This window comes from Camelus dromedarius, chromosome 27, assembly GCF_036321535.1.
Source record: "Camelus dromedarius isolate mCamDro1 chromosome 27, mCamDro1.pat, whole genome shotgun sequence".
Taxonomy (NCBI): domain Eukaryota; kingdom Metazoa; phylum Chordata; class Mammalia; order Artiodactyla; family Camelidae; genus Camelus; species Camelus dromedarius.
The window spans coordinates 2,332,454-2,439,798 of record NC_087462.1 but is presented as its reverse complement, the minus strand read 5'-3'; the positions used below and the strand labels follow the sequence as shown (position 1 = coordinate 2,439,798).

The window sequence follows — 107,345 nt, the reverse complement described above, 5'->3', positions numbered from 1 at the left end:
CCAGCACCCCAGACGGTGATGAGGGGGTCATGTGTCTGGAGTCGGACAGGCTTGGGCAAAAACTTTCTAGCCCCATCCCTCACCAGCTGGGTGCCCCCATTCCTCCACCTGCCCCCCAGCAGAAATCATTAATAATGAATAAAATTACTAATAGCAACACTTATTACTCCCCAAACCATGACCTCAGAATGAATAACTGCCTAACCATATCATTAATAAATTCACCATTAGATTTTAATGACAACATATACGCAATTATTATTCTTAATACAGTAGGTAAACACGCTGATTCACTGCACTGTTCTTTGTGTGATTCTGAGCATGTGGCTTCAGCTCCCTGAGTTCCTGTTTTCTCATGTGTAAAATGGGGATAATAGTTTCCATCTGGTTGATCAATATTATCAAATATTTATTGTCTTCTAGGTGTAAGGTTCTGTGTTAGGTACTGGGAATATATTAGTAGTTAAAAAAAAGAAAACAAAAAATAGTCCCTAACTTCTGGAGATATTGCCTGTAAAGGCTTTAGCACTGAGCTTGGCACTTAAGAATATTATTATTATGTATGATTTTTGATATGTTATACATGGTGCTATCTATCATAAATAATGTCTTTACATTACCTACTAATACTGCTTATCATAATACCATATTACTGTTTGTTTAATAGTAACATTAGTATGTCTATCATAATAATATGACACAATTTATGAACCGCGCATAATAATAAAATTAAAGTTATTTATTATTACATAACTATTACTTATGTTAAACGTATAGCATGTGTAGTATAAACGTTATTTTTAACATGATAATTTGTTAACTGTAATTATTACTTATGTTTATTATATATGATAATGCTGTTATGGACCATAGCAACGTTAAGTGATGGCAATAGCGCTGCCCTTCCACCCCCTGGGCGCGTGAGGGCGCTCGCGTCGCCCCCGGGGCCCGGGACGCACGCAGGCCCCGCCCCCGAGTCCCGATTGGCGGCGCGCGCGGTGCGCAGTGGCGCAGCGCCCGGCCCCGCCCCGGGCCCGCCCCTCGCTCCCTGGGCCCGGCCCCCTCCCTCCTCTCTCCAGCCGGCGGCGGTTGTTGTTCAGCGGCGGCGGCCGCAGCCGCAGCTCGGGAAGCACCCTCTGGCCGCCCTCCCGCCCGCCCGCCGGCCGGCAGGCCCGCGCGCGGCCATGGAGCTGGAGGTGCCGGACGAGGCGGAGAGCGCCGAGGCGGGGGCCGTGACCTCGGAGGCAGCCTGGGCCGCGGAGAGCGGGGCGGCAGCAGGTAACGGTTCGGGACCTCCCTCCCTCCCTCCCCGCTCCCCGGATGGACCCGCCTGCCCCCCCACGCCGGGGCCCAGTGGACCCGTCCTAGCGCTGGAGGGGCGTCGGGACCCGCAGCGGGAAGGCTGGAACATTCCACTCGGGGGCGCTCGCGGGGGGGATGGAACGCCCCACTCCGGGGCCGGGGGACCCGAGGGAGGATAGAACGCCCCGCTTTGGGGACTCTGGGTGGCGCCTCCCATTCCAGGAGTCTTAGGAGGAGCCGCCAGTCTGGGGTCAGGGGTGGGTGCAAGGCCCCATTCTGGGAGGCTGTGGGTGGAACAACTCCCTTTGGAGCAGGCCGGGAAGGTGGGTCCTCATCTCTGGCGGGGAGTGAGACACCCCCCCCATTTAGGACGCGCGGTGGATGGGTGCACTGCCTCCTGCTGAGGGCGCCTGGGGACGACATCCCACTGTCTTGTCAGGGGGCTGCTCTACATGTGGGATGGTGAAGTACCCCGTTCCGGTGGGGGGCCCTGCCTCCAGGGGGTGACGCTGTCCCAGATGTGCCCCGCTGCCTGGACCCACTGCTCCGGGCCACCCACCTTGCTGATAACAGCTTCCGGACCTCACCCCTTCCCCTCCAAGCAGTCACCCTATAGGCATATCTTATTGGCTGGGAAGGGCAGGGGCTGCTGTGATGGAAGTGGGGTTCTTGGAGGCCGGCTGGGTCAGCCTCCTGACTACCTCATCTTTCTTTGTGTAAGTCACCAGACCTGGTTTCTAGTGCACTGGTCATTCCTTCCCTTTCTGGGCCTCAGTTTACCCCCCTATAACAGGAGGGGGTTGGGGGGATGACATCTCCAGGCACCTTCAGTGCCAGGGCTCTGCAAGCAGGTGCGGAGGAGGAGCCCCCAAGCCTTCTCCCTGGATAGTGGGGGCTGCCTTAGCTGTGTAGGGCCCTGCTTTCTCATGCCCTTCTCCTTGGCGTCCCTCTCCTGCCCTCAGGGAGAGCAGGTTTGGGAAGGGAGGCGGCCTGCCTTTCCCTGCGACCGTGTGCAGAGCCCAGCCACTGCCTAGAGGGATGGTTCCTTCTTGGTCAAGGTTGCAAGCTCCCAAACAGGAAGTTTCCAGACCCGCCGAATCCTCAGTTCCCCCGAGCCGCCCTCACCAGGAGAGGCCCTGTAGACGCCCATGTGGGCGTCCATGCTCCTTCTCCCCCGGCCTCCCGAAGATTCCTTGGCAGCCAGGGAGCTGCTGTGCTGCCTGGGAGTTGGGAGAAATGTCTAGAGAAAGAGCCAGAGCGAGTGCGCTCCCCACGGGGCTCCGGAGAACTCCCACCGCTTCCTTTCACGCTGCCATCTGGAGCTGCTGGGTAGATGACCCGGTTCAGCTCCACCACCCGGCCCTCGTGCCCTCATTCTTTGCCGGCAGGTGGTGCCCTGCCTGGCTAGCACCCGACACGGTGGAGGGACCCAGTTGCAGCCCTTTCTCAGCCCCCTGACCTCCGCCATCAGCCTCTGGCCTGGGGTGGGCAGAGACAAAATACCCTAAGATGCAGTGACCACAAGAAAGCCGCCCAGCAGACATTTGTCTTCTCAGGGGCTAGGTGATCTGACTGAGGGCAGATAAAATCCCAGGCCCTGGCTGTGGCTGGGTCTGAGCACAGGGCCCTGAGCCGTAAGGGCCTGGCCCTTCCTGCCTGTCCCCAAACCCCAGAAATCTGACTCCCACGGCCAGTCGCTCATTTCACTCTCCTTAGGGTTAATAGCTGCCTCCCTTTCTCCGAGTTCGTTTCTGTTAAGTTTGGGGAAGAACTGTCCATGCCTTTCCTGCTCGCACGGCCTCGTGGACACACAGACGGGTCTGCTTGTTCACCCCGTGGTTCCTTACGACACCCGGGTCCCAGGGCCTTGGCACTGTCGACGTTTTGGCCTGGAAAATTCTTTGTTGTTGGGGGGACCATCCTGCGGGCTGGAGGTAGGGTGTGGAGTGGCATCCCTGGCCCTACCCCCTCAGTGCCAGGAACACCCCCAGTTGTGAGGACCACAGGTGTCCCCAGACATGGCCACGTGGCCCCTGGGGGGGCGTAGTCGCCTGAGTGAGGGCTGCTCTGCATACCTCTCGTTCTGTAGCTTGCTTGACTTTTATCTGTAATGGGGATTTTTTTTATCCACACATCAGTATCAGTTTTTTTCTTCCGAGAGAATGCAGTGCTGTGGTTAAGAGGGGGGAACCCCTTATCCTGCCTGGCTTCCACTCAGTCGCTGTGTGAACCCCAAAGGGCAAATGCCTTGGTCTCTCTGAGCCTCAGTGTCCCCATCTGTCAAATGGGGCCACGCTGCCAGCCTTGCCTGGGTTAGCACGTCAGCACATGGCGAGCACGTGGTGAAGTTCAACACTTTAGGCATGAGCCTTATGGATGCAACCAGCCTCCTGCTGAGGGAGATCGGGTTGTTTCTGGAGCTGCCTTTGGCTGTCACAAGTCATGACGCAGGGGACATCTTTGAAAGTGGGCCTGGAGCTGTGGTGCTTTGATTTCTAGTGGTTGGCGTCCCCGCCTTGGAGTGATTGGGTCAGGGGCAAGCAGACCAATGCCTGGTGGCTTTCCGGAAAGGTCCGGCAGGGGCCGAGAGAGACCGTCTGTCTCCCCACATCATTGCCAGCTCCAGATGCTGTCGGCTTGGTCGTTCTGGCCAACCTGATGGGAGGTGAAATGCATCGTTGGTGTTTAGAATCCAGTTACTTTAAATGCCTGGGCTCCCAAGGCCTGGCCCAGGAGGGCCTGATGGGTTCTCTGATGGTTTTGGGGACTGTGTTGGGTGCCTGGTTCTGAGGGGAGAATCTTGGGAGGGCTGGAGTCTTGGACACGTTCACAGGGCCCCGGTGGGGGCCCACGAGCTGCGTGGGCTTTGGCCTGCACTGTGGCCTGGGGTTTATGAGCCATTTCTCTCCTGTCCTTCCTGCTTCCGTGGTATCTCAGTCCAGTCAGCTTCATTCCTGACCGACCCCCAGCCCCTTCCCGTGACTAACCTGGAGGCAGATTATTTTGGCTTTGCCTTCAGAATGGACCCAGAATCCAACCATTTCTCCCCAGTCCTGCCTCCACCTGGTTCAGCCCCATCACCCTTTGCTGGCCTGGTCCCTGTCTTTTCCTGTGCTCCCTACCGTTCACTCCAGAAGGCTCCCAAGAAAGCTGACTCAGGCCCCGCCTCTCCTCTGCCCACAGCCCTCCAGGGCTCTCACATCCCTCTGAGTAAAAGCCCTCCCCTCCGCCCACAAGGCCCTGCATGACTTACCCCACTCCCCTCCCCGCCCTGCCCTCACCTCCTCCCTCTTCCATCACTCGCTCTGCCCCAGGGCCTTTGTACCTGCTGTGCCCTCTGCCTTGAGTGCTCATCCTCAGTTTCTGTGTCATTTGCTTCCTTAGCTCTTTTAAGTTTTTGCTTAAATATCTCCTCTCAGTGAGGCTTCCGTGACATTTGAGGGAGGCCTGAAGGAGGGACAGGAAGCCAGCACAGCCCAAGCAAAGGCCTCCTGTGCTTGAAAAGCAGTGTGGGGGCCAGCATAGCTGGGGCGGGTGGGGCTGCATCACCAGAGGCGTCCTCTGTAGCTGTGGGGGGATGGTAACCGGGGACTGCAGCATCCCTCGGCCCCTTGGGTTAGTCAGCCATGGCCTTTGAAGGCAGAAAGCTCCCAGTTCAGATCCTGCATGGCCACTTTAGTGATGCGACAACGGGCACTTGGGCTGGCAGCCTCAGCGTCTTCATCTGTGAAACTGGTGTGCTGACCGCATTTCTTGTAGGGCCTCGTCGGGCAGATTGGCCTGTAGAGTCTGGAATGGTGCTGGCGTGGCTGGCCCCACGTGGGAGTGGCCAGCTGAAGGGACCAGACGTGCGTTTACACCTCGTTTTGTCCTTGAACAGTGCCTGTTGGACATTTATCGAGCACCTGCTGTGGGCTGGGGCAGCGGTGCAGGTGCCTAGACGCCCTGGCTCTCAGATTGGTGGCGGTCAGGGTGCAGACAGCGAATGAATAAACATGTGAGACGAGGTCAGCAGACGGTGGCCCCAGGCCTGTCCCGCCCCCGCCAGTTTTTGTCAGGAATGATTTTTTGGCACTTGGCCATGCACTGTCGCTCACCTGTTGTCTGCAGGGCCGTCCAGCTATAGCAGCAGAGTTGAGTGTTGAGACAGAGACCCGTGGCCTGCAAAGTCAGAAATACTCACTGTCTGGTCCTTTATGGAAAATGCTTACCAACCCCTGAGTCAGACCACGCTGGCCCTGGTGAGCTGCAGACAGCAGTGAAACAGGCGTCATGGCCACAGGGAGTGACCAGGGCCTGCTGCAGCCGATGGTCGGGGAGCAGGTGATCTGTGGGAGAAATAGCAGCCCCGGTCAAGCATTCAGGCAGAGGGATCAGCCGTGCAAAGGCCCTGAGGTAGGAACGAGTGATTCATTAGAGCCACAGAAGAGAAAGGGTAGGGAGCCTGAGGCAGGCAGGGCCAGCCCCATGGGGCCACAGAGACCCTGGCCCTACTTAGGTTCTGGTCTGAGTCCAGTTGCTGGTGCTGGCGGGTTTAAGCAGGACAGTGAGTCACATTTTATAGAGAGCGCGCAGCTGCACGGAGGGGAGGGGGCTGTGGGGGCAGGCGGCCGGGTGAGTGGGGCTGGGGACCTGGACGGGGCTCCTGAGAGGGTGGAGGGAGGTGAGGGAGATGAACCCTGGAGGGTTTGGGCCTGCATCCTAGGGTTGGGGGGGTAGATGTGGGGAGGGCCCAAGAAGGAGCAGCCTGGGGGTCCAGGCTCTGGCAGGCTCTTGCTGATATGAGAAAAGGGAATCTGGGGGGCTGCCCGGGGCCCCCAGGGCAGGTAGAGTCTCATGGAACCCTGGGCAGGGCAGCCCCGGGCTTGTACCGGCTCAGCCCCACCTTGGCTGAGGACTTTTGCCTCTGAGCGAGTGAATTGAAGAGGGGGCAGCAGGGTCTGAGGATACGGCGGCGGCGGCGGCACAAGGAGAGGTGAGACCTGCACCCCCTGGTGGCGCGCATTCAGTGACACCTGTGTGACCTGGGCCTTGCCCAGCCGGCATGGTGGCCCAGATCCCAGGAGGGTCTTGGCCCCAGGCCCCTGTATTCCCACAGCAAGCCGCCCCACCTAGCCGCGTGTCCCCGCGGGTGACAGTGCAGGTCGAGACCCTGCTGAGGATTTCCGGCTGTGGCCAGCTGGACGGCGGGGCCTGCGGGGGGGGGGGGGCGTCCACGTGGGGGGATTACTGACTTCGGGGATTAGCCGTGGGGCCTCTGCATGGCAGTGCCACCAGGCTCTGTGGAGGGGTTGGGGTTTGGCCTGAGGGGCCCCCAGTGCCCGGGCCAGTGGGGACCTGGCCTGTGACTTTGGCTGAAGAGAGGGGCCCCCGCTTTTGGTCACAGCTACTCTTCCGTCTGAGTCACCCCTGCCTCTTGCACACACATGGCCTTCGCCCTGGTGGCTTGGGGCTGCCAGGCCCAGGTCGGGCCAGGTGCTGGGAAGCCGGCCCGGACCAGAGGGGCCCAGCCCCTGCGTGTATGCTGCGGTGAGGGTGTGGTGTGTGCAGACAGTAAAGGATGAAAGGAGAGAGATATGAGACCACAGGGGAGGTGAGTGCCGTGGAGAAGAGCAGAGAGGGGGACACAGCGGGAGCTGGTGGAGGCCAGGAACTCAGGAGGGGTGACATTTGAGCGTAGATCTGTAGGAAATGGGATATGCAATGTAGAGATGTTGGGGGAGGGTTCCAGGCAGAGAGGGTTCCAGGCAAAGGACACAGCCTGTGCAAAGGCCCTGGGGCAGGCAAGTTGGAGGAACAGCCGGGAGGCCCAAGTGTCTGGAGCAGAGTGAGTGAGGGGGAGAGAGGGAGGAGGGGAGGGCAGGGAGGGGACGGGGCAGGTCCTGCAGGGCCTTGTGGGCCTTGGGGAGGACGTGGGCTTTTATCCCCGGGAAGGTGGGAGCCCTGCAGGGCGAGGCCTGACTCAGGTGCTCTCAGGCTGCTTCTGGCCGCTTCAGGGAACAGACTGTGGTGGCAGGGTGGGAGCGGGACCTGGGCAACGGGACAGCGCTGCTCCTGGTGGGTGGTGGTGGGGCTTGGGCCCCAGTGGAGGCAGGAGAAGTGACTCAGAGTAGATTTTAGGAGCAGAGTCGACAGGACTTACTGAAGGATTGAGTGTGGGAGAGAGAGAGAGGGAAATTGAGGGAGTCTGAGCTTGTGGACTGTGTCCCTGGAAGGACAGAGCTGCCTCGGCTAAAACGGGGGACAGGGCAGAGCAGGTTTGGGGGATGGCTGGGCACAGTGTTAATGTGAGACAGGAGACATGGGTCGGGGCTGCAGCAGGACCGAGTCGGGAGCTCAGGGAGTGATGGGCAGGCAGTCAGGGATAAGGAGCTCCCCATGCGGAGTGATGATGTCCTGCCAAGCAGCTGATGTCCGTCCGGGAGATGGCTTAGTGCCCCCGGAGATGGTATTTACAGTGTGTGACCAGGTGAGGCGACGAGGGGGTGGGCATAGATGGAGAAGAGACCGGGTATGGGGTCCCAGCAGCCCCGGGATGGGAAGTGGGAGGCTCGTTGGTGAAGCTGGATCTGAGACGGGCCTTCCTCTTGGGGCTCCTGTGAGGATTAGAGGGGCCAGTGCGTGAACCGCCAGCACAGGGCACGTGGGTAACGGGGCACTGCTTGGGCTGCACCATGTGCCCCGGCTCTGCAGGTGCTGGGGGCAGGGGTCTCTGCTTTCCCTTGGGGGCAGCACAGTCACCTGGTGTCGAGCAAAGCTGGCTGTCTCAGGGGTCCCCCTGCCAGCTGGCCCTGGGCTGGGTCTGTGGGGAGGGCACTGACCTTGGCTGGGGCTCCTGCAGGGCACACAGGGAGCGCAGGGCGGGATCCCTCGTTTGGCGCTGGCAGCCGGCTCTGGGCTGCGGGCTGGGCTCTGGCTGTGCCTGCCAGGCTTGGGGGGCCGTGGGCCTGTGTATGAGCGGGGTGGAGTGGCCCGGCTTGGTTTGCACAGCAGAGGTGTGCTCAAAGGCAAGTTGCTTGTGATGGAGGAGTTGGCTGACTCAGAGGGACAGTCCCCAGGTCTGCAAGGCCCCCGAGATGTCAGCGCCTTGTAAAATGCAGGAAATTTGGACTGTGATTAGCCCAGTATCAGATGAACGGTTCCTTCCGGCGAGGGTGAGAATGTAGTGCCTCGTCCATTTCTTCCATCTTTCCAAACTCTTGGGCCCAAAGTGACATCTCAGCATAGTTGCAGCTTTGATGTTTCATAATGGGAATCAGAGGGAAAGGTCTTCATGTATCTTTTCCTTTTTAACTCTTCATCTTTGTTTTATTAAAAATGTATTCCAGCAAAGGGAGCAGAGAGGAACGTGAGGAGAAAGGACTTGCCTGTCCAGGTCACACAGGGGCTGCGGCTGGACTGCCCCACCCTGACAGCCCTGCACTTTGTCGGAGCTGGAAGACAGAGTGCTCGCCCCGGGAGCCCTTGGCGCCTTTGCTCCCGTAAGCTCTTGGGTCCCCGTTCCGTCTTGTCTTGATTGCACGCTCACAGACCCCCTTTCACCACTCACCCCCTCCTGCCTTTAATCTTACACGTCTCGGAACTCTTACCTCCTTTCCCTGGGAACTGTGTACTAGTTGTATCTTTCCCATTTTCAGCCGAGTTACCAGTCTTTTTCTTACTGATCTGTAGGAGCTCTTTATATATTATGGAAAGTTGTTGTTGGCTTTTTTAATCCAAATAAGTGCGAGTAGTTTTTCCCCATCTTCTCTGACGATGGTTATTGATGCTGGGCAGGTTTTTACATGGTCACATTTATCAAGCTCTCTTTTTATGGTTTCCCAGTTTGATGTCATGATGGAGAAGTCTTCTCTGTTCTAGGTGACAGTTAAATTCTTCTAGTATTTCTATAATTTTACTCTTTTTTTAACATTTAAATTCTCGTTATACTTGGGGTTAATCCTGGCGTAAGCTGTGCGAGGGTTTAACTGAGCCAGGTTTTCTCAGGTGGCTCAGATAATCTGCTTTCCTCTGATCTGAGATGCCACCTTGATTATAGACCAAATTCCTGTGTGTGGCTGGTCTATTTTGGACTTTGTCTTCGGTTCCACTCATCTGCCGCTGTGCTCATGCAGCAGGCATGTCTCAGACTACAGGTAGTAACAAGCTTCCTGTGCGAGCGCGGCAGCCGGGCCTGCCGCTGGCGGCAGGTGGGCGTTTGCTCCTGGCTCCACCATCCATGTCTGTGGGGCTGTGACTGCCGCTCCAGGTGTTTTCCTGTGCCTGTGCATACCTGTCTCTGTGTGTGTTATTATTTCTTTAACATTTTATTTGGAAAACTTTGAAGCCTGCAGGAAGTTGCAGGGACCTTGTGGCGAACTCCCCCACGTCCTCTGCCCTGGACACCGAGGGATGGGGGACACGGGGGCCAGGCTCCTGTGAGCCGCTGTCACCGCACTGTCACAGCCGGCCCACCACAGCCTCATGTGACGTGCGCTTCTGTTTAAAGACACCTTGTCTGCTGTGGGCTGTGGATTCACTCACACTGGGCTCCTGGCTGGTGGGGCTACAACTCTTGCCTGAACCCAGCTCATCTGACACTTGCATTTTCTCCGAGAGGATGGCACCGCCCGCCCGCACTGGAGACCCCGGCCAGTGTATGGGGTGCATTTTAGATACAGAGTCACCCACCAGAACACAGATATGCAGGAAACGTGGCACTCAGGAGACCACAAAAAGGACACCTGTCGGTGGTCCGAGGGCTGAAGGAGGAAGCCCGGCAGCAGCTGGTCAACCTCGCTGGGCACGTGCAGGGGAAGACACTCCGCTGCCCGATGTGGGCCTGGGCTGTCCGGGACACCCTCACGCCTGTTGGTTACAGGTAATCTCGCCAGTAAGTAGATTTGCAGACGTGGAATCTGTGCATCCTCTCAACAGAGATGCTGCCTGAACCAGTTACAGGGACCACGTGCGAGAGGCGGAGCCTCGGTGCAGCCCATGCTCAGGGCTCACAGTTTCATCAGTAACCCAGCTGTCCTGGACCATAACTTCTGTCCCCTCTGGGATTCAGTCCAGGATCGCACAGAGCACTTGCAGACGCGGGGTCAGCGGGGCCCTCCGAGGGCCTGAGACTTGGACCAGCCTCCTTCCTGAGCTGACGGTCCCTCTGTGACCCTGGGTGACCCTGACCCTGCCACTCGAACCCTTCCAGCTGTGGAGCCACTGAGAATGCACCTGATCGTCCTCTGCCCTTTGGGCTGTCTCTGCCTAGAGCCTTGGGCCCAGACAGGTGTTTGGCTGTGCTTGTGGCATGAATGGTGAAGGTTCTGGAACCTTCTTTCTCTTGGGGCTGTGGAGCCTGGATTAACCCCCACCCCACCCACCGCTGCCCCCTGCCCCACCCCTGTCCTCTGCAAGGCTTCCTATTTACTGCTGTGGAAGCACGCGCCCTGTGCAGTGAGATCGAGCACCCTCCCCTCCAGCCACGCGGACCTTTCTCTGCTGTTCCTGGAAAGCGTCCTATCTTGTCACCACCGGGCCTTTGCATGTGCTGCTCCGCCCTTGGAATTCAGCTCTCTCATGATTTTTATTTTCTTTCCCCTCCTTTGGAAAGCTGCTGTGTGTTTATGGCACAAAATAGCCTGGCTCTGCCCCCAGGCCCACCCCAGACACCTGTGTCACCAGCCTCTTGTGTCTCCATGTGAGGCACTCGCTGTGCACAGGTACCCTGGTCACACACCTCCTACCGTTGTGTTTGTAAGATACAAGCGGACCTCAGAGACACTGCGGGCCCCATTCCAGACCACAGCAATAAAGTGAGCATCTCAGTAAAGTGAGTCACGTGGATTTCTGGTCTCCCAGCAGATATAAGTTACACTTACATTGTACTGTAGTCTGTTAAGTGTGTAACAGCATTGTGTCCAAAAAACAGTGCACATTCCTTACCTTGAAAATACTTGATTGCTAAAAAATGCTCACCATCACCTGAGCCTTCAGAAAGTAATCTTTTTGCGACAGCATCAAAGATCACTGACTGCAGATCACCGTAACAATATAATAACAGTGACAAGGTTTGAGGTTTTGTGAGGATTACCAGAGTGTGACGCAGAGACACACAGGGAGCAGATGCTGTTGGGAAAATGGCGCCAATAGACCTGCCCGATGCAGGGCGGCCACAGACCTTCAGATTGTGCGCTTGTCATCTGAGGAGGGGCTTGCACAATCTGCAAAGCACAGTGAGGCCAGGTCTGCCCAGAGGCCTTGTTCTGCACTGAGACTTTTCTCTAAACATTTCTTTTGGGTTGAGATGTAATTCCCATGCCGCATGTTTTCACCTATTTAAAGTGTACCAGTCAGTGGTCCTCACTGTATTCATAGAGCTGTGCGACCATCACCACAGGTTTAGAGCATCCGTCACCCCAAAAGGAGACCCCGCCCCCATCAGCAGGCATCCCCACCCCTACCCAGCCCCTGACAGCCAGGAGCCCCCTCCCTGTGTCTGGGGACTGGCCTGTTCTGGACGCCTCACGTCCATGGACTCACACACTGCGTGTCCTTCTGTGTCTGCTTCTCTCCCTGAGCGTCGTGCTCTCAGGGTCCATCCACGTGGGAGCGGGTGTCAGGGCTGCTCTCCTGGTCACGGCTGAGCAACGCTCCAGTGTGTGGAGGGACATGTGGTCTGTGTGTCTATCATCCATCGATTGATGAACGTTTGGGGTCTTTCCACCTTTTGGCTGCTGTGAATCGTGCTGCTGAGAACATTCAGGAACAGCCTTTGTGTGGACGTGTGTTTTCATTTCTCCTGGGTGGGCGCCGGGCAGTGGGGTTGCCGGTCAGGTGGAGCACCTGTAACCTCCTGAGGGGCCGCTGCGCACGGTGCCCTCCCCGCACCTGCTCCCCAGGGTGGGGTGCCTTGCGTGGTCCCGCTTCGCCTGCCCTGATGGTTAGTGGTGGCGAGCGCCCCTGTGGGCTTGTTGGCCGCTTGTGTATCCCCTTTGGAGAAGCGTCTGCTCAGATCCTTTGTCTCTTTTCCAGTTGGGTTAGTTTTCTCTTCATTGTTGAGTTGGAGGCGTTCTTCCTACATGCTGGATGCAAGCCCCTCCTCAGACGACAACCCGCAAACATCTCCTCGATGGTGTCCGTCCGTCCAAGCCCAGGCGTCTTTACTTGGATGAGGCCCCGTGTCCCTTTCCTGTGGCCGCTCGGGCACTAGCTGTCGCAGCTGAGACACCTGGCCTGACCCGAGGTATGAGGGTTTGCCCTGTTTCCCCCTGCGAGTTTCACATTCTCAGCTATGATGTCCACTTAGATTTGTGATGCGATTTGAGTTACTTTCCTGTGCACTGAGAACAGGACCCTGGTGTCTCTCCCCGTCAAGTTGTCTCGGTGCTTTTGTCGAAGCAGGCCGACTCTGTCTAGGTCTGGGCTCTCAGTCTGTCTGTTCTGGACTATTCCACTGGTTACCAGGTCTGTCTCAGCCAGAGCCACGCTGTCCTGGTGACTGTTAGCTGTGAAGTGAATGTAGAAATGGGGACACATGACTCCAAATCTGTCCACGTTTTGCCCTTACTGTGTTGAGTCTGGCCGACCCTTGGCCGTGTCCCCTGGCTCAGAGCTGCCATGTTCCTGTAACGGCCTCATCCTGTTCTGTCATGTGCTTCTCACTCCCTTATTCAGTGCTCTCGTGCATGGTCCTGCCCCAGGACCTTTGCACTGGCTCCCCCTCTGCCTGGGAGGCTCTGCTGGCTCCCAGCGCAGCTGGTTCTTTCCCATCTCCTTCCCTTGATGTGGCCGTGGCTCAGGCTGGAACCTGACCATCTGGAATCACATCCATCTGTCCCCACTCTATCCTGGGTGGCCTCAGGCAGGTGACCCGGCTTCTCTGAGCCTCAGCTGCCCCGTCCGTTCCATGGAGGGCTGTTGGCTGGGTGAAATGAATCAGGAGCTCTGGCCCCACCAGGCAGGCCTGGTAGACATGGGCTCTTGATGACTCTGCCGCTCTGGCTGGCCCCTGGGGTCTGCCGGAGTGTCAAAGCTGGTGGCTCGCACAGGCCCGCCGCACCTTCAGGCCCTGGCCCTGCACCTGGCTGTGACTCCTGGGGCCCCCACAGGAGACGGGTGTGGGTACTGGTGCCCGAGGCCTGCCAAGAACCTGGCACCTGCTCCCTGGGCTGTAGCAGGAGATGTGATTAGGAGCAGCCATCGGAGGAGCAAAGGAATAAAAGAGAAGGTTGAAACCAAGCAGGGGTGTGACTTTTAATAAGCGGCCTCAGCCCATGGTCAGGGAAGGCCTCTCTGAGGAGGAGGTGATGTGTGATCCAGGCCTGGATGGTGAGCTGGGGAAGAGCGTTCTAGGCAGAGGAGAAGTATTTGCAGAGGTCCTGGGACAGGACTGTGTGAGGAGGCCTTGCGGTGGGAACACAGTGAGCAAATGGAGGGGGAGGGGAGTAAGGGGAGGAGGAGTGGGCCAGGAGGGTTCTCCATCTCCATCCACTCTCCTCTCAGGGGCCGTGTGAGACCCAGCTAGCATCAGTTAGCTATTGCTGTATAACAAATCACCGCAGAATTTCATGGCTTAAAACGGGAACAGACATTTATCATGTCACACTTTCTGTGTGTGTGTAATCTGAGGGTGATGTAGCCCCAAACCCCGCGGCTCCATCCCTCACAAAGTCGCAGTTTCAGGCTGGAGGGGCTGCTCCCAGGATGGCTCCGTCTCAAGGCAGTGGGCTCCCCAGGCCGCCTGGGCGTCATCCTACGTGGCAGCCATTCCCTGGGAGAATGCGGGTGTCTACGGCCCTGCTCTCACGGGGCTCCCATGGCCCTGGCCGTGAGCAGGGCGCGGGCACCTGGGGGCCCCACCGCAGTAGGCAGCTTGTTTGTTCTCAGGGCCTCCATTTCCTCTTCTATAAAATGGGGCGATTGTAGCACTTGCCTCACAGGGGGGAGCTGGGCAGTCAGCACCTGCCCTACTCGGAGGGGCCTCAAAGTGCAGGAGCCCCTGTGATGTCCCCGGGGCCCGGACTGGAGGGTGACAGCGGCGGCTCGCGGCTTGCTGGAACCCAGTGCATGTCTGCGGCCCGGCCCAGGCTGCCGGGGAGTGAAAACGCATCTGGGAGGAAACCTGGGCCAGGAAGCCTCGCACGTCAGCCCTGAGACAGCGCGCGACCCTCCGCCCGCCCCGGCGCCGTCCCCGGTGCTGCATCTCCGTCCTCTGCCAGCCCCTTCCCGCGTGCTGGTGCCGGCGCCCGGGCTTCCTCTGCCCGACCCCCAGGCGGGGTGCGGCCCCAGTAGGCAGTCCCAGGCCAGTGGTAGAGCTTCCTTGTCCTGGGGCGTCGCGGGGGGCAGCAGGAAAGAGGGGCCCGTCTGCCCCTACGAGCAGGCGCCTGCCCGAGGGTCAGCAGCGAGGATGGCAGTGCTGAGACGGGGAGACCGAGTCCTCGGGGCTCCCGCAGCCCGGCGAGGCCGAGGCCCGTCACCGCGACCTCTTTAGTCTTGCTGGCTTGCAGGCTTTCTCTGTGAGGGGCCGGGCGGAGGTGTGGGAGCTGGTTCTGCTATGACTGTGAACGAGGAGGGTGCAGCCATGTGCCAGTAAAACTTTAATTATAAATACTGCCGTGGGGGATTTGGTCTGCAGGGCAGGTTGCCAGCCCCGGACTTAACGTATATCCCCCCCCCCCTTCTCGTCAAGCAGCATGAGTTGGGTTTCTGTCTCAACACAAAACATCCTGATACCCCTTCTCTGAGCCCCAGTTTCCCACTCTGAAGAGGAGAGATGGGACGGGCGCTGCTGGGACAGGCCGGGTGGAGGCACCACAGGGCGTGCTGGGCATTCAGTCCTTTGTCTGATGTCCAGCTCCAGACGCGTGTGGGCTGTGTTCCTCACTGCTGACCCCGGAGGCTCCTGGTGGCACTCGCCCTCAGGTTCCTCCATGCAGCCCTCCAGGGTTTCTCGCTCAGCAGATGCTCACAGAGGTCCACTCCATGCCCAGCCCTGGGCCAGCGCAGGGGCACCCAGAGGACAGGGAGGAGTTGGGAGGGCACTGGAGGCGGGTTGCAGCGTGGCGTGCTGGAAGGAGAGGTCCAGGTCATCAGGAGAGGGTAGAGCCAGGACTACCTAGGTCCCAGGATGAGCATGGGGAGGGCTGTGTCCCTGCAGGTGTTCACCACCCAGAGGCGAGGTGAGGAGGTGGGGGTGCAGGCAGCGGTGTGTCCCATGGCTCAGGGGTGGACTTGAGAGACCCGGAGCTGGAAGTGTGGTGGGCTGGAGGGAGGGAGGGGCCAGGCCAGGCAGGTGGTCCTGGGGAGAATTGCCCAGGACCCCAGGAGCACGGAGAAGCCCCGAAGAGCCTTGCGGCTGGGTGGGCTCGTAGTAGCCCTGTGGCATCTCCAGGCGGCTGCCGAGCAGGGGCTGGGCTGGCAAGCCGGCCCGGGTGTGGACTGGACGCAGGCGCTCCTCACCCCTCACCCCAGTGCCCGAATCCTCGGAGGAGCCGTATCTGCCCCCGGTGATGGTGTGGACTTGGTGGGAACGACCCGACCAGGCACGTCAGTGCCCAGGGCGGAGCAAAAGGTGGTCACCAAACACGAGGGGAGCCTGTGCTTCGTGCCGGGCTGGTGCCGGCCCCGGCTGTGACTCTGTCCTTGAGCCCAGTGGAGGTGGGGACAGGCAACCAGATGGCTGCAGGGCCCCGGGCCAGGTGCAGGGAGCACAGTCAGAATGTGGCTCCACCCAGAGAATCAAGGAAAACCTGAGAAAGGGCTTCAGAGGAAGCTGGCTGCTGTGCAGATCAGCCACGCGGCTCAGGCCCTCCTGCGAGCTGCCCTCAGGGGCTCAGTGAGCCTGCAGGGCCCCGGGACCCCCGCAGCCCCGCTCAGCTTACCCTCTGCTAGGGAGACACCCCACCCCCGCCCACCCCAGGGCAGACTTTCTCCTTAATTTCCTCCTAAGGATTCGGTTTGGTCTTTTGCTTTTACGTCTCACCCTCCAGGGCTAGTTTTTGTGCGCAGTGTGACACAGGGACCCCGGGGCCTGGCTGTCTGGGCACCGGGAGCAGCCGCTCCCCTTCCAGCCCCCCGGCCGCCTCGTCCCGCACTTCAAGGGGGTTGCTCTTGGCTCCCAGCAGCCAGTCGGTCTTCCAGGAAGAGGCTGTGGCCTTGGCCCCGGAGGGCAGCCACGACTCCCTCCTCTACAGAGGGCTCTGGAAAGGGACCCAGGCAGGCAGGGATGTTACTCCAAGGGTGAAGGCTGCGTGGCTCCCTGGGGACATCGGTGTGAAGGGATACGAGGCTGGAAACGGGACAGGAGGATGTGAAGTGGGCCGTCCTTGCCGAGGGCCCGGGCTCAGGGCCGGGTGACTGCGCCCCTGGGGCCAGTAGGGGAAGCACGTGTGCTGACTGCCCTGCGATGCTCCCCCTGCATCCTGCCTGCACCTGTGACCGTCCTCAACCGGACTGGCCAACTGAATGTGTGTGGTGAGCAGAAGCAAGTAAGCGGCGCTGTTGGGAACACTAGCAGGTACGTTTGGGGACTGCTTTGTATGTCCAGGCGCATGCTGGGCCCTCCGGCTCCTCTCCGCACCCTGCGAGCTCAATACCGTTCAGCGTGACCGGCGTGTAAACTGGGCTCAGGGAGGCTGAGACTCGGCCAGGCTGGGAGGGGTGCTCCCACGTGTCTCGTCGAGAGCTGGCACCGTCCTGCCTCTGAGGACATGGAGCCTGAGGGGTAGGCTGCCCGTCTGACTCTGAGCTCCCTGGTAGCCAGAGCAAAGGGGGAGACTGGACTGGTAAAAGCTTAATGCCGAGAAAGGAGATGCTGTTTCTTGGTGCTGAGACCTTGCGCGTCTAGATGGCTCGGGTTGATGAGACGCCTTTGCTGAGGAGGCACCCTTCCATTTGTCCCCTGTGCTGTTGTGTAAACGGGGCAGATCGCGTGGCTGCACGGCCAGTTCTCCAAAGGCCTGGCCTCCTGGGAGCACGTTTGCACCCAGGGCACTTGTTTGGGCCTCTGTGTCTCCACCAGCTGATGGTCAGGCAGCCAGAGGTTGGGGAAGGGGCTTGCCCTGGAGCTGGTGGGTCCTGTCAGGCTCTGCATCTCCCACCCCTGGCTACCAGGGAAATCTCACCCCACCACCCCCAAGGCCTGTGGTAGGGGAGTAGTAATACTGTGTCCGCCTTGAGCCCTCCGGACCTCTGCTCTTCAGCCTCCCAGCTGTAAGTCGCCCAGTGATGGTTTCCTCCCAGGGACGGCGAGAGGGTTGGAGGCACGGCTTGTGGGCACCAGCCCAGCTCGGAGGGTGTGGACGTGTGGTAGCCTTTTATTACGGGGAACTTGAAACAGAAGACAGAGCAGACAGGATGGTACAAGGGAATGTCTTTTTATCATGAAATATTTTAAATACCTAGAGAATAATATAATGAACACCCACTACAGGCCCTGCCCCCACCCACACAGCTTTCTGGCCCCGCTGGCACTGCTGATGTTGGACTGGCCCGTTCCCTGTGGGGCTGTCCTGGGCATCCCTGCCCCCACCCACTGGGTGCCAGGAGCCCCCGAGCCCTGATGACCACAGGTGTCCCCAGACATGGGCCAGTGTCCCCTGGGGGTAGGGTCGCCCCTGGAGGAGAACCGCCCCCGGGTAACTCCTTGCGACCCACATGCCTGGCCTGGCCTGGCCTGGCCTCTGCCGGGCCTCCTCTGACCCTTCACAGGAAACGTTCACTGACCCCTGACTTCAGGGATGAACTTGAAAAGCTGTGTTTAACCTACCCGGGAACACGCCGGTGTCTGTTATCTCACCCTGTGGTTTCGGGGTGTTTAGATTCTTTCCTCGTGTAACGTTAATGTTTCGACACGTAGCACTTGCCCCACAGCAGCCCCGGGCCTGGGGAGCGCTCGGGAGTTTGAGCCAGTGAGCGCGTGAGCGAACGGGCGGAGCGCCGTCTGGGGAGTGGGTCGTTGGGGAGAACTTTGCATTCTTTACTTGATTCCATTCACCGTCCCAGATGGTTCAAAGTGATCAATGCAAAGCCACAAGAGAAGAAATAGATATCCAAGAGGCAGAAAATGGTTCATATGAATCGAAGAACAGTTTTTGGAGACTTGCCCTCTGTATTGAAGTTCTCGACCGTTGCCCGCGTCCTCTCACTGTGAGGCCCAGGCGCTGCCCCACGGCTCCAGGTGGTCAGCGGGTGGGGACTTGGAGCTGCTCGGCCATGACTGGTTCGGTGACTCACTGAGCACCTACTATGTGCTGGGCATTGCTCGAGGCTTCAGTTGCCACGTCCACGTGCTGTCTCCCAGGTGTGTCCAGCCACACCCAGGGTGCCCTTCCTGAGCCCCCATCTCTGTGATGGGGGTCCCAGCCCTGCTTCCTCCCACAGCGGGGTCTCCTCGTCCTGGCTGTCCCCCTCTGAGATTGCTCCCCAGTCCATCCCCACCTCCTCATCCCAGCCTCCCCCACCCCGGCCATGCAGCCTGTGGTTATTGTGCTCCTACTGTGTGCCAGGAATCCGGCTAGGTCATGAGGAAGAGCCTGTGGTCAAGACAGTGTGGTCTCTGCTCTCCGAGGAAGGAGCAAGCCAGTAAAGAAGTCAGCTTCAGACAGTGACATGTACCACGAGGGAAATAAAACAGGCCTGGTAGAGGGTGCGAGGGGCGGGAAGGGGCTGGCGTGGTCAAGGAAGGTCTCTCCAGGAGGAGACGTTCAGGCTGAGACCCAAGTGATGGAGGACAGGAGCCACCACATGGAGATGTAGGGCTAGCATGTCCCAGGCAGCAGACACAGCAAATGCAAAGGCCCTGAGGTAGGTACGTACCCTCTCCAAGGTGTGGTGAGCAGGTATGTGTTACAGGAACCTGGGGCGTGGCACACGGGTGCTCAGTAGTGTCCACTACTGCCTGCGTGGTCACTCACACTCTTTGGGTGGAATCTGCTCCAAAATGTGTTTCTCCAAAGCTTACAAACACCTGACATCAAAGGTCAGAATTCCCCTTTAACCTGGAGGAAAAAGATTTTGTTAAAAAAAAATTTCAACTGTGCTGAAAAGTTGAAAGAATCGGGCAGTGGACGCTCACTAATTACCGCCTGGATCCTACAGTTGACATTTTCTCTACTTACTTCATCTGACCGTCAGCCCAGCCATCACTCATGCATCCCTCTCTGATTTTTTGGGTGCATTTCAGAGTTGCAGACATCAGCACACTCCACCAGAAACACTTGAATATGTGTATCGTTAACTAGAGTTTGGTATTTTTCAGCATGTTCTTTGCAGTGTTAACAGCTCTGATCAGCTATTAACTCTAGACTTCTTAGCCTTCCTTGTCATAATACTGGCGCTGTAGGTCTGAGATAATACCAGAACATGGAAGCCTGTATTTCTGTCGCTGTGTGGTGTTGACCCCAGATTCACACCTATTTCTGCGTCACACCAGGTGTGACCCTGGTGAAGGAAAGGTCAGCAGCCCCCTTGTAAATAGTGTGTTGACCAGAGAGGTCATCCAAATCTGACAGGTAAAGATTAACTCAAGTGTGAAACCGGGGCCAGGCAGACACGTAAGAGCAGGTGGTGGGTGCAAAGGGCAGAAGCTCCCCGGTCCTGCCTCTTCCCAGCGTGCTTGCCGTGTGACCCCCAGTGAGTCGCTGGTGTCTATCTGGCCACCTTGCTTTGCTCCATTTAATTCAGTGGTTGGTCACTTGGATTTTGTAAAATTTTGTCTTTTTTTTTTCAGTTTTCATTCTTTTGATTTTTTCTTGTCTTGTGGCACTGGCCTGCGTCCCCCTGCAGTGGTAGCGCTCACAGCCGCGCTCCTTGTCTTGTTGATATTAATGTGTTTGCCTTAAGTGTTTGTTTTGATCTTGTTCAGGGTAAAGCTAGTTCCTACTCCACAACCCACCCCTGTCCTTTTAATTTTTTCCCCTTTCCTCTAGTTTCTTAGAAGTTTTTTGGACATGGCATTCATGTTGAGTCTTGTGGACTGCTTTTCTAGATTCTGAGATGTGATCATAGGGTTTCTCTCCTTAGACTTTTAGGGTAACTTCTTAAGTCTCCAAACTGTGTTTCCCCTTCTGTAAAATGGTGGTAGTGAAGTGACCTATCATTCAATCAGGGGGCCTCTGCCCCCAGTGCTCGCAGGTGCCCTCTGCTTGCCATGGTGGGAACAGACTGTGTGGGGCGAGAGCACGGGTGCAGGCAGGTGAGGATGCTGGCCTTGTGTGTCCAAATCTGCTTGTTTTTCAAGAAACCGAGGTTTTTCTCCAAAACACTGTGATTTTGAAAGTTCACTCAACTCACATCGACACTGTACAGCAGAAAGAAAACCCACGTAGGGGGTTCCCAGTGGCACATAACCAGGGGACGCACTCGTGGGGCACAGGGCTGTGGAGTCCGGGGCGCCTGCATTCAGGCCTGTTGCTTTCCTGTGGGGACCATCGGCCTCAGGTCCCCGTGCAGACTGCGGAGGCCAGTCCCCATCTCACCCGGTCAGTGTGGAGTTAGGGGCGAGTGGGGGGTGTCACGGGTGCTCTCAGCTGCGTGTCTAAATCCTTCTCCTCTCCGAGAGGTAGAGTTTTCGGTGTGGCTGCCTCTCCAGCCTGGGGGTGGGGTTGGTCTGAGGGGCAGGGCCCGTATGGCGGGGGGCAAGATACGTGCTGTCACTGTCGTCGTAAACATCTCATCTGAGGGTTTTCAACCACAGGGGCCAGTGCAGACAGTCCCACCTGGGCCACCCTGCCCCGGGACATCTGCGGCTGTCACAACCGAGGGGCCCCTGGCATCAGGGGTGGCGGGGAGGCTGCTCCACGCCCCACAGCGCCCAGGATGCCCCTGAGAATGATCTGGCGCCCATGTCTCCAGTGCTGGGGGGCCCGGGTTAGCAAATGGAGCCCCCACACTGCTCAGGTACCATGCACCTCCCTCCAGGGAGGAGGGGCCGAGGCTGGTTCCTCCACAAGGTTCGTCCAGGAGGTGGGGGTCCCTGGCAGTGACTCCTGTCCGGTTTGGAGGCAGCCACGTGGACGCTGGATCAGAGCCACATATCCTGGGGCTTCATCTTGTGTGTCTAAACTTCACTCCTCAAGGGGGGATTTTGACTGTGTTTTATTGATGTCTTGTCCAGGATGGGTTGGAAATTGAGGGAAAACCTGGTCCTTCCCTGCAGTAGGTTGGGGGAGCGCCAGCCTGCAGGGTGGGCTGCCCTTCCTGAGGTCAGGCACCTCCGTCGGTCACACGACCTTGTTTCAGGCGTGGGGAAACCGGGGCTGCTTTGCAGCATCCCAGCTGCCGAGGGGCGGGGTCTGGAGCCGGCTCCGCAGTACGCACCCGGGCGGTGTCTTGGCAACAAAAAGGATTCATTCTTCAAAAAAAAAAATTTTTTAATATAGTTCACATACCATAAAATTCACCTTTTAAAATGCGCTATTGAGTGGTCTTTATTATGTTCACTTTGTTGTGCCCCCATCACCACCATCTAAGTCCAGAACCTGCTATCTCATCCAAAAGAAACCTTGTCAGCAGTCACCTCCCCCCCCAGCCCCTGACAACCAGGAGCCCCCTCCCTGTGTCTGGGGACTGGCCTGTTCTGGACGTCTCACATCCGTGGACTCACACGCTGCGTGTCCTTCTGTGTCTGCTTCTCTCCCTGAGCGTCGTGCTCTCAGGGTCCGTCCGTGTGGGAGCGGGTGTCAGGGCTGCTCTCCTGCTCACGGCTGGATAATCCGTCATGTGGGCATTTTTAATGCTTCCTTGCGTGTCAGGAGTCCGAGTTGGACGGAGGGGGTAAAGTGCTCACCCCTTTCTCCCATCCCCAGAGTCGTCCCTGGAACTGGACCCTGTGTATTCCTTTTAGAACCACTCTTAGCATGGAAACATGATACCTGCTCTGGTCAGCTGCTGCTCCGTAACAGCCACCTTAAAGCTTTGTGGCTTCAAACAACACACATTTGCTTGCGATTCTGTGTTCTGGGCTGGGTGCGGCCCGCAGCGTAAACTCCCACAGCTCAGGCCTCCACAGGGGTGCCAGCCCCTCTCCCCCAGCTTGGTCTCCCCAGGGCCCCAGCGTGGACCTCACAGCTCAGGGTTCTCAGAGTGTGGGACCGGAAGGGTCCTGACGCCACACGGTCCCTTCCGTGGAATTCTGTAGCTCAGCGAGTCATGCGGCTGCGGGAACTCGGCCACAGAGCCCTGCTCACAGCTTAGCAAGCAGATTCTGGCTGTGGCTTGTGGGCATCCCGTCCACCCTGGTCCTGGCGGGCCAGGCCTCTGCGGGGGGGAGGGGGTGTGTGTCCCAGCCCTGAGCCATGCCCGTGGAGCGCCAGCCTCCCTGCAGGACTCTGCTCCCGGGGTCAGAGCCCCATGCAGCAGGAGGCCCAAAGGACAGCCAGATAGTTCCAGCTTATCCGGAAAGTGAGCACGCGGCTGGCCCGGTGCTGCTTCCTGGTTTCTCAGCGTTGCAGGCCCGTCTGCCTCATGCTTTCTTGTTTGCTCTGAGTCATGAGGAGCTAGCCCTGTCCTGGACACCAGGCGGTCAGTGCTCTGGGCAACAGCCCTACCCTGGGGGAACAGACCCTGCAGTGGTCCGACGGGTGTCGTGCCCGCTGCCGCCCTTTCCAGCTGGCACTCTCCCCTCTGCACGTGCCTGTTGGCGAGTGACAAAGCAGACCTGGCCCCCTGTAGTTACGGGGATGCAACACACAAGCACCAGGTGGTGCTGGGTGCTGGGAAGATGGACAAAGCCAGAGGTGTGGAGAGAATGGCCTCGGAGGGCAGTTTGGGGCCAGGTGGTCAGGGGACAGCCTCTCTGAGGGAGGTGACCTCTGAGCCAGATCTTGGATGAATCAAGGGGGCAAACCCTGCAAGGGTCTTGGGGAAGGGTGTTTCAGGTTTCAGTGGGGACGGCCTGTGCAAAGGTCCTGGGGTAGGACTGTGCCTGGCATATTGGAGGAACAATGAGGACACCTGTGTTTCTGGAGCAGAGTGACTGAGGGGGAGAGAGGGAGAAGGGAAGGACACGGAGGGGATGGCGGGCAAGTCGTGCAGGGTCTTGGGGAGGACGTGAGCTTTTACCCCAGAGAGGTGGGAACCCTGGAGGGCTGCGGGCAGAGGAGGGGCAGAGCCTGACTCAGGGGCTCACTGACACCCTCTGGTGGCTGCTGCGGGAAGGATGGACTGTGGAAATGAGGGCGGGAGCCAGGGACCAGGGTGGAGGGGACTACACGGGTCCAGGGGGCAGTGACGGGGTCTGAGCAGAGCAGGGAGCAGTGGAGGATCCTGGGTAGACTTCAAGGCGGACCCTAGTGACCTTGCTGAAGCACAGATGCTACGGCCCCTCCCTGGGTCCTTGGTGAGCTTTCTCGGCCTCAGTTTCCATGTCAGATGTGGAGGAGCAGTCCTGTGAGTGCGGGGGAGGGGGTGTGGCGTCCCTCTGTCCGCAGGCCTCTGGGTGTCTGGGGGGCCAGACCCAGCCCCCCCGCACAGCTGTGCCCCCAGATCACCCCCACTCTGCAGTGCCTCTCGCTTCCCCCTCCCCTAGGCTATTTTTAAAACTTAATTTCCTCGAAAACGGGGTGGCTCATTCAAAAGATAATTGGTCACATCTTGGGCTGGGAGAAGCCTGACGTCTTGGCATGGTCCCTGGCCCGGCTGGTGGGAGTGGGCACGGGAACCTTGTGACCTCCTGCTACGGGGTCACCTGGTCACAGGGTTTACCGACAAGGTTCCAAACGGAAATTTCACAGAGTGAGTGCGGCGTGCGGATGGCAGGACTGGGAGGTCGTGAAGGGCTCTGCCCCCGCCCTGTGACCTGGGCCAGTGGGGAGCCCATCTGGGGATATTCGGGGTAGGGGCCGGTCCCTGTTTATCAGCCAGCATGTGAGTCCTACAGAGGCCTGGGGAGGGGGCCCTAGGCACCAAGAGGGGAGACCCCGAGGTGTCACTCAGTCAGCTGGGTGTCCTGAGGGTTTGGTGTTGGCAGGACCACGCTGCCCAACAGGCCTGAGAGTGCAGAGGCCTCGGGAGGTGGGGGTCAGGACCTCAGTGTTGGACCAACTTGGGGGCATGGGGGTGGGCCCTGGGCCCAGCTGCCCCAGGAGGGCAGCTGGCCCAAGTCAGCGACACCAGGGCCCCCAGATGAGGTCTGGAATGTTCCACCCGGCCCACTGCCGCTTCCTGCCTCCTCCCCTCTTCCTTCCCTCACACCCCAGATGCAAGCCTGTGAATTGTTCTGCTGTTGGTCGGCCAACGAAAATATTATATCAGCTTTCCAGCACCTTCCGCCACCGCTTGCCGCCTGCTGGGTCTCGGGATGGGCTGAGCCCAGTTCGTCCCCGGGGCCGGGCTGGGAGCCCCTCACGTCGCCAGTGGGCACATGTGGCTGGTGGGCCCTGTCCTGGTGCAGTCATCAGTCTTCCAGGGCCTGTCAGCTTTGTTCTGCAGGCGGGGTCCTCCTGTGGGGCCTGCTGCCGTGACCGTGGCCTCAGCCCGCTGCCCACACAGCCTGTTTCCCTACCTGGGCCACCCCCTGGGGGTCTCGGCACCCGGTGCCTGGCATGCACAGGTAGGCACCTGGGGGGTGGCCGTTAGGAGTCCACACCCAGCCAGCCTGGCTGCACCACAGCCATCATGTCGTGTTGATGGTTTTTATTGAGAGAATTGATAATTCACAGGTACCATAAAAGTCACTTTTAAGTGCACAGTTCAGTGTTTGTGTCTTCCCCATGTTATGCGGCTGATTCCAGAACATTATCATCCTCCCAGAGGGAACCCCATCCTGCTTAGCAGTCACTGCCCACTCCCCAGCCCTGACCGGAGCTGGGAGTTAGAAGAAGATGGACAGAGTGGGTGTCCTGACCCCTCAACTGGGCCCCTTGGGCCCCTGTCCCTCGTGAACCCAGGCCTGGGTCCTCGGGCCTCTCCCCTCCCCCCCCCACACCCCTCTCAGGCAGCCTGTCCACTCCTGGGGCTGCAACCCTGTCTCCCCTAGATAGCTGCCCACAGCCCTGTCTCCAGCCCGGGCCTCCCCTGAGCTCTGACTTGGGGCCCAGCTGGCCCTCAACGTCCCCACTTGGGAGGCTCACAGGGGCTCACGCTCAGTGTGGCCACCCAGCACCCAGCCATCCCCAGACCCACTGCTGCCCTGTCCCGGTCTCAGCCGAGGCAGCGCCATCCAGTGAGCTCCTCCAGAACCCTTGGTTACTCCTGACTCCTTGTTTTCTTCACTCCGCCTCCGGGAGGCGCAGCCTGTCTGTTCTGGTGTCAGATCTCCCCGGAGTCCGCCCACTTATCACTCGCTCCCTCCACTTTGGCTACCCTGGCCCACCCCGTCATCACCCCCGGACCAGTAGCTCCCACCCTCGCCCCCACAATCTGTCCTCCTCCACAGAGACCACCGGAGGGCGCCTGTGAGGCCCTCATTCAGGGCCCTCCTCTGCCCACAGGGCTGCAGGGGTCCCACCTCCCTGAGGGCAAAAGCCCAAGGCCTCCCTTGCTGCTCTGACCCCCCACCTGCCTTCCAAGTCACCCTCCTGGCCCTCGCTCCACTGTCCAGGCCGTTGTCTGCTCCCCTCTGACTGTGAGCCCTTTGGTGGGGGGGTGGCCAGGTCTGTCCTGGTCACCACCTGCCTCCTGTCTCCAAGCTGACACCTGGCAGAGACGAATGTATGAATTTCCTGTTGCAGATGTGACAGATCACCACAAACTTGGTCTAAAACTGAACAGATTGATTCTCTCACAGTTCTGGAGGTCAGGGGTCCGACTTAGTCCCCACGGAGCTAAACCAAGCGTGGGAAGGACTGGTCCCTCCGGAGACTCCAGGGAAAAGCGGCTCCTGCCTTCTCCAGCTTCTAGAGGCGCCGCATCCCTGGCTTGCGGCCCCTCCCTCCATCCTCACCTCCAGCGGCGCAGCATCTCCCGTCTCTCTCTGACTCTGACGCCCCCGCCTCCCTCTGATGAGGACCATGTGAAGACATGGGTTCCCCCGGGGAATCCAGGGTCACCCCCATCCCAGGGGCCTTAAATTAATCCCGCCTGCAAAGCCCATTCTGGGATCAGAATGTGGACGTCCTTGCTGGGCAGGGGGCGGGCAGCCGTGGATCTGCCGACCACACTCACTGAAGATAATCCTCAGCAGGAGCCTGCATTCTGGGTGAGGACACCAAGCTCAGAGGGGCCAGTGGTTGGCCCAAGGCCTCTCACTGGGGCCCGGGGATTGGAGCGAATGGTCCTGAGAGACGGAACTCGCTGGCCTTCCTGCCAGGAGCCTTCTTCCACAGCCCCAGCTGGGGGCTGTGCGGACGGGAACCAGGGAGCATCCTTGGCTGCCCCAGCCCTGGGCCCCCCGACTGTGCCCTCCAGGCGGCGGGCTGTGCCCTCTCTCCTCCCTGCACCACGAGGCCCAGGCGCTGGCTGCCCTGCTCCTGGCAGCGCTCCGTCAGTCCTGCGCCTCGGCCATCCTGTCTCCAGAACTGTTCCCATGCAGGGTCCTTGGGACCCACCCTGGGGTGCAGGGCATGTGTGGAGGGGATTGCTGACAGGTGGAGGCCCGACCACCTGTCCAGACTGAAGTCTTCCTTCTCTCCCTCAGGTTCGGCCCAGAAAAAGACAACTCCGGTGGAGGTGAGTGTCCTGCGGGCCCCATGCTGACCCGCCTCCCGAAGGCGGACGAGGAAGCTCTGGGCCCGCATCCTGCTCTGTGGCCTCCGTATCTCACTGCACCTCTCTGGTCCCCAGGTGCTGGCAAAGCAAATAAGCACCTGTCATCAGACGGTGAAAGTCCCATCTGTCCTGCCAGCATCTTGAGTTTCAGGGAGGAATGTGGAGGGTGGGGTGGGCAGAACCCCGAGGACCCAGCCCTGGTCACAGGAGGCCGAGGGGGCCTGGAGGGACGGTGCCTGTGCTGGTCAACAGTGCCTCCAGGATGGTGCCCCCCTGGATGCCTCCCACTCCTGTCCCTGGACAGCTTTCCTGCTGATGGCCACTGGCATGTGCATGTGCCTCCTGGCTGTCTGTGGGCCCGGGGTGCCCAGTCCTTGGATAGTTTCCAGTCACTCCTGGTGGCCACCTGCGAGGGGTCCGTGAGCCCTGTTGTCTGAGGAGCTGTGGGCAGCGGGTTAGAGGGATCCTAGGTGTCACACACCTGTGCCTGGAGTAGCAGGAGCCCTGTCACCAACCCCCACCCACAACCCCCACCCAGGTGTCCGCCTTCCCTCCCAGCCAGGCTCCTCTCCAGGATGCCACCGGGCACTCAGGATCTTTCTGAGGAGGGCTTTTTCCACCTGCTGGGGCCCTGGGGGGCGTCCAGGCCCAGGACGGGGGGCCAGCGAGGGGTGCAGAGCTGGGTGGCAACAAACCTTCCCTGAGGAGAGCCCGCCCCCTGGTGGCCAGCGTGCAGAACAGCCTGGTCTGAGCTCTCGGAATGGTGGCAGGTACACAGCAGGTGTTCCTTAAATATCAGTAACTAGTGGAGCCACAATTCCTGTCTGCTGGCCAGCCTTGGGCCGCTGCTCTGAGCTGGCTTCTGTGGCCCTCCAGGCCCCCAGGCCCCGTACGCCATCCTCCCCCTGTGGTGTCACACACGGGGCCAGTGGCTTCCAGACAACTTTGCTGGGATGTCACAACTGCCGTATCTGGCCCTTAGAGCTTGCGGGAGCTGACCCACTCCCAGGCCAGCGGGACCTCCTCGCTCAGGGAGGAGATGCTGTTGGCAGTCATTCCAACCCAGAGGGTCTCGCCAGGGCCGTGTCTGGGGACATCTGTGGTCGTCAGGACAAAGGGCTTCTGATATTGAGGGGGTGGGGCCAGGGATGCTGCTCCACACCCCCCAGCACCCAGGACGCCCGCAGCCAGTGACCAGCCGGGTGTCAGCAGTGCTGAGGGAAGACCTGAAACTGGGGCTCTTCTCCCGCTGCCTGCAGGTGGACGGGGTGGCCAGCCTCCTGCTTTTCTGGAGGAGCGGGAAGTCCTGGGCCTGGTTTGGCCCACACAAAGCAGCCCCCGCCCTGGGCCCCACAACAGGCACAGCCCTTTCCTGCCAGGATTGCCCCAGCACCCTGGCCCCCGCCCGTCTTGAACACTGCCTGCTTCTCTCCTCCAGGCCCCGCTGATGACAGGACAGCCAGGCCCTGGCCACGGGAAGAAGCTGGGCCATCGGGGAGTGGACGCGTCCGGAGAGACCACCTACAAGAAGGTTCCTGCTCTGCGCTCGGCCGGCGGGGCTGGCGAGGAAGCCGGGGGCGGGCGTGGCGTTCAGCTGCAGGCGGTTGCTCTCGGTCCAGGGAGGCCCCTGCTGCATGTCATCCTGGGGACAGCTGGTCACCAAGGCTGCAACCCCCCCCCCCCCCGCCCTGCTGGCTAGTCTAGAGAGGAGACCACAGCTTGGAAAGCGGGGCTGAGGCAGCGGTGAGGGAGGCTCTGAGGTCAGGTTGGGCCAGGGCTGTTCCGGGAGCTGGGACCATGGCTGCTGGTCCCCCCGCCTTGTCGCACCTCCTAATACACCCGCTCTGCTGAGAGCGGGCACGCCCCCAGTGAGTCACGCTTTTGAAGTGCACAGTTTGCTGGTTTCTAGAGCATTCAGAGCCATGCAGCCGTTGCCGCAGTCAATTTTAGAACTTTTCTGTCGCCTTGAAAAGAAACCCGTCCCCAACAGCAAGTACCCCAGGCCCCCCCCAAGCCCCTATACCAGGAACCCACTTCCTCTCTCTAGGAACTGGCCTGTTCCGGACGTCTCACATCCATGGACACCCACTGTGCCCTTCTGTGTCTGCTTCTCTCCCCGAGCACCGTGCTCTTGGGGTCCGTCCCCGTGGCAGCGGGTGTCAGGGCTGCTCGCCCTCCCCGGCGGAGCGATGCTGCCTCGTGTGGAGGGGCCTGTTTCCTGTATCTCCTCCTCTATTGCTGGGCGCTTGGGTTTCCGGTTTTCAGCGACGGCAACGCTGCCGGGCAGGCCTGCGTGCGGGTGTCTGTGAGCCGTGCTTGTCCGTCTCTGGGCCGCACACCTGGGCGTGGAGCCTCTGGGCCCCGCAGGCTCTGTGGGAGGAGCCTCAGACTGCCGGCAGCGGCCGCCCATTTTCCATCCCCAGCGGCCGAGCGGGGGTCTCCATCCTCCCATCCCCTTGCCACCAGCTGTCCGTCTGTCTGATCACGTCCCTCCCAGGGTGTGGGAAGCAGGTCTCACTGTGTCTCCACCTTCGCCTGTGCTCTTGGCAGTCTGTGTGTCTTCTCTGCATAATCCTGTTCAGTCGATGGCATCTTGAGGGAGTGGATCTCAGGGGCTTCAGGAGAAGTGCCTGAGGCCGGGCGACCTGGCGCGGGGGAAGGGCTTGCTCCTGGGACGGGGCCACTGTGGGTCGAGGGACTCTTCTCAGGAGGCGCCTTGCCTAGAGCTCAGGGTGAGGGTGACGTGAACGGCAGTGCTGAGAGAAGTACACGTGCTTCTGCAGGTGGGCAGGCGTGCCGGCAGCCCCAGGAGGGCCGGCACTGTCGCCTGTGCCCCCCACTGGGGTCAGAAGCTGAGGTGTGGAGAGGCAGAGCTGCCCCCGCTGTGGCAGGGCAGAGCTCCTTGAAGGCGGGCAGGAGGAGCCCAGGTCTGCGGACGTGGAGCCCCGGCCGCACTGCGTACAGGGCCTTCCCCTGAGAGAGCCCTGCCAGCGGTTAGACCCCTGCTGAGTTGGGGCAGTTTTAAGATGTGAGAACTTTCTAGAATTGATAGAAAATAGGCCTTGGGGCCCTGAGAAGTGGTGTTGGCATCTCAGCTAGGCCTCTTCCTTGCTGTATGACCTTGTGCACTGAGTGACAGGACCGAGGGCAGTGTGTCTGATGGGCCTGGAGGTGCCTGGGGGCCCCACGGGGGTGGGTGTCAGGGACCGAGCTGCCAGATACTGCCCTCATCCCTGTCCCGAGGGGGCTTCCCATCCTGCCTCTCACCCTGGTGGCCGGGTAGGGGATGGGGATCAGCTCCGGGGGTCTTGATGCGGCTCGGTTTCTCCCACAGACCACGTCCTCCACCTTGAAGGGGGCCATCCAGCTGGGCATCGGCTACACCGTGGGCAACCTGAGCTCCAAGCCAGAGCGTGACGTGCTCATGCAGGACTTCTATGTTGTGGAGAGCATCTTCTTCCCCAGGTGGGTCCAGACCTGGCCCGCACAGGCAGCCTCCCAGGGCCGCAGCCTCGCCCTGCAGACAGACAGCCGCAATGGGAAGCAGACTTCAGATCCTCTGAGCTCCTTTCTCTGCCCACAACAGCAAAGGCCCCTCCTGGAGTCGCCTTGGCTTTGCGGTCCAGCCCTTTGTCAGTCAGGATATCAGTCAGCTGCTAAACCAGCAGGATGCAATATAATGGTGATTTTTTAAAAATAGGAAAAGATAGAAGTTTGTTGTTTCTCTTTCTATCCCTCCCTCTCTCCCTCTCTCTCTCTCTCTCTCTCATACACACACACACATGCACAGACAGGCAGTCCAGGGCTAGTTGGGTGACTCCACGATGTTGGGGCCCACATTCCTTCTGGCTGCTCTGCTCTTCCGGGAGCTCTTTGGGATCTTCAGTGTGCTGCTTTATTAACCACTGTTCCCTGGTGGCTGCGCAGGCTCCTGCCATCGCACCTGCATTCCCACAGCACAAAGGAGGAGGAGAGCACATACCCCTGCCCTTTATGGGTATGACCAAGAAAGGATGCGTGTCATTCCTCCACCACTCACAGCCGATTGGCTGAGCACAGTCCTCGGACCACACCAGCAGGCTGCGGGAGAGGCTGGAAGTGGTCTTACTGTGGGTGGCCGTGTACCCAGCCAATGCCGTGGGCTCCGTTGCTAATGAAGGAAAGGAGGGTAGTCTTTAGGGGACAGCCTGAGACCGGCCAGGGCCCTTTGTCCCATCAGGAGCCCCATGTTGCTTTTTGGATTGGATTAGCCATCTAGGGGCCTGGGGGAGGCGGGGCGTCAGGTTGGGGAGGGGAGAAGCACCCAAGCCATGGACCCTCACAGGCTTCCCTTGCTCCCTCTGCAGTGAAGGCAGCAACCTCACCCCCGCCCACCACTTCCAGGACTTCAGGTTCAAGACCTACGCACCCGTTGCCTTCCGCTACTTCCGGGAGCTCTTTGGGATCCGGCCGGATGACTACTTGGTGAGCTGACTGGCCTGTGACCCAGCGTGAGCCTAGACTCAGTGGCTCAGGTCGCCACCTGTGTGTCGTCTCTGGGTCTCTGTGGGACGGACCATGGGTGCAACATCACTGGCCTTCTGCGTGGGTTGTGATGGGGGTGGGCGGGGCGGGGGCCTCAAGGGAACTCAATTGGAGGTGGGTCTCTTCTAAGCCCCCTGCGTCGATGGCAGGACTCGGCCCATGCTGACGGCCAGCCGGGCACCTCCTCCCTCCACGCGGCCTCTTAGTCAGAGCGTACCCTGGGGAGAGCTGGCTGGTACCACAGATGTTAGCACCTCCCATGCACATCCTAGGGGGACTGCCCATAACAGACCTCGCCTGCGCTTGGGGCACCAGCCTGGACTCTGTCGCCCCGGTTCCTGGCTTTAGGCTCTCAAATTAGAAAAAGCAAAACCTAGGCCAGGCTCGTTGACCTTGCACCCATGGTCAGGACTCCTGGAGGCCATGTACAGACGGTGCCTCATGGCAGCAGCGCCGGGGTCACCAGCCAGAGTCTGCGCTTCCGAAGGTCCGTGGTCTGCTCCACACCCACCTGGTCACTGTCCACGCCCACCTGGTCACTGTGTTGTAACTTCACACCAGGGAGGCATCCGTTTCTGATCCTCTACCTGCCACCCCTAGGGGTCAGCCCGTCCCGTGTGCCTGGAGGGCCCTGGCTGTGCTCTCAGTGTCCCCATCTGGTTTTTAGTCTGTGGGAAACTGGAGTTGGCTCCGGCTAGGAGCACGTGTCACCCAGGGCTCTCCAGCTCCGGCCAGTGCCCAGGAGTCATGGCACCCTGGCCCAGGCCAAGGCCTGGCACTCTGACTGCAGCCTCATGTCCCGCTCGTGGCTTCTCCCCTCCTGCCCCCGTCCCAGCTCCTTGAAGACATTCCCATTCGTTTGTGAGCTTTGCAGAGTGAGAAGTGTTCAGTGTGGAGCCTGGTGGTTCCACAGTAGACGTGACACCTGGTCACCTAGACTCTCAGCGCGTCCCCGGAAGGGGAACCCACGACATTATCCACAGTCAGAGAAACGGTCTCAGTGTCCATTAGTGGGAAGCAGACCAGTGGAGCTGGTGTCCACAGAGGGGAGCTGGCAAGGGCCTGATCTCCAACTTGATAAGAGAAGCATGGGAGCCTCGGGTCTGGCCCCACCTGGGTGACCTTCAGCCTGCGTTCTCCTTGCTTTTCTGAGGGGGAGCGTTCCCGTGTGCGTGTCCCGCCCCCAGGGCCCCGACAGGCTGGCCGCAGCCCTGCGACCTCCAGCACAGGCCGCAGAGAGGAGGGAGCCTGGAAGGGCAGCTGGAGGAAGGAGATGGCCTGGGTGTTCTGAGCCCCGGGGCCCTGGCTTGCTGGAAACTCGATGGAAGGTTTAGACCTGGGGCATCTCTGTTCTGGGAATGCAGAGGGTGGGAGCAGGTGGAGTCGGCTGTGGGAGCAAGCAGGGAATGCAGCACAGAAACGGGGTGCTGGGCGGAGGGCAAGCAGAGCCCCCCAGCCTGCGGGCTGGTCGCTCTGAGCTACAGGAGTGAAGCCCACGCAGCGGGCGGGGGGCAGATCAGGCGCCCGGTCGCAACCCCAGCCTCCCCTCTGCCTTCCCCCACCCCGGGGTCCTCCCTTCTCCACAGCCATGGCCTCAGCCCCCGGTGGCAGGAGTCCCTCTTCTGGCAGCAGCACCAGGCCTGAGTTTTATGGGGTACAGTCATTCTCCCCACTTGTGAGACTCCTGTGCTGTCCGGGGTTTAAATGCCCCTTAACCTCCGCTCAGGGCAGCAGGTGTGAGGCGGGAGGTGGGGGCCGTGTCCTGAATCCGAGCTCGCCTGTTGGCCTTGGCGCCAGTGGAGGAGGGGCACGCCCGGGGGCGTCTGCCCGTGGCCCCATTCTGACGTCCGGACTGTGGGTCACCGGGCTCCAGAGCCCCTGCTTGCCGCTGCCCCCCGTCAGGGCAGCGCCCAGTGAGGCCCGAGACCCACGGCCTCAACCGAGCCACCCGCCAGAGGCAGCTGTCGGCCGTTGTGTTGCAGAATGTTCTCTGCTCACAGACTGAGTTTGTACAGGGCTGGGCACCTCTTCCTGCTGCTTTCCCACTTGGTGTGCCTCTCGTGCAGCGTGGTTGCTGTAACTTGTGCCCAAAGGTGGCGAGAGTGGCTGAGGGTCCGGGGCTGGCCTGGCAGAGGGTACGCCTGGGCAGGGGCCTCTGTGTTCCATGGATGTTTGTGGCTCCTGGCTGTGGGCAGAGCTGGGCGGACAGATGGCCGAGCAGGTGCTGGCTGCAGCTTGCAGGCATCCTGCTCCCACCCGCCATCTTCCTGAGCCGCTGGGAGTCCAGTCAAACCTGCTGTCCAGTGTGTCAGAATCCGGCCACTTCTCACCCTCCACTGGCACCCCTGCGCAGGACCCCACAGCCCCCGGGCACCCCGTCAGCCTCACACCCAGAGCCCTGAGCCCTGAGCCTCCTCTTCAGGCACAGATCACATTGGGTCACTCCCTGGCTGTCCTCACACTCGGAGTAAAAGCCGACCTGCTCGGCCCAACCCCGGGGCCCTTCCTGAGGCCGCTGCACTGTCCCCTGGGTCACCCAGCCACATCAGCCCCTTCCCTGTCCTGTCCTCCAGCCAAGTGCCCCTGCTTGGGGCCTTTGCATAGGCTTTGCCACCTTCTTTTGCTCACATGTCAGGTCCTCAGAGGGAACATCCTTCCTTGGCCACCTGGCCACTGCAGCAGCCTTCATCACCTCTGCCCTCTGACCCCACGGGATGTTTCTCTGTGTCCTCTATCACCATTTCACACACCATTTTACTATATTTGGTCTCCACTAGAATGTCAGCTCCAGGAGGCAGGGATGCAGCCTGTTTGCTTACTGCTGTGTCCCCAGCGCCGAGACCAGGCCTCAGGAATCTTGGCGTGAGGACTGACTGTCTCCCCACTGCTCCAGGGGAGATGCCCAAAGTGTTAGTGGGTCATTCAGGGCGGCCCCCACCTGGGCCCCTGAGTGACAGCAGGGAGCCCAGCCCCAGCCAAACCCTCAGCAGAGGCACAGTGTGACTGAGATGTGGGGGCTGCTTGTTAGTCGGCATACCCTGGCCTTTGCTGACTGCAACATGAGCTGGCTTCCGGCTCCACCACACTGGGTGGGGTTGATAGCCTCGCCCATTACCACCTCTCGAGGCTGAGATCAGACATCAGTGCACCAGGGGGTACATGGAAATACGCTTGGGTGTCAGATTGTATTGAGAAAGTGGCAGGTGGCTTTTGGGCAGGGGACCCAGGAAGGCCTCCCTTGTGCCTGATTCTGCCTCTCCTGGTGCTCCTGGGGGTCAGTAACACATAAGAAGTGGGAACAGCATGCATCAAGTCAGTTCAAGCCAGATTATGCTGGGTAACAAACAGCACCCCCCCCCCCCGCATTTTTATGGCCTAAAATGCAGTGGTGTTTCTTGCTCACACTTTGTGTTCACCCTGGTTTGGCTGGGGGCCGTGTTCATCAGTGTCACTCAGGGACCCAGGCTGACCAAGCAGCTCCCACCTCAAATGTCTGGTCTCTGCGGCAGAGGGAGAGTCCTGGAGGGCTCACAGCAGCATTTCAGTCCTCCAGCCTGGGAACCTCTCACCGCTTCACTCACAGTGCACTGGCCAGTGCTCGTCAGGGCCTCACCCGGCCCAAGAGATCAGGCAGTGCAGCCCTGCTCTGTGTCCGGAAGGTGCAGGGCTGAGACTAGGTGGTGGTGGGTGGGACCTAGGGCCAGCCGTTGGTGGGCTCTGAGGAGCCCTGGGAGTGGGCTCCAGCTTGTGAGCACCCCAGCACCTAGGCCTATGGACATATAATAGCCTTTGGCTCAAGGGCTTGGGCTCCCAGAGGCAGCTGTGGCTTCAGGCATAGCTGGATCTAGGAGCTGGGCCAAGAGCAGCAGGGCTCTGTGTGTTTCCCTGCTTTTCTCTGCAGGTTAGAAAGGTGGCCCCTTGCAGCCTGTCATCCCAGCTCTGCCTCCTGGTGTCCACATACCACCTCTCCCAGAAGGGCTTAGGTTGGCTCTACCTGACCTGAGGACACATGTCCATTTCTGAGCCAGTTGCTGGATCGGGGAATGCAGTCTTCTGAGAAGCCTGGGTGTGTAGCTCCTTGAGTCCTGCAGGCCCCCTGGCTGGTTGGCTCCAGTGGCAGGTGTCATGGCCCTCACGTCAGTGCAGGGCCATGGTGTCTGGGCAGCAGCCGTGGCCATGCCGCCTCTGCCTCTTAGGCTGATGCCTCCAGTCCCTGGGGAGGCCATGGCTCTGACAGGCACCTGCCCCACTCATAGCCCCCTGATGACAGATGTGGTACGTGACACCGACTCTGGCATCCCTGCAGCACCACGACCTGCCAGGTCTCAGTGGCTTCCGGGCTTGGCCATGGCTGGCTGGGAGGTGGGGGAGCCCCTGACTTCCTGCGTTGCCCACCAACCGGGGTGCGCTGACTGCTGGGGTACGGGGCTCCCCCTGCCTGTGGCCCCGGCAGAGTCAGGCTGAGCTCTCCAGCAAGCAGTCACGGGGTCAGGCCACATCCCAGGCTTGAGCTCCTTGTTCGGGGTCAGTTGGCTCTTAACCCCCAGAGCTGGCTGGTTTGTGTGGGCCAAGTGGGCATCTCGAGGGGCGTGTACAGAGCCGAGGGGGCCCCTCTCTGGGGCTGCTTTCTTCGAGGGTGGGCAGGGATCTCGGGGCCAAGCCTCGTCACAGCCCACTTCCCACCCAGTGGCATGGCCACCTTGGCCGGGGGCCAGAAGGGCGGCGTGGCTCGGAAAGCAGTTTCTGGAAGGGACACATCACTTCCATGTGCTGCTGTGCCCAAGCCAGTGTCCCAGCCTCACCTAACTCGAGGGCCTGGCACGTCGCCATTCGCTGGGGCAGGGGCAGCACTCGTGACACTCCCGTGTCCGCCCCACCTCCAGCCGCAGTCCTGAGCTGCTGCGGTCTCCGTGTCCACACGGCAGATGTTCACCCGACATTTACCCCGTGCTGGGCCTCGTCCATGAATCCCAGCGGTGCTCAGTAGATTGGGGGGTGCCAGGGACAGAAAACCTGATCCAAACAGCCTTAACCCCAACAAGTACTTCGTTGACTCAGCTGAAAAGCCCTACAGGCCTCGCTCTTTAATCATTTGCTTAACAAATTGAGCACCTACTGTATGCCAGGCACTGGGGATCCCTCTTGTTACGTGAACAAAATCACCTGAAAATCCCTGCTTTCTCAGAACTTACTGTCTGATGGTGGGGAGGGGGTGTGGGCCAATGGGCAGTGAAGACGGAGGCAGAGCTTGGACGTGGGTGGGAAGAGGAGGCTGGAGAGATGCGAGGGGCCAAGCAGGGCTGCTCACCAGAGACGCAGCTTCTGTCTCTGCCTAGCCAGTGCCTGGCTTCCGTCCCAAAGATCACCGTGCGGTCCAGCATGGCTGCTGGGGTTCCAGTCAGCGCCCTGGTGGGAAAGAGAGAGGAGTTCAGACACCAGATTCTGTCACCCGTTTAGGAATCCTTCCCAGGTCCCACTTAGCAGCTTCTGCCCACGACTCACTGCCAGAGCTGATGTGGCCACACCAAGCTTCAGGGGAGGCTGGGAAGCCAGCCTTGGCCAGGGGTGTTGGCACCCAGCACGGTCAGCTGTCTGTCACAAACAGGAGAAGGAACATGCTCTAGTAGATTAGCACTCAGGCTGCAGGCTTAGCCCGGGTTTAAATCCTTACTGTGTGTCCTTGGGCCAGTCAGTCTCCCCCGCAGAGCCTCAGTTTTCTCATCTGTAAAATGGAGCTAACTGGTTCTGGGGTTGTCTTCCAGGCCTTGGGCCTGGGAAGGGGGTGTTGGTGACCCTCCACGCACACTTACTGTCCCCCTTTTCAGTACTCGCTGTGCAACGAGCCACTGATCGAGCTGTCCAACCCCGGCGCCAGCGGCTCCCTCTTCTACGTCACTAGCGATGATGAGTTCATCATCAAGACGGTGATGCACAAAGAGGCTGAGTTCCTGCAAAAGCTGCTGCCTGGTTACTACATGGTAGGGCCCGCGGGAGTCCTCCAGCCCGGTCCCCCAGCCCAGACCTCACAGCCCTCCCTCCTCTGCCTGGGGAGCCCTGGGCACCAACCAAGACAAGCCTTCCTGGGTCTCTGAGCCTCACCCGCGAGCCCCATCCTATGCAGCGGAAACTGCTGTCTGGGCCCTGGTGGCCATCCCCCACCACCCACTCCCCTGAGTCGTAGGTCCCAGAAATCTTGGCTTTGGGCCTCGTGTCTCAGCAGCCTGTGACTCAGAGAAGCCCTGGGGAGATGGGCTGGGCTGCCAGCTGGCACCTCTGGTCTGCGTGTGACGCAGACCCGAAAGCATACTCAGGCCCCTGGGCAAGGGAGGGAGCAGGAGCCTCAGACCCTAGCCCCCAGCAGCAGGGGTCCTGACATGCACACTGATAGGAGTGGGGACCCGCCTGAGTGCCAGCCTACCCTGCTGAGACCGGCCTGGCTGGCTTGGGGATCGGCCACACAAACCTCAGCACAGATTGTGGCCTGTCTCCCTTGTGGTGGTCCTGCACCCCTCACTCTGCCATGTGTGATCTTGGGTGGGACCCCTGGCTCTTCTAGACAGGGGGAGTCAGCAAACTTCTGTAAAGAGCCAGACTGTAAACATCTTCAGCTTTGTGATCAATGGCCTCTGTCCCCTTGGCTCAGCTCTGCAGTTGCAACCGGAAAACTGTGTGAGTGAGTGGGCGTGGCCAAGTGCCAATAAAACTTTATTTGTGGACAATGATGTGAACATTTTGTATAATTTTAACATGTCACAAGATGCTGTTTTTCTTTTGGTTTTATCAACTTTTAAACAATGTAAAACCATTCTTGGCTCCCAGTTATACAAAAACAAGTGGCCAGGTGGATTTGGCCCCTGGGCCTGCGTTTGCTGACCGCCCCCCGCCCTGGACACACCTGGAAGCCATGCCCCCTGTTCCCCCAGGGTGGGCTGTGGGGGTGGGACAGCTGGGTCTGAACTGGTGGGAGGCCAGGCCCAGACGCCTTGGGAGCGTCGCCTGGGGCTCTTTATCCAAAGTCCGTCTCTCTCTGGGCCTGGCTCTGTAGAAACAGACCCTCCTGGGAGCTGCAGTTGGTGGGGAGGGGGAGCGGTCAGCCCGTATGTAGTCGGGGTCCTGGGGGCATGGAGTGAGGGGCCGTCCTCGGGGGAGGTGGTCAGGGCAGGCTTCCTGAGGAGGCGGCTCCTGGCCTGAGACCTGAGGAGCAGCTGGAGGGGACAGGGGAGTCAAGGATGCGTGAAGTGCCATTGAGGTAGGAGCCAGCTCTGTCCCCGAGCTTGGGGCACAGGAGCGGCTACAGCATCACCTCCCCCCGCAGAACCTCAACCAGAACCCGCGGACGCTGCTGCCCAAGTTCTACGGGCTGTACTGCGTGCAGTCGGGCGGCAAGAACATCCGCGTGGTGGTGATGAACAACGTCCTGCCGCGCGTCGTCAAGATGCACCTCAAGTTCGACCTCAAGGGCTCCACGTACAAGCGGCGCGCCAGCAGGAAGGAGAAGGAGAAGAGCCTGCCCACCTACAAGGACCTGGACTTCATCCAGGACGTGCCCGAGGGGCTGCTGCTCGATGCCGACACCTTCTCCGCGCTCGTCAAGACGCTGCAGCGCGACTGCCTGGTGAGCAGCCCCGGCCTCTGCGCCTGTGGGACGGGGCGCTGGTGAAAGCTGGCGCGGCGTGAGCCGAGGGCCGCAGGCTGCACTCCCGTTCCTCCGAAGCAGCCCGTGTTTCAGGGCCCTTCGCTTAAAGTGCGTGTCAGGTCCCGGCCCGTGAGTGCGGGCCCCGCGCTGGCCTCCCCCACGGGCAGCCGCTTTGTAGGGAAAAAGAAGGCCCTCCAGGCTCTTCATGGCCCGTTAGGGTGGAGGAAGCAGGGATGCGGCAGCGCAGGCAGGCCTGGGTGGGGTGGTGAAGGCTCGGCCCCTGACCCCCCGCCCCGCAGGTGCTGGAGAGCTTCAAGATCATGGACTACAGCCTGCTCCTGGGCGTGCACAACATCGACCAGCAGGAGCGGGAGCGGCAGGCCGAGGGCGCGCAGAGCACCGCCGACGAGAAGCGGCCGCTGGGCCAGAAGGCGCTCTACTCCACAGCCATGGAGTCCATCCAGGGCGGGGCCGCGCGTGGGGAGGCCATTGAGACCGACGACACGTAGGTGGCAGGGCCGGCGGGGCTGGAGGACTTCCCACTCCATCACCTCTGCCCTCACCCCCTTGAGGCGAGAAGTGGCAGGGGGTATTGGCGAGGACAGTGACAGAGGGACAAGTCCAGAAGCCCGGCTGACCAGTTCCTCTTTTGTAAACCAGACGGCAGCATCCCCACCCCACCCCGAGCCCGTGAGGGTCGGCCAGTGAACGCTCAGCGGGGCCAGGTGTTCTGACCACGGCGCCCAGGTTAATCAGTCAGTAGACTGAGGTCATCGGCCCCTGTGGAAAACAGACCCCCCTCCCTCCTGTGGGGCCTGCAGGTCGGGTTCAAGCCCCACTGTAGGAAGCCGTACTGGAAGGGTGTGGAGGCACGGCCAGGAGAAGGGGGCACGGCCAGCGGGGAGGGAGCCCTTTTATAGCAAGACACCCGACCCAGGATCCCGAGGGGCCGGGCTGGCAGTGCTCCTTCCACACCGATGACAGGAGGCTGGAGGGGCGAGCAGGCCCTAGAGTTACGGGAGGGGCATGTCTCCCCACCCCACACGCCCAGCCGACCTGGTCCTGCCCCGCGGGCTCGGGGTTCTGTCTCAGAGACCTCCTCAGGGGTTCTCCCCACCCCCGTGCTCACGTTCAGGGCCCGGTCGTTCTCTGTGGGGCGTCCTGGGTGCCGTGGGGTGTGGGGTGGCATCCCTAGCCCCGCCCACTGGATGCCAGGAGTCCCCCCATCGTGATGACCATAGATGTCCCCAGACATAGTGTCCCCTGGCAGCAGGGTTGCCCCAGATGGACACTGCTGCTGTAGGCAGGTGTCAAGGTTGTCCCCTTATAAGAAAAAAAAAGATGAGCACACTGGGGACCGGCTGGGCCCTCCACTTCCGTATCCTGGTCAGGCCTCGCGGGGAACCTGGAGGGGGAGGGTGATGTCCCCCCATCTTCAACTGGGAAAAGGAGGCTCAGAGGTGGGGGCGGCCTTCAGGGTGCACCGCAGGGGCCAGGGCCTGACACCAGCCCAGCTGTCACACTGGGCCACCAACCGCAGGGCCCTGGCTGGGTGAGGCGGGGGGACACGTGAGCTGGCCCGAGCTCAGCCGTCTGGCATTTGTAGGGTCGGTACAGGGCCCGGCGGGATGGCAGGGACAGCAGGTGAGCTCGGGTGTGGAGTGTGGCTGGCAGAGCCTGGCTGGGGGTGCCTAGGCTGGTGGGTCTGTGGCCATGGTGACTTCAGGACAGCCGGTGCATCGTGCAACTTCACTAACTGCTGGGCCGGCTCAGCCTGGGCTGCGTGAGGCCTTTAACTCTCCAGGCTGCATCTGGAAGCCATGGCCCTGCCTCTGTGCGTGTGTGTGTGTACATGTGTGCATGTGTGTGCCGGCACGTGTGTGAGTTGCACGTATGCACGTGTGGATATGTGTGCACCTTAGTCTCATGGCTAGGACCCCCTGGCAGCCTCCAGCCTCCAGCTTTGAATCTGTGAGCTGGCCAGGAGGCTGCTCCATCCCGCACCAAGATGGGGTTCCTGGGTGCTGGGTACCCCTCTGAGGGTCCGCAGTCAGGCTGCCACCTACAGGGCGCCTGTAGATCCTCCGGCCCCAGGCTGCATCAGTCCTGCCTGTTCCTCCCTCCGTCCCTGTCCCTGTCCCTGTCCCCTCCAAGTCCCAGATCAGGCAGGCGGCCCTAGGATGAGAGTGACACCAACCCTGGGCCAGCCCTGGGGGTGCTGACGCTCTTACCTCTTTCCCCAGGATGGGGGGGATCCCTGCTGTGAATGGTCGAGGGGAGCGGCTGCTGCTGCACATCGGCATTATCGACATCCTGCAGTCCTACAGGTGGGTGCCCGCCCCCCGGCCCCGTCTCCCCGCGCCCTGGTGAGAGCCGGGTCAGGGCATGAGGCAGGGTGGTGGGTGGGGTGTTGCCAGCCGATTATCTATTGAGCGCCTGCTGTGTGCCAAGTGCCGGGCTAAACAGCAAGGCAGAAACGCCCTGTGGCTGGGAAGCACAGTATCTCTGGAGGGTTCCCTCAACCAACATGCAGAAGTAAATGCTAGCAGCCAGTGCCTCATACCCTGTGATCTCGAACGTGGACAGGAGCAAGGCACAGCCCGAAGGAACAGACACCCTTGGGTGATGGGCAGCCCTGTTACCCGTGCCTCATGCTTGTGAGTTTTTGGCAACAGGCATCTCTTAATCACTGTTAGTTTTCTAATTGTAGGAGGAACTTGCGTTCTTTACATGCGGTCCACACACAACAGGCAGGTTGTGGCCATGGCGGTTCCCCATCCTGTCCACACCCCACCCCACGTCAGGAACTCCACTCAGCGGTGGGGTGACTTCTTTGCCTGTCTCTCCTGCCCTCCTGACTGCTGTCATTCTCAGCCTGTTTTCCCCACCTGAGGGCTGACCTCGTCTCCTGTGGGCATCTCTCTTGCTGTTTGGATCAGGAGCAGGCAGCTTTCCATGTAGCAGGCCAGGGTTCCACAGAGGCCTGAGGGGTTGGGGTGGGGTCGGGGGAGCAGGACAGCACACGGCAGGTAGCCCAGAGCTCGTTCCCGGGCAGTGTGTTGTAAGGGGCTGTGTCCCAAGGAGGGGATCCTTCCTCGATACAGACTGGAGGCATCCAGGAAGGCTGCCTGGAGGAGGCAGGCTCCTCCCAGCCCAGGTGTGGTGCAGAAGCCAGGCTGGGGGCCGTGGTGCAGGGCGCTGACTCCAGCAGTAAGGAGCCAGGCTCAGCCATGGGAAGAGAAAAGGGGGAGCTCCAGGGGCACTGGCCCACCATCCCCCACAGAGGGCCTCGCACAACAGCCTCTCCATGTCCTCCCCCAGAGCACCCTTGGTGGGAGCTGTCAGCAGGCAGAGCAGGGGCCGTGGGATTAGGAAAGAGAGGAGTGGCCTCTGGCTGAGGCAGCAGGTGGCCTAGTTCCTCTAGACCAAGGCTTTTCTGTCCCCTCGATGCCAGGAACACTCCCAGTCGTGATGACCACAAACATCCCCAGACACCGTCCAGTGTCCCCTGGGACTGGCTTGCCCGGGAGAGAAGCACGGGACCTGAGGGTGTGGCTGACGTCCCGCCTGTGTCTCCTCTGCAGGTTCATCAAGAAGCTGGAGCACACCTGGAAGGCCCTTGTCCACGACGGGGTGAGTGCCGTTCATTTGTCCATCCTTTGGTTCCGTTCACACTCGTACTGACCATCCTGCTGGGCCAGGCTCGCGGGGGCCACTGTCCAGCGGGGGTGCCCTGTGACCGGGCAGTCACAGGCCGAGGGGTCGGGGCTGAGACGACGAAGCACAGGTGGCGCAGCGAGGGGCCCGAGCCGTCCGCGAGGAGGGCACAGGAAGTCTTCCTGCAGCAGGTGCCCCAGGCCGAGCTGGAAGGACCCCCGGGGACGACTGACCGGGAAAGTCAGGGGCCAGCCAGGCAAAGAACATTCTAGAAATGTGATGTGGAGGGGATCTTGAGCCCCAGCTCTGACCCGTGCTGCCACGTAGGGGTGGGATCCACTTAGACAGGCCGTCTCAGTTTGGAAACAGCTTGAAATGCGTGTTTTCGTGAGTACACCGCCAACTCGGAAGCACTTACAGTGAGTTTTTTCAAAATGTGGAAGACCCTGAGGACCACCACGCAGGACCTCCACCTCCCTCTGCGCAGGGCCAGGCACGCCGCCGCCAGCAGCGCTGCTCACAGAGCAGGCTCGGGCCCACTGCCGAGCCCCGCTTTAGGGGTCCCCCCCCGCCTTCCTGGCTCGGTGCTTCCTCTTCTTCCTCTTTGAATGGCCGTTTCATTCATGTAGTTCAGAACATTAGGAGTACAGATGGGGTTGTCATGTCCACCCCCCTGCCTCCCTGTCCCTGCTACCTGGTCCTCGGGCCCACGCCCCCCGCCCCCAACACTCCCAGCGGGGCCACGGCGCTCACCGCCGCCCCCCTCCGGCCCCCACTTCTCTTCCCAGGACACGGTCTCCGTGCACCGGCCCAGCTTCTACGCTGAGCGCTTCTTCAAGTTCATGAGCAACACTGTCTTCAGGAAGAACTCCTGTGAGCCGCCTGGGCCCTTTGGGTGGGGGCATGGAGAGAGGAGGGCGGAACGGTCAAGGGCAGGGAAAACCCAGAGCACTGTCCAGCCGCTGGGTCAGCCCTGGGCCTGGGGCAGGGATGTGGTCCAGAGAGCAGGGCGGTTGGGGTGGCCGCCCCTCTGGGATGCAGCCCAAGGCCTGGCGCCCGCTGAGCTACCGTCCTGGCTCTGCCTTATCCGACTTGCGTGACCTCGAGCAGGTGACGCCCCCACCACACCTCAACTTCCCCAGCTGCAGAACTGGGAGGGCGAGGGATGTTCACGCGCGACAGGAGGGCTGGGCCCAGCACTGGGGCTCACTGGGAAGTGCCACTGCCTAGGAAGCATGGCCTTGCCAGCACCAAGGAGGCCGGTCATCAGCCAGCCTGGGCGTGGTCGGGGAGGCCAAGGCGAGCATGGTGGCCTCGCCCATGGTGGCCTCAAAGATCCCGTGTCCGGGCTGGGCCTTCAGAGTCTGGGGTCCTGGTCCACCCCAGGCCGGATCCCACATGGGGCCTGAAGGGGTCTTCCTCCCCACATACCTGTCTGCTGTCTGTTCCCCTGACCTCTGTCCTCCCCCAGAAGGCAGGGTGCTTGTGGGCCCCGGTCACTGTGTCCCCGGCATCCAGCCAGGGGTCTGGCACACAGCAGGTGCTCAGTGAGCGTCTGTGTGTGTGGGAACGGTCTTGGTGTGTGCCCCTCTCTCTAGGCAGCCGCACTATGGGCGGCTCTGCGGAGGCAGCAGGGAGAGGCAGGCCCAGTACCTGGCACTTGGTGGGGCCACTCTGCCTACTGGGCCAGACCCGGTTGCCTGCAGCTCACTCTCGCAGCCAACTCAGCTCCACTTTCTGGGCATCTGGCTGTAGCTTGGAATTGACTGGTGAGAGTGTTTACGTCATGGAGATCGGCACACACCACAAACCTGGCATTTGTCCCCGGAGAACCGGTTGTTAACCTTTACCAGCGCTGCCCTCCCTGGAACCTTTTCAGGGTGCCATTCCCACTGTGGTCTTGGGAGTTTGCTGGGCTCTGGGAACTGGTTGGCTGCGTGTTAGGCAAACTGAGCACCTGCTGTGTGCCAGGAGCTGTGCCCGCCATCCTGGCGGCAGAGGTCACAGGAGGCGAGGGGAGAGGTGGTTAACGGGTGCTGGTGGGGCCAGGCTGGCGCAGAAGGTGTCACAGGTTTACCCGCCTCCCTTGACCGCGTTGTTGCAGATGAGGGTGCCAGGGCCCAGAGACCTGAGCCACATTCCCCAGGCCACACAGCCTGGATTGGAGCCAGGCCCTTGGTGCTGAGCGCCACGCTGTCCCAGGCCCTTGGCTTCCATGTCTGAGAGAGGCAACCGTGGCCAGGAGGGCTGAGACAGGAAGTGTGGCCCCAGAGTGCTCGGTAAATGCTGGCAGCTGCTGATTCCGCTGCTGATTCTGGGGCCTGGGATGGGGGCGCTGGATCCCCGGTTCTCATTCCATCTCTGTCCGTGGGCAGGACAGGTACCCGCTGGGACTCCTGACGCCTCCCAAGGCAAGCCTGGTGGAAAGTGGGGCGGGCCTTCTCCGCCAAGAGTGTTGCTTCTGGCCCAGGCCTGGGGGACGGGCTGGAGGTGGAGCAGCGGGACCAATCAGGCCTCCAGACAAAGGAGGCATGGGGGCCTCGGGGCCCTGCCTCTGGGCTGCCACGGGACTCCCAGGCCACCCCATGCACCAGCTGCCCTCCCTCTGCAGCCTTGAAGTCATCGCCGTCCAAGAAGGGCCGAGGTGCTTTGCTGGCCGTCAAGCCCCTGGGGCCCACTGCTGCCTTCTCCGCCAGCCAGATCCCCAGCGAGCGGGAGGAGGCGCAGTACGACCTGCGAGGGGCCCGCAGCTACCCTACGCTGGAGGACGAAGGTGACCGGGTGGGCTAGGAATGGGTGCATTTGTGACGGGAGTTGAAGGGGCTACTGGGGACTGAGAAAGGAGGGGCCCGGGGAGCAGCAGCAGCCATGCAGTGTGAGGGAGGGGCCCTGCCGCTGGGCCCCGCCTGGGTGGGCGGGGCTGGGTCACAGTCACCCGCCCCCAGCCCGAGATCTGCAGCTGGGGTGTGGAGAGCTGGGTCTGGGCCCCGGAAAAGCCACAGGAAGAGCTGAGCGGAGAACTGGCCCTCCCTGCCCACACCCCCTGGGAGGTGACAGGCTCCTGTCACTTCAGAAGTGCAGAGACCTAGGGGGGTGAAGTGCTTGATGGGGTTGGGGCTGATGCTCTGGAAGTTCCCTTCCATCTCCTGGGTCAGTGGTTCCAGAAGAGCATCAAGGAAGGGGGAGAGCCTGTGCAAAGGCCCTGGGGCAGGACCTGGCCTAGCATGTTGGAGGAACAGCCAGGAGGCCTGTGTAGCTGGAGCAGAATGAGTGAGGAGGAGAGGGAGGTGAGGTCAGGTGAGGCAAGTCAAGCAGGACCCCTGTGGGCTCTGGGAAGGAAGTTGGATTTTAGCTTGAAGGCAGTGGGAAGCTACTGGAAGGCCTTGTGCCAGGGGAACTTGGAGCATATTTGTCTTCTTAAATTTAGCTGCTGGGGAGAACAGTGTTGGGTGGCAGGTGGGAGGTGGGGGATGTGGGTGGCAGAGGGTGAGCAGAGCTGTGGGTGGAGTCCAGAGGCCTGCCAGGGGCGTCCGTCCGGGTGTGGCTCCTGCATGTGCCCACCGCCTCCTCCCCACAGGCCGGCCAGACCTCCTGCCCTGCACACCACCTTCTTTTGAGGAGGCCACCACCGCCTCCATCGCCACAACCCTGTCCTCCACATCCCTGTCCATCCCTGAGCGGTCCCCATCAGAGACCTCAGAGCAGCCACGGTACAGGTGAGCCAAGGAGGACGGCTCCTTCCGCCCCGGGGCAGGTGGGGGGTCTACGGGTGGGCGGGGCATCTCCACACTTGCCCACCTGTTTGTGGTCTCTCTGCAGGCGGCGCACACAGTCCTCTGGACAGGATGGCCGGTGAGATGAGACCCCAGCCCTCTCCCTCCCCCTCCCCCTGCAGCCCCTCCTCCACTGTCCCCGCCTAGAGCCCTCCCTCTCCGATCACTCCTTCCTGGGCACAGATTTAAGTCAGGCTCCAGAACTGCACAGAATCTCCACTCAGGTTATGTTTGTCCCGCCTCCCACACTGCTTGTTGGTTCTTCTTTCTTTTTTATTCATATTTTTTATTTTAAGAGATCCAAAAGGAAATAGAGTGAGCTGCTTCCCCCTCCATGTCCACAGGCCCCAGACAGACCTTCTGGCTCTTTGCAGAGACATTCAAGTCTAGACAAGGGCACCTTTGGGCCTGTCCCTCCTCCTCTGGACCAGCGTGTACGCTGGGCCCCCGCCCCTTGCCCTGTCACCTGCCAGCTGAAGGGCCCTGCGTGACCAGGTGGAGCCCAGGCTATTCCCTCCCTCTGATGGGCTCTGGCCTGTCCTCCGGGGACACCTGGCTTGTCCCCAGTTGTTTGACTCTGTAACACGGCTGCAGTGAAGCCAGCTTGCTTTCTGTGATTAGTTTTTGAGGTAATTTCAGCCAGTTGAAAACCAGCCATGGTACGAGGTACATCTGGTGGAAGGCTCGCCCACTGCAGTCCAGCTCCGTGCTCTGACCTCAGCCACTGTCTCCTCTCTGGTGTTGCCTCCCAGAGAGATTCTGCACGCCTGGCTGCCGGAATGTTCTGACCATGTATGTCAGGGGTCCCAGCCTGGAAACCCAGAACTGCCCAACCCCTAGTCCAGGCCCTAGGTGGGTGCCTGGCGGGGTGGGCAGGATCCAGACCACCATTCGCTCATTGTGCCCCTGCCAGTGCCAGACTCACAGGATGGCCCCAGGTGGACGATCAGTCACTGCCCCTTCTAGTCCCCAGAGAGCCAGGTATGAGCTGGGCTGGCTCAGGGCACTGGTCCAGTGATACCTAGAGGCCGCACCTCATGGAGTCTCCCAGCTTCCCAGCGGGACTGGAAGTTGGCCCCAGCCTGGAGCTCAGCTGGCCCTTCTGGGGGAACAGAGAGGCGGGAAACTGAGGCGCAGCTTCCCGTTGCCTCCAGGCCCCAGGAGGAGGTGCACGCAGAGGAGGACCTGCAGCAGATCACGGTGCAGGTGGAGCCCGCATGCAGCGTGGAGATCGTGGTCCCCAAGGAGGAGGACGCGGGGTGAGTAGCCGCCGGGTCCTTGCGGTAGCGCTGATGGGTTCCTGTACATGCCCTGCTCTGGTCCCAGTGGCCACGCGCGGTCACGTGGCCAGCTGGCCGCAGGGCAAGCTGGGAAAAGCAGTCCACGCGCGGGGGGCGGGCACAGGCTTCGGGCCCCAGGGAAGGGGGCGCGGGATGCTGGAATGGCGGGGTCTCGTCCTGGGGACGGGTTGCCTCCTCTGGGCTCAGAGCCGCCTGCCGTCTGAGGCCCCTTCCCTCCCACCCGCCCTCTCTCCGCTCGGTAGCCTTGCCGGGGGCTGGCCAGCTGGGGCCTCACAGGGTTCTCAGAGAACCGCTCTGAGACTTACTCTTTTTCCTGCCGTGTTTTGTTTTTATCTCATTCGCTCTAACTCGCGGGGCACGTCTGCCCTTTCGCTGCTTCTGGTCTGCGTTCTCACTCGTTCCTCCCTCCAGCGTCTGTCGGCTGCTCACGGTCCTTCCTCTTTAATGACGAGACCCGTAGGGCTGTGCCTCCCCTGTGCGCACTGCTTTTGCCGCGTCCCCTGGGTTTTGCCACAAAGCGGTGCTTTTATACTGGCCCGTGTGTGGATGGTTAGTGACTTTAATTTCCTCTTTGAACTCAGGTAGTGGCTTCCAACCACCTGAGGGTGGTTCTGCCCTGGGCAACGTCTGGGGACACCTAGTGGTCATGACTAGGGAGTTCCTGGCATCGGGGGTGGGGGGCGTGGGGGGGTGGGGGGGGAGGGCAGAGACGCTGTCCACACCCATCGTGCCCAGGATGCCCCCGCAGAGAGTGGCCTGCCCGATGTCAGCAGTGTCAAGGGGAGACTGAACTAAGGGGTTTTAGGGGTGTCTCTCAAATTCTGAATGTTTAGGGTTTTTTTTTACCTTTTTAGTACTTCTAATTTTGTTAGGTTTTGAACTGAAGATAGCGGACTTAAAAACAACCTATGCTTTTTTTGTTAACAGATTGAAAGTGTTTAGGTCAAATACAAAGTTTGTTTGACGTGTCTGTGGACATAAGGGAGAAAGTGTCTTCTCTGTGAGAGGACAGACGGTTCCCTATGAGCCCGCTCTGTCCGGTGCCGTGACTGGTGGCGTCGTTCACTCCTTACTTGTCTCTCGTCTGTGTGGTTTCTTTGATTCTGTAACTGCGTCATCGCGGTCTTGCCTTTCTCATAATTTTTGTTTCGCATACTTTTTGGAGTTCCTGCTCTGTTTGAGGAGACTTTCCTCTGCACTCACAGCACGCTGTTCCCTGGGCACCCATTTCCCGGTGCATGCTGTCCTTACTCCCCACACGCAGACACGTGTGCGCACATGCCAACCAGTCCCTGCCACTGTCAGCTTTTTTGCCATTAACTAAAGTCTCACAGTGTAAGGTGTCATTCAGTCTTTGTCCAAACAAACAAGCCGCTCTCAGGCAGGACTGGAGAAGCAGTTCCCCGCAGTCACAGGTTCTCTGTCATCTCATGGCCTTTGAACTGTGAGGTGAGAATTAGGCATCGATCGCACGGCCACCAGCTGAGGCCTTGGGCTCTTTCCTCACCGTCGCCCTGAGCCTGTTTCCTCTGTAACACAGGACAGCAGCAGCCCCCTTCCCCAACGAGGTTCGTGGGTTTATTCCTGCAAGGCCTTGGAACAGGCTTAGTGCATAGCGAGCGCCCAGGAAAGAGGAAAAAGAGGTTTTGACCCCTTGGGGTGGGTGCCCTGTGTCCCCACTTTACAGATGTGGAAACTGAGGCTCCAAGAAGGAAAATGATCTCCTGGGTTGCCCAGTGAGGCACTGGTGGTCTGTGAGCGGGCTCTGCCCACAGGTGTGGGCACGTCGATCCCTGGCCGCAGCCGTGTTCGGGGGAGTTTTGTTTGTTTTGTGTGTAAACTAGAACTTACTGGAATGTATCCCCGTGGTCAGACTTCCTGCGTCTCTCGTCTCTGTGGTGAGAGGGAGTGGGGCAGGTCCCAAGCTGTGGGCAGGGGAGGAGCGTGCTGTCTGCAGCATCCCCCCAGGATTCCCGTGTCCTGCCCGTGTCCCCAGAGAGGGGGCGTCCCCGGCCTGCGCCTCTGCCGCCGCTGTCGAAGCCGAAACCGCCAGCCAGGCCTCCGAGCCCGCCAGCCAGGCCTCCGACGAGGAGGACGCTCCCTCCACGGACATCTACTTTGTAAGTCTCCCGGGCCCCCTCCTGCCGCTGGGCCCTCGACCGCTGGCACTCACACGTGCACACGCACTCACCTGCCCACGCACTTCAGCACGTCCCACACACGAGACCACATGTGCCCACCCATTCACACACGCGCACATTGCACGTCACGCACACATGCTCACAAGGCACCCGTGCCCCCCCACACGCCCGCACACTCAGCATGCAGACTCACGTGTGTGCTCACCTTTCAGCACTGCAGTCCAGGTGTCCTTGCACGCTCCTGCACACACTCACACTCAGGCGGTGTGGACCGCCAGGCCCCTCACCATCCTCCCCAGGCCTCATGACCACATCTGGCTGTGAGTCAAGGCCCTGACCCCAGCTGTGCCACCTCATCCCCCAGGGAAACATCTGGAGTCCTCAAGCGCTCAGCCCCGCCGGCCCAAGGGCAGGCCCAGGCCCTGGATCCCCGGGGCCGCCTGGGCTGGCTGTGACACGCACTTTCTCTTGCTGGGTGATGTGTGCGGCGGGCGGGATCCATGCTCAGCAAGGCCTGGGCACCACGGCGAGGGGCAGGTGGGCTCCACACCGCTGACCTCACGGGCCAAGGACGCACAGCTGCTCCTGGACGAGCAGGAAGGGGCCCTGCGTGGGGACCTGGGACCTCCCTCCAGAGCTGGGAGTGTGTCCCCCTCATACCTCCCACGCGCAGGCAGGTAGATGAGCTGGGAGCCTGGGTGAGCTGGGTGCGTGATGGTCAGGGAGCCTGCAAAGCCCAGGCCAGTGACCCCTCCTGACAGTGGATCCTGGAGCCGTTTCCACTGGTGGCCCTGCTCAGGGGTCAGATGGTCCCAGTTACAACAGAGACGGCCAGACACCAGGTCAGCCACCTGTCGTCTTCCCAGACCTTCGTTCTTACCTCTGACCTCCGACCCTGCCCCGGGAAGGGGAGCCGGGGGCCCGCCCTCTGCCCGGCGCTGGGCTTCGGGGCCTGTCTGGGTGAGCCTGGCCCTCCCACTGGCACTGCAGCTTTGTAACTGGCACCTCCCTGCTCTCTCCCGAGCCGGTGCTGCTGGCGTGCGGGCGCCTGCCCGGTCTGGAGGGTACAGGGTGCACCCTGTGTGCGGCCCGCACCCACCATCAGCTCAGCCGTTCTCTGGATCTGTGTGTGAGGCGGCCTGGGCCGTGTTCTGTCGTGTGCGTTGGGGTCCAGAAACCCGAGTGGGCATCTGGGCCCCACATGTGGCAGCGGGGGAGACCAGTGGGACCCCCACCCCTACTTCCTGCTTGGCCGTCGGCTCACCTGCCCTGCCCGGTGCCCTCCCAGCCTGACTGCCCGCCAGATTCCTGTGGCCTCATCCTGTCACCTCATCCTGTCCTCTGTTTGCTTCCTCCCCCGCCCTCCCGGCCCGCCCAGTTCACCGATGGGAGGTACTGGATTTACTCTCCCCGGCATCGCCGACTGCGGGCCGTGACGCTGAGCTCCTCGGGGACTGTAAGTGACTGTGGCAGGCCTCCAGGGAGCCCAGCCCCTGCCCCACGCCCTGGCAGCAGGGAGCCCCAGGTGCTGGCCTGCCCTCCTCCTCTGAGAAGGGTCTTGTGGCTGAGCTTGGCCGCGCTCGCCCACATAGGGTGCCGTGCTGCGGGACTCTCGTGGTGATGTCACTTAATCCCCGCTGCGGAGGGCATCACTGGGCCTGCAGGCTCACAGTTGGGGCTCTGGGGGCCGGCCTGGCCGTGGCAGGGTCTGCATCGGACCCCAGGTCCCTGGCCACCCCTGCCGCTTATCCCAGCCCTCCCAAGTTAGGGACCTGCCAGGTGGACAAGTTCTCACTCACTGAGACCTCACTGCCAACGGCTGTCAAGGGGCTTCTGTCCCCTGACGTGGGAGGCCACACAGGTCAGCGGAGGGGCTGCAAAGCCAGGATCTTAACTGCAGGAGAGAGGAGCTCATGTCTCCATACCCATTTCATAGATGGAGAGACCGAGAGACGGCTCCTGAGGAGCCCAAGAGAGTATGGTTTAGACAAGATCTGGGTCCCAAACTTCAGGCACCTGTGTGTCTAGTAGACACATTCCACACAGGGTGCATGGGTTGCTATGTGGAAATCGTGTAGCAGTGGAATTGTCAGTGCCCGTAACTGTCATCGTGAGCAAGAAATGACGGGTCCAGAAAGGTCAAGTAACCTACCAGAGACTCACAGCACTTGAACGGCAGAACAGGGCAAAGGCCTAAAGTGAAACTTTGGCTTTCAGGATGAGGCCCCTGAGGCCACACTCCAGCCCCGTCAGCACCCCCTTGGAGCATCACCGGGTGCAGGGCAAGGCCAAACAAGCCCGAGGAGGGGAGACCACCTCCCCAGCCCTCCCAGCACAGAAGAGGAAGGGCGGTCTTGGCGGGGGCGTTGCAGGAGCAGGAGCTTGGGGGCTGAGGGGAGGGGAGGGAGCGGCAAGAGAGGGGCTGGCCCCCGAAACCTGCTGTGCGGGGAGGGCACGCCCTTGGCCTGACTTCTGCTTCTTGCGGGGTCCCCGAACCCTCTCATCCTCCTCACTTGGAGCCCCAGCAGGGCGGCCACCCCAGCGCTGGGCGTCTGCTGTGGCCCCTGGCGGCCCAGCCCACCTCCCAGGCTTCCAGCTGGATGGGGAGGCTGGGGTCTTGTTGCTTTGTGGCCACCTGAAGGAGTGAGCGGGGCCTGCGCTGGGGGCCTGTCCTGCTGCCCAGGCGCCTTTGTGCAAATCTGTCCACAGGTGGACACCGCCCTGGTGGGTGTGCGGCCCTGGGCTGAGGGCTGAGCTGTGAGCAAGGAGTGGCCTGTGAGCCGCGGGGAGGAGGGGGAGGAGGGGGTCGAGCAGACGCAGAGGCAAGGGCTTCCTGGGCATGGGTGAGGCCGCAGGCGGGCCCTGAGGGGCAGAAAACAGAGGCTGGCTGGTGGTCATCTAACCAGGCCAGGGAGGAGTGGGTCTGGGGGGCCACGGTGGGCTTAGGGGCCATGGAACACCCGGGGGTTGGTCAGGACAGGTGTGTGCTCCGGCCTGGGTCCAGGTCGTGGGCTGCGGGCATTGAAGACTGGCGGTGTGCGGGGGGAGCAGGAGAGGAAGAAGAGAGGAGAGGGCGGCTGGGGGCCCTGAGGAGGCCGCCAGGCCCGGGAGGGTTCTGGAGGTGGGAGCAGATCCGGGAAGGACAGGGCTGCTGGGGCAACGTGCGTTTTCCTCGCAGTGGCTGGGGCTGCCCCTTGGCAGCCAGACCCCACTCTGCCTGGCCCCAGGCCTGGCCCCGCTGCGCCTACTCCTTGGTCTCCCCTAAGCAAATCTGTGTGTTCTCGTTCTGAAAGCCCTCCCAGATCAGAAAATGGGCTCCCCTCTGTGCCCCAGCACCCCCACCACTCAGGGCCCCCAGCAGCGGGTCCCCAGCCCTGCTCCAGCTGGTGGCCCCCAGTGCCCATGTGGCAGGCAGGGTCTGAGGCTAGGGTACTGCTGGGCCGGGTCGGAGGTCTGGGTGCTGCCGGGTAGGGGAGGGCAAACCCAGCCCCACCCGCCTTCCCCCTGCTGTGCCCGCCCTGCCTTGACCCCATTCACCGCTGGCTTCCTGCCACCCGCCCTGCGCTGCGAGCAAGGGGTGGCCACTCAGCCCCGCCGAGCCCGAGGGCTGTCCAGGTTGGGGCAGGTCCCCATCAGGGAGAGGGCAGTAGGAGCTGAGCCGCCCACTGGTCCCGCACTGGGGGGCCCCCTCTTTTATTTCTGTTTCTTCCTTCCTCCCTCTCGCCTCTCGCGCCTCCTCGCACCCTGCTCTTCTCTGCGCCCTTCCTGCACGCGCGCCCGCCCGCCCTGCAGCCCAGCGACGAGAGGAGCTGGGTGTACTCCCCGCTCCACTATAGCGCGCAGGCCCGCCCAGCCTCCGACGGCGAGAGCGACACAGTAAGTGCGCCGGGCTGGCCAGCTGGGCCCCTGGGGCTCGGACCCGGGGCCTTGGCCACGGAGGGCCTGCAAGCACGGCCCCACATGCCCCCGGGACCAATGGGGACACAGGCCGGGGGCGGGAGGGGCAGCCGGGCTCTCACTGCGCGGTGGCCCGTGTCCAGCCCTCGGCTCGTGGGGTCCCTGGCCCGTGGCATTGGCCATCAGGCCAGACCCGGCCACGGCAGGCCCGGCAGGTGGGGGTCCAGCCAGCCCACCGCTTCCTCACCGGCCCCCTTGTCTCCGCAGTAAGTCCTGTGCAGTCACTGACCTGGAGCGGAGCGCCTGCTGCTGCCCTGGCCGCTGCCTGGAGGCACTGCCCACCCCGCTCAGCCCAGAGCTCGGGAGACGCCCACCTGGCCTCCGCTCGCCCTCGTCCTCCCCTCGACGACGCCGACGCCCGGGCTGCAGAGCGATCCCACCCGGGCTGCCCGCCCAGCCCCGGCTCCCCGTCAACTACCTGCGCCTGATACTGTGAACCCTCCTGAGTTTCCAATCATGTATTTATTTTGGGTCCTTGTTCTTTGCACAGAGGTGGCAGCACACGTGTGTGTGTATTTTATAGAAAAAGAAAAAGGAAAAAAAAACCCACAACAGAAAAGAAGAAACTCCATTCCACTGCACTTCTGTTCTGTGCTGTGCTTGCATGTGTCTTGCTGAGGGAGCAGGCCCTCGGCTCTGGGGACCTGCGCCCCAGTGGCCCTGGTGCCCCAGCTGGAATCCACTCCGAGTCCCAGCTGGGATGGACGGCTGCCTAGGATGGAAAGGCCGCGGGGTCCCTGTGGGTCCCCAGGGCACCTCTGGAGGCCGCCCACGGTGCCTGCCAGGCCCTGAGCTGGACACCGTCCTTGAGGGGGTGGTCTGCACCCAGCCGCCCCTGCCAGCTGTGTCTGTTTCCGCCACCTGCCTCCCGGTGACCACAAGCTGGACTCTCCCACCAAGACTAGAACCTCCACGTGGACTCACAGCTGCCCCATGTCGGTGGAGCTCAGAGCTGTGGGCTTCTCTCTCCAGAAGACAGTTCTGAGCCCTGGGAGGAGGCAGCCAGGCCCTCGGGCTACGGGATGTCCAGAGAGCTGTGTCCTGGAGTAGAGCTCCCGCAGTCAGGCCTCCCAGCCCAGAGAAACAGACCCCTCTCCAGTAAAAGGCCCCCAGGACTGAGGTGGGCAGCCTCTCTTTTAAATGATGGTGACATTGGTGCAGACTAAAGGATAGGGTAAGGAATTCTTATGGAAAACCAGTTGTTTTTGGATTGTCATCTTCAGCAGCAGCAGCCCCTCTTGGGCCCAGAGCCTCGCAGGGTGGTCTCCGGGAGCCCCCACTGTGTCCACAGGGGGCTGACAGCTTTGCAGGGTCTCTCCCGCCTCCTGAGAGATGACACATCAGAGATGGATTCCCCCTGCCACTTGGCTTAACCCCACTTGGCCTGCATGGGTGGAGCTGGGAGCCAGCTACGAGTGGAGGCGACACCTGCTGGAAGAATTCTCCCCACCTGAGACAGCTAGAGAAGCCACCAGTCTAGGAGCTTGGATTTTTCAAGTCTGATGCAAGTTCACGCACCACTGTCCTGCTGCGCGGGCCCCTCTTTGCCTCCCCTCACACTGCCCGCTTCGTATGCCTGGAGGGCCCACGTCGGCCCCCTGGAGAATCAGGCCGTGCCCCGGGGACAGCACCCCGGCTCTGAGCAGGGCCTCCAGGGACACAGTTGGGGAAGAGGACCCAAAGAGGACCTGTCAGAACAAGCCTGCAAGGGTCCCAGACTAGAAGCAAAACTGTGTCCTCCCCTCCTGCCAAGGAGAGAGTGTCCGCACCCCGGAGTGTCCTTCGCCCGGACTTCACCAGTCCGTGCCTGCCCTGCCCTACCTGCCGAGGGGGGAGGCGGGCTAAGTGGGCCAAGGTCTGAAGGTGACGAAAGGGGACTGTTGTGTTGCCCAGATGCCGATACTGAAGTCCCCACCCAGCTCCCAGCGTCCGGGCACAGAGACATGGTGAGTCCTTTGGGGACAACCAGAGCAGCAGGCCCCATGCCCAGGTCATCCTCTGCCATCTGGAGCCTCGGGCACTCAGCACCCTAGGCTTCCCTGAGTGAATCCCAGAGCAAAGTGTTGGTCAGAGGCTGACCTGGAGCAATTTGCAAACCTCTTGGATATCATGACATTTAACTTTCGCTAAGTCACGAACACCCCTTTGGAGCCCTGCTTTGTGTTGGTTGCATTCTTTGTCCCTTTTCAGAGAACTGTCATATGGATGCAAAGTGGTCCCTGGACCGGGCCGACGGAAGGCATGTGCTTCTGTTCAGGGCAAGGGTGGGAAGGCAAGATCTTATTTATAACGTGCAGCGAACTCACGGCCTTCCCGAGGCCCTCCGCAAGGAGGGCCCTGGACCCACCCAGCTGTCTCGCCCCGCCGCAGGATAGTAATCTGTCAGCTCTTCCGTGGCGATTCGCTGATTCCGTCCTGGCTCGTCCCTGACGGCTGCTGTCAGTAACATGGGCACTGTCTGCATTGCCGTACTGTAAAAAGGAAAGGCATTTTCTGAGACTGACAAGGTGGAGCCTTCCATGTGTCCCCTGCCAGCCTCCGTCCTCTGCCGCCTCTCGCCCCCTCCCTCCACCACCTGGCTCAGTGCAATACTCCTATCCTGGCGGGGTCCCTTGCCATGGTACTGTCGCCGCAGCCCCTCGGTCCCCAGCCCAGGACGAGCACCCTCAGCCGCCTTCTCTGGTGGTTCAGTTGCATCACCTGTCCCCACCCCAACCTCATTTTTATGGCCGAACTGATTTCGAAACACAATGAAACTGCAAACCTTGTGTGTCTTAATTCTCTCCGGGGGTCCCGTGTGCTCAGCCCCCGTGGTCTGGTGTGTGACAATCCGGAGCACAGCCTCCTCGGGCACAGGATGCCGTCCCGCTCAAACCCAGAGCCGCGGGCGCCCCTGTAACCCTGCAGCCCCTGCTGGCCCCATAACACCCATATGCAGCCCCAGACCCCCACCCCAGCCCAGCTGCCTCCCTCTTTTTACGTTGAAGAGATCTCTCTAATAAATCGGGTAATAAGCATCAGTCGCCTCTTTCTGCTTCTCTGCACATTCTGGTGTTCTGGGTGGGAGTTTAAGGACTGAGTATGAGAGCAGAAAGAAGCCTTAGCAAGAATCAAAATATTTAAATAACAGCAATGAACCCAAATGCCTCAGTAGCCATGGCCTCCTTTGGGTTTCAGTTCAGTTTGGAAAAACTTTTTTTTTTAATTTTATTATTGAAGTGTGGTCAGTTTCAGAAAAACTTTTAAAAGCTGACATCAGTGCAGCCCAGCCCAAGGGAACAAACGCTCCCCGGAGTTTGTTTTTGTCCTGCCAGAGTCACTCAAATGGACGAATGCACAGACCCCTTTTAAGGGGAAAATATTTCTCCCAGACTACGAATTTGAGAAACATTGTGTTGAAAGTAAGATCCTGTCTGTCAGCAAGCCCTTGGGAACCCAATTTTAATCACAGACGCAGACACAATTTATACACTAGGCTCATGGGTCATCTCGAGTGCGCTCGCCTCGCATTCAGAGATGAGTATTCAGATGCTCTCAAGGACGCATCTGCACTGTGAAAATCACGTTGTGGGCCATCTGGTCACCAGGACAGCCCACATCTCATGACAGTTATCAAGGGGTCCCTCCTGCCACCACCCCTACCTGCACCTCGGCACCAGCTGAGCATATTAAGTTAGCATTTAGAGTGGTGTTAGCAAGTTGTATTATAAAGTAAAGTGTTGGCTTAAGATATTAAGTACTATCCTTTGGGGTGGACTAGGGGAGCTCAGAGCAGGACTTCGGGGTCCTTCAGATCCCAGGTCTCCACTCTTGCCCCGGTGTGGTCTTGCCTCTGCCCACCTGCTCTGTAGGGACTCAGCCTAGCAACCCTTTTCATCCCTCTCTGCTCAAAGCCCTCCCACGGTTTGCCAGCACCCGCAGGACAAAGCTGGACCACCACGTTCAAATCCCAGCTCCACGCTGCCTTATTGGGGCGAGAGGGAAGGTGTTAAAGTAACTGTCCCTCTCAGCCTCAGTGTCTCCATCTATAAAATGGGGTTGATGGGGAATTTAAGGAGTTATCTAAGTACTTTTCTCTTTAAGCTTAACCCCTGAAACACAGAGGTATTCATCGGCGGGTGGTGGAGCATGAAGGTGACCCTCACAGAAGGTCAGCTCAACATCTAAGGCTTTTCTGCTTCTGTCCCAGCTCCCACCCCTGGCCTCCTTGAGCAGCCCTGATTCTAATCTACGCTCTGGAGGGTTCCCCGCCTCCACAGCCCGCGAGATCTCGCTTCCCGGACACGCCTCCCTCGGCCCCGCCCGGCGGCCCCGCCGTCTCTTGATCCCTCCTCCTGGACCCCGCCCACGCCGGCTCCACTTCCCCTCTTTAGACGCTTCTCGGTCCCGCCTCCCCAGGCTCCGCCCCACTGACCGTTCCTGGTTCGCCCTTGCTCCGCCCACAGCTCCTCTGGCTGCCTGAGGACCGAGGCCCCATCTGGGGCTGCCCTTAGTACTGCCTGAAGAGCGAGTCCCCAACCCTGGCGGCGAGAGTCCGGCCGGAGCCCATCACGCAGGCCCTGTTTAAGGGCCGTGGAGAGGTTATAGGGGATCGGAGTCCGCGCAGGATGGGCGTCTGGATGGGTTCCTATCTCCTTGCTCAGGCGTGGATGGGGCAGCCAGGCACGCGCCGCGAGCGAGGAAGGCCCCCGGCACAGGCCCCGGATATTTGTGTCAGCGCCCCCGCCGCCACCGTCCCAGCCGATGGGTCGGGACACACGTTCGCGCTCACGGTCGGCCGGTCGCAGGGGCCGAAGGCAGCGGAGTCGGAGCCGAAGTCGGAGCAGAAGCCATGGGCGGCGAAACCGGCGGCGCCGGGATGACGAGGGGCGGCGCAGGCGGAGACGGAGGAGCCGGGAGCGCAGGTAGGATCGTTGTGTGAGCCGCGCTGAGGATCCGGCTCTAGCCCTCGGAGAGCTAGGAGACCCTCGAGTTAGTCACGGAGGACTTCCTGAAGAAGGGGACGTCTGAGCACGAGTCGGAATTAACCAGGCAGTGAAAGGAAAGCGAGAGGCGTTTCAGGCAGGGCACCTGATGATTGCAGGTACAGCAAGAAGCGCAGTGAGCGAGGCGAAAAGGGAGTAGATGAGGTTGGAGAGGAAACGGGAGACCAGATCGTGCAGTCTTGCGTACCGTCGTGAAGGGTTTGATTGTTATTTGGAGGGAGTAGGGCGCTGTGGAGGATTTTGAACCAGGGAGTGCTACGGTTTGGATTACCTTGCAGAAGTCCCGCTGGTTTCGCTTGGACTGAGAGGGTAGGCAGGAGTGACACCAGGGAGGAGGAAGATACTACCGTTGTCTAGGCAACATAAGATGATGGCCTTCAGGAGAGGGAGGCTGAGGGGAGGTCCAGTGGGAAACTGAGTAGATTTGATAGGAATTTCAGAAGCAGAAGTGACGCTTGCTAACAAAGGTGGGATGTGAGAGAGAAGAACTGTTGATGGTAGGTGGCAGGACTCAGTTGACTCCTAGGACTTGGGGATCAGCTTCCCCTCGGCCCACAGCCCTTTTTTTTCTGAAGATGAAGCACCTGGCCAGACTTTGCTTGAGTCTGCTCCAGTACAAAGGAACCAGAACCGTGATAGGCACTGACTCTCAGACCTGGGTCCCAGTGCTGGCTCAGCCCATAACTGACTGAAACCCAGGCCAGTCCCTGCCCCGTTGTGGCCCAGGTTTCCTCATCTGCGTCCTCCGGATGTCCGTGGAGCCTCTCCAGGCATGTGCTATCTTCCATCCCTTCAGCCTGTCTCCACACCATAGCCAGAGTGGCTGTAGTCAGACATAGCTAATCACTCTCTAGGTTGAGAAAGTGACTCTTCCTTTTGAGTCTCATAAGATCATTCCCACCCAGGAATTCCTGGAAGATATAAGCAGCAGAAATATTAAAGAGATGGCTTAAACCAGGGCTTGGCAAACCACGATCTGTGGACCAAGAATAGTTTTTATATTTTTAAACGGTGAGAAAAAAAGTAAAAAGAATAGTATTTCATGACATGTGAAAATTATGTGAAATTCAAATTTTGATGTCCAGAAATAAAATTTTATTGAACAAATTTATGCCCGTTTGTTCATGTAACCTCCGTGGCCACCTCTGCAGTGTGACAGCAGAGCTGAGTGGTTGTGCCCGAGACTGCCGAGCTCTTTACAGAGAAAAGTTTGCTAGCTCTGGGTTAAGTCCCTGGTGTTGATGTTTTCTTATTGATTCATGTGTAGCAGTAAGTCTTGTTATCATCTTTGAATTTTTTTTTCATCTACTATTTCCTATGGTTTTAATTATTCATAAGAACCAGCCACCCTAGATATATCATTAGAGCCAGTGTCATTTATGAAGATTTGACCAGATTTGTAGTTTGTATCTAAGGACTCCAAAATAATTGGGTTTTGTGATGTAGATCTTTTTGATGTGAGCTTAATAGGTAGAGCATTTAACAAGATAAAGGCAAATTTTGTTGCTCAAAGTCCCCCAACATTAAAGAATATGATCTTGAGACTCTATCCCTTCCCTTCCCTTCCCTGCTTACAGCACCCTTCCATGGTTCTTTATTCCTGCCGATATTACACCAGTTCAGTCCTGTAGGACAGTTAAACACCACTTCTTCCTGTAAGCCCTCCCTTGACACCTTGGACAGAGCCTATAGCTCCTGCACCATCAGGGAGCCCACCTCCCTGCCCTCCCTCCCTCCCTCCCCCTTGCTCCCTCTGCTTCAACCACACAGGCCTGATTGCTGCTTCTTGAATATGCCAAGCAAATTCCTGCCCCAGGGCCTTTGCTCTTGCTGTGCCATCTCCCTGGATCACTGTCTCCGCAGATCTCCTCATGGCTTCCTTTCCCACTTCCTCCAGTGTCACCACCTGACGGAGATCCTCCCTGACCTCCAGGTTCTAATGCTACCCACACTCTTTGTGGCTCATGGCACCATCTGGTCTCACACTGTGTGCTTACTTGTTGATGTGAGCCCCACAGAGCAGGGACCATCAATGTTTAGATCACGGCTATATCCCCTGAACCTCAAACAGCTCCTGGCATGCAGCAGGCGTCCAGGAAACAGCTGTCAAACAGATGCCCGACTGGCAGTCGGTGTTCCCTCCACAGGTCGGATTCAGATGAAGAGCGGTGGCGGCAGCGGCGAGGCAGGCGGAGCCGGAGCCCCCCACTGCCCCGATGGCGCGTGCAGGACGGGTCCTCTCAGTCCGACTCGGGTGATGACCGGCAGCAGCAGCAGCGGGGCCGATGGGCCCACCGCCGCCGGCGGGCACGCTCCTGGTCCCCGGGCTCCTCCACGTCCGGCTCTGCGTCCCCAGACCGCTCTCGGAGCCCCGGGGAGGCGGCGGCAGCCCTGAGCCAGCAGCAGAGCCTGCAGGAGCGGCTTCGGCTGCGGGAGGAGCGGAAGCAGCAGGAGGAGCTGATGAAGGCCTTCGAGACGCCCGAGGAGAAGCGCGCCCGCCGGCTGGCCAAGAAGGAGGCCAAGGAGAGGAAGAAGCGGGAGAAGATGGGCTGGGGCGAGGAGTACATGGGCTACACCAACACCGACAACCCCTTCGGTGACAACAACCTCCTGGGCACCTTCATCTGGAACAAGGTGAGCCCGGCGGGGCCACCGGCCGTTCCGTGCTGGCACCGTTCCCCGTCTCCTGGTTCTCGCTTCGTAGACTATTGACGCATTCTGTTTTAAAAGACATTATTCAGCATTGCCAGCACACGTTCCCAGGTTGTACCTTGCCATTCGGAGTGATTTCACACACGCACATGCCAGCTTCTGTGGTGTTGACTGTCTCCTGCAGTGTCAGATCTCAGGTACCCTGGGCCCACAGACTCAGCCTGGCCTCAGATGTGCCTGGAGAACAGGTTCTCTGCGTCACCGCCTGCCCATGGGATCCCACAGTCACAGATGCTCAGTCGGCTCAGAGCTGTCATCTCATTCCCTAGATGACAATCACACACCAGTCGCTTCCCTGCCAGCCATGGCCTTGGGCATGGGCTTAAAACAGCAGAATGTCCCTCACAGTTCTGGAGTCCAGAAGTGTAAAATCAGGGTGTCTGCAGAGCCATGTTCCTTCCCTCTACAGGTTTAGGGGAGACTCTTCCCTGCCTCTTCCAGCTTCTGGGGGTTGCTGGCCACTCTTGGCTCATAGCTGCATCCCTCACCGTCTCTGCCCCTATTGTCACATGGCTGCCTTCCCTATGCATCTGTGTCTTCATGGCGTTCCCTTGTCTGTGTCTGTGTGTCCCGATTTCCCTCCTCTTGTAAGGATGCCAGGCATTGGATTAGAGCCCGGGCTTATCCGGTTTGACATCAACTAATTACATTTGCAGAGACCCTGTTTCCAAATCAGGTCATGTTCACAGGTTCCAGGTTTTGGGACATGGACATACCTTTTTGGAGGTCACAGTTCAACCTGACACAGTGGGGGAGGGTGAGAGCGGGCGGGCACCAGCAAAGTCAAGGTGTCTCCCGCTTACCACACATGCTCCAGGCACAGATCCTTGCCACTGTGTTGAAGACATGGAGCTCATCCTACCTCAGGGCCTTTGCACTCACCATTCCTCTGCCTGGAACACTCCCCAGCCCTTCCCACGGCTGCTTCTTACTCAGCCTTCAGATCTCAGGTGCCGTGTCCCCCCTTCCTCTGAGAGGCCTTCCTGGCCCCCGTGGTCCCCTGGGTCCTGGTGTTCTTTATCAAGGTACCGCCTCTCCCTTCCTAGTGCTTTACTAACAAGCCCGTGAATCACGACCTTGCTGGGTACCAGATTCCATGTGGGCCCTGGGCGTGTGTCAGGGAGCAACAGAGACAAAGACCCCTGTTCCTGTGGGGCCAGCAGTCTGGTGCAGGAGACAGGCTGTAAATAAGTGAATTGGCTGAGTCCACAGAGGAGAGAACGAAGGCTTGGGGGCAGGAGGAGGGCACGGCGGCTGTAGTTTAAATACGCAGCTCCAGAAAGGTTTCTTTGCAAAGGCGACATCTAAACACACGTCTGCTTTATACGGTGCATTTCCTGCTGGACTGTGAGCTTGTGGGCCAGCTCTGTCCCCAGGCCCTGGCACACAGTAGGTGCTCTCTAAATGTCGAATGAATGAGCTGGTCTTGAGAGGTCTCCTGGTCCGGAGGCCTTCATCGGCCCTCCTGAGAGAAGCACGTGGAGGTTGGCCCCACTCAGCCGCTGAGGCCTCTCTAGTTCTGGTGGCGTCACATGTCTTGTCCCCACATCCTCGAGGCAGCCGGGCAGGTGGGGTGGAAGTTGCACAGAAACATGCCTCCGCACCTGGCGTGGCTCAGAGGGCGCTCTGTGTGTCCATCTGCACATCAGCCCACCTTGCTGCAGCCTTGTCAGCATCAGGACACTAAGCTGGTCATGAATGGCAGGCCTGGGACTTGAACCAGGCTGTCCGGCTCCCTGTCTGGGCCCTCAGCTTCTATTCCTTGTGGCTGGAGACACAGGGAGCGTGGTCATTGCCCGCCTGTGTAAAACATGGCGCCCGGCCCAGGCCAGGGCTGGGGAGGCTGAGGAGCCACATAGGTGCCAAGGGGTGGCCCCAGGCCAGGCAGCCCCGGGTCACACTTGAGGTGCGTGTTTCCATGTGCGGGGATCCTTGAGCACCCCTTGGAGCCAGGGGAGGTGACAGGAAGTACAGGGCTCGCAACTGCACGGGCAATGACTGTAAGATGATGCTGGGAGGGGTGGGGGGACTTGAGGAGCCAGTGCCCCAAGCACCCTCCAGCAGGTGAGGACAGGGACGAGGAGGGCCCGCGCGCTGTGCCCAGGGTCTGAGTGGGGCAGCTCTGCCTTTGCTCATCATGAGCCCCGCCAGTGCACCTTTGTAGCCTTCTTGTTCAGTCGCTGGTTCCACCTCTCCCCGCAGCAGCCCGGGGTCTGACCTGCTGAGGCCAGTGCAGCTGGGCTTCTGTGTAAAACAAGAGTCAGCAGGTGCAAGTAAGGCTCCTGTGTGTGAGATTCACGGATCCTGCCAGGGCTGGGGAGCTGCTGCTTCTCTGTGTCTCAGCGCACGTCTCAGGGCAGAGGGCAGGGCGCTCCTCACTGTGGAGCACGTTGAACTGATTCTGCAGGTGGTAAGGGGTTCGTGTCTTCCGTGGAAGCTGGGCGGTGGCCGTGGGCAGGGCTCTTCTCTCAGCCCCGCTCTCCTTATGCAGATGCTCTGCCTGGTGGGTCTCCGTCTCAGAGACCGTGGTCCTGGGGAGGGTGATGGGGGGGGAGGTGTCCCTGCTCAGTGGGCTGTGGTTGCCCTTCCAGGCCCTGGAGAAGAAGGGGATCAGCCACCTGGAGGAGAAGGAGCTGAAGGAGCGGAACAAGAGGATCCAGGAGGACAACCGGCTGGAGCTGCAGAAGGTGGCGGCACCCCGGGCCACCGCGCAGGGCCAGACGCCTTCTCCCCTTCTCTCCTGAGGGCTTAGGGCTGGCTCACCCTGGCTTACGTTGAGGGGGGCCTGATCGGGTTACGTGGAAAGTCCAGGGGTCATTGGCTTCAGGCACAGCTGGATCCGGGGGCCCAGGCAGTGACTCCAGAGAGCTGTTTCCCTCCACCTCAGCTCTGTTAGCCTCTGGGATTTGCTCTGAGATGCTCTCTGCAGGGTGGCTGAAGTGGCCACTCCAGGCTCCTGTGTCTCGAGCAGAAGACAGCCCCTTCTGTCCCCGGGGTCTGTCCAGAGCCTCAGGCATCCCTGGTTATAGTCCCACTTTGACCCTAGGGAGCCCCAGGGCTTGAGAGGGCATGGGGCAGACCCCACGGGAGCCCCGTCGTGTGCTGTCCCGCCCTCATCCTCCCCGACACCCCCAGGTGAAGCAGCTGCGGCTGGAGCGGGAGCGGGAGAAGGCCATGCGGGAGCAGGAGCTGGAGATGCTGCAGCGGGAGAAGGAGGCGGAGCACTTCAAGACGTGGGAGGAGCAGGAGGACAACTTCCATCTCCAGCAGGCCAAGCTCCGGTGCGGCGGCGGGCGGGGCCCCACCCCCCAACCCCCTCCTGGACCCCAGGGCACGGAGCCTGGTCTTGCCTGCTCCCCCAGCTGCCCCCTTGCCCCGTGAATTTCCACCCACCACCTCTTCGGGGTCCCTCCCTGACCCCTTTCTGGTGCCTGCCCCTGCCTCGTGCTTGCCACTTCTGGTTTCTTCGTCACACCCACTGCCCCGCGGGGCCGGGTGCTGAGGGACGTGCAACCCCGCTACTGGTAGAGGTGCGCGTGCCCAGCCAACACTAACTAGGCCCTCTCCACCGCCAGCCAGCCCCATTTACAGACGGGGAAGTGAGGCTCCTGGGGCGTCATGAGTTGCCCAAAGGCACGTGAGGTGTCTGAGCCCTGGGCCTGGCACCTGCTCGCCGTGCTGTCCGCAGCCGCACCAGCCCCCGGGGGCTCAGACCTGCCTGGGCACGGGGCTCCCTGCGGTTGAACCAGGGTCAGCCTCTGATGCGCGTCCCTGAGGCTCCGGATCTTTCACCCAGGTGGTCTGTCTGCTGGAAGGGGGCGGTCCTCTCTGTCCCTCTGTCCGGCCCACCTGCTGCTCTTCACACCCACGCTCGCTCCCGCCTCTGCCCCTTGCGGGGCCTGTGCCTTCTTACTGCCCTGTCTTCCTCCTCCACTGATGCCCCCCCTTCCAGGAAGCCTTCCCTGTCCTCCACCCACTGCGGGAGGGACTCCACCCCTGGCTCCTGTGCCAGTCAATCCCCAAGGGCAGGGTCTTCAGGAGGGCGAGCCCACCCCCGGCTCTGACCCTGCCCCCGGCTCTCTGGCAGCTCCAAGATCCGCATCCGAGATGGGCGGGCCAAGCCCATCGACCTGCTGGCCAAGTACATCAGCGCCGAGGACGACGACCTGGCTGTGGAGATGCACGAGCCCTACACCTTCCTCAACGGCCTCACTGTGGCCGACATGGAGGACCTGCTGGAGGACATCCAGGTACTGCCAGCGCCGCCGGGCCCCGCCGCCACGCCCGGGCCCCGGCAGGCCCTCACCGCCCTCTGCGCCCCCACCCCCAGGTGTACATGGAGCTGGAGCAAGGCAAGAATGTGGACTTCTGGCGGGACATGACCGTCATCACAGAGGATGAGATCTCCAAGCTCCGCAAGCTCGAGGCCTCGGGCAAGGGCCCAGGTAACGCGGGCTGGGCCGCCCGGGCACACATCTGGGTTTGCTGGGAGCCGCCAGGGGGCAGCACTGGGCAGCAGGACGGCCAGCCCTGCGCGAGGGGCTCTCTGGCAGGGGGAGGGGCTCACCCTGCAGCGCCCACAGGCTTCCAGGCTGAGCGCTTGGCTTCTGTGGGAGCAGCACCAGGGGGGCTTTTTGGTTTGGGTTCCAAGCTTTTGCCAGAGGCTCAGTCGACTTGAGGGAAAGCAGGACCCACCTCCACTTGGTGTGACCGCTTGCAATCTCGCATTCCTTTTCAATCAACTTTTTTCATCAAAACAAGTGCACGCGTGTAATGGCAAGGGAGGCACGCCCGGCAGCGGTTTGGGCCCAGACCATTCTCGGGGGGGCCGTCCTGGGCGCTGTGGTCGGTGGGCAGCCTCCCTGCCCCCACCCACTCGGTGCCAGGAGCCCCCTGGTCATGACAGCCATGGATGTCCCCCTGACATGGCCCGGTGTCCCCTGGGGGGAGATGGAGTCCACTCCGGTTGAGAGCCACTTCTCTAAAAGCTCAGGTGGCCGCGGCAGTCCCTCCCCCTGAAGCCGCCGGCTTTAACGATGTCCAGCTCCCGGGGGTCTTAAGTCCACGTTGCCAAGCTCCATCTCTCATTGCCCACCCGCAGTGGCCGAGGACATACGCCCTCCTGTGCAAATGCTTGCTGCTCAGACGGGGTGGTCGAGCAGCTCCCTTCCTCTTAGGAGGATGAGGAATAGCCTCTATCTTTGTAAGCGGGGTTTTGTTTCTCTCAGCCCATTTAGCAGCGTGGCTGTAAGTAATTCCAGGGAACGGAAGGATATCTGTCATCAGAAATGCCTGTCCAGAAACATTTCCTTTGGTGGCAGTGGGCTGGCCGGAAGGGCGCTGCAGGGCCCTGGGACAGGATGGGGCAGGGCGCACCCTCCAGTAACTTCTGGGGAGAGGCAGGAAGTCGTGGCGTCTGGAGCGCCAGGAATCTTCTCCAGCCGGTGGTTGCAGGACGGGTCTGGAACTCCAGGGGCAGGGCCTTTCCCCCCAACCCTGGGGCTGCAGAAAAGCGTGGAGGGACATTGTGTCCAGGGCTCCCCACGAACCTAGTCCATATCCTCCCCCTGGCACTTCCCTTCCCCTCCTTCTACCACGTCGGTCGCCCCTCTGTGCATTTTCCCTCATCACATGGTACGGTCAGGGTCCCAGGTGGCTCCAGGTGCCCTCAAAGAGTGTGTGTGTGGCTTTATTTCTTCTTTTGGCCTGATTCCAGGAGAAGACGGGAGCCTGGAGGTTTGACTCCATGGCTCCCGGAGTCTCGCCCGCGGGTGCTGTTCTTCGTCCTTTCAAATTAAGTTGGACCCTTTTCTTTCCTCTTCTCTCCTCCCCTCCCCTTTTCTCTTTCTTTTTTTTCTCTTTATAGCTAGAAAATCCTAACTGTACAATCAGGTGCACAGTAGAAAATGCACCTGGACTCCCCTACACCCTCCCCAGCGGGTCCCCGGACTCCCCTGCACCCTACCCAGTGGGTCCTCCCAGTGGGCATCTCTGAGGAGATGCCCTTTCCCACCCGAACAGGGAGGGCCTCCCGTCTCCCCTCCGTGCTGCCGTCTCCTGACATGCTGACCCAGAGGGTGCTCAGCCGGGCCTGTTGGTGGCCATCAGCAGTGGCTTAGCAGCCATGGCTTCCATGGGAGCGGCACCCGTGTGGGCTGTCTGTTAAGGTTGTAGGTTTTCACCGGTGGCTCCGTCCGTTTGAGCGAGTACAGGCCCAGCTTATGTTTGAGTCAGTGCAGGACGCGGCTCCACTTGGCTGGGTGTGGGAGTCATCACCAAGTTCGGTTTTGGTCCCACGATGTTCCTGCACCTGCTGCAGACTAAGGCCAGGCTGCTTGGTAGCCCAGCGGAGGGTGGAGCCTCCAGATGCTGATTCCCAGCTTGGGAAGGGACTGAGGTCTTTCTTCACCCTGTCTGATCAGCTGTGACCTTTTGTCCACTGGCAGGGGTCGCAGAAGCCGGCTTTGAGTAGAGAATACAAGGTGGTCACCTGCCCCCGCATTCTCCCAGCAGCTGCAGACTGGGCTCCCCTTGGCCCAGCACAGTGCTAGGGAAATGGCAGCCAGAGGCCCAAGGAGGCCCTTGCCCTTGGGAAGCCACGAATCCGACATGCAGGCCAAGGGAGCAATGTGGGGGTCAGGGAAGTCTTCCCAATAAGAGGGTTGTTCTTGCTGAGCACTGAGGACAGGTGGGATCTAGGAGACAAAGGCTCTGGGGCGGGCACACACACACACACACACACACACACACACACACACACACACCACACATTGGTGTCTAATGAGCAACAAACAAGGAAGCCCATGTGCGGGGGAGAGGTAGCGTCAGGCAGCATCTGCCTCGCCCTCAGGGGCCTCTCAGTCTAGAGGGGGAGCGACATGTACCTGGGCACTCCAGCTCGTGACAGGTGCTAGGACAGACTGCCCTGCAGGACAGAGGGGCCCGCTTAGCTCAGGGCGGCATCAGGACTTCCTGCAGCGCCTGGGAGACAAGCGCTGTCCTGCCGCCTGGAGCTCGCACACTACACCAGGCCCAGCTAAGCACTCACGTGCTTAGTCCCACTAGGCTTCACAGAGGGGGAGACTGAGACCCCGAGAAGGTGAGCCACTTGCCCAAGATCACACAGCAGGGACTGGCAGAGCAGAATCTGAATTCTGGAGGGTCTGGCTGCCAGGTAAACCCTCCTGGTTCCACATGGTTCAGGGTGGGCAGTGGTGGCTGGAGTTAAGGTCAGATTCACTGGGAGGGGCTGAGAGATGCCTGCCCGGCCTCCCTCAGGCCCAGGGAGTCAGCCATCCCAGCCAGCGTCCACACTGTTGCCAGCTTGGTGTAGAAGGATCCAGCCAGGGTCAGGGGTGAACCAGAGACCAGGAAGGAGACAGGACCCCTGGTGGCTGAGGTTGTCACAGGCAGAGTGAAGGGGTTAGGACCTGGGCCCAGCCCCGCACTGAATGGCCCCCACCCCACTGCAGGTGAGCGGCGAGAGGGGGTCAACGCCTCAGTGAGTTCCGACGTGCAGTCGGTCTTCAAGGGGAAGACGTACAGCCAGCTGCAGGTCATCTTCCAGGGCATCGAGGGCAAGATCCGGGCCGGGGGCCCCAACCTGGACATGGGCTACTGGGAGAGCCTGCTGCAGCAGCTGCGCGCCCACATGGCACGTGCCAGGTGAGTAGGGGCCTCTCCCGGGAGCCACAGGCCAGCGCCACGGCCTGAAGGGCCCCGCCTGGCCTCCAGCAGCCTGCCTGACTTCCTTCCTGCCTCTGCTGAGCACCTGGTCTTTGTTTTCCCTGGGTCGGCAGACATCACAGGAAGCCCCTGAGGCCGTTGTCCCCCACCTTCCACAGGCCCCACACCCCAGTATACAAATTCTTGGCGTGCTTGGCACCGCCATGTAAACACTGCTTGTCGGCCGTCAAGTGCAGTTGCTGCTAAATTTATCCTCTTCCTCACTGCCTGTGTCCTGTTCCAGCCCAGCTTGGCCATTAAGTCACGCCTGCGTGTGAATACCCGAGCACAGGGACCTGCCACTTCTCTGCCAAGGGATGGCTGTCTGGGGTCTGTGGCCCTGAGTCCCATTTTCCTTGTGACCAAAACCTGGGCCCTCGACTGGCCGTTCCTGTCAGGGTCTCCGTCTGTGCCATGGCCACTGGTTGGTTGCCCTCTCAGTCTGCATGTCCTTGCAGCAAGAAGGGGTGGTCATGAGAGAGCCTGGGGGGTGGCGCTCCTTGCCCTCAGAGTGTCAGGGTGACCACCTGGCCTGTGTTCCAGGCTCCGCGAGCGGCACCAGGACGTGCTGCGGCAGAAGCTGTACAAGCTGAAGCAGGAGCAAGGGGTGGAGAGTGAGCCCCTGTTCCCCATCCTCAAGCAGGAGCCACGGTCTCCCAGCCACAGGTAGGCCAGCAGCCGGACAACCCCACCAGGCTGGGGGCCCTGCCCGCCTCTGAAGGGGCTGGGCCGCACCGGCCGCCCGCCCGCCTGCCTGCCCGCCCGCCCGGCTCAGTCCAGCCCTCTCTCTGCAGCCTGGAGCCTGAGGACCCGGCCCCCACCCCACCTGGGCCCTCCTCAGAGGGCGGCCCCGCGGAGCCGGAGGGGGAAGGGGCGGCGCCCGCAGAGGGAGAGGCGGACGGAGAGGCGGTGCTCAACGAGGAGGACCTGATCCAGCAGAGCCTGGACGACTACGATGCTGGCAAGTACAGCCCGCGGCTGCTCACGGCCCACGAGCTGCCGCTGGACGCCCACGTGCTGGAGCCAGACGAGGACCTGCAGCGCCTGCAGCTGTCCCGGCAGCAGCTCCAGGTCACAGGTGCGTGCGGGGGCGGGGGCGGGGGGGGGGCTCCCGCCCGGTAGGGGGTCTTGATGGGGAACCTGCTCCTGATCCTCTCTGAGCAGAGGCTCATTCACTGTCTCGCCCATTCATTTGTTCTGGGCGGGACGGCGGGTCCCAAGGACACAGGGATGGCAGGTTTTCTTTCTGTGCCCCCCTCCGCTCCGAGCTCCACACACCACGTGCTGGCCGGGGCCCTGGCCTCCCTGGGCATCGTCACCCGTACAGAGAAAGTCGCTGGGGAGAGGCCCCTTCCCTGAGGTCCCCCTGTGGGTCTCTGACCACCTGGCACTTCAGCCAACTCACAGGGGCGCATGGTGTTTGATGCCCGCCCAGGAGGAAGGGGGAGCGTTGGGGGCCTGCCCCTCAGCGGGCCTCAGCTCCCCTCGCAGGAGGGCTTGGAGGGTGGCAGTGGCGGTGCCGGGTCCAGGTTAACGTGCCCCACCCACAGGCGACGCCAGCGAGAGCGCAGAGGACATCTTCTTCCGGCGGGCCAAGGAGGGCATGGGCCAGGACGAGGCACAGTTCAGCGTGGAGATGCCGCTGACCGGCAAGGCCTACCTGTGGGCGGACAAGTACCGGCCGCGCAAGCCGCGCTTCTTCAACCGTGTGCACACGGGCTTTGAGTGGAACAAGTACAACCAGACGCACTACGACTTCGACAACCCGCCGCCCAAGATCGTGCAGGGCTACAAGTTCAACATCTTCTACCCCGACCTCATCGACAAGCGCTCCACGCCCGAGTACTTCCTGGAGGCCTGCCCCGACAACAAGGACTTCGCCACCCTGCGCTTCCACGCCGGGCCGCCCTACGAAGACATCGCCTTCAAGATCGTCAACCGTGAGTGGGAGTACTCGCACCGCCACGGCTTCCGCTGCCAGTTCGCCAACGGCATCTTCCAGCTCTGGTTCCACTTCAAGCGCTACCGCTACCGGCGGTGACGCCCCAGCCTCCTCTCGGACCCCCTCTGGGACCCAGAGAGCTGGCAGGGGGCGTGAGGGGCCTGCAGTCCCCTCTGGCTGGGCCTTGTCCTCACAGGGCCTCCCTTTCCCCGGCGTGAGCACGGGCCACGGGAGAGCCCGCCTCAGAGAGCTGAGGGGGCGATGGGATGGGGGGGTGCTGATGGGGTTGTCAGAGCCCAGGGAACCCAGCACGTGTCCACCGGCCTCAGTTCTCTGACCGCCGCCCGAGCCCCATCTGAGACAGACCTCACATGGCGTGCCCTGAGCCAGGGCTGCAGGGGGCTCACCAGGGGCAGGTCACTGAGTCCAGGTCGTCGATCAGTCCCTAGACACAGCTGGCAGCTGCAAGACCGGCAGGACCGGAGCTCCAGGCCCTTCCCGCAGGCTGCCTTCCTCGGGCCCGTGAGTGCATGTTCCAGGAGCGTGCATCCGGGACACCTGGGCTCTGCGGTCCCCCCAGCTCACTCCTGGTGCTGGCCAGGTCGGTCTCCTCCACTCTCAGGTCTGGGAACCAAAGGTCACTGGGACATCCTTCCACAGCCACTGAGCACAGGGGCTCCCGGGTGCCCCACCTGGCCTGGGCCTTCAGGCGTCCCTCCACAGCGGGACGGCTGTGTTCCTCAGGGCTGCCTCCCAGCCACCACAGAGCCACCCTCCTCGTCCCCGCGTCTCGGACGGGGACAGGCGCGGGCCTGACAGGTACGACCACTCAGCCAGCCACCGACTGTCAGCAGTCCACCAGGCAGGCCGAGTTCAGAAGCAGATTTCATGTTTTCTTACGTACACGTCTCCAGCCCAAAGTGGGGGAGCTCTGGCGGGCCCCGCCCAGACCCTCGCGCCGTCTGGAAGCACTGCAGGCGGTTTCTCTGCAGACTTTTTTAGGTGTAGGGGAGGGGGGTGGAATCCTGTTTATTTTCATTTAATTGGTCTACTGGTGAGATTGCATGTTTTTTTAATAAATGTTTTATTTTAGAATAATTTTAAATTTTCAGAAATGCTACAAAGGTGGTCTAGCGTTCCTGCCCCCACACCCACACCCAGCTGTCCCCACCGTTGACGTGTCTAACCACGGCACAACTGCACAACTGAGGAAGTAGGCAGCTAAGACGGCCTTTTGAAAGCAACCACAGCACCTAAAAATAGTTAATAGTAGTCCCTTAGGGAACGTGTAGTCTCAGGGTTTCCTCCATCTTCGCCCCCGACCCTCAGCCTCGTCTCCCGGGACAAGGGTGCGATCATAAACGCCCCAGACTCGGACACAGGCGCGGGAGGGAAGTAGCTGCTCCCCAGAGCCAGGGGGACGATGCGCAGCAGGGTCTGGGGATGTCTGTGGTCATCACGACTGGGGGCTCCTGGCCTCGAGTGTGGGGACCAGGGAGGCTGCTCCACACCCCGCGGTGCCCAGGACAGCCCCGCAGAGGGCGGCCTGCCCCGATGTCCACAGCGCAGAGACTGACACTCCCCAGGCTGCTGGCCGTCTCCCAGCCCTGACTCACTATCCCAGGAGCTTCTGGGTCCACCCTGGCCTCCACCTTGCCTGCCTGACCTCACACAGCCTCATGTGGCAGTGGACACATTCTAGACAGCAGAGCCTGGGGACTTGGCAGGGGCACCCACTCCACATGGCAGGCCCCGGCGCAGCCAGCTGGCCTGGTCCAGGATGAAGAGCCCATGTCGTGATGCCCGCAGCCATACCCACCCCTTCTGGGACCCTCAAAGGACATCAGTCAGCAACTGCTGACTGCCAGAGCAGTCTTAGACTCCTTTGGGCTGCCACGACCAACTGGTGCTTGGCCTGCTCTGCTGTCTGGGAGTTGGACAGGCCCCTGGGAGTGGGGGTGGGGGCTGCAGATCTGGGAGGCACTTCACGCCTAGCACAGTGCTTGGTCGCCAGGTGGGTAGGGCCCTGTTCTGTTCTCACAGTGCCGGCTGTGCATGGCCACGAGGGTCTGGCCTGAGCTGGTGTTACCTGGACCTCACACCAGCCTTACGCAGTAGCATCTATGTGCGTTTGGGGAAGCAGGAGGCTCTGGGTGGCAGGAACAAGCTGGCAGTGCCCCCAACTTGCTGGGTGCGTGTTTAGCCAGGAGCCCCCAGTACAGAGGGAGGAGAGTTGGGCTCAGGCGCCCTCTAGGCAAGGAGCCAGGCTGGGGTGGGGAAGGCCCTGGGTCTGAGGGACCTCAGAAGGGACACCAAAGGCTCCATGGAGGGTCACAGGTGCTAGGCAGAGGAGGGTGGAGCCTGCCTTGCAGAGGAAGAGGCAGCACGTGAGCCCAGGGCAGGGCTGAACGCAAACCCAGCAGCTGAACTTTTCCCCGTGACACTGGGGAGCCACAGAGGGTGAGTGAGCAGGGCAGGGCTGCCAGCTGGGGGTCAGGGAGACCCCTTTAGGCGACTGGGGGCACCACACCCACCCAACTGCCCCAAGACCCCCCACCCTGAACCAAGGTCCACCCAGTGACCCTCAAGCTGCCCCCAACCCCCATCCCAGCCCCTTTCAACCCCCACCTCATCCTCTTCCTGCCCCTTGGCTGTGTCTGAGGCTAAGAATAGATGTTCCCTGCCTGCCTCCCAGCAAAAACCACAGCCATGGGGGGCACATCCTGAGCCTGGCCTCTGTTCCCACCATCTGGCCCCTACCCACCCCCAGGCCATCTCAACCCCTCCCATGCCTCTTGTGTGCCCACTGAGCAGAGCAGGGGAAACAGGAGACCTCCAGAAGGTGGTGGAACCCAGTGCTCACGTTCAGGTCCTACCCACACGTGGCCTTGGACATGTCATTTCTGCTCTCTGGGCCTCAGTTTCCCCATCTATAAAATGAGCATCTTTGCCCACTGCCGTGCAGCTGTGGTGAGACCCAGACATTGCAAGTCAAGTGCGCTTCTCTGACCCCTGCCCTGGCTGTTTTTCAGAAGGAACACTGTCCTTATCATGGAGCAGAGGAAGTGGGAACCGAACAGTCTTCATCTCTCACCTCCACTCCAATCTGGAGCCCTAGTCCAACATCCTCTTCTTACCACATCTGCCCTCCTTGCAGCTCCCTGAAGCCTTGCTCTCTCTTGCCTCTAAAGTTTTGCTTGTGTAATTTCTGCCATGTCTCTTGGACCTGTGGAACTCCTACTCATCCCACAAAGCCCCAGTTCTCATACCTCCCGCCAGGATGCCTTCCCAGCTCACCTTCTGGGCTCCCCTAAGTCCTGTCACTTCCTTTGGCCAAGCCCTGAACACAGGAGGCTGGGACTGTATGTGTCTAGCTCCATCTTCTCCAGCCTGGGGGATCCTTGAGGGCAGGTATGTCGTACAGTCTACCTGGGGCTCAAAATTGTCCTACCACATTGGCTGGGACAGAGTTGTCCTTAAGGAGGGGTTGAGGGGAGCAAGACTGTCTGGGACATCAAGGCTTTAGAGAGGTGGGGGCCTCGAAGCCAGGGCTCTACCAGATGCATAGGAGCTGGGGAGACTCCTTGTTAAGGAAGAAGAATTAGGGTTAAATGGAAGAGGGGAGGGGCCATCTGGAGGAATGCACAGGCCAGAAGGATAGTGGGCGGGCTGAGCAGAGGGGAGAGCAGGGTCTGGGCTGGAGTCTGTCCTTCTCACTCAGAGCCTATATTTGTGAGCCTGTCCCAGGCCCCCCGAGGACTGGGAGGGGTGAGGTCAAGGCCAAGCAGCTGGTCCTGGCCCACTCCAGGCCCTAACTTGGGGCCAAGGAGGCCCAAGGCCACCCCTCCACAGCCACGCTGCCCTCTTTCATCCTCAAAGGTCAACCACAGCCCCAGGCCTGTGGTCCCCCTTCACCCACCTGAGGCCAGAGGACTGTGGGCAGCAATGACCTTTAAAAGACTCACTTCCTGCCTCACGGTCCAGCCTCCGTGCCTTTGTTCTAGCCCTGCCCAGCCTGGTCACCCTCTGCTTTTGCGGCTTTAGGTTAATGGGACACTGGACCAGAGCCCTGAGTGAAACTGGGGGCTTTCAAGGAAGCCGATCCTGGCTAGAGTCACTCCAAGCCCTGCTTCCAGCTCCCTGCCTCATTCTCAGTCCTCTCCACAGAGAAGGGATCTGGGCGTGCTTCCCCCATCCGCACTCAGGGGCAGAGGGCACAGTACTTCCCCACCCCCACTGCTGGCATCTCTGTTTGGGGCTTTGCCTCCTCTGGCCCCAGTGCAGTCTCCCAGCCTTTGTCCTCATAGGACCCTCCCCTCACCGGGCTCCTGGCTCACCTGCTCCAGAAGAGACTATCTCAGCAGGCTGCCCACAAAGCTTCTGGCTGGAGAGTCTGGTTGCCCCTCCTCTCTAAACATCCCTGCACCCTCACCCCCAGCCCTGGCAGGAGCCTCAAACAAGCCCTGCACTGATTAGGCACCTACGGTGTGCCAGGTCCCACCCCACCAGGTTCATCCGCTGGGGACCTGGGCCCCTGGCCCCGGGTCTGGGTGTCCTGGGAAGCTGACCTCGCCAGGCCCCGCACCTCCCCTCTCCCTCCGGCCTCGGGTGCTGCCCCCACTGTGAATAACGCGGCGCCTGGAGGCCAGAGCGCCGGGAGGGGTCCCGGCTGGGGCAGGCTGGAGGCGGGGGAGCGGGGAGGGCGGCTGGGCGCAGGCTCCAGAGAGGGTGCCGGCCACCCCGGCCGCCGCGCCCTGCCCCTGCAGCCCGGGGTCCCACGGGTGCCCCCTCCCCCAGGAGGCTGCACGGTCTCGCCGCGGGGCGGGGGGAGCCCGTTGACCCCCAGCAGCCAGGCCCAGGCGTGAGGGGCGTGGCCAGCGCGGGTGTGGGGAGGGGCTGATGAGAGACCGACGGAAAGACAGAGACCCAGAGAGACCAGTGCAGAGACCCGCGCGAGCTGCACAGCAGAGCACCCCTACCCCGGGCTATTTTTAGCTCCCGCGGACCCCCTCCAGACCTGGAGGGGCCCTCGCCCCTCCTTCGGCTGGGACCCTGCGCAGCTGCTGCGTCCTGTGCGGCCTCGCCCTCCATCTGTGACCCCGCCGCGACCGGAAGCGCTGGGGTCCTCTGTCCCGCCCGCCCGCAGTGACTCGGTTTCCCCAGGGGCATCGAGGCCGGCCGCTCTGCTTCCGCCTCTGCAAGCCGCAATCCCGCCCGGCACCCGCACGTTCGCCCGGGTCCACGAGGGCGCGGCTACTTCTGCAGGTCCCAGCGACCATCGCCAGGTGAGGATGATTGGCTGGTTAGGTTAGGGGCCGGGCATAAGCGTGGATAGGTGAGGCTTGAGTGTATCCTGTGGTGATCCACCCTGCGGTGGGTGTGTCACCCTGAGTGGTGACAGCTGCCAGGTGCTGGGTGTCCTGGGGCACTGGTGAGCCTGGGTCTATGCCTGCAGGGGCACTGGTGAGCCTGGGTCTATGCCTGCAGGGCCGCCTGGCCTGGGCACCTGCATGTGCCACTGTGGCTAGGTGGCCGAGGATGTGCTTGTGTGCGTATTTCCCTGGGTGGGTGCCACAGCAGGGGAGGGTTCCAGGGTGTTGGGTGTGGCTGTGAGTTCAAGTCCACATCCGGTTGGTTGTGTGTCTGTGTGCACTCAAGGAGCTGGGCCTTGGCCCATGTCCCTGTGATCACTATGACTGTGTCCATCATTAACCACTGGCCACCTGGCCTGGGTCCTGTCCCATCATTTCACATCCAGCCCCCTCATGTGGCCTCGGGAAAGCCTGAGTGGTGAGCACCGAGAGGATGCCTATTGGATAGAAAAGGAAACTGAGGCTCAGAGGCTCATGTGAGTCAGGCTGACTGTGGAGTCCCCTTCTACACCCTCTGGGGTGGGGACCTGGTTGGTGTCATAAACAGGAAAAGTTCCCAGAAATTGAGCCTTGTGGTGAGGGGAGGCAGGGGTGGACCTGGGCCCCGCGTGTATGTGTGTGTGTCTGTGCGGTCATCTGCAGCTGCACAAGGGCGTGGAGGGGTTCCACACCTGTGGGCGTTCAGGTCTGCATCAGGCATGGGCCTGGTCCCTGCAGTTTCATGACAAAGGGCATCGTCTTCAGTCGCCCGCAGCATAAGAGAACTGAAGAAACAGCGAAACAGGCAGAGATCACACAGAGCATCAGGGCTCTTGCCTGGCTGCCCCATGCACCCAGCTAGGGGATGAGCTGAGAGCAGGGTCAGGAGCCGCAAGGGCGCACCAGATCAGGGCAAGCAGAGGCGAAGTCCTGGGGCAGGAGCAGGTCAGGCCGGGGAGACCAGAAGGCCCAGCAGCGAGTCAATGTCCTAGTTACGTACCCCCTCTTCACAGAAAGGGAACTGAGGTGCTGAGATTCAGCAAGTTTGAGCCCCCAGCTTGGCCATGGAGGATGGGGGACTCCAGTCCGAGCTTGTCTGAGGTCACCATCACCCTTGAGGGAGGTCAGGTGGGCCCAGGGTGTGGGGACGGACAGGCAGGCCGGGCAGGTGAGGGGTGGGGTTCAAGTGGGAGAGGGACTTGATGAGAGATGGATGGCTCTCGGGCGGCGGGGGGAGGAGAACAGGGCAGGAGAGGACAATAGGCAGAGGAGGGGCCCGGCCCTGGTAACCAAACGTCACAGTGCACTGGGGCCAGCGAGGCGGGGAGCCCAGTGCCAGGGCCTCTGGGACAGTGGTGGATGGAATCCTCCAGCGAGGAACCAGAACCCGAGACGGAGATTTCTGGAACCCAGCACCCAGCCAAATTCCTGTCAAAGTTCCGGAACATCAGCCCCTTGAAATTCTAGACTCTTAGGGGCTTCAGCTTCAAGAACTGGAGCTCATTACAATTCTAGAACCCTGGACCTTCAAAGTCCAAACCCCCACACTCTCAGGCCATGGGATCCTGGGTTCGTCCAGCACATCTGGGGTCCATGCTTCCCATGAGGCACAGAGAGGGGGAGCAATTCCCCCAAGGGACACACAGGGGAGCTTCTGGACCTCAGACTGGGAGGACGATGGTCCTCCGCAGGGTGGGTGCTCTGCCATCCCTCCCAGCCATTGTGGGAGGGGAAAGAAGGCTTTGTCAGGCCTCTCCTGGCCTGCTTGCCTGGGGAACTTGAGACGCTGCTATCACCTGAACCCCAGGGTGGAGGGTGGACTGGAAACCGCAGGCTGGGGCCAGAGGGAGTAGTGCCAGTTTCCAGCCTCCCCTAGGCCAAGAGCCCTGGGTCACAGGGATGTTCCTAGACCAGGCAGCCTCGGGGTCTGTGTCCCCGGGTGCATGAACTCCCGCACAAGGGTGAGGGACCAAGGAACCATGAGACCCAGGAAGGGCTGGCGGTCTCTCCAGGCTGAGGTTGGGGCAGTGGCCGCAGGCACAGCCCAAGTCCCCAGGAATGTTCAGAAACAGCGCATACCAGCTCAGGAGGGAGGGAGGGAGCGAGCACCCAGCCCCAGGAGGAATCCAAGTGCAGGCCAAATGTGAGCCAGCAAAAGCACACCCCGGCCTGGGAGCAGAGGGCTCGGATGGCCCGGCACGGACCCCACCCCCACCTCTCAGGACCTGTTTCCCTGCTCAAGGCCCTGCCCCCACTGAAGTGGCTGTGACTTTGGCTCTCAGCCGGGGAGGGAAGCTCAGTGCGGCCGTCAGGCTCTGGATAATTGATGAAGCTCGGTGAGGAGCTGCTGAGCAGAATTAATGAGATGGAGAGTGAGGGGGCGGCACCCATCAGCACGCTCACTACTTCACTGTGTCACAGACTGAGCACTGCCAGGTGTTCAGCCTCAGACACAGTGAAATCCTTCCTGTCATTAGCCCCATTTTGTACCGAAGGGAAACTGAGGCTCAGCGGGACATGATGCGCCCAAGGTGAGTAAGAGGGTTCCTGGCAAAGTCAGGGTTCAAATCTGGTCTGACCAACTTTGTAGAAACTTCTGTTCCTTCTGAAGGAAAATTCCAATTATTGTGAGCCGCCACCTGACTGGCTGACTTTTGAATCACTTACATACATTTCTGTGTAATGAGGTCTGAGTTCATAGAAATCTCCAATTTCAGATCAACTCCAGCTGGGCTGTGTGACCCTGGATTAGATATTTAACCTCTCTGTGCCTCAGATTCACCCCTCTGCAAAATGGGGATCATAATAGGACTTTTATGAGCTTTAACTGCCTGGAACCTCTGTACCCCACCGTGGTCCTGCCTCCCTGCCTTTGCCCACTCTGATTCAGCCACCCGGTGTGCCCTCACTGATGTGTGCCCAGGGCAGGAGGCTGGGGCCCCAGGTGCTGGCCCCAGCCCCCTGGGCGGCCTTATGCCCTCCCTGCGGTGTCCTCTTTGGGAGTTGGGAGCTGGTTTTAGAACGGTCTCATTTCTGCTCGCCTTCCCCACATCTGACCAGTGCATCCAGACCCCGTGCGGTCAGGCTCACGTGTCTCTCTGGTTTCCCCCCCAGCCCCACACTGGGTCCCGGGCCCTGCCTGCTGCTGTTTTTATAGTCCATCCCTGGGGAACCTGTTGCTCCAATGAGCTGTTTTTTGTTCCCAGAATGGAACTAGATTTCTGGGTTTATTTCGCACTAAACGAAAATGGGGGCGAAAATAATGCAGATGATTCCAAAACGTGAGGAAAGAGCTCCTCGAACACCAGTGGGACCAGGTCTCCCCTACACGCCTTCGTGAGAAGCTGTGACCCGCGAGGCTGACCTTGGAGCAGACGCGAGAGCCAGCGACCTCTGGCCGACAGCCAACCCCCCTCCCCACACTGGACGTGTCCTGTTTTACAGCAGCTGAGATCTGCCCTGGATTATGCAGTTCACCAGGGGCTCAGATGGATGACCAGTAGGGAAACGGAAGTTTAGAGAGAAGAAATAATTGCCTGCGGTCACACAATGGGTGCCAGGGCTGGCGTTCAAGCCCCGGCCTTCTCAGCCCTTCTCTGCAGCCCGGCAAATAATTACTGGTGTCTTCCAGGGGTCCCAGAAGAGACAGAATTGGTCCTCACCCTTGACGATCACTGAGCCTGGACAGAGCTGGAGGCAGCAGCAGTAGTAATAGCGATAGCAGTACTAGTAGTAGTGGTAATAGAAATACTCACTGCTCAGGGAGTGAGGTAAGTCAGGAAAGGCTTCCTCAAAGAGATTTTGACCTGGGGCACTGAAGGCTGTGTAGGAGTTCACCAGGGCTTCTCAGACTAAAATGCAGAATGAATCACCAGCAAATCTTCTCTGCCTGCCCTGCCCCCAGGTGTGCTGAGCGAGTGCCAGCCCGTCCCACCTGCAGCCTTGGCCGGATGGGGTGGTGACCCTCCCCGCTCCGCCCTGGTGCCATGTGGCCCAATGGCAGCTCTCTGGGGCCCTGTTTCCGGCCAACAAACATCACCCTGGAGGAGCGGCGCCTGATCGCCTCCCCCTGGTTCTCGGCTGTCTTCTGCCTGGTGGGCCTGGCCTCCAACCTGCTAGCGCTGAGCGTCCTGATGGGCGCGCGGCAGGGCAGCTCCCACACGCGGTCCTCATTCCTGACCTTCCTCTGTGGCCTGGTCCTCACCGACTTCATGGGGCTGCTGGTCACCGGTGCCATCGTGGTGTCCCAGCATGTCGCCCTCTTCGACTGGCAGGCTGTGGACCCTGGCTGCCACCTCTGCCACTTCATGGGCGTCATCATGGTCTTTTTCGGCCTGTGCCCACTGCTGCTGGGGACCACCATGGCCTCGGAGCGCTACCTGGGCATCACCCGGCCCTTCTCACGGCCCACGACCGCCTCGCAGCGCCGGGCCTGGACCACGGTGGGGCTGGTGTGGGCTGCCGCGCTGGTGCTGGGCCTGCTGCCCCTGCTGGGCATGGGCCGCTACACCGTGCAGTACCCGGGCTCCTGGTGCTTCCTCACGCTCGGCACCGAGCCAGGGGACGTGGCCTTCGGCCTGCTCTTCGCACTCCTCGGCAGCCTCTCAGTGGGGCTGGCCTTCCTGCTCAACACCATCAGCGTGGCCACCCTGTGCCACGTCTACCACGGGCAGGAGGCCGCCCAGCAGCGCCCCCGGGACTGCGAGGTGGAGATGATGGCTCAGCTCACCGGCATCATGGTGGTGGCCAGCATCTGCTGGATGCCACTGCTGGTGAGTCACGGGTCTGGGGTGCCTCAGGTTCTTGTCTGCCTGAAAAAGTGTGGGCACACCCCCAGTGTTCAAGGGGACTTCTTTGAGGAGTTCACAAATGAAACACAGAAAACCCCACACTTGGGGCAGAGCTGGGGCGGAGGCAGTGTCCTGGGACTGGGATGCCCAGGGAGGGGCTCCAAGGCTCTTCCTGGGGTATCAGGGAAGGCTTTCCAGAAGAGGGGCATTGGAGCTGAGGTTGTGAAAGATGAAGAGGAGTTTACCTGCTAGACAAAAAGAGGGAGGGCTTCCAAGGCAGGATCACTAAATCATCAAACATTTCCTGAGTCTACTTTGTGCCTTGCTCTGGGCTGGACCCCACCCCAGCCCTGCACAGATTTCCCCTGAGTCAGGGAAGCTTTCTGAAGTCCTACTGATGAATGTAACTGACTGCTTGGAGTGGTTATTTTTCCATTTCTGATTGGATCAGGACAATCTGGAATCTGGAGTGAGACACATTGTTTCCAGCCCATGTCTTACAAGGACTTGCCCTGTGACTGTGGCTATGGGCTTCCCTCCTCCAGCCTCAATCTCCTCCGATGATGGGGATGATTAAAAAGTTGCCTGCCTCTCAGAGGGACTGTGGGGATGAAATGAACTCATTTATTCATTTGTTGCCTCCGCAAACATTTATTGAGTGAGCACTGTGTTGCCAGCTCTGGTCTAGGTACTAAGGACACAGCATGGCTCAAAACTGACAAAAATGCTTGACTTCCTGGAGCTCTTAGGCAGTGGGGAAGACAGAAAATAAACACAATATATAAATAAGTGAAATGGTAGACATTAGGAAGTGATAAGGGCTAAAACAAAAACTCAACCTGTGGGATCGGAAAAGTGCAAAGTTGGTTTTTGCTTTGTTTGGCTGAGAATGTGTTTACATGTGTAAATTCTGGGCAAAAAATAGAAAGAACATTATTTCTTTGTGATATGTGAAAATGACATGAAACCCAAATTTCCTCATCCAAAGATGAAGTCCTGTTGGTCCACAGCCACGCCCATTTTCTTCTCTGTGGATTTCAGGCTCTAACAGCTGAGCTGAGTCGTTGGGGCGGAGACCATGTTTAAAATGCTTACTACGTGGGGAGTGGACAGCTCAGCAGGAGAGCACCTGCTTAGCATGCACAGTGTCCTGGGTTCAATCCCCAGCACCTCCATTAAGAAATAAATAAACCTAATTACCTCCACTCATAAAAAATAACTTTATAATGTTTACTCTACGGCCCTTTAGGGAAATCTTTGCCACCAAAGGGGACTCAGGAAACATTAAAAAAAATTTTTTTTATTACAGTGTTAGTTTACAGTGTTGTGTCAATTTCTGGTGGACAGCATAATGTTTCAGTCGTACATGTACATACATATATTCCTTTTCAAATTCTTTTTCATTATAGGTTACTACAAGATATTGAAAATAGCTCCCTGTGCTATACCATATAAACTTGTTGTTTATCTATTTTATACATAGTAGTTAGTATCTGCAAATCTCGAACTCCCGATTTATCCCTTCCCACTAACCATAAGTTGTTTTTTGTGTCTGTGAGGTTGTTTCTGTTTTGTAAATAAGTTCCTTTGTGTCATTTTTTTATTCTTTTAGTTCTTTGTTTTTTTGAGGGGGAGGTAATTAGGTTTATTTATTTATTTTTGGAGGAGGTACTGGGGATTGAACACAGGACCTCGTTCATGCTAAGCATGCGCTCTACCACTTAAGCTATATCCTCTCCCCTGTGTCATTTTTTTTAGATTTCACACATAAGTGATATTATATGGTATTTTTCTTTCTCTTTCTGGCTTATTTCACTTAGTATGACAATCTCCAGATTGATCCATGTTGCTGCAAATGGCATTATTTTATTCTTTTTTTATGGCTGAGTAGTAGGAAACATTTTTTTATGATTCAGTGATTCTACCCAGGATGTCTTCCCCATTTTTTGGCCAGCAGTTAAACTCCTATTCATCTTTCAAAGCCCCAGCTCAACGATTTAGTGCAGGGTATGGCTTATCCTGGGTGATCCAAGAGAGTGGAAGCTGGAGGGTGGGGAGGAGGAGACTGAGGCAGATCCTGGTCAGGGACCACTTGGTGAAGGTGACATTTGAGCAAAGACATGGAGGAAGTGAGGGGGTGAACCACGTGGAGATGTGGTACAGGGGCAGGGGGTAGTATTCCAGGCAGAGAGTACAGCCTTCCCCCAGTTGGGGTGCATGCCTTGGCCCCTTGTGAGGACCCTGAGCCTCGGCAGACTCCTGCAGGCCCACACCATGTACCTGCTGCCCAGCCTCCTCCTCCTCCCCACCGTCCAGCCTCCACTCTCTTGGATCACCCAGGATGAGCCCTGCCCTGTGTTAAACCACTGGAACTAAGGTTTTGAAGGATGAATAGTAGTTTAACTGCTAGATCAAAACTGGGAAGGCATCCTAGGTAGAATTATTTACTCATTAAATGATTCCTGAGTCCCCTTTGGTGGCCAGCTTTTCCTAAAAGGCCAGATAGTAAATGTTTTAAACCCGGTCTCTGTCCCAGTGACTCAACTCTGCTGCTGCAGCAAGAAAGCTACATGGAAACAAACAGGCACGGCTGTGCACCAATGGAATTTCATTTCTGGATGCTGAAATTTGAATTTCATGTCTTTTTCACATGTCACAAAGTATGCTTTCTGTTTTTCCTCTCACCATTTACACATGTAGAAAACTTCTTAGCAAAACAGCAACACAAACCAAAAAGGCAAAAACAAAGCAAATAAAACAAAAACAGGCGGCAGTATTGATCAGCACACAGTAGGTCCTCAGGAAACAATTTTAAAATAATTTACTTGAATATAATACATGTAATGCAATATGAATTATAATTATATTAAACAAAACATATTAACTATAATTTTAAAATACTTCATAGTTAATTATTATATTGTTATATATTGGAATTAATACTTAATAATTATATCAGTTATATCAATCAACAATTATATATTGTTTAATACTATATAACAGAACTATAATTATATATTATTGATGCTTAATAATTATTTCAATTATTACATAATACATAGTCACAATTATAATTATATAATTATTATATAATTACATATATAATTATTTAATACTATATAATATATAACTATAATTACATAGTTAGCTACAATTAGCAATATATTATTAGATGATTATATTATTATAGTTTATAATAATTTATGAATACCTTATATTACATATTATGTAATATTAAACATAAAACCCAACATTTAAATACATTAACATGATTTAATATAAGAATTTAACATAAAATTATTTAATATAAAATTGTCATAAAAATTTTAGAAACTATAAATTTAATGTAATATAAAATTACTTAAAATAAAATATATAAAATTTAACTACTTAATATACAATTTTTTGCACCATATCATATGATAAAATTTGTATAAGATATAAATATTTAATAGAACAATAATGTTGGCAGTCATAGAGATTGCACGCGTCCACACCCACAAGTCTTCTTGTCCACCACGTTTAATCGTGCCCAGGAGAGGAGCAGAAAGTGTGTCCTATTTTGTGGCCACATCAACAGAAGTTCAGAGAGGTCAGGCAGCTCTCCCGAGGTCACACAGCAAAGCAGTGACAGAATCGAATCGGCACTCGATCTCAGGGGACGGCAGGTGGCCCGGGCCGGTGCAGGTGGAAGGGCAGGCAGGGCTGGCAGCCGGCCTGGGCCCCCACTGACCGCTAAGGCCCTCGGCAGGTCTTCATCGCCCAGACCGTGCTTCGGAGCCCGCCTGTCATGAGTCCGACTGGGCAGCTGTCCCGAGCTACAGAGCAGCAGCTGCTCATCTACCTGCGCGTGGCCACCTGGAACCAGATCCTCGACCCCTGGGTGTACATCCTGTTTCGCCGGGCAGTGATCCGGCGCCTCTACCCTCGCCTCAGCGCCCAGCCCAGGTCGCTCTCCCTGCAACCCCAGCTCACCCGCCGGCCCACGATGCAGTAGGGCCGGGGCTGGACGTCAGTGGCGGCTCTGGAAAGACAGCGGACAGGGGACCCAGTCAGCGTGTCCCCCGTTAAACCTTGGTCCCCCTCGGTGGTCACATCTGCCTGATCTGAAGTCCCAGAGTGCAGGATGGACAGTTTGAGCAGCAGGATTGTGGGCCCTGGGGGTCCCCGACTCCCCTGATCTTCCTTTCCGAGTCCTCTCCCCTTTCTTAGCTCCCCCCACCCCCAAGTCCTCTCCCAACCCCGGGAAGGATGTGTGGAGGGTGAGGTATTGGGAGGGTGTCTGGAAGAAATCAGGTTTGTAAGCCTCCCCTTTTAGAAATGGGGGACTCTGACCCTTGAAGATGACCTACTTCCTGGGGTAGGGTTGATTCCCTTGGGCACCCCAACCTGAAAAGGCTCTGCCTGGAAAAGATTGAATGTGACCCATCAAGACACCCCTTCTCTTGCCAAAATATAATCTCCGCCTCCGGCTTAATTTTCCTCTGGGTCCGGAATCGTCAGTCATTGAAGTTCCTCGCATCAGAGGGCTACCCAGCCCGCTACCCAACCTCGTCGCAGCTCAGCAGGACCAGGGCGGCGGGGGGGGGGGGGGGGGGGGGGGAGGGCAGGGGGGGGGGCTGGCTTCCCGCTCCTCTCCCCACCCCCTTCATCGAGGCTTCACTAAGCCTTCACAGCTTGGATCTCCTGGAGTCCTCCGTACAGCCCCTCGGAGAGGGTTCCGGCATTAAACCCATTTTGCAGGTGAGGAAAAGAGAGGGCGAGACACAGGAGATCGCGGAGGAACCCCCTTCCTTCACTGACCGCGGGACGCCCGTCCTCTTAAACTGACGGTTTAGCCTTCTCTTCGCTCAGCCCTTCAGAGGCCCAATGCCGTGAACTGGCAGCACCTGGCCCACGGCAGGTTCTCAGTAAAGGCTGACTGAATGGCGGAACCACTGAGCTTTTATAGAGCGCCGCGTGTGTGCAGGTATGTGAGCGCCTGCGCAGTTAGCCCTTAAAAGCGTGCTTAGCACACAGTAGGCGCTTAAGAAGCACCTAGGGTTGTCATGTCAGCACCCCCGGACCCTCCTGGCTGCCCCTTCCTCTGCTCCCCCCAAAACTTCCCCCAAAATGACACACTCTTCCGCAGGGGTGGGAGGTGCCTTTATTCCGCCGAGCCCTCGAGGTACATGAAGAGCAAACTGCCTCCTGCCGCCTCTTTCCCCTCCACAGACTGGGGCCTGCTTACACCTCGCAGAGCCAGGCTCAGGCGGGAGTGAAAGTGAAGCCCGTTTCCACTCTCCCCGCCTTCCCTGACCTATAGAGGAATGAGGTCACCGCTACTTCTGGGGGACCCAGGCCTGGAGGGGCAGGAGAGGCGGTTGGAGCCACAGGGGCCAAAACTATGCTACCCCTTGGTGGGGGAGGGGCTCTGATCTCCGCGGAGCCGCCGGACTCCGTGAGCTGCGGGGACAGGGGCCTAGGAAGGCCGCCCTGGAGGCAGACTAGGGATGACGGATTTGGTGGGCGGGGTGAGCTTCTGGAGTCCCACCTGGGGCTTGGGGGAAAGGGCTGGTTTCTGAGGGACCGCGGGGGCCTGTGGCTGTGGGGCCAGCCGGGAAGCTGATGGACTTTGGCCCGGGCCAGTATCAGCCTGGGTTCCTTGTACCAGATCATGAGTCTGGGGCTGAGGGCAAGAGACTTTGCTCAGAGCTGGAGCTGGGGCTCTGGGTGGTGGTCCTGGGTGTTGAGGTCGGGCTGGGGGAGCAAGGTCTGGCTGGGTTCTGGGGTCAAGGCTAGGGGTCTGTGGGTGGATCCCATTTCTAGAACTGACCTGGATTCTTGAGCTGGCCTGGCTTCTGGAGCTGGATTGGGTTTCAGAAGCAGATTCAGTTCTGGAGCCAAGGGGGACTCCAGAGCTGGGCTGTGTTCTTAAACTGGTCTGGGTTTCAGAGCTGGGCTGAACCCTGGGACTGAACTGGGTTCTGGAGCTAAGCTGGGCTCCAGAGATGGGCTGAATTCTTGCACTGTTCTGGGTCTCAGAGCTGAACTGTGTTCCAGAACTGGTCTGGGTTCTGGAGCTGGGCTGGGTTCCAAAAACAGGCTGGGTTCTGGAACTCAGGTGCACTCCAGAGCTGGGCTGAGTTCTTGAACTCGTCTGGGTTTCAGAGCTGGGTTGAGTCTTGGAGCTGGACTGAATTCTTGGATTGCTCTGTATTCTGGAGCTGAGTTGGTTTCCAGAAGTGGTCTGGGTTCCCGAACTGAGATGGGCTTCAGAGCTGGGCTGAATTCTTGTTCCAGTCTGGGTCCCAGAGCTGCACTGTGTCTCAGAGCTGAGCTGGATTCCAGAACTGGTCTGGGTTCTGGAGCTGAGTTGGGTTCCAGAGCTGGGCTGTATTTTTGAACTGGTCTGGGTTTCAGAGCTGGGTTGAGTCTCCGAGCTGAACTGAGTCCTGGAGCTAGACTGGGTTCTAGAGCTGAGCTGGGCTCCACAGCTGGGCTGAATTCTTGATCTTGTCTGAGTCCCAGAGCTGGACTGGACTTTAGAGATGAGCTGAGTTCCAGAGCTGGTCTGCTTCTCAGAGTCCAGCTCAACACCAGAGCTGCCTTGGATTGTGGCCTGGAATTGATATTGAGAACGTGGCAGGGTTTCCGAGATGAGCTGAGTCCCAGAGGTTTGCTGAGCCCCTGGGTGGGGCTGGGTCCTGGAGCTGGGCCTGCTCTCGGAGCTCGACAGAGCTGTGGAGCTTAAGTCTGTTGCTGCATTGGTCTGGGTCCCACGACTTGGCTGGATTCCAGGCTTTAGCTGGATTATGGAACTCAGCTGGGTCTCAGCAATTGACTGTGTTTTAGAGCTAAATGGGCTTTCAGAGCCAGTCTGTGCTCTAGAGCTGTGCTGAGTTCTGGAGCTGGGCGGGGTGGCTGAGCTGCACTGAACTCTGGAAATCGGCCTCGCCTCACAGTCTGTCTGGGTCCCGGAGCTAGATGGCATTCTAGAGCTGCTCTGTGTTCTGCAGTGAGCACAGGGCTCAGTGTCAGACTGAACTCTGGAGGAGGCTCCCCCTCCAGAGACGGTTGGGGGTCCAGAGCTTGTCTGAATCCTGGAGCTGGGCCTGCTTGTTGCACTAGGCTGGAGTTTAGAGCTGGGCTCAGCCTCTGAGCTGGACTCATCACTGGAGCTGGACTGGGCCCCAGGATTGGGGTGAGTACTTGAGTGCAACTGGGTTTTAGAGCCAGGCTGGAGCCTGGACCTGGACTGGGCTGCAGCATGCATCTGGTTTCCTGAGCTGGTCTGAGTTCGTGAATAGGGTTGGGTTTGGGAACCCTCTTTGAATCCTGAGCTGGCATGGCTTCTGGAGCTGGGCTGCTTTTTGAGTCTCACCTGGGTTCCAGAACCAAGTGGCGTTCCTGAGCTAGAGCAGGTGTCCAGGTACGGCTGTGTCGTGGTGCTGTCATGCATTCCAGAGTCGGGTCGAGTTTTAAGGCAGGGCTTGGTCATAGAGCTTCCAGAATTAGGATTCATTTCACAGCTAAGCTGGGTCTTAAAACTTGTCTGAGTTCCAAAACTTGACTTCATGTCAGAGCTCAGCTTTTCCTCAGAGCTGTCCTGGATTCTAGAAGAAAGCTGGGTTCTAGAACTGGGCTGTGTTCTGGAGCTGGGCTGGGTCTCAGAACTGGATGGGGTTCTAGTGATGAACTGGGCCTCTGAGCTATCCTGGGGTCTAGAGCAGGGCTTGACCTCAGAGCTGAGCTGGATTCTAGAGCAGGGCTGGGTCTCAGATGTGGGCTGGACTCTGGAACAGGGCTGCACTTTGGGAACTGGCTGGTAGGGCTGGGGCAGGGGGCTGGGCTGTGGGCTGGGGCTGCGCCCAGCCACGGGGCAGACTAGCCACAGGCCTCCCTGGCCTCGCCGATGGCGGCCCACACCTCCACCACAAACTCGTCCGGAAAGGCGAACTCGCCCAAGACGGAGTCTAAATGGCGCGCAAACTCCTGGACGCTCGCTGTCTCCTTGGATGTCTCCACCATGGTGGATGCTGCAGACCAAGATGAGGGGAAGTGGGCGAGGGTGCTTCCCAGAGGGCCCCGCCTTCCCCGAGGGCCCCTGCCTCCTCCCATGGACCGTCCTCCCCCCAGGGTCCACCCGGCTTACCCTGGCCCCTTACCCAGCTCTGGGTCCCGAATGCCCATGTAACTCTCCAGCAGGTCATCCACCCTCCGAGATGCCTCCTCTTCAAATTCACTGGGCTGGGGGTGTAGGGAGCATATCAGAGGGTCAGAAGCCTTGGATTCCTTCAGCCCAGCACCCCACTCCTCAGGGGACAGCAGATTGTGACCCACATGAGTCAGTGCTTCTGGTCCCACCATTGCTGCCCTGCCTGACAGGGGCCCGTTCTGTAGGTAGGGAAACTGAGGCCGGGCCAAGGAGAGGGTCTTACCCAAGGTCCTGCTGAGTCGGTGGCAGAGCTCTGGGTGCAAGAGCCCGCGGAGACGACCCCCTCCCTTCACTCACCATTTCCTCCACGGCGGCGGCCCCGCCAGCACGAAGCCGCAGGGTCGCCCTCCCGCTGCTGACTTTTGCCTCTGTGGGGCATTTGCTGCTGCGGCTCCTCTGGCCAATCATATCTGGAGGGGACAGAACAGGGGGATGCATATGTCTGGGCAGACCCACAGCTTCCCAAGCACTCAGAAGCTACCCACTAAGCCTTTCTAGAACCTTCCTACCCTTCAAAGACCTTTTTATGTCTGTGGGTGAATCTTTAGAGATCCTGCTTAAGAATCCTTTCTTCCCTCAAGTCTCCCTCCTCCTCTTAAAGTGACTTTCCCTAGAAGAGAGTGCTTAAGATGCTCCTTGTGGCCAGAAGGTCAGTCTAGAAAGCTGCTTGCTCTAGAATCAGCTCTTCCTAACCCAGGCACCTCAGAGTTCGCGGTCGTGCTCCAGGGCAGATCTAGGACCCCGTCCTGTTCCACTCTCCTGGGACCTCCCTCCAGGTGGGCCAGGGCACTTCTAGGGCACCTCTTGTTCATTTTCTTTTGGTTTTTTGTGGGGGGAGTAGGTTTATTTATTTATTTTTAGAGGAGGCTCAGGGGATTGAACCCAGGACCTTGTGCATGCTAGGCATGTGCTCAACCACTGAGCTACACCCTCCCCCCAAGCACCTCTTGTTCTGGAACAGTGTGCTACTCGAAGGGCCAGTCCATCATGGGATAAGAAGGCTGCGCCAGAATGGAAATCAGCATCCTGCTTCTTTCCTTGAGAAAGTCTACCCTTGGGAAAAAATTGTCTGCTGAACTAAGTAGGATGATCTACATTCTAGAGTGAAGTTCTCGATCGGGTGGGGGGTGATTTTGCCTTCCAGGTGCCATTGACAATACTTTGTTGGTTGTTACAATTTGGAGGAGACACTGGCATCTGTTGGATTGAAGCCAAGGATGCTACTCAATGCCCTACGGTGCCCAGAATGGCCCCCACAGCAAAGACTCATCCCAACCCAAGTGTCAATCGTGTGGAGGTTGAGAACCCCTCTTCTTGGGCAAACCCCTTACCTCATCCCTGGACCAGTCACAGGCTTCTCTTTGAAAAGCATCATTCTAGAACTCCCTTTGACATCTGTTCCCTAGAACTCTCCATAGCCTCAAAGCAGAACTTTAAACGCTCTGAGCCAAGTTCCAAAGTAGATCCAGATACCTCCTCATCCTTTCCAGATCTTTCCAAGACTCCCCCAACCCCTATGCCTGAACTGACTCAGTAACAATCCAGAAATGACCTACCTGTTCCTTACACAGTGCCAGATGCTCCCTGTCATCTAGAACCTTCCATCTAGACCCCTCCCCCCCAACCTTCGCTGCCCCCTGCCTCCAGAGGACCCACTTCTGGAAGAGCTCCCCACCCCCAGCCTGCCCCTTGGGTCCCAGGTGGCCCTCACCAAAGGCCCTCTTGGGCTGCACCAGGCGCAGGGTGAAGGGTTGGGACTTGGGCAGCTCGCGGAGCATCTTGGCCACCTCGTAGTGGCGGCAGCCGACAATGGAGTGGTCATTGATGGCCTCGATGCTGTCGCCCACGCACACCGCCTCGATCCGGTTGATGATGCTGCCTTCCTTGATCCTCTGCAGGGACCCAGAGTCACTCACAGGGCCACCCCTGCCACCCCACTCCAGTCCCCAGGCCTGACCAGAAGGGGACATGGGCTGGCCCCAGGTCACCGGGCACCCAGGAAGCCACCCGCCCCCTCGGGCACCTTGATGAAGGCGTAGCCGGCCCCGTTGTCCGTGATGGTTAGTCCCAGGGCATCCTCGGTCTTAGTGACCTCCACCTCCTTGGTCTCGCCACGCACGTGGGCAAAGATAAAGTCCTCCAGCCCTATCTGGCCGCCCAGGAGTTTCTGCATGTCCACTTTGTGGCTGTTTAGGGTGCAGAATAAGATCTGTCCCGAGGGGAGGAGGGAGCCCAAAATTAACGACAGAACTCATCCCCCACTGTCTGTGCAAAACAAGCAAGGGATGGACTCGAGGACCTTATAGGGAAACCGAGGCACAAATAGGCATGAAACTGGCCGTGTCATCCCCCACCAGGATCCCCAGTCATGTGTAGTGGCAGGGTATGGGGTTGGGGGCAAGGAGGCTGGGACCCGAAGAATAGGGAGGAGGGTTAGAAGGAGGCTGTGAGCCGGAGGACACCCCATTTTCCATCCCCCAGACTTCCACTTTTAAACTTTTGGTTCCCTGACGCCCCCAGACCATCTGTTTCAGGCTGTTCTAAATCTGCTGGCGCCCCCTGAGGGCTATGAGGCGCACCTACAGCCTAGCCCCCGACCCCCAAGACCTCTGACTTCTCACCTGGAAGGGGGCTGCCTGGAACCCCAGCCCTGAGCCGCCCCTGGAACCAGAGGAGCTTCCCTGAGGGCTGGGATCTGCTCCTAGCTGCATCAGCCCGGTGGCTTCCGGGACGACCTAGGCATCCACTGACTCTAAGACCCGCTCATCTTTTGAGCAGGGTGTGCAGAGGGAGTTCCTGGGGCATGGGCACCCCGGGGTCCCAGAGGTGCGTCTCTGAGAGCGAGTCCCATCCATCCGAAGATGGGGCATCTTGGGTCCCAGTCCTAGGGTCCAAGCTCCACCTCTACTCCGGGTCAGGCGGTGTGCCTCGGGCACTGGGGGTCCAGGGACCTCACCTCAGTGGGAGCGATCCCAAAGGCCTCGGCGATCTTGGCATAGAGCTCGCGGACGTTGGTGAAGCCTTCGATCTTGCCCGTGGGGCTGCCGTGTGCCAGCTGCGTGCGGAAGACGAGGCGCGGGCGGGCGCGGGGGGCGGCCTGGGTGGGGGTCGCGGCCGGGGGCTCCGCGGGCGAGGGCGGGGGCGCGGGCAGGCGTGGGTCCTCGGCCTCCTGGGTCTCACGGGCCGCTGCGCTCTCCATGGCAGGAGGAGCTCGGCCACCAGGGCCGCCGGATCCTCCGCTTCCTGCAGCCTCCCCTCCCCCGGCTCAGGGCGCGACAGCCGAGACGCCCGGGTAAGGGGATCCAGGAACCGGAGCCTCCCGGGAAGGCGACACCGCGGGATGTTGAGGCGGGGTGGGGTGGGGCGAGCACCAGGTGTACGGGCCTTGCCAGGGCCAGCTGTGCTCTCTTAGGGGAGCAGCGGGGGGCGGGGGAGGGGATAAGGGCCACGAATAAGAATGGGGACAGCTATCTGTGCCCAAGTGTTCACTTTCTGTTGGGCACACTCATTTAATCCTTGCAATAACCCTAGGAGGTGGGGAGGACGGTTTCTCTGGTGTAAGCTGAGCCACACTGTGTACATCCTCTGCCCACAGCCCTCCAGGGCTCCCACCTTCTTTCAGGTACAAAACCTGAGTCCTCCCAGCAGCCCTCAAGGGCCTGGACAACCTGCCTCATTTCTTCCCTGCCCTCCTCCCTCTCTCCTTCCTCCACTCTGCTCCAGCTGCAGGAGCCCAGCCTCCTTGATGTTTATTCAACACACCGGGCCTCAGGAACTTTGCACAGGCTGTGCCCCTATACCTGAAAAGACTCCCAGGTCTCCAAGTGGTTCACTCCCTCACCTCCTTCAGCTCAAATATCACCTCCTCTCATCACCTCCAAATCTCTCTTCCTGGCATTTTTTCTTCCTCTGACATAGCAGATATTTCATCGATTCATCTTGCGTTTCCTGCCTCCCCAACTGGAATGTCAGCTCCAGGAGGGCAAGAGTTCTGGTCTTTTTTTTTTACCCCTGCTGTATCCCAGTCCCCAGTGCCTGGCACTCAGTGGGCACATCAGGTTACAGATGAAAAGAGAGGCTCTGGGTACCAGGAGGCATCTGTCAGGATCCCCTGGGAACACAGCATCTAGGCATCCACCAACGGGAATGCTGGCTCAATAAACAGCAGTGGAATGCCATATAGCAGCTCAAAAGAGGAGCCTCCTGCCTTGGAAGAATTTCAGAAACCAAGCATTGATGGAAGAAGGCAAGTTGCAGAAGGCTTCGGACTATGTAAAAAAATGTACGTAAAGTTTAAAAACCTGCAAAAAGCTATACCCTTATGTGCTACAACGTGGATAAGCCTGGAAAATGTGATGCTCATTGAAAGAAGCCAGACGCAAAGGCCACATAGCGTGTGATTCCATTTATACAAAGTGTCCACAACAGGCAAATTCATAGAGACAAAGTGGTTCGAGATTGCTGGTGGGGGAGGGGAGGATGGGGAGCGCCTGCTAACGGGGATAGGGGTTGTTTGGGGGAGTGATGAAAATGTTCTGGAATTAGGTTGTGCTGATGATTGCACAACTTGGTGACTATACTAGAAACCTCAGAATTGTACACTTTAAAACTTTAAAAAAATGAACGAAAAAAGAAAACACCCGTCAAAATGGTACTCTTGTAGGAAGACACCCTTATGTGCTCAAAGTATGTAAAGACCTGCCCAGGAGTGGTGAACTTCAAATCTGGGATGAGGGGGTGGTAGGAGAGACAGCACATCTGGGTGGGGGAATGTGACCATATCCAGTTGTGCTCGTCTCCCGGGGCCACCATGGCAAAGTACCACAAACCGGGTGGCTTCAAACAGCAGAAATGTATTCTCTCGCAGCTCTGGAGCCTGGAAATCAGTTTGTCAGCAAGACCAAGGTGGGTCTGAGGCCCTGGGTGGAATCCTTCCCGTGCCTCCTGCCTTCTGGTGCTTTGCAGCCTCCTGCTTTGCTCCGGCATCTGCATCTCTTGTCACGTGGCTTCCTCCTCTTTGTGTCTGTGTCCAAACCTCTATCCTCTTATAAGGACACCAGTCCTATTGGATTAGAGGCCCACCCTAGTCCAGGATGACCTCATCTTGACTAATTATCTCTTCTATTTCCAAATAAGGTCGCATTCTGAGGTTCTGGGGTGAGGGCTTTGACATTTTCTTTTGAGAGGACAAAATTCAACCTACAACACCAGCGTTTGTCAAGCAGGTCTCCAGAATTTTTAGAATGACTCAAATATTCCATTAAAGGCTGAAGTCTCTGAGAGGGTTCCCCGATAAGTTAAGCATAGAATCACCATCTGACCCAGTTCTGCTCCTGGATATTTACCAAGAGGAATTGAGAGCAGGTGTTCAAACAAAAAGCTGTACATGTGTATTCCCAACAGCACAATGCACAACAGCCAAAAGATGGAAACAACCCAAATGTGCATTGATGGTTGATGGATGAACAAAGTGTGGTCCATCTGTACAATGGAATATTACTCAGCTAGAAAAAGGAGTGAAGCACCGACTTGCTACAACGTGGATGGACCTTGAGGACATGATGCTCAGAGAGAGAAGCCAGACACAAAAGGACACACAGTGTGTGATTCCATTTATAAGAAACATCCAGAACATGTAAATCCAGAGACAGAAAGTGGATCAGTGGTTGCCAGCGGGTAGGGAGGGTGGACCTGGGACCCCTAACAGGGGCTTCTAGCCCATTCCCCTTCAAAAAAAAAAAAAAAAAACCACACTCACAAGCTTGAAATTCAAATTCCACTTTTTAAATTTTTTATTTAACAAGTCCGATTGAGCAGTGGCAAAGGGGCCGCCTCCACGAGGGTCCCTCAGCTGGATGAGGGTGGGGTGGACAGTAGGTCGGTACCAGCCCCCCTCCCCATTGTGTGGTGCAGGAATGGAAGAGAAACGGGTAGAGGGCCCCGCCGGGAGTGTGAGTGGCCCCGCAGGGTGCCTGCCCATGTGGGCGCTTGTGGTGACACCTGCCAGGAGTCCCAGTGTGTCAGGTGTAGGTTTTCTCCACCCTGGGTCTTGGGGCTGGTATGTAACTCTCCCCACACCAGGTGTGTGACTTGCTGTGGGACTCCTCCTGTCCTGGCTTACACTGCCCACACGTGGTGTTCCCACGTCCCTGTAGTGTGAGGTGAGCAGGCCTCGCTGGGCCCCAGGGTTCAATGTGTGCTGTGTATGGTGGGTGATTTTTCTGGGTTGGGGTGCTGGGGATATTGAAAGCTAGAGGGGTGCTGTAGAAACCTAATTTTAGGGGGACTGTAGCCCCCAAGGTGCAGGATCGGGCCTGGCCCCAAAGAACGGACCCCCCCACCCCTCTGCTACTGGGCGGGGCTGGGGGAGGGGCGGAGACTGGAGCTTGGTCTTCTGTGGACCCGTGGGGCGGCCAACACTCTCATAGATGCTCACTGTGACAGAAGAGAGGAGATTCGCGATGGGGGATCTCCGACACCTCTCAGCCCTCACCCTCACCCTGGGTACCCTAGAGGCCGCCCTCCTCTGTGCCTTCAGATGCTAGGGCAGGGGCCCTGGAGTTGATCCCACCTAATCTGGGCAGGTGGCAGCCACCCAGAAAAACCCAGCAAGAAGCTTCGGGGGAAATTCCGGTCTCCAGGGACCAAGACTGTGCTGCTAGATCCCACCCAGCAGCATTTAATATAGTACCAGCCTCATCAGCGCCCCCCAGCGGCTCTGTCATTAGCCACCTGCATCAAACCAGCCCCACCTGGTAGATCCCACATGGGCAGGGGCCTCGGAATAAGATCCGGCAGCTGAATCCCACTCTGCTGCGCCCAGAGACCCCAGAAACCCCGCTAGAGGGCTAAAGCCAGTCGTTCTTGCCAGGTCCCGCCGGAGCAGGTCTAGCTTTAGCAGCCCCCACGCAACGCAGCCCCACTTGGGGTAAAAAAGCGATCCCGGGGCGCAGACCTGGCCGGGCACACACCTGGCAACCTGGGCCAGGATCTCCTTGATGCGGACGATGAGCTTCTCGTGCTGGACGGGGTCGCGCTCGATAGCGCCGTGTAGCCGGGCCATGTAGAAGTCCAGGGTGCTGAGTGTCGGAGTCTCGCCAGTGCCTGGGGAGGCGAGGGACCGGTCAGCCAAGCCCAGCGGGGGAGTCACCGTGGTGGGGGCTCCACGGAAGCAAAGGTCAGAGGGTGGGGGTCTGTAAGGGTGGGACCCTGGGGAGGGGGCCACTGGCGCAGGTGAGTGGGGTTGGGTGGGGGCGGTCAGGGAGTCTGGACCTGGGGAAGTCAAGGTCAGCTGTGGGCAAAGGTCAGAAGATGAAAGTTGGAGAGAGGGGGGTTTGACGGGGGCGAGTGGTGGAAGATAAGTTAGCTGAGGTCTAGGTCTGACGAGGCCAGAAGCCGAAGGCGGGTACAGGGGAAGGGGTTAGAGGCGGGGCGCAAGGGCCAGTGTGGGCGGGGCTGGCGCGGGCAGAGTTCAAAGAAGGCGGGGCAGGAGGGGCTCGGGTTATTTGGGGGCTGGGATCCTCAGGGGCGCGGCGGTTGGGGCAAGGAGGTGTGGGCTTGTGCGAGAAGGCAGGGACCAGGCGGATAGGGGATCCCCGAGCGGGATCAGAAAGAGCGGGGCTCGCGGTAGCCTGGGCGGGGCCTGAGGTAGTCAAGGGCGGAGTTAGCGGGGCGGGCGGGCGGGCGGGCGGACGGCTGGGGGCGGGGCCTCCGCACCTGGCACCGGCAGCGAGGCGAAGCTGGCAGTGAGTGCTTGGCGCACGGCCTGGAGCTGCTGTTGCAGCGCCAGCGTCCGTCGCTCCTCCAGCGCCAGCTCCTGCTCCAGGCGCTCGCGCGCGCTGCTCATGCTCTGCGTGTGCCTCTGCAGCACCGCGTTCTGCTCCTCGAACGCCACGTTCATCTTCCGCAGGCGCCGCAGCTCCGCCTCCCGCGCTGCAGGCGGGGTGCCGGGTCAGAGCCTGGAGCTTGCTTCCCCCCTTCCCTCTGCCAGGCCTTTGCCAGAGCTGTGCCCCCGCGCCAGGCCTTCCGTCACTGCTCTGCCTCTAGCTCACACCTCAGTTCCCTGGGCTACGGGAGGGGGCGGGCAGGAAGGCACCCCCTGTGGGGCTCTGTTGAGCCAGCCTGTTTCCCGACACCGGCTCCCCCAAGAACCCCTGGTCAGTGCTCACCTTTGTTTTGGTCCAAGAACTCTTCAGTGAAGATGGGGACGTCGAAGGTGGAGAAGCCGTCACAGTCCCCACCCTGGGACGACAGGACAAAGTGGCAATTTTGGGGGGACTGAGGGGCAACCAAACCCCCTCTGGGACATCCCCTAAGCTTGGGAGGGTCTCCTCAGGCAACCTGGATCAGAGTCCGTGTAACAGCCTTCCCACTGTGTGGCTGCCTGGCTTCTGCTTGCACACATCTGGACCAGGGGTTCACTTCATTCCATAAGCTTTGGTCCTGGCTCACCCAGGGGTCTAAATACCTCCAGACCTTTCTCGCCCAGGTGTTCTCCTTGGAGGAGGAGAGCTTACCTTGTGTCCATTCAAAAGGGTATTCATGAGCCCAGAGCCGGAGTCCTCTGGTGGGGGAGGGAGGAGGGCAGGGTCAGCCTCCCAGGTCTCCTCTGACCCCATGCTTCGCTTTGCACGTGCTGTTTCCCCTGCCTGGAACACCATCATTCCCCTCCCCTAATCAACCCTGCTCATCTTGGGTCAGGCTCCCCACCTGGGCCCCCCCAATGTCTGTGTGTACCCCATCTCAGGGCCGATCAAGCCCTCTTCACTTGCAACTGTCTGGTTATGTGTGTCTCATTCCCAGGGGACCATGAGAGCCCCACGGAGAGGGTGGTCGTTCTGCCTGGGTCACCTGCCTCAGAGCAGCTACTCAGCTGCCTGGGGGCTAGGGCTCTTCGCACCTTTCTTGATCTTCTTTTCCTGTATCTTCTCCGTGCACATCTTGTAGGCTTCTGACTGCTGGTACGCCCTCAGCTCCTTCATGTACTGCTGCTTCTCCCGTTCGGCCTCATCCAGGTACCGCTGGCGGAAGCAGCAAGAGAAGGCTTGGCCCAGCCCAGTGCAAGCAAGGCCTCGAAGGCCAAGACCCCATCTCCATCATTCAGCTCATGGTGGTGAGCCTTCCCACAGCTCCCTACTGCCTTCCAAACAAAACCCCGCCCTTCAGGCTGCTGCTCAGGCCACCTCCCAGCTCCCTGACCTCACCTACCTCACCCCAATTCCAGCCTTTATAAACCACTCTCTGGTGTCTGAGTGTCTGCATGCCCCCACCTCCAGGCCAGACTCATTTTGCATGTTAAAATCCCACGTAGAGGGTACAAGCTGGTGGTGCTTTTTGTTGTTTCCTTGATGTTTTTGCAGTTCTGAATTAATTACCAGGACTTGAAAATCTGAAGGTTTCCAAGAAAAATCCAGCCCCATCCCTACTTTTTTTAGTATAACGTTAAGTTTTACGTCTACTCCTGCCTATTGCAACCTTCCCCTCCCTTCAACAAGCTGGAGAGAGCTAATGGGTGGTCAGTTCTCCAAACGGAAGGAGGACCCTCCACATCCAGTCCTTTGGGGTAAATGGCTGCGTGTGGGTGTCTGAGTGGATGGTGGGGAGGTCAGTGGTCCCAGGCCGTCCCCACCTGCTTCTCCGCTGGCTGCAGCTTGCTCCACTCAGCGCCCAGCATCTTGGTGATCTCGGGAAAGGGCAGGTCCGGGTGGCGCGTGCGGATCTGCTCGCGCCGCTCGTTCAGGAAGCGCACGTAGCCGGTGACCGGTGCCTTTGGCCCATTTGGCAGGATCTTCTTCCGCTTCTTGCCCTTGGGCCAGCCGCGCTTCTTCACGGGCTGCAGAACCCAGCCGCGCCATTGGGAAGGGCCTGGGGGCTGGGGCGGGGCCCAGAGGGAAAGGGGAAGGGTCTCTGGAAGACTTGGGCGGGGCCTATCGGGAGGTAGGACCCAGAAGTCCTGGAGATACGGCCAGGTAAGGGTTCAAGATTGGGAGAGTGGGGTTAGGGGAACCCTGGCCAGGGGTGAAGGGATCAGAAGTACTTGGGACAGAGGATCAGCCCAGGAATGAGGCTGCCGTGTGTTGTGGGCGTGGCCTCTGGTGTGGGCGTGGCTTCGGTGAAGGAAATCCCTGCGCAGTGGGCGGAGATGGCATTCGGTGGTGGGTGGGCGAGGCCTGGACTTAGAATGGCAGGAGAGCTCTTGGGGGCGTGGTACCTGGCACAGGGTGGGGTCTCAGCCTCGGAAGGGAAATCTGGACTGTGGGCGGAGCCACAGAGAATTCAAATCGAATTCCGGGCGGAGCTTCAAAGCTCGGGGCCCTCTCCCACCACAGTGCAGGGACTCTCACCTCTTCCTCGTGCGACCCCTTCTCTCCGGCCCGAGGGACCTCTCCGCGCTCTTGTTTGACAGCCACCACGAAGCCCCCATGCTGTCCTGGAGCCTTGCCGCTCGCCGGCCTGGAGCCACGGGAAGGCAGGGTCACCCGGACTCCCCACCCCCGACGGCGGAGCTGGCAGTGAAGGGCCGGAGTCCTCAGAGGAGGGGCCCAAGGGGGTCAGGATCCGGGGGGTCAAGATAGGAGCACTAGGGGGAGCCACGGGACGCCAGGCTCATACCCCCGCGACGGCGGCCCTGGCAGCGAGGGGCCTGAGTTCTGAGAACAAGGGTCTGAGGGGGTCAGGATCTGGGGGTCTGGACAGGAGAACTAGCGAGGAGCAGTAAGGGACCCCTGAAAGGGATTGGAGCCCGGAGGCTTGGGGGAAGAAACCCGTGGGGACCCGAGGGGGAGGGCCTGCCTCAGGTTGGGGAAGCCAAAACCCTGGGAGGGGCGAGGGTCGAGGAGCTCGAACGGGGCCGGGGGCCTAGGCTGAAGAAGCCCCCAGTGGGCTGGGGGGAGGGGTGTCGCACTCACGCGGCGGCCGCGCCGGGCTGCTTGGGGCCGTGGGACATGGCCGCTCCCGGCCACACCTGGAACGCAGACGCGCGGCCAAGTGAGGGTCGCCCGAGCGTCGAAGTGGGGGACTGGCTGGGAAGTCCCGGAATGCCGGGCCCGGGGCGCCTGGGGGGGCCGGATCCGGGGGCGGGGAGGCCCTCGAGGGCGGGCGCCCCAGGGATCCTTTGTTGGGCGATCGCCCCCCAGAAGGCCCGGGTCCGCGCCTCCCCGGCCCGGGAGGGACCCTGCCCCAGTCCCGGGACCCCCGCGCCCCCGCCCCCTGGCAGGGCCCCGAGTTCTGCGGCTGTTTTCACCTCCAAAGAAACTTTCCCGGACCTCTCTGCTGCTGCGACGCTCCAACCAACCGCCGGGAGCCCGCCCCTGCCGTCCGCTCCTCCCCGCCCCGCCCCCGGCATGCTAATGACGGCTCGGCGAGAGCTCGGATTGGGTGTGCCCTTCCCCTGGGGCGTGACCATGCAGATAAAGGTAGGCGCGCCCGCCGGTGATTGGCTGGGGAGTCCGCTGAGCCGCGTGGGAGGTGAGAAGAGAGGGCTGCAGGCGGGTGCGTCAAGTTCGGCTGCGCTCGGCCGCTCTCGGGACCAATCAGGATGCTTTGAGGCATCGTCAGGCGGAGCCCCTTAAAGGGCTAGTAGGCGCGACGCAGACTCCTCCTCCTCAGATGAAGGCAAGACTCCCCGCCCCTGCCGGATCCCGAGACCCGGTAGGGCCGAGTCGGGCCCCGCCCTAGTTGCCATGGGGACGGCGGCAGGTTGCTAGGGAAGAGGTTAAGATCTTTCGGAGCAGGCCCTTGCACCATGGCAAGGTGGGTTCAGTTCTTAGCAAGCCTTGGGGAAGTTTCCCATTTATTGACTGGATTTAGAGCCCCGGAAGTCCCCGCCATGTCCCGCCCTGCTCTGAGCCCGGGGCTCCTGGATGCAGGGGATACCCTCCTTCCTGTGCGGGGGCCTAGGCTTTCCCTTCTGTGCAATGGAGACTTTGTACGATGTCCAGGACCTGAAGGCTGGGATGCTGGGAAGCTGAGACCCGGAGCTGGGCCACCAGCATTTGGGAAAATGTGGTGGGAACAGGAAGGCTGCAAGGACCTCGTGAATGTGGAGGGCAAGAAACCGCTGTCCTAGGATCTTGGGGAGACCCAGGCAGCAGCCTGGACTTCTCACAGCCTGGACTGGGGTTGCCTCTGCTCCCAGGATGCTAGTTGTGGTGACTGGGTGCTCACGATGGCCCATAGACCCTAAACAATCTGCCCACATCAACTTCCTTGCACTCTCCCCCTCACTCTACACCTGCGACCTCAATATGTCCATTTCATTTATTCCCACCTCTGGGCCTTTGCACTCGCTCTTCCCTTCACCTAGAGAGCCCTTACCCCAGATTAAATGTCCCCCTTTTCAGTGAGGCTTTCCCAGGCTTGTACCCCACCCTATACACTCTGTCTCATCTTTTCTTCCCATGTTCCTTTCCTTCATTTGAGCTGCCTGTTTGTTCAGTGCTGTATTCCTGGTACCTGGAAGAGTGCCCATGTTTTCAATACATATTCGTTGAATAAACAAATAAATGAATCATGTAAATTTCTAACAGGCAGGTGCAGCTACTTTGGAAGTCTGGCAGTTCCTCAAAAGTTAAAAAAAAAAAAAATGGAGCTACTATGTGATCCATCCATTGCACTCTTAAGGATACGCCCAAGAGAATTAAAAACACACATCCACACAGAAACTTGTACATGAATGTTCACAGCAACATGATTCACAATAGTGAAAAAGTGGAAACAACCCAAATGTCTATCAGTTGATTAACAGATAAACAATGTGATCCATCCAATAGAACTTCATTGGCCATAAAAGGGAGTAAATTGCTGATTCATGCTCTGACGGGGATAAGCCTTGAAAACATTAGGCTCAGCGAAAGACATCAGTCACAACAGACCGCACAGCATATGATGCCATCTATATGAAATGTCCAGAACAGGCAACTGCAGAGAGACAGGAAGTAGATTAGTGGTTGCCTGGGGCTGGAGACTCGGTGGGGAGGGGCAATGGGGAGTGACTGCTAATGGGCAAGGGGTTTCTTTTTGGGTGATCAAAATATTCTAAAAATTAGACTGTGGTGATGGTTGCGTAAGTCTTAAAAAATACTAAAAACTATGGAATCGTACCCTTTGAATGGGTACTGTCATATGGTATGTGAGTTGAATCTTAAGCCTGTTTTCCTAAGAAGCAGCTTGGGGCTGAGGAAGATGAGTCTGCCCTGGAATCTTGACGGATCCAGATTCCAGACTTTGCTCTGTTGCTTCATCAGCTGTGTGACTTTCCATTCTCCCTTGCCTCTCTGCTGTGTTAAAAACAGTCTAGGTGAGACTTCCAAGCTAGAGGACAGCGGAAGACCCGCCCTCCAAGCCCCGCCTCTTTGGCTTGATTGACAAGGATGGTGTTGGCATAGAAACTGTCCTTCCTCTCCCAAGGTATTCCAACAGGAATTCCTCCTGTGCATCAAAATAAATGAAATGTTTTGAGGTTTCTTTTGAAAACAGTTCGGAGCTCGTTGGCATCAAGATAAATGCCTTGCTGTCTGGATATTTTCTAGAAAAGCAAAGTATCTTTACTCCAAACTTCATTGTATTCAGTCCAATTCATGCAATCCAGATACACCCCCCCCAACAAGCAACAGAAAAGAAGCAGCATTTATGCTATTTGACTTTACATCCTTCATACATTTATCTAAAAGCAGATCCATTTGCCCCCCAAATTATAAATAGGTTTTTCTTAGCAACAAATTTCTCTCAAGCCCTAACTCTCAGTAAAACCAATATCTAGCTGACGTCGTATAATTTCATGCTAGTTTCTTTGCATTCATTTCCGTGCTTCATTTGGAAATTGTTATAGCATGAAACCAGGAAGAGTATCCCAGTATGTAGTCCTAGAAACACAAAACCCACTGAGGGTGGCTTCGACCGCTTTGCTTGGGAAATTAATTTCATTACACAAATGATATGTAAATTCACTTCTTTGTACAAAATTAGAGTCAGGTATGAAGATCACCATACCTCCACCATAGTCTCCAACATCAGCTTACTCCATTTCTTACTAAAACTTTTCCTGCACACCCACCCACCCACACACACACACACACACACAGTCTCCTAGGGCCTCAGGAACAAAGCACCACAAACTGGGTGGCTTAAACACCAGAAATATATTGTCTCACACTTCTGGGGGCCAGAAGTCCGAGATCAAGGGCTTAGCCAGGACTGGTTCCTTCTGGGAGAATCTGTGCTGTGCTCCCTGCACTTTCCCAGGGGGTCCCTGGCAATCTGCGGCATTCCTTGACTTGTAGAAGCCTCCTGGAATCTCTGCTTTCATGTTCCTGTGATGTTTCCTGGGTGTGTGTGTCTGTGCCCACATTTTCCCTTTTTATAAAGTCACTAGTCATGTTGTCCCAGGGACCAGCCTGCTCTGGGGTGACTCATCTTGACTCAATCTTAACTTGTTACATCTGCAACGACCCCATCTCCAAATAAGGTCACATTCTGAGGTTCTGGCTAGGACGTCCACCTAGGAATATTGGGGGTACATAATAGAAAGCACAACACGCGTGCACACACGTGCGTATGTACAAACGTATTCCTCTAAGGGATGTGAGCTCACATCTTGCTTTTGGTGATCACACGCCATCACGCTGTACACATCCACCAGCAAACTCCTCCTGTGGTTCCTTCCTCCCAGTGGCTTTATGTGCGAAGCCCAGAGCAGTGCCTCCTTCCCTCTGCCGCGGGTAACATTTCACAGCGGGACTACAGCACCGCCTGTGTAACGAGCCCACCCGCTCCCAATGGTCCTTCGCCACGTTACTCTATTGCAGCCCCCGCTTCAAATGTCCCCGACCTGCTGTCTGAGGGCCCCGGACCGCTTTTCTAGGGCAAATAGGGAGATGAAATTGCTAGGGTGTGCTGCCTCCCATTTACATTTTAATAAATAATTTATTTATTTTTATGGGAGGTCCTGGGGATTGAACCAAGGACCTCACACTAAGCACACGCTTTCACCACTGAGCTGTAGTCCCATCCCCACACCCCGAATTAACAGTTTTAATGCTTATTTGCCAACATGGGGTGGTTCAACTTCTCTCCACCCGCCCTCCCCCACCAGGAAGGATCAGGGTGTGGTCGGTGCTCCCAGGAGATCCCAGCCTTTCCTCAGGCTTTTTTACAGAGTTATTTAATACAGGGGATTGCTTTTCATGGGCATTGAAGGGCTGGGAGGGCAAAAGGGAAACACAGAAGTCACAGCTGCCGAGAGGAAGGGGTGTGAGGACAGGGGTCTCAGACCACTGAGGAGGGGGCACCTCCCACTGCTGCTGGACCCTCAAAAGCTCAAGGAGGCAGTGCTGAGCCCCAGCTGTGTGACTTGGGCCACCTATCCAAATTCTCTGTGCCTCAGTTTGCCTCTCTATGAAGTGGGATAATAACCATGTCTACTTTCACGAATTCGTTGGAAAGATTTAATGAGTTTAATTCACACACAGTGCTTGGGTCGAGACCTGGAGGGTCAGTGCTACAAAGCATTGGCTAGTCTTGTCCATAAGGAATCAGGCCCCTGTTACAGAGGATTTTCTAGAGCAGTTGTTCCAACATGGGGGTGGGGGCAATTTGGTCTCCCCAGAGGACTGATGTCTAGAGACATTTCTAGTTGTCATGACTGGAGGCGGGTGTTGTTCCTGGCACCCCCTGGGTGGAGGCCAGAGATGCTGCATTGCCCAGGACAGCACCCACCGCAAAGAGCCATCTGGTGCCAACTGTCAATAATGCCCAGTTAGGGAGGCCCCTTTCTAGGGACTGAGAAGCCCTTCACCTGCCTGATCTCCCTAAGGCTTCGCAGCAACTCTACTTAGTGGTGCTACTCTTGCCTCACTTCACAGAAAAACTGAGGCCCAGTGGCTTGCACGAAACTGCCTGGGTTCTGTCTTAACCGCAGGCACCCCACGGCTACCCTGAGATCTAAGGCAACTTTTTCTGAGCCTCAGAACCCTCCTCTCTGCGCCCCATCCTGACCAGAGCAGAGAGAAAAATCAAAGCAAGCACCTTGCCTGGGGCTAGACAGGGGCCACCGGGACATCTGATCTCTGGCGTCTAGGGTGGCTGGGGATGCGCTGGGAACATCAAAGTTTGTCCGGATCTCTCCTGACCACAAGCTGGGGTCTGTCTGTAGGTCTGTCCTCCCCTGAGGGCTGGGCATTTATCTTTCCTTCCTGATAGCCCTCCCCCAGGACAGGGCCTTCTTTGATGTTCCAGGCAAATCCGACACCCCTCTTTTATTCAGGGCACCTAAGCCCTTCACTCATGTCCCAACCCATGCAGCTGAGGCATAAACTGTCCCCACCCGCACGCCCACCTCTGCCTCCACAGGCTTTTTATCTGGCCCTCTACCCTTCTCAGAACTCTACTGTGGCTCCCCGGTGACCTGAGGGCAAAGTCCCAACTCCTCATCTGCTATTGAGTCACCCTTATTGGTCTGATTCCTCAGCTCTAGCACTGACCATGGTGGGCTCAGAGGGTGAAGCTCTGTCTCTGCTTCAGCCTTCAGAATCAGGAACTCCAGCATTGCTCAGCATCAGATGCACTGAGTGAATGAGCTCATGAATGAATGACTGAGTTCATGAATGAATGAATGAATGAACCTTGAATTCACCTCTGGTTAGCTGCAAGCCCTCTGGCAAGGGACCTCTGTCTGAGCCTCAGTTTTCTTATCTGTAAAATGGGTGTGAGGTGTTGTGGGATGAAAGGAGGTGAGGAAATAAAAAGCTTATGCTAGTATTTTTCAAAGGTCATCTTCCATTTCCTACAGAGAAATCGAAGGGGAGCGAGCCGAGCAGGGAGGACAGACTTGTGGTTCTTATCTCTCCTTATCACTTTATCTCCTTGGTCTACGCCTAATCTCCTCTCTTCCCCTGCCACGCTATCTCTCCTAGAGCCCCCATTCCCCCATGCATACCTGTTTTTCCAGCTCCTTTTTATGAAAGAGTGTGTGTGGCAGTGGGTGGCCAGCTTCAGTGTGGGGGTCTGGGCCGGGCACCCCTTTGGCTGCCTGAGCCTCAGGTTTATAAGTGGGTTTCCTCCTGTTTCCCAATTTCTGTCTGCATTTCTGATCCTCTGCCTATATGTCCACCATTCAATCATTTGACAGATATTTCTTGAGTTCCTACTAGGTGCCAGGCCTTGCTGGGGACAATGCAGTGACGTAGGGTGGCTCAGTCCCTGCCTTCATGGCGATCATGGTCCACCGTGATCAGGACAGATGGGGTGGGGGAGGAGAGCCAATGTCAGGGTTGTGATGGGGGCATCCTGGGATACTGTGGAACCTGATGTAACAACTGAGTGGGGAGGAGAGGGTGCTGGAAAGGCTTTATGGCTGAGAATATGAAGAGCTAACACTTAAATCCTTTTAAATGTACATTATACTCATTGTCGAGCTGGGGAGACTGAGGCCCACAAAGTGAAAGGACTTGGGTAAGCTGAAAAAGCTAGGAGGGGGTGGGGCTGGATCTGGATCCCATGACTGGCTCCAGAGTGCAGGTTTTAAACCACTGCTGGAGGAGGCCTGGAGGCCGGGGGAACTTGCACCCAACCCTTGGAGGAACTTGAAACTGCTTGTATGGTGACTCAATCGTGGGACGGCCGTTGAAGGAGGCAGGGAAGGGTCCAGAGCACCAACCTCAGAGTCACATGGCCCTGACTCACTGTGAGCCCCTGAGCACCCCCTGTCGCCTCTCTGGGCCAGCTTCTTG

General features: G+C 59.1%; 5 protein-coding genes across 23 annotated transcripts; 3 read left to right on the top strand and 2 right to left on the bottom strand.

The window, feature by feature from the left end:
- Positions 1 to 1,067: 1,067 nt before the first annotated feature.
- PIP5K1C (phosphatidylinositol-4-phosphate 5-kinase type 1 gamma) lies at positions 1,068 to 56,937 on the top strand. Of its 13 annotated transcripts, XM_064479729.1 has the most exons (19): positions 12,297 to 12,526; positions 26,858 to 26,889; positions 28,367 to 28,459; positions 30,263 to 30,393; positions 31,275 to 31,392; positions 37,278 to 37,430; positions 38,768 to 39,067; positions 39,388 to 39,593; positions 41,332 to 41,415; positions 42,673 to 42,721; positions 43,534 to 43,618; positions 45,357 to 45,518; positions 46,323 to 46,461; positions 46,565 to 46,597; positions 47,673 to 47,777; positions 49,816 to 49,939; positions 51,339 to 51,416; positions 53,753 to 53,836; positions 54,125 to 54,264. In XM_064479729.1, exons 1-19 carry the CDS (start codon positions 12,370 to 12,372, stop codon positions 54,125 to 54,127), a joined length of 2,136 nt encoding a protein of 711 aa, XP_064335799.1. In that variant the 5' UTR covers positions 12,297 to 12,369; the 3' UTR covers positions 54,128 to 54,264. The 13 variants fall into 13 exon arrangements, with proteins under 13 accessions (XP_064335797.1, XP_064335796.1, XP_031292789.1 ...); XM_064479727.1 differs by lacking the exons at positions 12,297 to 12,526; positions 53,753 to 53,836; positions 54,125 to 54,264 and adding exons at positions 1,068 to 1,278; positions 52,178 to 53,746; XM_031436929.2 differs by lacking the exons at positions 12,297 to 12,526; positions 51,339 to 51,416 and adding an exon at positions 1,069 to 1,278 and having other exon boundaries at positions 54,125 to 56,937.
- A 1,679-nt stretch (positions 56,938 to 58,616) lies between these two features.
- Positions 58,617 to 72,379, top strand: CACTIN (cactin, spliceosome C complex subunit). The gene is made up of 10 exons (XM_064479722.1): positions 58,617 to 58,821; positions 61,050 to 61,536; positions 64,206 to 64,301; positions 64,750 to 64,895; positions 65,702 to 65,864; positions 65,945 to 66,059; positions 69,087 to 69,279; positions 69,883 to 70,005; positions 70,134 to 70,417; positions 70,890 to 72,379. The coding sequence occupies exons 1-10, from the start codon at positions 58,661 to 58,663 to the stop codon at positions 71,378 to 71,380; spliced, it is 2,259 nt and encodes a 752-aa protein (XP_064335792.1). The 5' UTR covers positions 58,617 to 58,660; the 3' UTR covers positions 71,381 to 72,379.
- A 3,761-nt stretch (positions 72,380 to 76,140) lies between these two features.
- On the top strand, positions 76,141 to 85,899 carry TBXA2R (thromboxane A2 receptor). Of its 3 annotated transcripts, none has more exons than XM_010996058.3 (3): positions 76,141 to 76,566; positions 80,537 to 81,404; positions 85,174 to 85,899. In XM_010996058.3, the coding sequence occupies exons 2-3, from the start codon at positions 80,619 to 80,621 to the stop codon at positions 85,417 to 85,419; spliced, it is 1,032 nt and encodes a 343-aa protein (XP_010994360.1). In that variant the 5' UTR covers positions 76,141 to 76,566; positions 80,537 to 80,618; the 3' UTR covers positions 85,420 to 85,899. The 3 variants fall into 3 exon arrangements, with proteins under 3 accessions (XP_010994360.1, XP_064335790.1, XP_064335791.1); XM_064479720.1 differs by having other exon boundaries at positions 80,264 to 81,404; XM_064479721.1 differs by lacking the exon at positions 76,141 to 76,566 and adding an exon at positions 76,606 to 80,402.
- Positions 85,900 to 86,557: 658 nt separating this feature from the next.
- GIPC3 (GIPC PDZ domain containing family member 3) lies at positions 86,558 to 92,864 on the bottom strand. 3 transcript variants are annotated; one of them, XM_064479718.1, is made up of 6 exons: positions 92,576 to 92,864; positions 91,643 to 91,828; positions 91,331 to 91,511; positions 89,917 to 90,029; positions 89,557 to 89,651; positions 86,558 to 89,440 (listed from the first exon to the last, which is right to left on the bottom strand). In XM_064479718.1, the coding sequence occupies exons 1-6, from the start codon at positions 92,816 to 92,818 to the stop codon at positions 86,884 to 86,886; spliced, it is 3,375 nt and encodes a 1,124-aa protein (XP_064335788.1). In that variant the 5' UTR covers positions 92,819 to 92,864; the 3' UTR covers positions 86,558 to 86,883. The 3 variants fall into 3 exon arrangements, with proteins under 3 accessions (XP_064335788.1, XP_064335789.1, XP_010994365.3); XM_010996063.3 differs by having other exon boundaries at positions 89,137 to 89,440; positions 89,570 to 89,651; XM_064479719.1 differs by lacking the exons at positions 91,331 to 91,511; positions 91,643 to 91,828; positions 92,576 to 92,864 and having other exon boundaries at positions 89,917 to 91,227.
- Positions 92,865 to 95,870: 3,006 nt separating this feature from the next.
- HMG20B (high mobility group 20B) lies at positions 95,871 to 100,931 on the bottom strand. 3 transcript variants are annotated; one of them, XM_064479716.1, is made up of 10 exons: positions 100,862 to 100,931; positions 100,527 to 100,582; positions 99,963 to 100,071; positions 99,248 to 99,490; positions 98,519 to 98,639; positions 98,136 to 98,182; positions 97,788 to 97,860; positions 97,336 to 97,551; positions 96,575 to 96,723; positions 95,871 to 96,054 (listed from the first exon to the last, which is right to left on the bottom strand). In XM_064479716.1, the coding sequence occupies exons 2-10, from the start codon at positions 100,562 to 100,564 to the stop codon at positions 96,052 to 96,054; spliced, it is 999 nt and encodes a 332-aa protein (XP_064335786.1). In that variant the 5' UTR covers positions 100,565 to 100,582; positions 100,862 to 100,931; the 3' UTR covers positions 95,871 to 96,051. The 3 variants fall into 3 exon arrangements, with proteins under 3 accessions (XP_064335786.1, XP_064335787.1, XP_031292777.1); XM_064479717.1 differs by having other exon boundaries at positions 96,591 to 96,723; XM_031436917.2 differs by having other exon boundaries at positions 99,248 to 99,451.
- Between the last annotated feature and the right edge of the window lie 6,414 nt (positions 100,932 to 107,345).

Excerpts from the sequence above, each read along its gene's own strand:
- PIP5K1C (XM_064479724.1), top strand. The coding sequence starts at position 12,370 with ATGCAAGCCCCTCCTCAGACGACAACCCGCAAACATCTCCTCGATGGT. Across the intron at positions 39,068-39,387 it reads CGCTGCAGCGCGACTGCCTG|GTGCTGGAGAGCTTCAAGAT; the intron begins GTGAGCAGCCCC and ends CCCGCCCCGCAG. Across the intron at positions 47,778-49,815 it reads CCCAAGGAGGAGGACGCGGG|AGAGGGGGCGTCCCCGGCCT; the intron begins GTGAGTAGCCGC and ends CCGTGTCCCCAG.
- CACTIN (XM_064479722.1), top strand. The coding sequence starts at position 58,661 with ATGGGTCGGGACACACGTTCGCGCTCACGGTCGGCCGGTCGCAGGGGC. Across the intron at positions 61,537-64,205 it reads GCACCTTCATCTGGAACAAG|GCCCTGGAGAAGAAGGGGAT; the intron begins GTGAGCCCGGCG and ends TTGCCCTTCCAG. Across the intron at positions 70,006-70,133 it reads CCACGGTCTCCCAGCCACAG|CCTGGAGCCTGAGGACCCGG; the intron begins GTAGGCCAGCAG and ends CTCTCTCTGCAG.
- TBXA2R (XM_010996058.3), top strand. The coding sequence starts at position 80,619 with ATGTGGCCCAATGGCAGCTCTCTGGGGCCCTGTTTCCGGCCAACAAAC. Across the intron at positions 81,405-85,173 it reads TCTGCTGGATGCCACTGCTG|GTCTTCATCGCCCAGACCGT; the intron begins GTGAGTCACGGG and ends GGCCCTCGGCAG.
- GIPC3 (XM_064479718.1), bottom strand. The coding sequence starts at position 92,818 with ATGGAGAGCGCAGCGGCCCGTGAGACCCAGGAGGCCGAGGACCCACGC. Across the intron at positions 89,652-89,916 it reads CCGCCGCCGTGGAGGAAATG|CCCAGTGAATTTGAAGAGGA; the intron begins GTGAGTGAAGGG and ends CTACACCCCCAG. Across the intron at positions 89,441-89,556 it reads GAGCTGGGTAAGGGGCCAGG|CATCCACCATGGTGGAGACA; the intron begins GTAAGCCGGGTG and ends CTTGGTCTGCAG.
- HMG20B (XM_064479716.1), bottom strand. The coding sequence starts at position 100,564 with ATGTCCCACGGCCCCAAGCAGCCCGGCGCGGCCGCCGC. Across the intron at positions 98,640-99,247 it reads TGCAGCCAGCGGAGAAGCAG|CGGTACCTGGATGAGGCCGA; the intron begins GTGGGGACGGCC and ends TGCTTCCGCCAG. Across the intron at positions 97,861-98,135 it reads CCCTTTTGAATGGACACAAG|GGTGGGGACTGTGACGGCTT; the intron begins GTAAGCTCTCCT and ends CTGTCGTCCCAG.